General features: G+C 44.2%; 1 protein-coding gene across 1 annotated transcript; it reads right to left on the reverse strand.

Moving 5' to 3' along the window:
* Positions 1–57,170: 57,170 nt before the first annotated feature.
* On the reverse strand, positions 57,171–117,750 carry LOC118757707 (zinc finger protein 420-like). The gene is made up of 11 exons (XM_058674860.1): positions 117,486–117,750; positions 111,680–111,761; positions 105,740–105,866; positions 103,518–103,613; positions 96,683–98,131; positions 82,153–82,311; positions 81,661–82,019; positions 79,358–79,429; positions 63,971–64,097; positions 62,201–62,284; positions 57,171–60,654 (listed from the first exon to the last, which is right to left on the reverse strand). Exons 2-11 carry the CDS (start codon positions 111,698–111,700, stop codon positions 59,312–59,314), a joined length of 3,837 nt encoding a protein of 1,278 aa, XP_058530843.1. The 5' UTR covers positions 111,701–111,761; positions 117,486–117,750; the 3' UTR covers positions 57,171–59,311.
* Positions 117,751–122,817: the final 5,067 nt, after the last annotated feature.

Raw genomic sequence — 122,817 nt, forward strand, 5'->3', positions numbered from 1 at the left:
ACAGATTAGTATGAAAATTCTGGAGAGAAGTTAAGAAAAAATAAACAACAGTTCAGTTCCTAGGTAAATAGGACTGAAGTAAGCATCTGAATAACAAGCTCAGAGGGGATTCTGTTGAGGGCTTTGCTCTGTTGTCCCCCTGCTGTGACCCGTGCACATGTGGGATGCTGGAACCCTGAAGCAGGCACTACAGGCAAAAACTGGGGCATCTGTAGTGCAGCCTCTCTGGCATCACTGTCACCCCAATAGACTCCTGAGCTTCCAAGGCCTAGAACAGGTGCAAGGGCTCTGGTCTGGAGAGTAAGTGAGAAATCTGCATGATTTTTGTTCATTCACTCTGTTAAATGAAATGCTGACTTAGTCACATGAAACTAGCGGGCAGAACAAAGAGTTAATCCCTGAGAAATGATCTATCAAAGAAGCAGCCTTTCTAGCCGGAAACGGACAGCAATACTGCAGAGGAGACAGCCAGAGCAGGACATTGTGTATAATAAACTGACCTAGAGTTGGTCCTGCATGAACAGCACATGCACAGATCCAAAGAGCAGAGAAAATTTTAAGAACTCAGATAAAATATTAGACAATGCTTGAGTCTCAGATGACCTTCCGAGTGATGTAGGCAACAGCAAAGGCTAGAAAATTGTAGACACTGGGAAGAAAGGAAGAAAGAAAGAGGAGGAAGGAAGGAAGGAAGGAAGGAAGGAAGGAAGGAAGGAAGGAAGGAAGGAAGGAAGGAAGGAAGGAAGGAAGAAAGAAAGAAAGAAAGAAAGAAAGAAAGAGTAGAGACTAACAATTGCCAAAACAAGGCAAGCCAAGAATGTGCAACTGCAGCATAACTGGATTTATTGCTCACTGAAACACAGTAAAGATCTTCTCAAAAAAGACTTATTTATTTTACTTGGAAAGTCAGAGTTACAGAAGAGGAGAGACAGAAAGAAAGATCTTCTATCCACTGATAAACCCCCTAATGGCTACAATGGACAGAGCTGGGCTAGTCCAAAGCTGAGAGCCAGGAGCTTTTTCCAGGTCTCCCATATATACATGCAGGGGCCCAAGGATGTCATCATCTGCTGCTTTCCCAGGTCACCAGCAGGGAACTGGATCAGAAATGGAGCAGCAGAGACATGAACCAAGGCCCAAATGGGATGCCAGCACCTTCACGCAGAGTAATCCTTCATGCAGAGTAATCCTTCATGCAGAGTAATCACTCCCATATGTTTCTTTTTCCTAAGTCCTATGTTGAAGACAAATTTGTATTAATTTTCCAAGAAAAGCAAATAGAGCTCCTTGAAGAAACAGATGATTCCAACATGGTAGGAGGTTATATACAAGAGGAGCCTCAAGCAACTTCAGTGCAAAAAAATGACTCAGAGGTCCCTGTGCAGTAGCCTAGCAGCTAAAGTCCTTGCCTTGCATGGACAGGGATACCATGTGGGTGCTGGTTCTAATCCCAGCAGCCCCGTTACTCAACCAGCTCCCTGTTTGTAGTCTGGGAAAGCAGTTGAGGATGGCCCAAGGCCTTAGGACCCTGCAACCATGTGGGAAACCCGGAAGAGGCTCCAGGCTCCTGCTTTGGATCAGCACAGCTCCAGCCATTGCGGCCACGTGGGGAGTGAATCGTCAGATGGGAGATCTTCCTCTCTCTCTCTCCTCCTCTGTATCTATCTGACTTTCCAATAATAAATAAATAGATCTTTTTAAAAAAGTGATAAATAATATTAACAGAATAGTTTCTTGACATAGGAAAAAAAAAGAGGGAGAGAGAGAGAAACTTTGTCTCTCTATTGGAATGCACCTGAGGCTCTTCTCATTACTACACATGGATAAATGGATAATAGGCATTTTGGAGGAAAAATGACAGAGCACGTGACTAATCATCTTCTAAAGTCTTTTAGTTCCCAAACCAGGACAAGTCTGGTAAGGCGTCCTGAGAACACAGGCCTCAGCATCGGAGACTTCTAAAGGTCTGCAGGAAATTTACAAACACGAAAAGGACATGGGGGAAATGAGGAGGTTGGCATAAAACAAAGGTCTTAGTTAATATGTAATTATCGGCTACTTGTGAAAAAATATATCAAAGCAACATAAGATTAGTGATAGGGGAAATGAGGTATCAATTATATGGAAACTTTGGACAATTTTCATAATTCATTAAATATGAAATAGAATGTTTATTCATCACACACACACACACACACACACACACACACCTTTAAAAGTCTCTAAGACCTGTGGGATAATATCAGGAATTTTAAGATTCATATTTCATATGAATGGAGTTCCAAAAAGTGGGGAGGCAGAATTTTTTGGATGCAGAAAAAAATAACTTTGAAATATAGCTTGAAAATTTACATTTGATGAAAATTTCAAAAAACCAGAAAAATCTCATCCTGATATTCTAAATTCAAACTGCTGAAACCCGACCTGAAAGAAAGAATCTGGGAAGCAGAGAAAAAGACATACATGTCTGTTTTTTACATACAAAGAAAGATGAACAGACTGATTACAGTTTGAAGACTTGAAGATTACTCTCCATAAATCATAGAGACCAGAAGTCGATCAACATCATTGAAGTCCTAAAGGAAATAACTGTCAGCCTTAAAAAGCGAGTGATGCCAAGTTCAGACTGATGGACAGATAGAAATGCTAAATATTGGTATAATCATAACAAGCTATTTTTCTTAGCCTTTAAATGATAACGTGGAAAGTGAAAAATTCACAACACTATTGGGGAGGGGAGTTATTATTTCGTGCCGGTCAGTGTAAAAACCCGACAAGGATAATATCAAAAACACCAAGGAAAAGGACCTGTATGAGTGTTAAATTTTACTGGAAGCAAAAACATACTTATTATCACCAGACTTTCAAACCTTGGTATTATTCCTAAAGCATTACTTATAAAATAAGCAAGCACACACTCAAAAAAAAAAAAAAAAAAAAAATCGAAGACCTGAAGAGTCATTGAAGAGACGCAAATGGAGCAGCCAAGACCGTCCATGTGCAGGTGTCACCTGCCCACAGCTTGCTGCTTCCCTGGTGTGAACAGCTCTTCAGGAGCTGCTGGGTCACATGGACAGCAGGGCTCACAGCAGCCCCCTCTGTCACCTGGCCCAACACGGCAGGGGGCCAGCAGCCCCTTTGTCTGCTCTGAGCAGCTTTCTCCTTCAGGCTGGGGAGAGGGGGGTGGGCCAAGGCAGCTGTCCACACACTGGCTGACCTCACTCACAGCTGCCACCTGTGGCTTCCACAAAGGAGTGCCTGGGATTCCAGAGCCAAGCAGAGGAGACGCCATGCAGCTCCCCGTGAGCCCCCTTCCCTGCCCCTGCACCACTAGCAGCAGCAGCAGCAGGTGCAAGGCCCTGAGCCAAGAGGCAGAGGTGACTGAGTGCCGCCTTGGCTGCCTGAGGTGACCCTGCCCATTTGCACTCTGATCCCTTCCCGTCATTGCTCACAGGATCCACACGGGCTTCTTTAGCTGAAGCCCTGGGCATGCCTTTGTCATAGGCGTGAACTCTCCTTCGCCTGTGCAGTCCATCTCACACTCCTGCTGGAAGCCTGCCCCCTCAGCTCTGTCCCTACTTTGCCGCAAGCACTGCTAGCTCAGTTTGTCTGGCTGCACCTGCCACACAACATGCTCTCGGACAGGAGCTAGTAATGATATCCCACAGTCCCTGGGCAACTTTATCTGAAAGTTCTTGGACTTAAAATCAAAAGAACTCAGTGTTTTCTGCTCATGACTGGAAAATGTCCCGTGGCTCAGTTTACAGGCGGAAAACTGCGCCTCTGCCACAGGACCTCGTAAGCACCCTGATTCTGCATGGGACAGCCGGCTGTCCCCAAGACTGTGGAGCAAAAGAGACTGAAGCACTCCAGAGAGAGCTGAAACGAATGGCAAGATAGCAAGAGTGCCTGGCTGAGTAGGAGAGGCAGGACAATCAAAGAAGGGATGCCAGGCAGTGGGTAGGACAGCGGTCATGAGGTCACTTCACATGCACCACATTCCGGCTCTGCCACTCTTGCCACACATTGCACTCTAGCCTGGCTATGTTCATCATCGATTAACCCTTAACTTTTGACCTACTTCCCCGATTGGACTTCCTGCTTTGATGGCCAAGCCTGTTCCCTGACTGCTTTCCTTAAGAATGTGCTGATCAGGGCCCAGCGCGGTAGCCTAGTGTCTAAAGTCCTCACTTGCACATGCCGGAATCCCACATGGGTGCCGGTTCATGTTCCAGCAGCCCCACTTCCCATCCAGCTTCCTGCTTGTGGCTTGGGAAAGCAGTCGAGGACGGCCCAAAGCCTTGGGACCCTACACTCGCATGGGAGACCCAGAGGAGGCTCTGGGCTCCTGGATTCTGATTGGTGCAACTCTGGCCATTGCGGTCACTTGGGGAGTGACTCGATGGATGGAGGATCTTCCTCTCTGTCTCTCCTCCTCTCTGTCTATCTGACTTTCCAATAAAAATAAATAAATAAATAAATCTTAAAAAAAAAAAAAAAAAAGAATTGGTGACCAGTGCAGTCCCCTCTTCCTCTGAGCCTAAGTTCAAGGCCTCTGGAGGGAAGCCTGTATTCCTAGCATCAAGACGGCAGTTGTGTCAACAAACTGCCTATCTCTTTTAGGAACTCATGCACCTGTGAAAGGCCAGCACAAGCTCACACGGCCCCACCCCACGCATCCCACGACTGTGGGAAGGGATAGTCCACCCACCACCTCCTAGCAAGCTGACTATGCTACCCAGAAAGTGAACAAGGACAGGCCTCTTCACTGTGGGTGTGTTTTGATGTTTTTGTGCCTGTTATGTCCTTCAAGACAGAAACCACATCTGACTTACTTCACACCCTCATAGAATCTAACCATAGGTAGGCCCCGAAGATTTCAATAGTTAATACTATTGAAATAGTTAATACTATTCAATAGTTAATACAACTAATATTCAATAGTTTATACTATTCAATAGTTAATACTATTGACTACTGGCACTAATTAGCCTTGAAAAGAAATTCGTGAACACCCATTTTAAGATGATAACATTTCTGAAAGGCTCCCAGTGCACATTAAAGTCAACACATGCACAATCACGTATTGCTTAGCAACACAAAAACATTCTGAGAAATGCGGACGTAGGCAAAGTCACCACCACAGGAACCTCACAGGGTGTGCTTACATGAGCAAAGGTGGCCCTGCTGTCTCTAGACAACATAACTTTTTTTAAAAAAGATTTGTTGTTTTGGTGGGGAGGGGACTTGAGAAAGGGGTAAAGGAAATCCCAGGGCATATGGAACTGTATCTAAAATGATAACAACAATAATAAAAGAAGTAAAATTAAAAAAATGTGTTTTTTAAACATTTTTATTGGAAAGTCAGATTTACAGAGAAGGAAAGACAGAAAGAAAGATCTTCGATCCCCTGGTTCACTCTCCAAGCAGCACAACAACCAAAGCTGAGCCAGTCCAAAGCCAGGAGTCAGGGGCTTCTTCTGCCTCTCCCACAGGGTTCTAAGGGTTTGGGTGGTCCTCCACTGCTTTCCCAGGCCACAAGCAGGGAGCTGGATGGGAAGTGGAACAGCAGGGATATGAACCAGTGCCCATATGGGATGCTAGTGCGTGCAAGGTGAGGACTTTAGCCACTGGCTATTACACCGAGCCCTAGACAACAATCTTATGGAATCACTGTTGTGTATACAGCCTGTCATTTTGATCAAAAAATCTTTAAGTGACACACGGTTGCCTATTTAATATTTATATAAGTACATGCTGCTGCTATTAGTGTTGAATCAGCTCATTAATATGAAAAGTTGAGTATCCGGTTTATATTTTATGCTTGTTTAATATACATTATCTATTACATTTAGTTCCATTGTTTGTTATGCTATATGGACTCAAACAAATAGAAATCCTATACATTTAATTAATTTAGGAAGGTTTCATGAAACTATACTCAATTCTTTCAGAATAACTTCGGCACATCACAAAAAAATGAGAGCATCTTTATTCATATCTCGTAAAGCTGAATCAATATTTAAAACTTGAATGAATTTATATTTATAGCTTTATGAAGTGAAAAAGATTTGAAGTAGACAATAACGTACATTTTGTATTAATACAATACAAAACTGATTAGAAGTTAACCAAAGGGTTCTGGTGCGGTAGCCTAGTGACTCAAGTCCTTGCCTTGCATGCCCGGGATCATTTGGGGAGTGAACCAGTGGAAGGAAGATATTTGCCTTCCCTCCTCTCTGCAAACCTGCCTTTCTAAGAAAAATAAAATCTTACAAAAAAAAAAAAAAAGTTAGCCAAAGAGTAACCATCTTGCAAATTTTCCCAAACTTTACCATAAAGTTGAAATTTTTTCACATCACAGATAATACTTGACTTGTTACAGCAAAATTTCCCAGCCATTTATGATGTGTTTTACATAGGCTGGATTCATTGCGTTGAAAAGCTTGCAGATTGAGAAATATCTTTGAAAATGCTTAGTCAAGTAATCCCTTTGAAAAATCCTTTACTTTCCACACATTTGGGCAACAAAGAGAAGCCAGTGGGAACATCCCGGACCAGGGTGCTAGCCATCAACATACTGTGTTTAGATCAATGAGGGCGTTGAGCGAATGGGATTCGATATTTGAATACACAGAGTAAGAATTCAAAAATATAGGGCCCGGCGGCGTGGCCTGCGGCTAAAGTCCTCGCCTTGAAAGCCCCGGGATCCCATATGGGCGCCGGTTCTAATCCCGGCAGCTCCACTTCCCATCCAGCTCCCTGCTTGTGGCCTGGGAAAGCAGTTGAGGACGGCCCAATGCATTGGGACCCTGCACCTGCGTGGGAGACCCGGAAGAGCTCCAGGCTCCTGGCCTCAGATTGGCTCAGCTCTGGCCGCTAGTCACTTGGGGAGTGAATCATCGGACGGAAGATCTTCCTCTCTGTCTCTGCTCCTCTCTGTATATCTGACTTCGTAATAAAACAAAAAAAAAATTCAGAAGTATAAAAATATTTGTGGAAAGCAGGGTTTCCTTCTACGTATCCCAGTCATTCAGTAGCCTCTTGTTGACGGAACATTTTGATTTCTTCCAGAGAATATACTTCCACATGCAGGCAGGCACCCGGTACCCACAGGCACGCCCGCATGCACACACACAACACACAGGGAGACAGACGCAGGTTCAGCCCTGAGCCCACGCTCAGCGGCTTGGAAGCCGACAGGTGCGCCGTCCGCCCCCGAGCCACAGCACCGCTCTGGGCCGGCACACCCTCACACGGGCAGGAGACCTCGAGATGCGCAGGCTCCCCAGGGCTCCTCAGACCCTGGCCCTGAGTCCAGCCAACAGGTTTCTCCCTCAGCCTGCCACCTCGCCTCAGGGGCGCCAGCATCACCTCAGAGGGGCGCCCGCCTCACCTCAGAGGGTCGCCCGCCTCACCTCAGCCGGTAACCCACCTCACCTCAGAGGGGCGCCCGCCTCACTTCAGGGGCGCCCGCCTCACTCGGAGGGGCGCCCGCCACACCTTAGAGGGTCGTCCGCCTCACCTCAGAGGGGCGCCCGCCTCACCTCAGAGGGGCGCCCGCCTCACCTCAGAGGGGCGCCCGCCTCACTCGGAGGGTCGCCCGCCTCACTCAGAGGGTCGCCCGCCTCCCCTCAGAGGGGCACCCGCCTCACCTTAGAGGGGCGCCCGCCTCACTCAGAGGGCCGCCCGCCTCACTCGGAGGGGCGCCCGCCACACCTTAGAGGGTCGTCCGCCTCACCTCAGAGGGGCGCCCGCCTCACTCAGAGGGTCGTCCGCCTCACTCAGAGGGTCGCCCGCGTCCCCTCAAGGTCGCCCGCCTCACTCAGAGGGTCGCCCGCGTCCCCTCAAGGTCGCCCGCCTCCCCTCAGCGGGTCGCCCGCCTCCCCGCCTGCCCTCAGGGTCGCCCGCCTCACCTCAGAGGGCCGCCCGCCTCCCCTCAGAGTCGCCCGCCTCACCTCAGGATCGCCCGCCTCACCTCAGGGGCGCCCGCCTCACCTCAGAGGGTCGCCCGCCTCCCCTCAGGATCGCCCGCCTCACTCAGAGGGGCGCCCGCCTCCCCTCAGAGTCGCCCGCCTCACCTCAGAGGGCCGCCCGCCTCCCCTCAGGGTCGCCCGCCTCCCCTCAGAGTCGCCCGCCTCACTCAGAGGGGCGCCCGCCACACCTTAGAGGGGCGCCCGCCTCACCTCAGAGGGGCGTCCGCCTCACCTCAGAGTCGCCCGCCTCCCCTCAGGGGCGCCGGCACCCGGGCCGTTAGCCCTGCTCACCCCGGCTGTGGACTACAACCCCCAGGAGACCCTGGGTCCTGAACCGTGGGCGACGCGAGAGAAACTAGTCGCCGGCGGCGTCCCTTCGGGGTGTCACTCACACGGCTCACGTTTCCCGCCCGCCCGCGGGATGCGCTCCGGGATCCAGTCCGGGGCTGGACGACACTCTCCACAGGCGAGTAAGTGGGCGTGGCTTCCTCGTCTCTCCTCGCGCGCTGCCCGTGCCTCGTGGCCACCTGAGAAGTCCACGCGAGTCGGCTGAGACTGTGGACCGACCGAGGTTGCTGTGTGGCTGCGGGAGGGGGTGCGCGGGGTTCCCGGTAACAGTCTGAGAAGTGCGTGGTTATCCCTGGGTGATGTGTTCCGTACCTGAGAGCCCCTTGCTGTGGCTCTGTGATGTCACAGATGCGTGACTCCGGATTCCCTGCTGCGTGCTGCTTTAAACCACGAATGAAAACTTTACTAGGAAAAAATATGGTAATTATTTACACTACTTATGTGTTCTAAACACCATGTTTGACTTGTTCCTACCTTAAGATATTTGTAGTACATTTTTGATGATCAAAAATTGTTCTCATGAACATCCTTGTATATATTTTGTATTCTTCCATAGTTAACTTCTTTTGAAAATTTTCTAGATGTGCAATTTTGCTATTTAGATGGTAAGCGTCTTCAGTATGGTAGACTTGACATTTGTAGTACTTGGAGCAATATATTCGCTAGGGAGAACTAGTTCCTTGACAATGCCTGTTATGCACCAATTAAGGTAAAATCTGAATAGGAGCAAGTCTGTAAGACAAAGTAAAATGAAGGCCACTGGAAAGCTCTAGGTGACCTATCTTGTGAATCCACTGGAAGTGAACTCAAATCTGTTTGTAGCAGTAGCCAGGATATGAATAATTATATCAATTCTGAGTAATTTGGTGATATGTGGATTTTATACTATAAAAAATATTTATTTGAAAGGCAGAGTTACAGAGAGGAGAGGAGAGACAGAGAGAGAGATCTTTTATCCTCTCTGCTTAACTTCCCAAGTTGCTACAGTGTCCAGGTTGAATCCAAGAGCCAGGAACTTCATTCATCCAGGTCTCCCAGGTGGGTGCAAGGGCCCGAGTAATTGGGCCATCTTCCATTGCTTTCCCAGGTGCATTAGCAGGGAGTTGGATCGGAAGTGGAGCAGCCAGGACTGAAACGGTGCTGCTGTGGCGTGGTGGCATCACAGTTGGTGGCTTAACCTCACTGACCCTGTATGCTGTAGCTTTGGTATCTGACAGTTTTCCTTCAAAGGAAATGGTTAGATATAATTGGTAATTTGGTAATATAATTGAGTATTGGTCTGCGAGCATCAAAATATAGCTGGCAGATTTAGAAATAGAATAAACCTGTCCGTTGATAAGACCTGAAATGCACCTCTGTGACAACTGTGAGAAGAAATGATCAAGTTCAGATAGGGGGATCCAAAAGTAATAAATAAGTTTTCAACATTGAGAGAATAATGAATTTTCTGGAGGTCTTTCTTTTTGGAGGGTATCTTCCTGTTAACAAAACCAAAAAGAACATTGATTTCAAGCTAACCTACAGGCATTGTTATAATTAGGAAAAATTTTAAAAAGAAAAACATTGTTAACAAGTGTTCATAAAACCTCCCAAACTTTCCTGCGTACCGATTTCAGTAGTCTATCTGCTAATGTTTATTTTTTGATTGATGTGTTCATGTAGTTCACAATTATAATTAGGTTGATTTGACAATGTAAATACTTTTCCCAACTTCACATCTGTTGTCTACTCTATATTCTAGGATGATAATGTTTTTGTAAGTTTAACTAGTAGCTTCCCAGACTCAAAATTGTGAACATACACTGCCTTTCTATCTCCAGCATCTTAACCGAATTTGCTCAGTTCCCAAGCCCAAAGAAGCTGTGTTTTGGTTGATGAGGGTCCTTTTGTTGGGAGGGGGGAATAGAAGGAAGAAGCATTCATAGTGAAACTCTGCTGCTTAATCACAGGTTGACACTTACCTGTTTGTCCTCAATGCAGAAGTTCCTGTATTACATAATTTTGTCCAGTGGCAATACTTATGGTTTGGGAGATAAGATGTATTTATCCAGACCATTAGATGTACAAACTATGTGTAATGGGAAAGAGTTTGGAGCCTGATATAGAAGAGTGTAAGAGCAGTATTAGGTAAGTCAAATTCAGTCACATTGAACAAAATGTCAGGGTTTTTCTCTTCTAGCCCGGACAGTCTGGATCTGTGCTTTTTGGACTGAATGACTCCGAAGTGATCTGTTCTCTTTACAGGTCTAAAACTGTGGTTCATGTAAGTTGATGTTTTAAAATGTTTGTGTGTTTAGATTATGTAAGTATTTTTGTTAGTTTACCTAAAGTTTCCTACCAGGAAGGCCTCTCAAATAACCTTATTCCAGCTCTTGTTTTCCAGTGAATTGTGTTGCCAAATTACTCAGCACCTTTCCTACGTGGCTGCTTTTAAACTTAGTAGTAATCACATAGTTACTGACGCAATAGTTCAGTATGTCTTCCATATCCACCCCTTTGTTTTTGAAGAGCAATGATGGAATTAAATCATTTAAAGCAAAGGAGGATACTTTTTGAGTAAATCCTAGTTTGGTAAACTAGAGACAATGGTTGTATTTGACCATGTGGCACAACTTCAACTTTGACTGACTTGAGATTAACCGGTCGAGAAGATAGAAATTTGGTTTTGGTTGAATGATCAATTTGTTGGGGTTAGTAGGTGATTGGGACTTGTAAACTGAGAATTTACAAGAGAGATAGACACCAAGATGACTCTGTTCAGTGGGACATAGTAAACATGGGTGATATGAATGTAACTCATCATCCTTCCTCAGTATTCTTTCATTCAGTGTATTGGTGATCTGTTACTACACACAAAAAAAGTACCTTGAAATGTAATGATTTAAAGCAACATGTAGGGCCCGGCAGCGTGGCCTAGCGGCTAAAAGTCCTCGCCTTGAAAGCCCCGGGATCCCATATGGGCGCCGGTTCTAATCCCGGCAGCTCCTCTTCCCATCCAGCTCCCTGCTTGTGGCCTGGGAAAGCAGTTGAGGACGGCCCAATGCATTGGGAGACCCGGAAGAGGTTCCTGGTTCCCGGCTTCGGATCGGTGCGCACCGGCCCGCTGTGGCTCACTTGGGGAGTGAATCATCGGACGGAAGATCTTCCTCTCTGTCTCTCCTCTCTGTATATCTGACTTTGTAATAAAAATAAATAAATCTTTAAAAAAAAAAAGCAACATGTAATTTAGAATTTCTAGGGATTAGAAATCCAGGTATGGCTCAGGTCATGTCCCTGACTGTGGGTGGACATTTAAAGATGTTGGTAAGGGCTATAATTTTTTTTTAATTCATTTTATTTGAAAGAAAAAGAGAGTGAGAAAAAAGCAACAGGTCAAGGACCCAGGTACCGAAGACATCATCTGTTGCCTTCCTAGGATACTGGAAACTGGATCAGAAGCAGAGCTGAAACTCAGACCACACACTCTAATATGGGATGCAGGTATCCCACACGGCCAATTAACTGCTGTACCAGTTGCCTGCTTCTACAATCATCATTAGGTTCAATTTTTTAAAAAAGATTTTTTTTTCGCGAAGTCAGATATACAGAGAGGAAGAGAGACAGAGAGGAAGATCCTCCGTCCAATGATTCACTCCCCAAGTGACTGCAATGGCCAGAGCTGTGCCAATCCAAGCCAGGAGCCTGGAGCTTCTTCTGGGTCTCTCACACAGGTGCAGGGTTCCAAGGCTTTGGGCCATCCTCGACTGCTTTCCCAGGCCACAAGCAGGGAGCTGGATGGGAAGCAGGCTGCAGGGATTAGAACCGGTGCCCATATGGGATCCTGGCTCATACAAGGTGAGGACTTTAGCTGCTAGGCCACCGCGCTGGGGCCCTAGGTTCAATTTTGAATGGCTCTATTTCCAGACTGACTGAAGTAGTTATTCACAAATTTCAGTTTCCCATAGACTGTTGGACTGAAGTCCTGAATGTCTCATAACTAATGAGATTTGTGGTTTAAGATTATATGCATAGCAATAGGACAGCTTAAAATATGATCATTGGGGCTCCAGCACGATAGCCTATTGGTTAAATCCACAGCTTGCATCCTCTGGAATCCCATATAGGTACCTGTTTGTATCTCAGCTGCTCCACTTCCCTCCCAGCTCCATGTCTGTGGCCTGGGAAAGCAGTGGTGGATGACCTAAAGCCTTGGGACGCTGTACTGTACGAGAGACTTAGAAAAGCACCCTTGGCTCCTGGCATTGGGTTGGCTCAGTTCCAGCCACTGCAGTCACTTGGGGAATGAGCCAACAGAAGGATTTTCTCTCTGTATCTCCTTCTGCCTTTTCAATTTAAAAATCCTTAAAAAACATGATAATTGGCTTCATCAGAGTAACTAAATGAGAAACCAAGTAAGGGCAATCAATATGGAATTTATAGCCCTTTAAACCTTACATTTCAGCATGCAGCTGTTCTGTTTATTGAAAGGAAATCACCAGTTAGCATTGTGGTGCATCAGGTTAGCTACTGTCTGTAATAACGACATCGCCTATCAGCATTGGTTTGAATCCCAGCTGCCCCACTTTTGATTCAACTCCCTGATAATGCCCCTAGGAAGACAGTGGAAGATGGCACAAGTACTTGGACCATCAGACCCATGTGGAAGACCCAGGTGCAATTCCAGGCTCCTTCATTTGGCCTGGCCCTCAGTCATAGCTGTTAGGCCTTTTGGGGAGTAGACCAGCAGATTGAAGATGTGTGTGTGTGTGTGTGTGTGTGTGTGTGTGTGTGTGTCTGTCTCTTTCCCTCTCTCTGTAACTCTGCCTTCCAAAATTTTTTTTTAATTTTATTTAAAAGGAAATCACTACTTAGTTCAGCCTAAGTATAAGAGGAGAAGATTCCACAAGGATGTAGCACTGGGAGACGGGAATCGCTGGTAACCTGCAAGGAAACCGTCGCCCATGCTCAGTGTAAGCCCATGTTCAGTGAGAGAGGGTGCAGGATCAGAAAAGCAAACGTGAGTCTGTGTAGTAGATGAACACGGGGACCTAGGATTGGGGAAGACCTGTCAAATGTGCTTCCTGACTGCCTAAATTATCCGATTTACTACACCTGTAAAGTAGAATCTTAGGCCAAAAATAAGTGGATCTGTCAAAACAAAACAAAAACAATGAGATATTTAAAACTTGAAGCCATTCATTTTTTAAAAATACTTATTTACTTTGAAGGAGAGTGAGAGAAATTTCCCATCTGCTGTTTTCATTGCCCAGATGGTTGTAATATCGAGAGAAAGACAGAAAATCTCCCAGAGGGTTATAGCATCCAAAGCTGACCTCTGTCACAGCTGGAAGCTAGTAGCTTCATCTGGGTCGCATTACCATAGGGAATGCCGGTGTTGCTGGTGGCAGCTTTACCCGCTACACCGCAATGCTGGCCCCAAGGTCATTCTTAGGTAAACCCCATTTTCTAAAACTGAGACTTTATGTTGTGTGCATGTATGTATTTTAATGATTTGTTTATTTGAAAGGCAGAGAACCAGAGGGGGAGAGACAGAGAAATAGTGATCTTTCATCTGTTAATTTACTACCCAAATGACTGCAGCAGCAGGAGTGTGGCCAGGCCAAGTCAGGAGCCAGAAACTCCAGCCAGTTCTCCTACATGCATTTCAGAGTATTTTTGCTATCACTTGGTGCCTTCCCAGGCTTATTAGCAGAAAGTTAGATTTGAAGAAGAACCTCTTCTGTCTGCCACGTGGGTTCAGGAACCCAAGGCTTTGAGCCGTCCTAGAATACTTTCCCAGGACCCAGGCAAGGAGCTGGGATTAGAATATGGGATTAGAATATGGGATTCCAGTGTGTGCAAGGAGAGGACTTTAGCCTCTAGGTACCAAGCTGTGCCCTCCAGCCCTTTCTTCTATGCAAAGGAACAGGTACTGTAGTCCAGCCCGATCCTGCCTACCGCACACTTGGCCCCCATGCAAACCAGTGGGAGAGCCAGTCTAGTCAGAGTGACCCGCAATAACCCCCACCAGGCCTGCCCCCTTCCTCCCTGGTTCCCGAGCTTGCCACTATGTACAGCAGACTGGTCCAATCTGTCCCACATCCCATTCAATCTCCTACATGTCAATGGCCGTTGAAGCCTACTTCAACCCAACCAGCCCCACTATCCAACCCACACTTTTGCCAGCAGGTGCCACTCTCTGTCTAGCCATGCCTGTCCCAGTCCTTAATCTCATTCTCACCAGTCAGAGTGGCAACCCAAGAGGGAGGTGCTCACTCTTTCCCTACTGGGCTCATTCCCACTCCTGGATCTTGCATTCTCCAGGTGGTTCTGCAGTTTACCTTGACAGAATTTGCCGCCATGCCAGCATCTGCCAGCTGATGCTGTGGCAAAGCCCAACCAGCCCACACCCACTCTGATTCATCCATTCATCAGAAGGAAAAGTCAACCCAGCCTGGCATTTCCCTAATCCAGCTCACCTGAGGCCAACAGGTGTTGTAGCCCTGTCCAGCCTGGTCTGCTCCCATCCCAACTCATGCTCTCCAGTGAGAGTGGTGGCCCAGCAGCAGAGCTCCCTGCAGCCTCCCTACAGGGTTCACCCCTCTCTCCCAGTCTCACATGTGCTGTTTGTGCCCAGTTTGTCATGGCCCACTTCATCTTGGCATTTGTCAGTGGGTGCTATAGCCTGGCCCAGCCCAGCCCACCTCCAATTCCAGCTCACACTACAGCCTAGCCAGCCCAGCCAGCCCCCAGTCCCGGCCTTAATTGAACTGGCTGGTATTGCGCCCCAACCTGACATGACACACACACACCATTCTGGCTCTCAGATTTGCCAGCTGGTGATATAAACTGGCCCAGCCTGGCTTGCCCCTGACCCCAATTAAGATAGCCCATGGGTACCATCCCCTGACCTGGTCTGGGCTGCTTCCTTTCTTGGTTCTTGTGCTCACCTGCAGCAACTGTGTCCTGACACAGGAGTTCCCCAAGCTCCTCCATCACAACCTCTCCCGGTGCCAGATTTCACGCATACCAGTGGGTCCATGGGCCAGTCCTACTTAGTCCACCTCCTGTCCTAGCAGGAACAGTGGCCTTTCCTAATTGGCTCTCACACATTCTGGTCTTACTGTTGGGTGCTACAGCCCAGCCAAGCCTGATCCATACCAAGACACAGCTCACACATGGCTCAGCATGGGTAGAGACCTAGCCCAGCCTCTCCTACACTCACCCTGGTTCTCACGATCACCAGTGGGTGCTGGAGTCTAGCCCAGTATGGCACACCCCACTCCCAGGCCACACCCATGCCAAGGGACACTGCAGCCATGTCCAGACCAGATAGCGGCCTCCCTACTCACCAGTGGGACCTACAACCCAGCCAGGGTGTCTCCTTAGCTCCCTAACCAGGACTGATCCAAGCCACAGATCTCACGCATGCCAGAGGTTGCTCTGACCCATCTTGGCATACTCCCTCTCCTGTCTTGACCTTTGCCTTTGGATGCTGTAGCCTGGCCTGACCTAGCCTGCCCTCAGTCTATACTCTCTTGGTGTAACGGGGTCCCTGGTCCAGCGAGTGAAGCTCCGACACAGGTGCTTGCTCTTATGAGGATTTATTGAAGGACAAACGAATTACATAACATAACAAAACAAGAAATCCAAGTATAATACAGAAGGGCAGTAACTACAGCATATTTACAGGCTTCCTCTTCTACTACTACTACTACCACTACTCTACCACTACTCCTCTTTGTTCTCTTCTTCCTTTGTTCTCTCTCAAACTTAGGTTAAAACCCTATCAACAGCCAATCCCAACAGGGCTGCTTGGCCACGCATCAAACACACCAATCACAGCCCTGATCACGCACACACACACCAATCACAACTCTGATCACGCGCACACCATGCAGACTGCATGAGACCTTGAACCAATCTTCTGCAACTTCCTACAACTTGTTTACTGCCTTTGTGCCGTGAGAAGACAATAACAAGCGCCATCTTGGGGCAAAGTCCCGCTCTCCACATTGGTGGGTGCTGGAACCTGGCTCTGCTCAGTCTTTTCTCATCCCTGGCTCACTCAAACCAATAGCTATGGCAGCCTAGCCCGGCATACACATAGCCCTGTACTGGTTTCTGCACTTTCCAGTGGGCTATGGTTTGCTTGGCCCCATCTGGTCTGCCCCATTCCACAACTACCTCACACACCTGCTGATTGGATAGAGCTACCTTTCCCAGCCTGCCCAACACCTAGGCCTCGATCATGTGCTTATCAGTGGGAACTATGACCAACTAGGGAAGTTTTCCAGGTTCCCCTGCTTGGGCCACTCCTTGACTTAGATCTCATGCCTGCCAGCGGTTGCTTGGCCCTTACCTGCATGGCCTGCCACATCCGTCCTGGCCTTTGTATGAAATGGTGCAGCCCAGCCCATCCCACACCTTATTTTAGGGTGCTCATATGGATGCTGCAGCCTGGACCTGCCCTGTTTGTTCCCAGCCCCAGTACCTTTGAGCATTGGTGAGTTCCACGGTCACTCCTAGCTCAGCCCATCACCATCCCAACTCTCATGCTAACAAGCTGGACTAATAGCTCCATAGGGTTGGGCTCACATATCCCCCACAGAATCCACCCTCGGACCTAGTTCTCTTGCGTGCTCGTTGGTGTCATGGCCCAGTCTAATGTGACTCATCACCTGATATGACACTCACTGTCAGGTACTGAGATGCAGCCCTACCAAACAGGCCCCCAGACCCGGCTTTCCCATGGACTGACATGTGGTGGTCAGCAATGTTCCATGCTAACAAACCAACCCAAGACTCCCATGTGGGCTGGTGCATCAAATCTGACCATTAGGGCCCGGCGGCGTGGCCTAGTGGCTAAAGTCCTCACCTTGAACGCACCGGGATCCCATATGGGTGCCGGTTCTAATCCCAGCAGCTCCACTTCCCATCCAGCTCCCTGCTTGTGGCCTGGGAAAGCAGTCAAGGACAGCCCAAAGCCTTGGGTTCCTGCACCTGTGTGGGAGACCTGGAGGAGGTTCCAAGTTCCTGGCTTCGGATCGGCGCAGCACCGGCCGTTGCGCTGACTTGGGGAGTGAATCATCAGATGGAAGATCTTCCTCTCTGTCTCTCCTCCTCTATGTATATCCACCTTTCCAATAAAAGTAAATAAATCTTTTTTAAAAAATCTGACCACTAAAGAAATTCAGGTCTCTCCTCTCCAATCTACCAGATCTTAATCCCCTCTCTTATTTGTAAGTACATTGGTCCTGTTGTTGGGTGTCCCTCAGGATTCCATTCCTTACCTACACGTACAGTGACCTTAACCATGGATGTCCCTAGACAGTAATTCCAACCCCTCAACACCCCAGAGCTCGCTGCCAGGTGGCTAGCAGGTGAAGCCTGGCACCAGTTGGTACTCTGGTCACCTACAAGCCTAGGACCCTCCTCCTGCCTAGCAGTCTCCATTGCCTAAAACATTGCCAATTTATGATTTAGAAGAACATCTCCACAACTTTTTATGATGCCCTCCCAGGCCATAAGCAGGGAACCTGACGGGAAGTGGAGCCACCGGGACCAGAACCGGCGCCCATGTGGGATCCTGGCGTGTCCAAGGTGAAGACTTTAGCTACTAGGCTACCGTGCAGGGCTCATAATTTGTAAATATTTTTAAAGATGTATTTACTTGAAAGGTAGGATTTTGGAGAGAGACAAGCAGAGATCTTCTCTTTACTGGTTTACTCCCCAAATGGACACAGCAGGCAGAGCTAGGCCAGCTTGATCCAAAGCCAGGAGCTGGGAGCTTCTTCTGGGTTTCTCAGATGGATACAGTGGTCCAAGGACTTGGGCCATCCTTTGCTTTTTCCAGGCCATTAACAGGGAGCTAGACTCGAAGTCGAACAGCCCTGATTCAAACTGGTGTCCATTTGGGATGCCAGAGCCACAGGTGACATCCTTCTGTGCCACTGTGCTGCCCCCAGTAAATCATTCACTGTTTTCTTCTGTGTCTGTCAGTTCTAGTTCTTAGTTGGACAGTTATTTGATATATTGCTTGCTGTGTAAATTTTTTAAAACTTAGCATGTTGTGTTTTCCCAGTGTTGGTTAAACATTTCTAATCTGAAATTCCAAAATCTGGAAAGCTCCAAAAGATGAGGCTTTCTGAGTGTCACATGATGCCACACATGACCTCATGTGAAAACCAAAATTTAGGGAAATAAAAATCCAGATGTGTAAGGGGCTGGTGCCATGGTCAGTCAAGCCACCTCCTCAAGTGCTAACATTCCATATGTGCACTGGTTTGAATCCCAGCTGGTCCAGTTCCAATCCAGCTTACTGCTGATATGCCTGGGAAAGCAGTGGATGATTACCCAGGTCCTTGGGCTCCTACACCCATGTGGAAGACCCGGAAGAAGATCCTGGCTCCTGGTTTCAGACTGGCCCAGTTCTAGCCATTGCAGCCATTTGGTGTGTGAACCAGGAGATGGAAAATCTCCCTTTTGCTTTCTCTCTTTGTAAATCTACATTTCAAATTTTAAAAGATCTTTAAAAACAAAAAACAGATATGTATTTCTTAGCTTTAAGGATATTCGTGAGATGGGCCCGGCAGCATGACCTAGTGGCTAAGGTCCTCGCCTTGACCGTGCCGGGATCCCATATGGGCCCCGGTTCTAATCCCGGCAGCTCCACTTCCTCTCTATCTCTCCTCCTCTCTGTATATCTGACTTTGTAATAAAAATAAAATAGATCTTTTTTTTAAAAAAAAAAGGATATTCGTGAGAAATGTGTTCCTGAGCAATTTTACCATCATGTGATTATATAGTGTAATTACACAAGACAGCCATGAGAAAACAAGGTGATGCAGTCTGATAGCACGGTGTGTGTGGACATTTAGGAAGTAAACCAGCTGAAAGATACCTCTGTCTATTTCTTAATTTCTGTCACTGTGCCTTTCAAGTAAAATAAAAATTTAAGTCATTTAAAATCTATAGAAGTAGAGACAACATTCACAAAAGATTGTTTATAAAACACTTAACAGTGACTAATGAGCTTTTCCATATATTCCAATAGCTTAATCCTTTTTTCTCTATCCTTACTTTTAAAAGTTTGTTCTAACTCCTTCCAGTTTTATTTTTTCCCATATGGATCAAATTTTGTAGCTTGAAGCTTTAAGTTTTCTTTCTCATATATAAGGTGACAAGAGCTTGTGACCAATTTCTTGTTCAGATTACTGTGGATGGTCATTACCAATGTGAGCTCAAGAAATTCTTTTGTTTTAATTTGAGAATATACTTGTTATATTTCTAATGTATGTTATAATCAAATACTTAATGGCTGTACTAACTAGAGTTCAACAAATGAAAATTAAAGATTGGGACGGGCATTGTGGCATAGCAAGTAAAGCTGCCACCTGCAGAGCATTTTATATGGGTGCTGGTTTGCATCCTTGCTGGCCCACTTCTGATCCAGCTTCCAGGTGATGCTCTTGGCAGGCAATGGGGGATGGCCCAAGTGCTTGGGCCCCTACACCCCCACATGGGAGACCTGGGAGAAGCTTCTGGCTCCTGGCCTCAGAAAGGCCCAACCTCAGCCATCACATGTATTTGGGGAGTGATTCAGTGGATGGAAGATTTCTGTCACTCCTTCTCTCTATTACTTTGCCTTTTAAATAAGTAAATAAATCTTCAAAACTGTTGCTGCACAAACATTCCAAACTGACAGGAGGAATTATTGTAAAACCCCAAACTGGGTCCACTAGTCCAATGAACAGAAAGCCAATCACTGACATAGGCAAGGAAGAAGAAAGTAGGTGATTATTGTGAAATGGAGAACAAGGAGCCAGGCAGCTGTTGCTTAATTCCTGGACTCCCTGAGGAGTTGGAGTGAAGGTTATTCTAGACAGAAAGTAGGGCTGAGAGGTGCATGATCAGCTGATGTCCAAGTTCCTGGTCGGTCATTGGAGTGTGTGACCTTCTTTTGATTGGTCAGTGATGCCATGCTCTTTAGGGAATTTATGATGGTTTGGTGGGCTCCAGTTGGTCTGGAGGTTACACTCTGCCTAGTGCTGCAGTTTCCCTACCCAAATCATCCCCGGACAACACTGGCCATCAAGGTTCTCACCTCATTAGAAGCCTGCAATGTCAGCTGACTCACTGCCTTAAATCAGTCAATTCCTTTTGATAAAAGTTAGACATGGACACCTTGTGCAAAGGGAGACAGAAGGCCGGGTTCTGCGTTCATATTTATGGGGCTCAGTTTCAAAACAAAAGAAAAAAGATCATAATTATCTCAAAATATAAACTAGTTAAAAATAAAATATATACATAGATATTATTGTGGTAAAATACACATGAAATTACTAGTGCGACCAATTTAAACCTTTCTGCTCACATACACACACATACACAATTCGCACTCTGCTTCTTGGACGCAGCCCGGGGCCACCCAGAACTCTGCAAGGGAGCGCCATGCACCCCTCCAGCCTGCACCGGCCCAGACGCCGCTTTGTTCTCCGCGAAGCTCGCGGGCGTGAAGGACCCTGGGAAATGTAGTCCGGCCACGTTACGACTGGAGACAGCTCATCTTACTAAGCCTGTCTTCCTCTTTACTGGCCTCATCCTTAAAAAAAGAGAAAGCACCCTGGCACTCACAAGGGTGGTTAACTACGGTCGCAGAGGCTTCTGGGAAATGTAGTTTGGCTGCCACAAAGGCACAACTGGATGGAAGGAATTTGTCCCGAGTCATCTCATCACTCTCCTTGACTTAGGCCCAGTTCTTACCCAGGCGCTGCCTGGAGACTTGGGAGCTCAGAGTGCTCGGAAGTATGAGGGGGCAGATGTGTTTTCAGTGGGGTGTGGCTCAGACCTTTGGTTCCAAGACGTGTGGAGCAGGGAGATACAACCTGGCCGTTCTGGACGTTGGCCTGCCTGGAGCTTATAGGGGACCAGAAGCGGTCTAGTTGTGTGTGTGATGAAGGAGAGATGAGATGAGATTGTATGTGAGGTAGATCATCACTGAAAGGGAATGACTCTCTGATTTCTTCACAACATTGTATCCTCTGAGTCATGAGTATGAAGTTTAAATGTATATTTAGGTTTTCTTTAATTTCTGTCAGCCACTTTTTCTAGTTTTCTGTATACAGCATTCAATTATTGTGCATCTTTTCAAACTATGCACTATTTCATATAGTTGATGTTGCAATTTTTTCTGCTTTTGTTTTTAATTGCTTTGAAGATATGTTTATTTGAAAGAGTGACAGCTCTTGAAGGAAATAGGCATAGTCTTTGAAGTAGACTTTTAATAGAACCTTTAGATAAGCCTTTCACAGACTTGATTTTCTCATTTCTGTGAAAAGTTCCTTGCCAATGTTTCAGTGCCTGCTATTTTACTTCCTTAGCCTTGTAACATGACCACTAGTAACAAGTGGTTGGAAAGGTTTCAGTTATTTGAAAGATGAGATAACACAGCAATCCTGTGTCTTGCCAGGATCATTGGAACAATTAGGTCATCTACCTATACAAGTCTTGCTTCAGACAGAGACCACATAAATCCAGTACTGGAACTGGATGGGCATAATTAAAGCCCCGTAGGATTAGCAGGAATCACGCATTGCTTCACAGTATGGTCATTTGTTCTGTCACTGACAAACAAAATGTGTGCCTGGACACACAGCTTGATGTAGGAGTTTTTCTTGCTCCATTGTGGAATTGAATATGGGTCCCATGATCCAAAAAATGGTGAAGTTTTTATGCTACATGAATAAAAGTTTCACAAAATTCCATGGAGGGAGCATGCTAGACCAACATCAGTAGAATGAAGCTTTTGGGTGTGTTTTCCACTGTTGATGTCTGGCAGTTTTTGAAAAATTCACTTTGCACGCCGGGTGACAAATTCATTTTATAGTTAGTAGTCTTGCTAAACAATGCCCCAAACTAATTGTGTTGTTGAAGAACCCCCAAACTTGGTCCACCTGCCTAAGGTGCAGGAAACCAGGAATTTATTGCAAAACACAGAGGAAGGAGCTGGGTAGGTGCTGCTTCATTCCTGGGCTCCCAGAGAAGATGGGTGAAAGGTTCTTCTAGATTGAAGTTGGGCCTGAGAATAGCGGTCAGCTCATGTTGGTCCATGGTGCTTATGATCTTCCTGTGACTGATCAAAGTGATGCCATGATTTTAGGGAATTTGTGATGGTCAGGTGGGCTCCAGCTTGGGTGGGGTTCAAGTTGCATTCTGCTTGGATTAGAATTCCCATAAACAACGGCCTCCCCTGCCACACCCCAGACAGGACTGCCAGTAGGGCCCTTGACCTATTGGAGAAGCAGATGACTTCTCAAGTTCAGTGATGTCAGTCTTGGAGGGTCAGCTGGATCATTGCCTCAAGTCAGTCAATCCCTTTTGATAAAGGACAAAGAGGAACATCTAAGGGGCACAGACAAGAGGCTGGGTCTTGCTTTTACTTTATTGGTGTTCAGTTTCAGTAGTATTTCTAGCTTAATGTAGTCCGCCTAGTTTTTCTTGGCACACGAGTGAGTGGACCCAAGCAGTGCTGGCTACTGTTCTTTGGTGGTAACATTTAATAAGATGTTTGCTGTTTTAGAAATAGAGAAGCTGTTCCACAGGCTCTTCTTCACATGAGCCTTTTGCTTTAAAATACTTTTATTAAGATTTATGTTATTTTTATTGCAAAGTCAGATATATATAGAGGAGGAGAGACAGAGAGGAAGATCTTCCATCCAATGATTCATTCCCCAAGCAGCCGCAACAGCTGGAGTTGAGCCAGTCCAAAGCCAGGAGCCCGGAGCTTCTTCTGGGTCTCCCACGCGGGTGCAGGGTTCCAAGGCTTTGGGCCATCCTTGACTGCTTTCCCAGGCCACAAGCAGGGAGCTGGATGGTAAGCGGGGCCACTGGGATTAGAACTGCTGCCCATATGGGATCCCGATGCGTTCAAGGCGAGGACTTTAGATGCTAGGCTATCATGCGAGGCCCTAAAACACCTTTTAAATATATATATATTTTAATCAGAAAGGCAGACATATTTACAGAGAAAAAGAGAGACAGGGATCTTTCATCTCCTTATTCCCCAAGGGGCAGCAATGGCTGGAGCTGAGCTGATCCGAAGCCAGGGGCCAGGAGCTTCTTCCAGGTCTCCTACAGAGGTGTATGGTCCTAATGCTTTGGGCTATCCTCTGCTGCCTTCCCAGGTCATAAGCAGGGAGCTGGATGGAAAGTGGAGCAACTGGGACAGAAACTTGTGCCTGTAGAGTGCTGGCACTTATAGGTGGAGGGTTAGCCTGTTGAGCTACTGATCATGTCCCCAAAACATCCCCTACTCCTGTATCTCCCAAGATAGCCAGTTTGCTATTACACCATATAGGGATGTCCTAATAACACTAGGCTGGGCCTGGTGTGGTGGCCTAGCGGCTGTAGTCCTCACCTTGCATGTGCTGGGATCCCGTATAGGCTTGGTTCCAATTCCCACATCCTCATTTCCCATCCAGCTCTGTGCTGGTGACCTGGGAAAAACAGTTGAGGACGGCCCAAAGCCTTGGGACCCTGCACCCAAGTGGGAGACCCGGAAGAGGCTCCTAGTTTCAGGTCAGCGCAGCCTCTGCCTTTGTGGCCACTTGGGGAGTGAATCATCGGATAGAAGATCTTCCTCTCTGTCTCCTCCTTCTCTGTATATCTGACTTTCCAATAAAAATAAAAAAAATCCTTAAAAAATACATGTTTAAAAAAAGAAAGAACACTAGACTGGGGAGCCGGGTGAGTTCATCCTCGGGCTTGGATGCATAGATCTCCTGGCAGCGTGGTGGTTGCTGGGGGCATCTGAGCCAGGTTGGACTCAATGCTTGTGTCCCTAGCTCCCGCCACTGCTGCCAAGCTGTGGGCAAATTCAGGGCTTGTTGTTGGCCACAGCGCCACCAAGCAGCAAACTCTGGGGTCTTGAGGGGGTGGAATTACTGCCCAGAGACATGCATGGATGAGACCACTGTACATGTATGTCAGGAATGAATCCTGAGGGACTCCCAACGACAGGCCACTGTACTTGCAGGTAGATGAGGGGACTGAGACCTGGTGGTTTGGAGAGGAGAGATTGGAAGATCTATATATGTTAGACTCATACACAAGCCCATGTGGGAGTCCTCATTTAGGCTTGTTAGCATGGAGCATTGCTGACCATCACACGCCAGTCCATGCAAAAGCTAGGTCTGGGGGCCTGTCTTGGAGGGCTAGATCCCAGTACCAAAATGAATGTTGGGACAGGGAACGGGTCACATTAGGAAGGGTCATGTCGCCAACCTGCACACAAGAGAACCAGATCTGGAGGTAGATATTGTGGGGGATATGTGGACCCAACCCCATCAAAATACCAAGTCCATCTAGTTAACATGAGGGTTAGGATGGTGATGGGCTGTGCTATATGTAACCATGAAACCTGCCACATTCATGGGTATCGGGACTGAGCACAGTCTGGGCGGGTCCAGACTGCAGCATCTGTGAGCACCCTAAAATAGGGTGTGGGGTGGGCTGGGCTGTACCAGCTCATACAAAGGCCAGGATGGATGGGGCAGGCCATGCCAGGTAAGGGCCAACCACCCACTGGTATGCATGAGATCTGGGTCTGGGAGTGGCCCAAGCAGGGACCTAAAAAACTCCCCTAGTAGGTTACAGCTCCCGCTGGTGAACACATGGTCCAGGTCTTAGGGTAAGGCAAGTTGGGCAAGGTAGCTCCATCCATCGGCATATGTGTGGGTTGGTTTTGGAAGGGGGCAGACAAGGCAGGGCCAAGCAAACCTTAGCTCACTGGCAAGTACAGAAATCAAGAAAGAGAGCAGGTCATGCCGGACTAGGCTGTCACACCCACCATTTGCATGAGCCAGGGATGGGAGCAGCCTGAGCAGGGCCCGGTTGCAACACCCAGAAAGAGTTGGGACTGAGGGCAGGCTGGGTCAGGCCAGGCAACAGCATCCTAAGGCAAAGGTCAAGACAGGAGAGGGAGTATGCCAAGATGGGTCAGACCATCTGGCAACCACTGTCACACATGAGATCTGTGGCTTGGATCAGGCCTGGTTAAAAGGAGCTAAAAGGACACCCTGGTGGAGTTGTGGGTCCCACTGGTGAGTATGGGGGCCGCTATCTGGTCTGGACATGGCTGCAGTGTCACTTAGCATAGGTGTGGACTGGTGATCGTGGGAATGAGGATGAGTGTAGGAGAGGCTGGGCTAGGTCTCTGCCCCTGCTGAGCCATGTGTGAGCTGTGTCTTGGTATGGATCAGGCTTGGCTGGACTGTAGCACCCAACAGTAAGACCAGAATGTGTGAGAGCCAATCAGGAAAGGCCACTATTCCTGCTAGGACAGGAGGTGGACTAAGTAGGGCTGGCCCAAGGACTCACTGGTATGCGTGAAATCTGGCACCGGGAGAGGTTGTGATGGAGGAGCTTGGGGAACTCCTGTGTCAGGACACAGTTGCTGCAGGTGAGCACAAGAACCAAGAAAGGAAGCAGCCCAGACCAGGTCAGGGGATGGTACCCATGGGCTTATCTTAATTGGGGTCAGGGGCAAGCCAGGCTGGGCCAGTTTATATCACCAGCTGGCAAATCTGAGAGCCAGAATGGTGTGTGTGTGTGTCATGTCAGGTTGGGGCGCAATACCAGCCAGTTCAATTAAGGCCGGGACTGGGGGCTGGCTGGGCTGGCTAGGCTGTAGTGTGAGCTGGAATTGGAGGTGGGCTGGGCTGGGCCAGGCTATAGCACCCACTGACAAATGTCAAGATGAAGTGGGCCATGACAGACTGGGCGCAAACAGCACATGTGAGACTGGGAGAGAGGGGTGAACCCTGTAGGGAGACTGCAGGGAGCTCTGCTGCTGGGCCACCACTCTCACTGGAGAGCATGAGTTGGGATGGGAGCAGACCAGGCTGGACAGGGCTACAACACCTGTTGGCCTCAGGTGAGCTGGATTAGGGAAATGCCAGGCTGGGTTGACTTTTCCTTCTGGTGCATGGATGAATCAGAGTGGGTGTGGGCTGGTTGGGCTTTGCCACTGCATCAGCTGGCAGATGCTGGCATGGCGGCAAATTCTGTCAAGGTAAACTGCAGAACCACCTGGAGAATGCAAGATCCAGGAGTGGGAATGAGCCCAGTAGGGAAAGAGTGAGCACCTCCCTCTTGGGTTGCCACTCTGACTGGTGAGAATGAGATTAAGGACTGGGACAGGCATGGCTAGACAGAGAGTGGCACCTGCTGGCAAAAGTGTGGGTTGGATAGTGGGGCTGGTTGGGTTGAAGTAGGCTTCAACGGCCATTGACATGTAGGAGATTGAATGGGATGTGGGACAGATTGGACCAGTCTGCTGTACATAGTGGCAAGCTCAGGAACCAGGGAGGAAGGGGGCAGGCCTGGTGGGGGTTATTGCGGGTCACTCTGACTAGGCTGCAGCTCCCACTGGTTTGCGTGAAGGCTGAGTGTGTGGCGGCAGGATCGGGCTGGGCTGCAACACCCATTGGTTTGCATAGAAGAAAGGGCTGGAAGCAGACCTGACCCGGGAATTGCAACCACCAGTGTGTGCATAAGCTGACTGGGGGGAGAAACTGTGGAAAACACACAAAAGAATCAGATCTGGGTCACCTCAGATGAAGTTTCTTGGGGGACTCCCCCAATTGAATCACTGGACTCAGAACCCCAACCATGGAGAGAATTGCAGGTTCTGTGGTCTTACTGTGTAGTGTATGTGTCAGAGCCTGGCCTCCTCCGTGGCTTAGACGGAGCACAGGACAGGATATCAAGGTGCACATGGAGGATGTGGTATTGGAGTCTGCAGAGGACACCTGGGACAACAACCGAAGACAGAGGACAGAGCAAATTGCTCAACTAACCCAGCCAAGTGTTGGCAGTGACTATCTGGGCAACTGGAGACTCTAAGGTGAACTATGTCAACCAGGGGATTCTGGAGAGATTTCATTGTGCTTGGGTGGTGAGATCAGCGTAATTCAGAACTGCTGAATTATTGAAACCTCTTGAGCAGGATCCTCAGAGCATGCCCCACATCGGGGAGCCTGGGGTGGTGTCTGGTGGCTGCATCCAGGGTGCAGAGGCTTTTGGAAGGCTGGGTGTGGCTTCTCACCTTATCTTCCCTCTTCCTGCAGATACAGGAAGAAACAAAAGAGAATGTCAAAATGGTTATTACACCTTCCTTTTCACGCTAATCAACTATGTAAAAGTCATCAGGGCCTGACGCGATAGCCTAGCAGCTAAAGTTGCCACCTTGAACACACTGGGATCCCATATGCGCGCCGGTTCTAATCCCAGTGGCCCCGCTTCCCATCCAGCTCCATGCTTGTGGCCTGGGAAAGCAGTCAAGGATGGCCCAAAGCCTTGGGACCCTGCACCTGCACGGGAGACCTGGAAGAGGCTCCTGGCTCCTGGCTTCAGGTAGGCTCAGCTCTGGCTGTTGCGGTCACTTGGGGAGTGAAACATCACGTGGAAGATCTTCCTCTCTGTCTCTCCTCCTCTCTGTATATTTGACTTTCCAACAAAAATAAATAATAAATCATTTTAAAAATCATTAAAAAGAAAGAACACTAGGCTGGGTTACATTATCCAGGCGGAATGAAGTGATGCATCTTTCATGCAAAGGATAATTTGGAACCATGTGGTTCCCTAGGAAATGTGAATGTTTGAAAATTCAGGCACAATTTCTATTTTGGAGGCAATTGGTACATTCAGTTCCCTACTCGGTACGAGGTTGTGTTCCAAAGTTTAACTTGGTTATTTGGAACTCAGTTTGCTTATTATAAATGGTAGGTAAATTCTTAGCCTTGTCTGCTCAGAGCTGTTTAAATCACAGCAGGGTTTGTTAGGCTGGTACTGATGGCAGCCTAATTCTGGCTGTTGGAAGTGGGAGTCACATGGAGTGGGAGACATGCTGTCTGCCCCGCTCCCAACCTCTGCATGTGTCTGTCTGAAGACTGGAATGCAGGGAACTCCTATCAGAGTCGCTTCTTGGCCACTCGAGAGCTTCAGGTTCTTCATCTTTTAATCTTCCAATCCTATTGTTGATTTTATTTCCTTTAAAATTTAATTGCAAAGCAAATGGTTGAAATTAATTCCCCTCCAGGGCCCAGTGCTGTAGCCTAGCAGCTAAAGTCCTTGTCTTGCATGTGCTGGGATTCCGTATGGGCACCGCTTCTAATCCCGGCAGCTCCACTTCCCATCCAGCTCCTTGCTTGTGCCCTGGGAAAGCAGTCGAGGACGGCCCAAAGCCTTGGGACCCTGCACCCGTGTGGGACACCCAGAAGAAGCCCTGAGCTCCTGGCTTCAGGTAGGCTCAGCTCTGGCTGTTGCAGCCGCTAGGGGAGTGAACCAACACACAGATGATCTTCCTCTCTGTCGCTCCTCCTCTCTGTGTATCTGCCTTTCCAATAAATAAAATCAATTTTAAAAATTCCCCTTCATGTGTTAATGGATAAAGAAAGTTGTTGCTATACCATCACATGTCTTAGGCTAACTCTGTTGGTGAGTGCTAGAACTTCATGTTTGAGTCATGTTCCTTAGCAATATTGGAGGTACAGCATTTTTAAAATGTATTTTTATTTTTAGTTGACTCATAGTTATTGCTTGTATTTATGGGATAGACATTTCAATACATGTGTAGGATCTGTAATGATCAGAGTGGGATAATTCGTCTATCCATCATATCAAACATTTACCAAGTTTTGGGTTGGGAATTTCAAAAATCTTTTTATGTTGTTTTTGAGACATGCAGTTAATTGTCATTCATAGCCATCCTACTGTGTATAGAAGTCATTCCTCCTAATTGTAGCCCTGTAGAGTACACTATTAACATTTTTAAAAAATAGTGTTTCTTATTGATATACAGTTTTTCCTCTGAATTTTTCCATTTAGTCAGTATAGCAAGATTCAAAGCAAAGACCAACAGAGGCATTTGAAGTCAGGCAGCTCCCAGAAAGGAGGCTGGTCCTGCTCCCAGCTGCTCAAACACCTGCTGATGGGTCTGAAACAGTGCATCTCAGCTCAGGAAACTGGATAGGGAATGAATCCATGAGGAGTCTAGGAAGCTTGCTGATCCAGTGGGGACTTTTGATCTTACAGCAGCACTAGGCGCTTGGATGCACACGCGTGTTGGGCAACCCTTTGGAACTTGAGGTCTGGAATGACACCAGAGTACCATCCCTGTGGCTCTCTCTCCCCAAACCTGCTTGCTTACTAGAGAAATGGTTGTGAGGAGTGACTCAAATATTGGCCCTGAAGGCACTTGTCATTTGGACTCTACTATTTTAGATATCTGCTCCCAATTTGCCAGAACTTGTAAATTTCCTACGGTTCTGGTTGCTGACAAATCCCTCGTGGCCTCTCCCCATAATCCCTGCCCACCTGCCAATCGGACAGTCCCATCCACATCCTCTCCCTTCTCTCTCCCCATGCGTGTGCTGCAGCTTCCCAGCCCGACTTCCCATTCTCCTCCATCCTCCCCACGTCCCCATTCCGCTTACAGCCCCTGCCACTATGGCCGGAGAAGTTCCCATTCTCTATCCCTCCCTCTACCTCCCCTCGCATCTTTACCCTGCTGGGATAAAGGACCTCCTAGGTGCCATGCTGCGTCTGGTATTTTGGCGTTAATGGCAGCAAACTTAGGAAAAGAGGACTTGGCTGCGCGGGAATTAGCTACTGTGTGTAAAAGCTAACAATGGTTGTAGAGAATATTAACATGAAAATCCATCCTGGGCTTTATGTTTTGCCTTCAAAATAGTGCCTTCATTTGTCCTTTCACCTGTCCAGCTGCTACCTTCATCGCCATTCAAAGACTTTCTGAGGTTTCGCAGTTGCTTGTTACAGCTTTTGTCCCAACACTGTGATTTAGAGTCTTCCTTTGCAACATATTCAGCAGGTCACTAGTAAGCAGACTTATCACCCTCCACACCACTGTCCTTTTCTTGCTTCTTATTTAAACACTTGCTACTGATTGATTTCCAGGATCTGAATCTTTTTTTTTTTAAGGTTTATTTATTTTTATTTGAAAGACAGATTTACAGAGACAAGGAGAGACAAAGAGGAACGTCTTCCATCTGATGATTCACTCCCCAAGTGACCGCAACGGCCAGTGCTGCGCCATTCCAAAACTAGGAGCCAGGAGCTTCTTCCAGGTCTCTCACGCAGGTACAGGGTCCCAAGGCTTTGGGCCATCTTTGACTGCTTTCCCAGACCACAAGCAGGGAGCTGGATGGGAAGTGGAGGTGCCGGGATTAGAACCGGTGCCCATATGGCATCCATAAGGGATCCCGGCCAGGACTTTAGCCCCAGGATCTGAATCTTGACTCATGATTAAGCGAAAATGTTTCTTTCTTGGTACCTAGCAGTTTGATACTGAGTTACTCTGATCAGTGTGTGTGTGCGTTAGAAGAAAATTGGAAGTTCTTGAAGACAATGTGGTTTTTTGTCTCTTTTGAACTCAATCATGGAGTAGTTGAGCTTGTGGAAGGTGAGTAGGTACAGTCTCCATACAGCAAAGTGCTCATGTCTCAGAATGTTTTAAAATGAGGAATTACTGAGAATTACTGAATTACTGGGGGAGGAAATCACAAATCTGTAACTTGTTTGGGAGATTTCTTTAAACCTTCTCAATCATTGAACTTTGGGTTTCTTTTGTTGTGAAAACGAGGGATTTCAATGGATTATCTGTAAGTTCTTACTCAACCCCAAAAGGTTAAATTTCCTTCATTCTTCTCTTTGATCTGTCTCTTGAAATTAAAACTGACGTACTATTTTTGCATCCTGAGTTAGGTAATTTAAGTTTTGCTGTAAGTTTTTTCAATGTATATTTGCAGATTTTTTTTTGATTAATAATACACAGGATTTGCAGCTTAGCTACTTTTAAGGTCAGCAAACTGAAGCTTTATGCATGTGTGAAAATAAAGCCTTCAGCAGCAGTATTTCTAGCATAGTTCTTGCTTTTCTTCTGCAAATATGACGAGGCAGATGGCCTAATGCAGCAAATTCCAGTATGCATGTGGGCAAGCCGTGAATACGGCCCAGTGTTAGGATGACATCCGTGTTTCTCTTGTGATTTGGATTTGTCAACCTCACATTTCTTGGACTTAATCACTGAATAACTAACTTTTTCACAAGGTAGTTAATAACTCTGTGCCACGAGACATCCTTCTCTGCTCTACCAATTTTTCCATAATATGTTGACTTTCCATCTGGGTCTTTCATGGGAGAATTTTTGTTTGCTGGGGCCATTAGACTCGGATGTCACTGAGGTTGAGTTTCGCATGCTTTGTTCACCATACAAGTTGTTCTCTTAGTACAGAGTAACCTAATAAAATGGTGCACTCTCTTCTGGCTCTGCCATCTGTGAACTGAGAAGGTTCTTATAGTGATGCCGTGAGATTTGGCAATCAAATGAATTTGATGATTGAGTTAGCTTATCTCACACAAGTCTTTCTTTTGTGATACAGTTTTAATTATGTTATAAAATTCACAGAAATTTGTAGTATAATGTCCTATTTTTTGTGACATCAGGGGGACTAAAATTTACTGAGAAGTAAATAGTATAAGAGCCCAAGAAATATCTCCTAAAAAATACAAACTTTTTGATCAACTCTGGGAAATAATACATTTCAGCATAGGATTTACAAGATTAATAATAAATAGAAATGAAGAATCTTTACTGGGCCCAAGAAAAAATGATCGTTGACCATTCCAGACAGGTCTGTGCCCAAGGTGCCCCCAGGAGGCCTAGCTGTGCAAGCCTGGAGCATCAGGCCTCATGCCTCTTGCCTTCCTAAGATGCCATGTCTTTTTTTTTTCATTTTTAAATTTATCTTTCATTTTATTTCAAAATCAGAGGGACATATGGCATGTGGGTTTCTCAAACAGCCTCTTAACTGCTGTGCCAAACTCCTACCCCAAGATGCCATTCTTGACTAATTACTAGCTACACTGGGCATCAGTGAGTACTGAATAATAGAAACACTTTCCAGGCTGTCCAGAAACCCACACGTGTGCTTTATAGAGCTAACTGACCTTTTCAAATATACATATTTTTTATTTGAAAGGAAAATGATAGCAAGAAAGGAAGGGTGAGAGCAAATGCACGAGAGAGAATTCTCCTATCCACTGGTTCACTCCCCTAAAGCCCACAGTGGTTAGTGCTGGGCCAGTCCAACGCTGAACTCAGCACTCAGAACCCAGACCAGGTTTTCTCCATGGGAGCCAGGGACCCAGCTACTTGAGCCTTCATCTGCTGTTTCCTAAGGGTGCACATTAGCAGGTTGCTGGAATGGAGAATGGCACCCAGACTTGAACTTAAGCACTCCAGTATAGGATACAGACATCCCAAGCAACAACTTCACCACTGTGACCAATGTTCACACTCTTCCCCAAACCAATATATAACTTAATACTTTGGTATTTGGTATCATGAGCCTTTATGGGGGCTTTGCGAGGGGAGTGGTTACGTAACAATTCAATACCGCCCTCTCTCAGGTTCCAGGTAATGAATGATACGTGAGCATCACAGCTAAGCAGAAGGGACCACATAGGTGTGTGGGGGCTGGGGGCAGGGGATTGACTTCCAAGCTTGTGACCCTGAACTAGCTGCCTAGAAACACAACAAAACATGGAAAACAACCTATCAAGTGGCTTAAAATAGCTTTATGAAATCCTGGGAAAAGGTCAAAGGGCTACTCAAAGAAAACAAACCAATTTTTAAAATGTTTGTGTATTTGAATGGCAGATGACATACAGTGAAGAGAGATCTAAAGAGAGAGCTCTTCGATCTACTGGTCCATTCCCCAGATGTTCATACAGGTTGAAGACAAAAACCAAGAACTTCATCTGAGTCTCCCGTATGGGTGGCAGGAGTTCAAGTATCTGGACATAGTTCAATGGCACATTAACAGGGAGCTGTATTGAAAGTTGAGTAGCTAGGAGTTGAACAGTTCGATATAAGATCTACCATCACAATAGTGTCTTAGCCTGATGTGCCACAATACTGACCAGAAAAAGTCCCATTTTAAATGATTGTTTTTATTCATCCTTGACAATTCCTTTCCAGAGTAGTGCAGAGTGGCATGGCCAATAGAGGTTGGGAATAAGACTTTATTTGTAATGTGAGTTGTTAGGCACTTGTGTCTGTTTCACCTACCTGGGAGTTCAAAGAGGAAACGTGAAAAAAGAATAATAATAATGGGCAAACAATAGTCTTACCCAATTTCTTGTAGCCCTTGACCCTTTGTGCCCTTACCAGCCATGTAAAGATTGTCAAAATAAAATGATTACACACACAAAAAAGAGGGAAATGGGACATGGTTTGACTCTTAGCCCAGGAAGAGCTGTGGGAAGGAGCAAGTCAAGGTTAGGAGGATGCTTTCTGTTGAGCTTGCCGAGAGGGACACCATGTTGAGCTGGACTCTCTCTTAGGTGAGGTACTCCCCACCAACCTGTTAGACTGTAACCTGACCGAGGAAACTGCATCCTGCTTAGCAAGAATGCCTGAACAAGCATGACTAGGAGAGAAATGAGTTTCACCTGGCATAACAACAAAGGCTTGAAAAGTTAGTGATTAGTAATTTTTCATCCCTAAGATAGTTCTGCATTAGCTCAGTATATTAGCTCACCACCCCCCCGTAACCCTGCTAGTAGGATTGAGAGTTCTTTGGGGGCACAAACCCACTCTCCACTGCTCTTTGTATTGGTTCACTCGGGTACAACACTATGTGGCTACCCTTCAAATAAATAAGTAAAATGTTTTTTAAAAAAAGTGTTCCAGATCTTTTGACACTTAAAAGGAGTATGCAAGCTGATTTAGTATTATCTTCTCTTACTGCTTTCTGCCTTCCTGCTTAGATAATTTCTACTGTGAAGGAACTTTGGTATAGTTGGTTGGCGGCTCATTTAATCTTCGCTATTAACTGCCTCAGAGAGGAGTTCCATCTGGACCATAACACGGGGTGTATGTCCAGCCAGGTTTTTGGCTATCTGTTCCTGTCTGCTTCTTTGTAGCTCCTCTGGCAAAGCTTTGCAGAGGCATCTTAGCATCATGACCTTTCTAACTAGGGAGCTATTTGATATCTTGCTTTGTTTGCATCTAAAGGCTATGTTTTTCAACTCTGTGATGGGCACATTGTGAGTGTGATAGACCATTGGATGTCACACTTCTCATACTGGGTGAACATTCATTTACTTTCCTACTTCCAATTCTTTCATTCATTTGATAAGCCATTATTTTTAAACACTGACGAGGGCATCAGAGTGCCTATTCCCTCTTAGAGCTCATATTCTTTTTTTTTTTTTTTTTTTAAAGATTTATTCATTTTTATTACAGCCAGATATACACAGAGGAGGAGAGACAGAGAGGAAGATCTTCCGTCCGATGTTTCACTCCCCAAGTGAGCCGCAACGGGCCGATGCGCGCCGATCCGATGCCGGGAACCTGGAACCTCTTCCGGGTCTCCCACGCGGGTGCAGTGTCCCAAAGCCTTGGGCCGTCCTCAACTGCTTTCCCAGGCCACAAGCAGGGAGCTGGATGGGAAGTGGAGCTGCCGGGATTAGAACCGGCGCCCATATGGGATCCCGGGGCTTTCAAGGCGAGGACTTTAGCCGCTAGACCACGCCGCCGGGCTCAGAGCTCATATTCTAATATGACAATAAAGCAAGTAAATTAACGGATTAATAATAGAAGATTATAAGCATTAGGTAGGAAGAATCGAGTGCTGTGACAGAACAAGACCTGTCTGGATGGGTGACAATGAAGCTGAAACATGGCTGGTTAGAGAGAGACGGAGAACCTTCCGGGCACACGGAAGAGCAAGTTCAAAGGCAGCTTGGAGGCAGACATAAATTTGACCTGAAGGAGAAAGAAAAAGAATGCGACGACTAACGCCCGGAGAATGGTAAGCTTTATCTCAGATTAGCTCCCGCAAAGGGCAAAGGTCTTGAGTTTGCCTTTTCCTTTTACATCTCACATCCTTTTCAACAGTAAACCTTAACTCCATGGCTCTTAAATACATTCACTTGTTCCTACCCCTACTCCTGCTCCTACCCACTCTCTTGCCCCTTAGCCAAAAATGCTCAGCTCACTCCAGTTCCCACCTGCGTTCTGTCTCAGTGTTCACTCTCATTTAGTTGTGTGAGGAGCTGCTTGTTCTCATTCCCACTACCCAACACTCAGAATCTACTCGTCTGAGTCCTGCCAACAGATAACACCCTGCGCCTTGTGGTCACCTGTGGACGGAGTGATGAAGTTATTGGGTAGGAATGTTGCCCAGCAGGTCTCCCACCATAGTATGGCAAGTGAACGTGGATAAGGAAAAGGAATGAGACATAAGCTGGGAGAGACACATGGATGCCAAAATGATGGTATGCTAAGACCTCTTCTGAGGATTTCAAGGGGGCAATAGACAAGGTTTCAAAGCCATTTTTTGGTTTGGTGGCTTATTTCACAAGCACATGCCAAGTATTTCCTCTGGGCAGGCATGATTCCAGGTCATGGAGACACAATGAATAAGATCCATTAAGCCAGAGAGATAGGTGATCCAATAAAGGAAACCAGCCATGGTTCTATGTACAAAATTATTTGGAAGACTCTCAAATACAAATTGCCTAGCCTAGGAATGAATTTGATGGAATAGATCTGCTATAGAAGTTAGAAATTTCTTTAAAAAAAAAAAAAAGATTTGTTTTTGTTGCAAAGTCAGATATACAGAGAGAAGAGACAGAGAAGAAGATATTCTGTCTGATGATTCACTCCCCAAGCAATCGCAACAGCTAGAGCTGAGCTGATTCGAAGCCAGGAGCCAGGAGCTTCTTCCAGGTCTCCCACACGAGTGCAGGGTCCCAAGACTTTGGGCCATCCTTGACTACTCTCCCAGACCACAAGCAGGGAGCTGGACAGAAAGTAGGGCTGCCAGTAGTAAAACCAGCGCCCATACGGGATCCCAGCATATGCAAGGCAAGGACTTCAGCCACTAGACTACCACGCCGGGCCTCCAGAAATTTCTTTTCTAAATGCCTACAATTGATGTGATTCTCCTGGTCCCACAGGCCATACCTTGTAATTGAATCAATTTGAGTTTTGTGTGTTGAAAAATGAAAACACAGAAGGGAAAAATTGTTTCATAGAACCATGATACAGCATTCAATATCTGGAGAACTACAGGTGTTTGGGTATGGCTGGAGTACAATGTGTGTTTGGAGGACAATGAACGGAAATAGGAAGGACAGGAAAAGGCTAAACCATCAAGGACCACGAATGCCAAGCACAGGAACGTAAACTTCATTCTGTGGATCATGAATGCCGGATTTTAAACGGGAGGGGTATGCTTTGAAAAGATCACAGTGATCTGTGTATACACAGAGGTGGGAAAGAGAGACAGGATCATGGGTAGCCTGGCATCATTGAGGAGTTAGGGCTAGGGTTAGCATTAGGGTTAAGGTTTGGGTTAGAATTAAATAACCATTTGCTTAAGTAAAAAACCAAAGTGTACACAAAAAACCAAAGTATAATAAGATATGTATATACACATGCTTTTGTGACAGTGGGACATCAGTGGAAGCAGATGGAAGAAAATGATAAAAGTATTTCTGGAAATGGGTAGATCTGAGAGACTAGTTAGGATGGGAGGGAACGTTGTCTTTGCTTTGATACTCTTCAATAGTTTGATTTTTAAAAAAAGCTATGAATATGTGTTACCTTTTCACAAAATATAAAATTGTTACTATTATTCAATAGCTTAAGGAGAGAGATTCTTTTTTTAATTTTTATTGGAAAGTCAGATTTACAGAGAGGAGGAGAGACAGAGGAAGATCTTCCATGCGATAATTCACTCCCCAAGTGGCCGCAACAGCCAGAGCTGAGCCAATCCTAAGCCAGGAGCCTGGAGCTTCTTCCAGGTCTCCCACACAGGTGCAGGGTCCCAAAGCTTTGGGCCGTCCTCAACTGCTTTCCCAGGCCACAAGCAGGGGAGCTGGATAGGAAGCAGGGCCACCAGGGTTAGAACCGGTGCCCAGATGGGATCCTGGCACAGGCAAGCTGAGTATTTCAGCCACTAAGCTATCATGCTTCTCATAGTCTATCCTTTGGAAGGAAGTCAGCACGCACAGCCTACAGAAAGAGTAGGAATTTACTTTGCACCTCACTGAGGTTAAAGTACCCATGTAAATTATTTAGGCTCCTTCTGCATGAGGTATGTGTCTTTTCAATTTGTTTAGTAGAACACTACTCACATATGTGACAATATGAACTTGAGGTTGCTTATTTTATATTTTAAGTATAATAAAATACAAATTTTGGAGGCTCCAGTGATTACAATTTTGGCTCCTGGCAGCTCTTTCATTTGGCTTCTGTGTCCCTGTGACATAGCTTTGATATGATTTTTGACTTCTGTTGTAGTTTCTCTTTGATCCTTTGTTAGTTTGGGGCACTTCAGGATGTCCCAGGGTCATCTTATCTAGATCTTGCCCATTTTTTTAGACTCTTCCATTTCTTCAAGGAGCTCTGGTTCATTTTATTGGTGATTGGTGAACGAGTGGAGAGCTTCTAAGTATTCTTGTTGCTGGTAGAAGGTCTTTGATGTTGGCCCTGTCAACTGACAGGGCAAGAATGTGTGTGTGTGTGTGTGTGTGTGTGTGTGTACACTACTCCATGTATATACACATATCAGTAAATATTTTTAAGATTTATTTTATTTGAAAAGCAGATTTTACAGAGAGAAGTCAAGATAGGAGAGAATGTTTTCCATGTGCTGGTTCATTTGCCAAATGGTCACAATGGCCAGAGCTGAGCTATTCCAGAGCCTCTTCTGGTTCCCCAGCACGGGTGCAGGGTCCCAAGGATGTTGGCCATCCTCCGTTTCTTTTCTAAGACATAAGCAGAGAGCCGGATGGGAAGTGAAACAGCTGAGACATAGACCAGGGCCTATATGGGACACTAGTGTCACAAGGCAGAGGATTAGAATGCTGTGCCACCATGGCAGCCACACATGAAATATTTCTGTATTTAACCGGCTATTTTCTCATTGAACATGAACTTGTTCTGATGTTCCCAAATCTAACACACTATTGCATGAATCATTTTATCCTCCCCCCCTGGCTTGTCTGTGAAGTCTCACTCCAACACAGAGAAACCTGTAATTCATTTAATTCTTTAAGTTCAGTGCGCTTTTATGGAATGATCGGTGTGGTTAATCCTTGCCCACGTGAAACTTTTCCCACTGGAGTACAGCACTGATGATACGGCCTTTGCTTAGGTTTTACAGGTGTTACTCATTCTCAGAGTTAGTCATCAGTCAACAACTTCTCCAACCCCTTTCCTCCATGTGTTTCATGCATTTGTAATTGTTACATTGCTTTTTGTCACATTTTGCATTGCATTCTGAGATCTCCATGACCTCTTAAATGATTTTTGTTAATTAGCATGCTTGAAGTTAATACTTTGTGGGCCCAGTGCGGTGGTCTAGTGGCTAAAGTCCTTGCCTTGCATGCTTCGGGATCCCATATGAGCACCGGTTCTAGTCACGGCGACCCTGTTTCCCATCCAGTTCCCTGCTTGTGGCCTGGGAAAGCAGTCGAGGACGGCCCAAAATCTTGGGTTCCTGCACCCGTGTGGGAGACCCGGAAGAAGCTCCTGGCTTCTGCCTTTGGATTGGTTCAGCTCCAGCTACTTCGGGAGTAAATCAGCAGACGGAAGATCTTTCCTCTTTTCTCTCCTCCTCTCTATATATCTGACTTTCCAATAAAAATAAATAAATCTTTAAAAAGAGAAAGAAATGATGTTTAAAAAAAAGTTTACACTTTGTGCAGTACGGTTCAATAGGTTTTGAAAAATATACAGGATCACGTCTCCAAATGTTTCTCTAATCTGCTGTCTCTCCTATGCTTCTCCTATTCCAACTCTGGGAAACAACTATTCTTTTACTCTTTTCATTTTTGCAATTCCAAACTGTCATATAATTGCAATTATATAATAGATAGCCCTTTCAGAATAGTCTCTTTATTCAACAATATGCATTTAATAGTGATCCATGGCTCTTCATGGCTTAATCACTGTATCTGCCAATTGCTGATGAGTGTTCCAGTATGTGAAAGTCCTATGGTTTTCTTACCCATTCACCCGTTGAAGGACATGTTCACGTGTTTAGAATTATGAATAAGGGCCCGGCGGCATGGCCTAGCGGCCAAAAGTCCTCACCTTGAAAGCCCCGGGATCCCATATGGGCGCCAGTTCTAATCCCGGCACCTCCACTTCCCGTCCAGCTCCCTGCTTGTGGCCTGGGAAAGCAGTTGAGGACGGCCCAATGCATTGGGACCCTGCACCCGCGTGGGAGACCCGGAAGAGGTTCCAGGTTCCTGGCTTCGGATCAGCCCGTTGCGGCTCACTTGGGGAGTGAATCATCGGATAGAAGATCTTCTTCTCTGTCTCTCCTCCTCTCTGTATATCTGGCTGTAATAAAATGAATAAATCTTTAAAAAAAAGAATTATGAATAAAGCTGCTACAGACATTTGTTTGCAGGCTTTTGTGGGGTCTGTGTTTAAATTACTTGAATATATGAGTGTGATTGCTAGGTCATATGGTAAGACTATGTTTAGCTTTGTGTGAAACTGCCCAACTGTCTTCCAAAATGTTAGTTCCATTTTCCATCCCTGACAGCAGTAAATGACAGTTCCTGTTATTTTTCATCCTCACCAATAATTGGAATTGTCAGTTTGGTGATTTTTTTAAGCTACCATTTGAATAGGTGTGACGTGGTTGTATTCTGGGCAGTTCTGAAGCAAAGATAATGTTCAGTATCATTGCACAGGCTTATTTACCATCTTTGTTCTTTGCTGAAATGTCTGTTCACATCTTTTAAAAATCGAGCTGTTTTCTTATTGTTGGAGTGTTGAGTTTTATTTTTATATTTTGCAGAGGAGTCCTATACCTGATATATATTTTGCAAACATTTTCTCTCATTCTGTGACTTTCTGTTCTCCTGGCTGTGTTTTGTTTGTTTGTTTGTTTGTTTGTTTGTTTGTTTGTTTTCAGAGCATAAGCTTTAAGTTATATTACAGATTTACAGATAGGTCCTTTCTTCAGTCTCCTTCCATCCTTTTCATGTTTTTTTTTTTTTAACAGATCAAACATTTTAATTGTGATGAAATCCAATTTATTAGTATTTTTATTTTAGGAATTTTATCCTATGTTGGTTATCACTGTCTCCATGATTTCAAAACTCAAATATGTCTGAATGATGATGCCAAATTTTTCTGTAGCCCTGAGTGACAACTCCACTGAGTCTTGCCCCCCTCTCTCAGACCTGTGTGCCATTCATTCAGCTCAGCATGATTGCTGCACGCATGTACAACCAAGGCTTTATTTCACCTCCGCCACACACAGCCACCAGACTCTTGCCTGGACCATTGCAATAACTTGCTCACTCGTCTCCCCACTCCGCTGCTGACCCTGCATTCTCATCTAACAGTCACCGTGATCCTGTTCAGACTCCAATCAGAACATTTCCCACTTTCTTCTTTGTTCAAAATCCACCCCCTCCCAATCCATTTATTCCTCCCACACAGGAAAACCCAAAGCTCTTCATAGGACCTTTGATGTCTCCACACCTTGGGCATCTACTTTGCGAACTCTGTCCTCACCTCCCATGGCCCCATGTGCTGATGCAGTTCCCACAAGGCATCAGCGTGAGAAGTGTTCTCCGGGCAGTCCAGCATCCCACACCGGCCACAGCCACTCCCCCGGTCCAGGTGCTCCTCTCTCAGGTTTCCACTTGGCTTTCCCTAGTACCTCCTTCATGCTTTCACTCACACACCATTTTCTACTCCTCTCACCCTGCCAAATTGAGTTTGCTTTCTGTCCTCAATCTCAAGCCCCCATATACTGCTTTTTTCTTCAAGATTTTTTTTTTTACCTTAAAACATACTAGGAAGCTTACTTGTTGTATTTATTTTTGATTTTTCTTTCCCCCTGCCCCACCCAAAGAATATATGCTCCATGAGGATTGGAAATTTGTCGGATTGTCTGTTTATCGTCTGACTTTTCCTCTGGTTTCTGTACATGTAACAGTTCTTGGTATATGACAGGTGCATCATTAAATATGTTAGGTGAATAATTCTGAAGTAACTTCCTCTTACACGGGCATCTTACACTGTTCTTGTTTGAACTTAACATTTCCCCTACCCTCCAGGGATTAAAAAAAAAATTCCTCCATCTATGGCAGAAGGTAAGGAGGAGCTTAGTTTAGTTGCAGTGGAGACTCAAGATGGCAGAATAGGGTAAGGGCACGTTTAAACGAACGTAGTTTGGTTGCAGTTCCTCCCAATGGCTCTCAGCTTCCTCCTGCCTCATGGTCCTGGGCTTTGCCTGCTTCTCTGCAGTGCCCTGTGCCTCTGAGTGAAACCCTCTCCACGCTTCCTTCCTGTAGCAACTGTAACAGTCCTAATACCATCACGCTGCATTATTTTCAAGATCATATGCAAATGTTATCTTCCATATAGATGTTATACTTCAACTGCACCACACCTGATTCGCTTGAAAGTATTCCCTGACTGCAGATCTGCCCTTCACCTGCCTGCCACACGCTATGTTCTTGCCCTAAAAATAGCCCTTTGCCACCTGGCTGCCGCCTCCTTCTGCTTTAAGGCTCAGCTCTTGTCTCATCTCCCCAGCTTTACTTAGATGTCCCCTCTTGCCTTCTGTATAATCCTGACACTTCCTGCTTCACTGATTGTTGATGCTTCTGCATCTGTCTCCCTTGCTATACTATAAGGGACTCTTTCAGAAAGAAAAAAGAGAGAGAGAGAGATGTCTTTTACCTCTACATGCCAAATGCCTGGCAAAGAGTCTGATATGGGGTCATTGCGGAACTAAATGTTTTTCATTCCTCCGTTGGTACAGCGACGCTTCCGACTGATGAAAGAGGACTGCATTTGCAGTCACTGGGGGAGGAAGAGGCGCAGTATCCACAGGCCAGTTCAACGTGGGTGGGAACCGAAGTCTTCTGGTTTGGTATTTGCAGTGACTTAATGCAGAGAAAGGCTTAAATATAGCTGAGACATGGCAGGGCCTTGTGTCATGACTTCATGCGAATTAGCTGAGATCCTTGTGCCTAGTCCTTAATCACAAATACAATTATATGGTGGTTGTCAAAATTTTAATTTTATAATTTACTATTTTGGCTTTTACTACTCAAATAGTACCCCCTCTGTTCTTATTCCTCAAAAAAGGAAAGCATGTACTAAGCAGTCCTATTTTTTTGTAAACCAAAATGACAAGAATTGCACTGAATTCCATCACATCCTCCACTCACGATTTTTACAGTTCATGTACAGAACTCTACTTTCTTCCCTTATGTGCCCTTGCCATGCCAGCTCACTCAGTGGCAGGCCAGATTCCCTGCTGAGATGAGAGTATGACCAAGTGAGTTGTTTGGGTCTAACTTAAACAACAACAACAATAATAATGTCATTAAAAAATTAACTAAACCTCAGAGTATGGATTCCTGTTGCATGCCAGTAATGATCTGACCAAATCTGAAGTCACAGATGTGGGTAAGAAGCAGCAGTTCCAAGGTGTAAGATGAGTCCCTTTTCAGGGACTGTCCCTTTTCAGGGGCTGTTGGCACTGCAGGGCACCAGCCACTCCTTCCTCAAGCTGTAAGTATATTTTGAAAACTCCCTGTAGCCATCCAGTTGAACCAGTTTCCTCCACATGCCATCATCTGAGGCACAGTAAACAGGTGTAGACAGGTAAATGTTTCTTCGTGTGGTCCCATTCACAGAAATCAGTGTTTTCTCCACACTTGCTGTTTAGGTAATGACATGTGACAGTGTCCTAAAGAAACAATGACAAGGCTTGGGTCCTAAAACATGTGGACATCAGACTAGAATTTCAGGAAGAAAGTGGGAAATGGGAAGAAGCAACAGTAGGTAGTTGTGGGTGTCTCCACTGCTGTGATTGAGGCTGTGAGGGCTAGCAGCTGGAGCCAGCCTCCCACCACCCCCAGGCTGGTGTACGCTTTCTGGGGCAAGGAGGGGACGGAATGCTGGAAGACTGGGAAGGCAGGTGAATCCTTGGGTATTAGCTCCTGGGCTGCTCAGAGCCAGTGCCCAGGGTAACACCAGTTTCATGAACATGTTCCCACATCTCTTCAAAGGAACCAGTGAGGAACCTGAGCCAACGCTGCAGGACAGACAGAAATAGACTCTTCTTCCAACCAGACCAAGGAAGACCCAGGCTGGGGGATTCTCTCTCCATTCCAAGACACAAGGAGAGTGCTGTCTGCCCTGACCTCCAGCCAGGCCAGCTTCCTGGGAACAGCAGGAAGGGAATTTTTTTATATATATATATATTTTTTATTAATTACATTGCATTATGTGACAGTTTCATAGGCTCTGGGAATCCTCCAACCCCTCCCCGTACCCTCCCCCCATGGTGGATTCCTCCACCTTGTTGCTGTATTACATTTCAAATTCAGTCAAGATTCTTTCATTGCAAGAGTATACCAAGCGTAGAGTTCAGCATCTTATTGTCCAGGTAAACTCAACAGTTTCTTGGGGAGACCATCTCTGGTCTGAAGGCAGAGCTGGCAGAATATAATCCTGATCAATTTAAAGCCACAACATAACATCAACGACAATTTACATCATTATGGAATTAATTTACATGGTATTGAGTAACCAATATGTTAAAAATATGCAAGTTCTTAACCCCACAGGAAGGGAATTCTACCCTGGTTCCCACAGGGAACAGGGCAGGAGCAGGCATGGTCAAGTTGTTGACCTGTTGGCGTCTTTCTGTGAGCTCCACAGTGGAGCTCTTTCCCTGTGTCAAGTGGGCTTTTATCTGACCTCATTCTGCCTCTTTCTCCCAGTCCTGAGAAGTGTTGGTCTTCATGTTGTGGTGGAATGCAGAGACAAGGGAAGATAATGCCACTAAGGAGGAAGTGGGCTGGAGGGCAAATGAACATTGGCTGGATTTGTTTTGTTTTGTGAAATTCTTGCCAATGATTATTTGCTCTTCAGTTTCTGAGATGGCCCAGCAGTCCTGGTTCCAGTCAAACTCTGGCCAGATGGTGGGAAGGTCTTGAAGGGCACTGCTGACCCTTGCTGTGGCCGCGTGGACACCAGCCTTGCCAGGAGTAAACACTGCGGGGTCACGTGTTGCTCTAACAGCGCTGGGCCCTGTGCTTGCTGTCATGGCTCCCAGGGATCTGACTGAAGTTGCTGGCTCCGGTGCTGGAGGTTGGAACCACAGGAAGTGCTAGCTAGCGCTTTGGGCAGACTGTATATGTATGTCCATTTTTTGCCAGCACCATCTATGGAAAAGTTTTTTTTTCCCCCTCCAATATATGTTCTTGGCACATTTTGTTAAAAATCAGTTGACTGAAAGTCCAGACTGGTCTCCTAAGTGGATGGCAGGCCACCTTTCCAGGAACATTAGCAAGAAAATGGATTAGAAGCAGAATACCTGGGACTCAAGCTGGACTCTCATATGGGATGCTGAGATCACAAGCAGCAGCTTAACGTGCTGTGCCACAGTGCAGGCCCCTGTATTGTACTTAGAAAATATGTATGAAATATGTTTGAAATGCAAAGTTACAGAGAAAATTAGTAAGTGAGAGCAAGCACTTCCATCCACTGGTTCATTCCACAAGTGGCTGTCTCAGCCACAGCTGGGCGGATCCAGAGCCAGAAGGCAGGAGCTTTTTTTGGGTTTCCCACATGGGTGCAGGGGCCCAAGGTCTTAAACCATCCTCTACTGTTTTCCCAGGCCACTAGCAAGGATCTGGATGGGAAGTGCAGCAGCTGGCACAGAAACCAGTGCCCATATGGGATGCCAAAGCTGCAGGTGACACTTATCCTGCTATGCCTCAGCACAGATCTTAGAAAATTCTTTTTGTTGTTTTTCTTAAATGTGAAGTTTTTTTTTTTTAGTATAGATCTGTAGAGAGCATATCTTATTCTTTGTGCTATTATCACATTTTTTCTTATTTTCATATTTTGGAAATGAGGTTTGAGACCTTGTTGATTTAATAATGTTTCATTAACATGGTAAAATATGTACAAATATTTTTCAAATATTTTTGACTTATGAAATATATTAAGGAAACAACGTTGTGCTTCAATATTTTGTAAAACTTGTTTCAAGTTTCTTTTAAACAAACACAGGGGAGAAGTGGAGGTGTCATTTGAGCTGCTCACCTGCCATCCCCGACACCACGTTTTCTCTTTCTGCTGACAGGTGGTTATGAAGGAGTGTGTTCTTTGGGCGGGGGGGAGAGGTGAAGGTTCAGTGTCTGTATTCAATCAAACTTATTAAATATGCAATTAAAGTATTTTTCTGTTTACTTTTTAAAAATTATCTATTTTGATTTGAAAGAACTTCTTCCAGGTCTTCCACATGGACCCTTCTTATTGCTTTCCCAGGCCATAGGCAGGGAGCTGGATGGGGACTGGAACAGCTAGACATGAGCCAGTGCCCGTATGGGATGCCAGCATGGAGGACTGGCCAGCTATGCCTGGCTATGCTTATTTTTTCTTTATTTAAACGACTTGATATGGTTTCAGTGTGGTTTTACGGATTTTATTTCCCAATGATAGTATCTTTTGTCTGCTTACAAAAAGCATTACATCATGTAAAATGTACAAGAGAGTTTATCTTTTTATGAAGTAGTTTATATTCCCTCCAACAGTGTGTGCATGTTCCCCTTTCTCCACATCCTCACCAGCATTCATTCTCTTTTGAGTAGCAGCCATTCTGAAGGGGTTGACATTTGCATTTCCTTGATGGCTAGGTAGATTGAGCATCTTTTCACATGTTTGTTGGTCGTTTGTATTTCTTTTGGAGTTATCCATTCCAGGCCCTGTGCCTTGACAGAACTACATGGTCTTGGTGTCTTTTTGTTTTGAGCTTGAGTGACTGTTTGAACATTATGAATATTCATCCTTTGATGGATTAGGGGCTTGCATATCTTATCTCCCATTCTGTTGGCTATCTCTTCATTGTATCGATCACTTTGGTTGCCTGCACAGCAGGGATCTTATCCAAGAAGTCATTACCTACACCAGGGTCTTGAGTTGTATCCTTTCCATCTCACAGAAATTTTATGATCTTGTATAAATTCAGGTCTTCGATTCATCTTGATTTCTGCGTATGGTTGAGAGGTAGGGGTCCAATTTCACTCTTCTACATTTAATGTCCAACTTTGTCAGCACCATTTACTGAAAATTATCCTTTCTCCAATGAATGTTCTGGAAACTTATCTCAAAAATCAATTGGATGGGGCCCGGCAGCGTGGCCTAGCGGCTGGGGTCCTCTCCTTGGAGGCCCTGGGATGGCGCCGGTTCTGGTCCCGGCAGCTCCACTTCCCATCCAGCTCCCTGCTTGTGGTCTGGGAAGGCAGCTGAGGACGGCCCAATGCATTGGGACACTGCACCCGCGTGGGAGACCGGGGGGGGGGGGGGGCGGTTCCAGGTTCCTGGCTTCGGATCGGCGCAGCGCCGGCCCGTTGCGGCTCACTTGGGGAGTGAATCATTGGACGGAGGATCTTCCTCTCTGTCTCTCCTCCTCTGTGTATATCTGGCTGTAATAAAAAAATGAATAAATCTTTAAAAAAAAAATCAATTGGATGGGCCCAGTGCAATGGCTCAGTTCATTAAACCCTCCTCTTGCAAGAGCTAGGATCCTACATGGTGCCAGTTTGTGTCCTGGCTGCTTCACTTTGCATTCAGCTCTCTGTCTATGGCCTGGGAAAGCAGCAGAGGATGGCCCAAAGCCTTGGAACCCTGCACTCAGAAGAAGCTTCTGGCTTCTGGCTTCAGATTGACTCAGGCCCAGGCATTGCAGCCATTTGGGCAGTGAACCAGCAGATAAATAGCAAGCAAGAGCAAGCACTTCCATCCACTGCCTTAGAGCTGATCCTCTCAGCCTTCCTAGGGACAGCTACTTGTATGGAGCCCCACGAAATTGGCAGCAAATGTCCCTGGGTTACAAAGAATAAGCGAACATGGCCCTGGGGCATGTGCCCACCTTCCCCACAGCCACAGGGTTCAGGTATTTGCCCTGTGCCCCAGTTGGGGTCCTATTTCTAGCTCTGGTGGCTTCTGGTAGCCACAGGGCTGCTTGCCGTCCTGTAGATGGGAATAAAGCAGAGCGCCCAGCAAGGCCCAGCCCTGGAGGAGCTGAGAGAGGCAATATGGGATCGTTTCCATTTTTTCGGAATGAAGCATTCACTTGGACCCCAATCAACTTTCTAGGCTAGATTTAAAGTCAGTGAGTCCTGTGGAATTTTCCTATGGTTAGGGCTGCCAGTTTGTGCTGCTGGCCAGAGGCCCATGGTGCTTTCTGCTTACCTTTGCCCAACAAGCTGGCATTCTCCCACCCTGGCTGGGATCTGTCTACAGAAGCTGGGGTATGCCTTCTCTCTCTCTCTCTCTCTCTCCTGCCTTTCAGAATCTGGTTTGTGATTTCCATCATTTCTGAATGGAACTTTCTCTTCTGCTAGTCCCCTGGGTGTGTGGTCTTGCCTTTGTTCTGTGTTCCCGGGGCTGAGGTCTGGGAGGCTTCTTTTCGTTCAGCTGACTTGGCTGCCTCCTCACCTTCTGTTGTCGCAACATGGGAAGCATGGTGATCCTGAGGTCTGGTGACTCATGGCAGGACGAGACCAGCCTGTCCTGAGTCCCTAGCTCATGTCCCTGAGTTCAAGCCCACCCCATGGCCTGAGCTCATGTCACAGTGACCACCACAGTTGCTAAGCAGCATGTCCCCTAAGATTGGAGGGCAACAAGCCCTCCCTCCACATCCCATGGCTTTTGTTTTCTTACTGCCAGATATGACTGTGAGCTACTGGGGTAGCAGGAAAAGATGGCAGCTCCCACAAGTCCATATAGAACATGGTCCAAGCTTGGGCTGAAGGAAGTCTGGAGGCAGCATCTCCACGCAGCCTCAGTCTCCCAGTCACAGGCCTCGAAGGAGGAAACACCTGTGAATGTCACTGAAGGCATTTGCCCTGTGCCATGGAGAGCACCACCGGCCCCTTCTGTGTGTCCTCAAGGGGTGAGGATGGTCTGTTCCTTGTGTAGGAAGTGGGCAGGACACAGAAGGCCATCTTTCTGCCTGGGGCTTTTGCTCTGACAATCTGCAGCATCTGGTACCACGCCTGCGCCCTGGAGGAGCGGCCCTGACCACAGTCAGTGTCTGTGTGTGGAGCCTGGGTCTCTGTGTGTGTGTGCTGTGTGGGCTGCCTGGGTCTGTGTGTGTCTGTGGGGAGCTTGGATCTGTGTGTAACAGCACGCATGCATGTGTGTGTTGTGTGGAACCTGGGCCTGGGTCTCCCTGGAGTTTATGTTTCTCCTTGGGATCCAGTGATCCCTGGGTATCAGTGTCTGCCTGTAACACTATGTGTGATTTTGTGTCTTTGCCCTGGGTTCTTGAAAATGTGTGAGAGCTGTAGGGAGGTTAGGATCAAAGGGGCAAGAAGCTCTCCAAGTCCCGAGACACCTTTCCAAATACAGAACTCAGAGGAACTTGGCCCTCAGGGGAACTTCCAAGTCATAGAAAGGGTGTGAAGCCAGGTCTGAGGACGTGACTCTGCTGTTGGGCATCTGTCCCACTAAGGTGTCAGTGCTGGAATGAGATTTAGCAGAAAATTGTGTGGTTTCTGCTGGTTGTATGGAACATGTGTTCCCTCTGGGTCCTGGCACCGTGTTTGCCCCACTCTCCACTCTGCATCTTAGGTCTGGTACTGACCAGCCTGCGGCAAATTTGCTCCTCTGCTTCTAAGAATAGGTTCACTTCTTCTTTTTATGCTCCACAAAACCATGTCAAGGGGTTGTGGTAGGTTTAAGAATTCCTCTTTCATTTTTTTAAAGATTTATATTTTATTGGAAGGGCAAATATGCAGAGAGAAGGAGATACAGAAAGAAAGATCTTTCATCCACTTGTTTACTCCCCAAGTGGCTGCAAAGGTCGGAGCTGAGCACATCTGAAGCCAGGAGCCAGGAGCTTCTTCTGGGTCTCCCACACAGGTGCAGGGTCCCAAGGCTGTCCTCTACTGCTTTCCCAGGCCACAAGCAGGGAGCTGGATAGGACGTGGAGCAGCCAGGATATGAACCAATGCCCACATGGGATCCCAGTGGATGCAAGACAGGGATTTAGCCACTAGGCTATCGTACCGGGCCCAAGAATTCCTAAATAAATCATCTGAGACACTCTGCTCTTTGGGGCTCTCTCTCTCTCTCTCTCTCTTTTTAAGATTTATTTGTTTTCATTCGAAAGTCAAATAAACAGAGAAGGAAAGATAGAGAGGAAGATCTTCCATCTGCTGGTTTAATCCCCAAGTGGCTGCAACAACCAGAGCTGAGCTGATCCAAAGCCGGGAGCCAGGAGCCTCTTCCGGGTCACGCACACGGGTGAGTGCAGGGTCCCAAGGCTTTGGGCCATCCTCGACTGCTTCCTCAGGCCACAAGCAGGGAGCTGGATGGGAAGCAGGGCTTCTGGGACACAAACCTGTGCCCATATGGGATCCCGGCATGTGCAAGGCAAGGACTCTAGCCATTAGGCTACCACACTGGGCCCTCAACTCTGCTTTTTAAAATACATACATGATATTTTATTTAAAGTCGACGTCTTACATTCTAGGTGTTGGACATTAGCTGTGTCTTACCTGTTCTCACACTATCCAGTCTTTCAGGAACTGGAAGGCAGGTGAAGTCGCTTCGGTTTGAGGTCCCTGGACTTTTCCTGCTGTGTCCCCTCACAGTCTTTTTTTCTTTTTTTTTTTTTTAAGATTTATTCTTTTTTTTTTTTTTTTTTTTTTTTACAGCCAGATATACACAGAGTAGGAGAGACAGAGAGGAAGATCTTCCATCCGTGATTCACTCCCCAAGTGAGCCGCAATGGGCTGGTGAGCGCCGATCCGAAGCCGGAAACCTGGAACCTCTTCCGGGTCTCCCACGCGGGTGCAGTGTCCCAGTGCATTGGGCCGTCCTCCACTGCTTTCCCAGGCCACAAGCAGGGAGCTGGATGGGAAGTGGAGCTGCCTGGATTAGAACCGGCGCCCATATGGGATCCCGGAGCGTTCAAGGCGAGGACTTTAGCCGCTAGGCCACGCCGCCGGGCCCTCAAATAAGTCTTTTTATCTTCCCTGTTCTCATGTTCAGGCAGAGCAAAGCGCTCACGGGTGCTTTCATCAGGCTTTTCCAAAAAGGAAAAAACAAAACAAAACCCAAACACCCTCAGTTATGAACGTGGGCAACAAATCAGAGCTATCAGGAATTCTGGTTCCGCCATCAAGAGGAATCAGATGTCTTCATGTCACACTACAGTCGTACCAGTGTCCTGAGATATCATTGACTTGTCATTGCTTCAAAATTCATTCCTTTTAATGTTTTTCTCCATATTGTGATAGAGTACGTAAGTTGCTAGGACACAAAACCTAAAATATTTGAGCAAATAAGCTTACATCTGGGCCTGGTGCTATAGCCTAGCAGCTAAGGTCCTTGGTTTGCATGCACCAGGATCCCATATGGGCACAGGTTCATGTCCCGGCAGCCCTGCTTCCTATTCAGCTCCCTGCTGGTGGCCTGGGAAAACAGTCAAGGACAGTCCAAAGATTTGGGACCCTGCACCTGTGTGGGAGACCTGGAGGAGGCTCTGGGATGCTGGCTTTGAATCAGCACAGCTTTGGCCATTGCAGCCGCTTGGGAAGTGTATCAACACACAGAAGATCTTTCTCTCTGTCTCTTTTCTCTGTATATCTGATTTTCCAATAAAAATAAAATAAATCTGTAAAGTAATATATGCTTACATCTAAATTCACTTGTGTTTTGTTTTCTGCATTTAAAAACAATCCTAGGAGGTGTTACAGGCCTCACCTAGTGCCAAAAGCTTACTGGCACGAATAAAGTGCTCTCATAGTAGTTGGGAACAGTTTGCACAAGAAGCCGTGTGTGGTTTTGTACTTTCCACGTGTCTTTCTTGAGGAATAGAAAAACACGGCCTGGTAGATATTAATAATTTACACTTATTACTGTCAGCATGTGACAGTATGCTGAGTTGGACATAGGTGCTCTGAGTTTCAGTGGGGTGAGGGGCGAGTACGCTCTGGGTTTGAGTGTTGTGTCCATTAGCAAGAGACCAGGAGTGACAGACTGACTGTGGCTTCCGTTATGAATGCAGCTGTTCAGTGAACTTAGCTACTTCAGCAGTGGCTCCCCAGGCAAACATGAGGCAGAGTCTGCAGGCGGATGCAGCTCACCCACTTTCCTCCACGTGTCCATGCTGCTGCGAAACGTTTGGCCTGGGGTCTAGCGTCATTATCTTTCTTTCTTATTGGCATCAGAACAAAATGTCCTAAGATGATACAGGTGATTCTATTGGCTCCTTACCCCTGAATTTGTTCTACTCTTTGAAGACATTTGTTTTTCTAATGAAGCAAGTGGTTTTACGTTTCTGATCCCAATCTCAGTATACACAGAGGGCCATTCCAATCGTGTAGGGACTGTAGCGATATTTAGTTGATTATATTGAGTTCTAGATTACAGTGAAAAGCACCCTGATGTGAACTATTTTCAATCCATTGATGTTTTTCCTACACCTAGGCCTGTTAATTTTTTAACAGTATTTAAAAGCCTATAATGTTTCCTTGAGATCTAGGAATATAACTTTAAGAAACAATTCTAGGGCAGCTGGCAGTCGTGATTCAATGGGCTGACCCTGTGGCACAGGGGGCTAACCTGCTGTCTGTAGCACTGGCATCCCATATGGGTGCAAGTTCAAGTTCCAGCTACTCTATTTTTGTTTTTAATCTATTTGAAAGGCAGAGTTACAGAGGAAGGGAGAAAGAAGTCCTCCTTCCACTGGTTCACTCCCCACATGGCTGCGAGAGCCTGACCTGGGTCTGTCTGAAGCCAGGAGCCCACAGCTAGTTCACGTCTCTCACATGGGTGCAGGTGGCCAAGCACATGGACCATCATTTGTTGCTTTCCCAGCAGCTGGGACTTTGAAGAATGAAGGCTTCAGGTGGCAGCCTTACTTGGTACGCCACAGCACTGGCCTCTTAGCTGCTCCACTTCTGATCCAACTCCCTACTAATGTGCTTGGGAAAGCTTCAGAAGATGGCCCAAGGGGTTAGGCCCCTGCACCCATGTGAGACACCCCAATGAAGCTCCTGGTTTCAGCCTGGCCATTTAGGCATGGAACCAGCAAATGGAAACTGTCTCTCCTTCTCTCTGTAATTTTGATAAATGAATGAATAAAAAAATCTTCAAAAAAAATTACAGGATGATTAGAATGAATGTCCCAGAAGAAAATTTTATTACTTTATTATTAGGATTTAACTTTAGTTTCTTGCAACTTCTTCAGGTGCTTTCAGCACGGCAGGAGGAAGAGGAAATAAACTGACAGCACTAGCAGACACACACCAAGGTGCTCCTGCAGCGAGCCTGCAGTTGGAGCTGGTCAGCTCAGCTGTGGGTGTCGGGAAGGGAAACAGAAGGCAAACTCAAGCGTTTCTGCGAACTACTCATCTGAGATCTTCGAACAGTTGGGCGTGTGGTGCCAGTTGCAATCAGTGAACGTCTGTGCTTCGATTATTGCGAGTGAGCGACCGGCCCTCTTCGCATCCTTCTGCGAGCTCAAGAGCCAAGGAAGCTGTTTGTGGAAGGGAACTTCCTGGGGGACTCAAAGGCGGAGAGCGCTAGGGCCCCAAAGCAAGAAAAAGGGAGACAGTTCAGGGGTGATTACCTTTCCGTGGTCAGTTTGAAGGAACTGTCTAAAACAAGTAGTTGTGTTCACTATTGCTGACTGGCTGCTGTGTGAGCGGCAATGTGGAGGCATTATGGGGAGCAGTTCCATTTCAAAGGTTCAAGAGAGTTTCTAGAGAAGTGCTGCTCAATATCCAAGGTATCATAGGGAGTTTTGAGTGATAACTGTTTCACTGAGAGACACTGATGGCTTGAAACATGTCTTCTTCCAGCACCCACTGGTGCTTGTAAGAGCCAGAATGGGTGTACCACAGCCTGGGCTGGGTCTTAGCTCACACTGGGCCATGTGAGTCAGGGTGTGGACCAGGTGTGGCTGGGCTATAACACTCAACAGTAAGAACTGGATTGGATGTGGGGCCAGTTAGGCAAGGCCACTGTCCTGTCAGAACAAGAGGTGGCCTAAGCCTAGGCCAAGGACCCACAAGTGTATGCGAGATCTGCCAGGGGGCAGAGACTTGATTCAGGAGCTTAGGGAACTCCTTTGTCAGGTTGCAGTGCCTGCAGGTGAGTGCAAGAACCAGCCCAATAAAACCAGGTTACAACACCTGCCAGCAAACGTGTGTGTCAGGTCTGGGGGCAGTCAGGTTGGGCCAGTTCATTATACCCACTGGCAGACCGGAGAACCAGGATGTGGTGCAGGATGGGCTGGGTCGGGCTGCAGCATCAGCCAGCGTGAGTTGGAATGGGGGCAGACCGTGCTGGCCAAGGGTACATCTGTTGCCCTACATGTGAACTGGGTTAGGGGGAGAGCCAGGCTGGGCTAACCGATGGAATCCACTGGTACAGGCATGAGGCAGAGTAAGGGCAGGCAGGTTGGGCTTTGCTGCAGCATCAGCTGACAAGTACTGGGCCTGGGGACAAGTCCTGTTGAGCTAGAGTGCAGAACAACTGGAGAGTGCAAGATCCAGGGAGTGGATGCAGTTGGGAGGTTGTGGGCACCTCTTTGATGGTCTGTAACTCCCATTGGCGAGCATGAGAATCAGGAATGGGGGGGGTGGGCCTGGCTGGACAGGAGGTGGCATGTGTGGGCTGGAGGGTGGAATTGGTTGGGTTATTAGGTTTCAATGCCCAATGACGTATGTAAGATCTGAATGGGATGTGAGACAGACAGGACCACTCCACTGCACAAGCTGGCAGGAATAGGAACCAGAGCTGGGGTCTAGCCCAGTGGGGGTTATTGGAGGTCACTCTGACTGGGCTTCAGCTCCCAATGGTGAACACAAGGGCTGAGCGCGTGTGAGGCAGGGTTGGGTTAGGCAGGGTTGGGTTGGGGTGTAGCACTCATTGGTTTGCAGAGGAAGGAGGGCAGAACAAATTGACCAACCACCCCAGCAAGGCTTGACAGTGAATTTCTGGGCCAACGGAGACTGAGGTAGACTGTCAGCTAATTGACCTTGGAAGGATTTCCTCAGAGTGGCGATAATCAACTATGAAAACTACTTGAAACAGAACCCTCAGAACATGTTCCACAATGGGGACCCTGGGATGACATCAGGTGGGGGTTCCCCATCCCCAGGTACTAAGGTGCTTGGGAGACTGGGCGGGGTTTCTACCCTTCTATTCCTCACCCCTTCCTCCAGATACAGGAAGAAACATGAAAATGTGTAAACAATGTTCTCACTCAGCTTCCTCTGATCCTAGATGCTTTCCACCCTGAACAACTATGTAAACATCAACCCCTCTGCCCCCAAAAAACACATTTGGCTCAGTAAGTGGCTGGATCGCACTGGTGCTGTTGGGTCTCTGCTCCTGGCGGAGTCTTCCAAGCTACATTCAGACTCTGGTGATTCCTGGGCTCAGTCAGCACTCCTGGAACCACTTACCCATATTGCCCCTCTCAGGTATTTAGTTTTGAATTCCCTTGTTCTATCCCTTTGTGTCTTCTCTCCTTCACAGGAAAGCACCCCAATCTGCATTGGGGCCCCAGCCTGTGGTATCCAGGTGGCTTCACGTCAGTGAGGTGACTGCTACTCGCACTGGTTACTCTGATCGGGCTTGGGCCCCTCGCCTTTATCTCCTGTGTGGACTTCTGAGAAATGACTAGTTTATTCCCAACTCTGTAAATTTGTATTTTTTTTAATGTAATGAGTGTAGACATGTATAAAGTGCCTTTCTGTAGATGTGAATTACTGATTTTTCTCATTTTTGCTTTATATAACCCAATGAAAACATACTGATCAATTTTTTCTCTGGTGATAACCATATTTGTTGCCTGATGCTAACACTGAATTTTCTGCATCTATACATATGTATCAGATTTATTTGGGAATGACTACACTAGTCAGATTTTGATAACCTTACTTTGTTCTATAGTAACAATTTAGAGATATCTTGGCCTAAAGGTATTCACTTGTTAATTTTTCTCAAAGTGTTGATGAGAATGAAAGTTCGGGGCTTCAGAAAACTTCATTTGTCTAGACTGCTTTGATTTTTCTCTTAGCTACTCTTTATTTTGCATAATTTCTACTAAAGGCAAAGGTGTGACACACTAGGAAAAGGAAGTTATTTTCTGCATGCAATGTAACTGCATATAATAATAACCCAAAAGATTTCCTTAAAAATAATAATTAGACACACTTCAGTGAACGGGGCACAAAATACACAGAGATGCTAAGAGGGGAAACTTCCTGGAGAAATCAGAACAAGCAAACTACAGAAATGCTCTAATTAGCAGATGTATATATATAAAGGATACAACACAGGGACATACAATATTTTCAAGTACATGTGAGTATTTACACTGTACCCGCGTAAGCACGTTTCTAGACAGAATGATGTTTACTCATTTCTAATTTTAGTCATTTCAGGTTTTAATTTGAAAGTAAAAAAAGATTCCAGCAGGAATTTACAAGTCACAAAGGCATCTTAGAAGTTACGGTGGAACAGTATAGACAAGCAAAAAGTAAGGGTAATGAGGGGAGCGGACTCAGACTCCCCAGCTATCAAAACATTTTAGAAAGCATGACATCAAAATAAATTCGATTATGATACAAGAAGAGACTGGCAGATTAACGGGATAAAGAGGCAAAAACAAATCCGAATACCTACTGGAACTTAGCGTACTGTAAAGTTTACATTTAAAAGTGATACCACAAAGGTAGGTTATTACGTATCTGGTACAAGACAAGTGTGTGACCATCTGTGAATAACACTGTGTCCCTGCCTAACTCAGTGTGAGACCCCCAAACTCTGAGTAAGCCCAATACTTAAATAAAACATAACCATAAAAAAAAATGTTAGGGATTTTAAAAAATATATTGGAGTGGAAAAGAAGATTCATAAACATAACACCGAAAACAGAAGCCAAACAAATCCAGATGGGTAAATTTACCAACTGAAATTTCTAAGTGGAAAAAAGTAACGAACTCTTAGGAAGGAAAAAGTTAGTATCTCATATGTGGAGGTCTGAAAAGGCAATTAGAAAAATACCACTCAACAAAAAATGGCATTAAAACACATTTCACAGAAAATTTAAATAGTATTTACAAATAAGAAAATGCATAGTAGGGAAAATGCAAACTACATGTTATAAAAATGCAAATTAAAAGTATAGTAACACTTCCCACTTAACAGACCAGCAAGAATTCAGAGTTTACAAAACCATTTCAGCGTTAAGAATAAGGGTAATTCAAAAAGTTTGTGGAAAAATGGAATTAAAGTTTATTTTGGTGCAAAAGAAAAGTTATTTTTGAAATTCTTGCATAGTTTCTTTTCATAATACACATTTTCCACAAACTTTCTGAAAACCCCTTATATAGAGATGGGCATTCTACTACTACATTGTAGGAAGGAATGTAAATTAGTAGAACTAAACAAAGGCAATTTGGCCTTACTAAAAATGCACAGAGGCACTGACCCAGCAAACTCACGGCAGATACACCTTTGATACGTTATTTTCATACAGACACTAGGTAATATATACAAGGATAGTCATCTCGTGTTTATTTCAAAGGATAAAAACAGGTACCTCAGTAAGGGACCGATTCCATTAACTGTGGTACAGGACTCCAAGATAACACTATGCAGGCAGAATACAAATGAGGAAGCTGTACATTCTTTATACACACCTCGCTTTCTATCCTGTCATGCCTTCTTGGGAATCATTTTTTAAGAATGTGTAAAATTTAATCACCAAAAAATTACCCCATTATCTGTCAACTGTTACTTTAAAAGGCTATATTAAAATTCCACTTCCAACTTGGTTTTTGCTAATTGATTCTCCCTTTGATTCCGTAAAATTCCTCTGCTACCATCCTGAGGATGGGTGATTGATTTCAGCTTCCTGGGAACGCGTCCTACCAGACACTACAACTGCATTCCAGAAGTTACCAGTCGTGCACATGCACTTCCACTGAGATATTTTCATCTACCAATGGTTACTCAGAGGTGTTATTTAAAAGCATATTTGCAAACATGGTAACTATTGTTTGTCCTTAAAATCTTTTCTTGCGAGTATATTTCCTTGGCTAGCATCTCGTCAGTGTAACTTTTTTTATCCTTTTAATCTCAATCCTTTTGTGAAATTATGTTCTAAGTGACTTGTAAATAGCATACTATTTTAAGTAACAAAAAATCAACTATAATAACCAGTCCATATAGGTTATGAGTTTTTTAATTACTAACAAAGTTACCTCACTATATAATCTCCAACACGCCTATTCTCTATTTTTCTGCCCTTACTTGTATTCTCATTTCCCTTCCTTCTTGCAATGCTATCATTGTCCTATCCCCTTTTCTTAGTTTTTTGCAAAGGTCACTTAACCTTGTAGAAGGAACTAACAAGCTTTTTGTAACTTTTCCTTCAAAATTCCCTTGAAAAATGCAATCTCCTATTTTCTAAAGGTCATTCTCTTGAAGAAAGTTTTTTCAACTTTCTACAGGTTCATGAATCACAAACATATATTCTCATAAAATAAAGCTAAGATATTTCAAACTAAATTGAAATATTACAAAACACTTCACGGTATTAAAAAATGTACTGCCTGAATAGTCTACCTTTCCATTGGCATTGTTGCATTTGTCTCATTTCTCCTATTCATGGTAGGCAAGACCTAGTCTATAAATCAGCTTGTCTGAAACAGCTTTTCTATAAAGTCCACTGTTTACTCATTTAATTCCCTTAAGCACCCATTTCGACTCACTGAATAAACTGATTTACATGCTACAGTTCCAGTGTTCATTCTGGGTTTATTGCTTTTCTGCTTGAAAGCTTATCCAAACCATCTAGAGAGCTTGGGTTTCATTTTGTAGAATGCTCATTATCTTTCATATCTAAACAGCCTTTCATTTTAGGCTGCATTTGTCACGTGGTCCAGGAGTTTTATAGCGAGAGTAGTGTTTTTAAAGTACAAAGTTTCTTTAAAACTTTCAATTGTGTCTGTCTTGCATTATTGTAAAGAAAATGTACATTGCTTTTTGAAATCTATAGACGTTACTTTTTGTATCAGCACTATTAAAAAATTCAGTCTTATCAGAATGAATCTTGTGACTTCAACTTACATAAGCTTAAATAAGTATTGCCTCATACTTGCTACATGCTAATTTTGTTCCAGAATAAAACATCCTAGCTTTGATATCGGATAAGCTGGGATGGTAGTAGAGTTCCCTGTATTATTCACAGGCTTAAATCTTACATGAATGTTCCAAAAGCAGTAATAAAGAGATGATGATACTATAGTTTCTCCTTGCCACTAAGTTGAAATCAGTAACCTGACAGTTTTTTTTTAAGTACTTGGCAATAAAATACAGGTGGCAAACGGCAAAGCTACAAAGGTGTTGCAAAATACTCGTGTTACAGGTAAGTTTTTCTACATTCAGAAAGTCAGCATGGTTATTCTCTAGTTATGATATTAATCATCATTACTGTTTTAGTGGTACCAGAATATTTAGTGTTTTATTTCTTTCCTGTGGAAATTCTGATAATGAATTATAAGTTATAAAGCAGAAGAAATTTATAGTCACTGGATTTTCTAAGTCTGCTGTTCTATAATAGCTAGTTAAATTCAAGGGTTTCCTACATTAATCATATCATAAATTCTGTAATATTCACTGTGATGTAAGAGTAGGTCTTTATACATACCTCACTTTTGTAAGGCTTCTTATCAGCACAAATTCATTACTTAAAAGGATAGCTGAAAGACCGATGAAAGTGTTTCGATCATTTCTTAATTTCTAAGGTTTCTTTCCAATACGAATTTGGTGGTGCTGAGTAAGGATTCATTCAAATGTGAGCACGCTAGGATGCCTACCTCAGAATGTGTATTCGCTGATGCTTTTTCACTTGTGAAACAGAAGTAAAGGCCTTCCCACAATCCTTACACTTATAGGGTCTCTCACCAGTATGAATTCTTTGATGTTGAGTGAGATGGGCCCTCTGCCTAAAGGCCTTCCTACATGCCTGGCACTCAAAGGGCTTCTCCCCAGTGTGAATTCTCTGGTGTTGAATAAGAGTTGAGCAATCAATAAAGGACTTCTTACATTCTTTACACTCGTATGGTTTCTCCCCAGTGTGAATTCTCTGATGTCTATTAACATAGGAAACACAAGCAAAAGCCTTCCCACACTCCTTGCATTCGTATGGCTTCTCACCAGTGTGGATTCTCTGATGTTGGGTAAGGTGTCCTCTCTGCCTAAAGGCTTTCCTACACTCCTGACATTCATAGGGTTTCTCATCAGTATGAGTTCTCTGGTGTTGAATATAGGTTGAGTAACAGAGAAAAGCCTTTTCACAATCTTTGCATTCAAAGGGTTTCTCACCTTTGTGAATTCTCTGATGTTTGTTCAAGTTTGAAAGCCAAGTAAAGGCCTTCCCACATTCATTACACTCATAGGGTTTCTCACCACTGTGAACTCTTTGATGTCTGGTTAAATTTGCACTCTGCCTGAAAGTCTTCCTACATTCCATACATTCATAGGGTCTCTCATTAGTATGGATTCTCTTGTGCTGAATCAAGGTTGAGAAGCAGATAAACGATTTCCCACATTCTTCACATTCATAGGGTTTCTCACCAATATGAATTCCATTATGTTGGGCAAGGTAGCTATGACCTCTAAAGGTATCTCCACATAACTGATACTCGTTATTATAATTTGATAGGAGTTGATATTGACTAAGTGGAAAGTCATAAGCAAAGTCATTGTTACATTCCTGAAACTCCTCATATTTTACTCCAGGAACACTTTGCTCATGTTTCATGTGATCTGTGTAAAACATAAAGTTATTCTCACACCTTGGGTTAAGTTTGTCATTGTTATAGATTCTTACATACTGAGTCAGGTTTTCACAGAGTTTACATTCATAGAGTTTCTCTCCACTCTGAAGGATCTGACTTAGACCATAGGGTGCAGGTGGGATGAAGTCAGATGATGTCTCCTCAGCTGATGTATCTTCAAATGGTTCGATCACGTGCTCCAAAATTTCTTCCTTAATTTCCGGTTGTGTCTCAGCGTTTTCGTCGTATTCCCAAGCATTTTCGAAGCAAGATTCCTCAAGGCAAGAACTTTCCATTACTTTCCACTTTAATGGTGTTTTTTCAAAAGCGTCATTGTTTAGCGATACCTCCTCAGTCTCATACCTAGAGGGCAATTCTAAAAACAAAATAAATAAATAAACTCACATTTTTCTCTTTTAGGAGAAATGAAACAGCCTAGAAACACCATACGTAATTGGAATCATTGATCAGATGAAGATAGACTTCAAACGTATTTATATTGCCAAAGATGATATAACCATAAAGGGGCATCTTATAAGGAAGATATAGCAATTAGAAATGTGTAAGTATGGGCTTGGCAAAGTGGCCTAGTGGCTAAAGTGCTTGCCTTGCACACATTGGGATCCCATATGAGTGCCGGTTCGTATCCCGGCTGCTCCGCTTCCCATCTAGCTCCCTGCTTGTGGTGTGAGAAAGCAGTCAAAGATGGCTCAAAGCTTTGGAACCCTGCACCCACATGGGAGACCTGAAAGAAGCTCCTGGCTCCTGGCTTTGGATTGGCTCAGCACCAACCGTTGGAGCTACTTGAGGAGTGAACCAGCAGATGGAAGATCTTTCTGTCTCTCCTTCTCTCTGTAAATCTGACTTTCCAATAAAAAGAAATAAATCTTGAAAAAAAAAACACGTAACATAGAAATCACTTGAAGAACTGACTACTAGAACCCACAAAACAGAACCAAAAGCTAGTTTGCTGAGATCTTCAAGCTTGATAAATCCCTTGGTCAACCTGATCAGGAGCATAAGAGAATACAAATGTCAGGGACAAAAGTGTCATTAATATAAGTAGTAAAAATGAAAGATGAGGCATCTTATATCTATAAAAATATGTAAAATTCCTAACTATATACAAACTATAGATCACACAAGAAACAAATAACAAACAAATTGTATACCAATTACGGAAGTTTTATTCATAGTAAAGATATCACTGTCCTGGCAGACATGGCTTGAATAGCTTCACTGGTGAATTCTACCAAGTTGTCAAGGGAGAATACTAATTCTACACAAAAGTCTTTCAGAATAAAGAAATCACTATCAACTCATTGTGGAAGGGCAAGTTTTTACTTCTAAAGCAGTTAGAACACATTTTTATCATTAATACTAGTGCAAAAGGTTTTTACTAGCAAATACATTCCCATATATACAATAAACAAGAGTCAGTGGAGTTTGCTTCACGAACACACGTTGGCTTCAAAATGGGAGTACCAATGAATGTAACTCAACATACTTTGAAAAGGATATTTTCAGGGAAATATCGTTTGCATAAAGGCAGAAAAGTATTTTCAAAGAATTTTATGAGGTCGTCCTAAATGTTATCTAATTAAGAAACATTTTTCAATAAAGGGTATCCGTCAAAAATCTGTAAGAAATATCTTCAAGAGACAATGTGTGTGATCAATAGTGGTTGTTATCCTAATTTGCTGGTGGTTGTACAAGTGCAGACATACACTCAAGTCTATCAGCCTGCATACTTTAATACATTCAGCTCTGGGGGGGGAAGCCAAACTGCTATTTGTCCCCATTTTTCAGTTTTTCTTAAGCCTCTGAGAGAACCTTCCTACAGCACTTTAGGACGAGTACATCAGCACTCTGCCCATGCAGGCTTCCCTAAAGCGCACCCCGTGTCCCCAAGCCATACTCACCTGGATACCACTCCGCCTTCTCCACCCAGGGCTCTTTCCCTTGCTCCAACAGGGAAATCACTGCTGGCTTAGAAATGGCAAGTCCTGCTCAAAGAAACAGGATATTAAAAATATGCAGACCAAAACCTACTGTGACTTAGAGCTGGTTTAACCTAAAGCAAATTCAGTTTCCTCAGAAGAATGATGGAAACAGAAAATCACCATTTGGCAAACACCAGCGTAAATGATTATTGCATGCAGGAATCATCAATGAAAACTAAAATAAGTGAGGAAAAGTATCACAAGAAAGAGAATATTTGTAGAGTTTCAAAGTACTTCACAACAAGCTACTTACTGTTTGCAAAAGTAAAAGTAGTGGCTTTACAATGCAGAACCTAGAGGACGCCACTTTAACAAACAGATCAAAGTTAGCATCACCAGTAACAAGACATGTGGACATCATTTATCTCCTGATATGATGCACTGAAAAAGGGATAACATCATTTCTGTGGTATTCTTGCCAAAAACACATATGCTCAATCCAATCATAAAGTACCAGACACACCAAAATCCAGGGATATGCTATGCAATGACAGGCCATTATGGTTCGTGGAAGAAAAAATCTCCAAGACCAGAGGGGACTACGCAGATGTGACGACTAAATGCAATGTGTGATCCTGGATCAGTACAAAAACCACTACCAGGACGGTTAATGACTTGAATATGTGGATATTTTGCCAATATTGTATTGTTATGTTCATTTTCTGGTTTAGTCATTGTATGATGCTCACATAAATTGTTAACACTGGGGAACTGGCTGAAGAGTATGTGGGCAGTTATTGTTCAGTCTAATTGTTAAAACTCGTTTTAAAAATGCTTTAAAAACAGGCCTCAAAAAAACTTTTGGGCAGAAGAATGAAGAAGTTGGAAAATATTCACATTAGGCTGACCGAAGGAGCACAAGCAATCAGATGACAAATGAGCAGAGCAAATTTTATTTAAATTTATATGAGGGCTGGGCCCGGCAGCGTGGCCTAGCGGCTAAAGTCCTCGCCTTGTACGCACCGGAATCCCATATGGGCGCCGGTTCTAATCTCGGCAGCTCCACTTCCCATCCAGCTCCCTGCTTGTGGCCTGGGGAAGCAGTCGAGGACGGCCCAAAGCTTTGGGACCCTGCACCCGCGTGGGAGACCCGGAAGAGGTTCCTGGTTCCCGGCTTCGGATCGGCGCACACCAGCCCTTTGCGGCTCACTTAGGGAGTGAAACATCGGATGGAAGATCTTCCTCTCTCTCTGTTCTCCTCTCTGTATATCTGACTTTGTAATAAATAAATAAATCTTAAAAAAAAAAATTTATATGAGGGCTCTATTTCTAGTTAGTTTGGTAAGAAAAACAAGCCACTTCGAGATATAATCAGTGATTCTTCTTATCAAAGTCCTTTAATCTTAAAATTCATAGATTGCAGCTTTCAAAAAATGCCAGGAGATGAATTATCCTTTAAATGAGCTTCTACTCCTAAATTCTACAGCTTGTTCCACAAACATCTCTCCATCATAATCTATCTCCTTAAACACCAAGAAGAAAAGTCCATTGCATAAAGAGCCAGGGGAAGCTGTCAAGGTTGGTGAAGAACAGGAAATATGAAAGTGCCTGAGAGAGGCACACTACTTCAACAAAACAAAGTTCAAACCAGGGTTTTAGAAGAGGGAACAGACACTCACATATTTAATGCGGCCCTAGAATTCCAGTGGAGAGAGCACTTCCTGAATTGCAGGGAGCAGGTGCACTTACCCAGTGCTGCCAAGTTGCCGTAGTTCTCCAACATCACATCTCTGTATAAGTCCCTCTGAGCAGGGCCCAGGTACTCCCACTCCTCCTCCGAGAAGTCTACAGCGACATCGCTGAACAACACCAATTCCTGAAAGGAGAACTCCGTGTAACAAATGTAATAAACTATATATATTCCACATGAGTAAGAATTTTAAAAAGATTTTTCTGGAAGGCATTCTAAAAAAGCAATAGATTAGAACTGGGACCTTGGACCGTGGGGGATGGAAGATGAGAGAAGGAAATTAATATTCACATGCTGGTGAACAGTCCTGGGCTGGGGAACGGAAACAACCTCCTGCTAGTGTGGGAAACTCTGAGTAATCCAAACATGATAGGGGCGATAGAAGGCAAAGAATGCAAGCAATGCACACACAAGCCGAGCATTTCTATAAACATGCTGTGATCGTGCAGGGAAGGCTGGTAGCTTGGAGTTCAGACCCAATATACGCCGAAGAGCGGGCCTCTGGCTGCTGGGAAATCATTTCTGAGCCCTTGAATATCTTGCTGATTTGAGTGTTTTAGATGCCTGAGCCCCTGGGCACTGCTGGCGTGACCTCAGAAGCAACCTGAGACTAATAGCTGAGGCCAGCCATGTGGACACTGCATGTGCCCTCACGCTGGCCCTCCAGGCTGGGATCTTTCCCTGGCTGTCACACAGCGTGACTGGGACAATGAAGCACATGCTCCTGCAGCTCCCCAGTTTACAATGATTTCTCCTGGACTGACCCAAGCATCTTAACCCTTTCCTGATTTTAATCTGTATCCTTTCAATGCAATAAACCACAACTGTGAATATCACCAAATTCTGAGCCTAGCAAAAGCAGCCAAAGGAGCAGTGGGTGGTCTTGGGGACATATGACTGGCATCACCAGTGCGACTTGCTAGAACGATCATGACTTATTGGAACAAAGCAAAAGCACTGCTGGGAAAACAGGAATGTGAGTGGAGGTTCACGAACTTCTGTACTGGGGGTGAATCCTAACTCACGGACGGCATGAGACAGCAGCACTGTGCAGTGGGTGGAGCTGTCACTGTGCCAGTATTCCACATTGGAAGCCCAGTTTGGGTCCTGGCTACTTCCAATCCAGCTTCCTACTGGTAAGTCTGAGGAAGGAACGGAAGATAGTGCAAGGTCTCAGGCCCCTGCCACCCTCATGGGAGACCTGGACGGAGCTCCTGGCTCCCGGCTTTGGACAGATCCAACTTTGGCTACTGCAGATACCTGCAGAGCGAATCACTGGAGAGGGGTTTCCTCTCCACCCTTTTTCTAGCATTGTTTGTTAAATAAATCTGTACAAAGTTAGCCATGATCTATCAGAAATGGTAGATCCAAGGTAGTGTTTCATTAGACAGATACATGAAGAAAATAATGTAAAATAATGAGAAGCCAAAAAACGCAATCCCTTGGTTGTTACCTACAGTAGTTAAAATCTAAGGGGTTTGTGGGGAAAAGCCCTGCCCTGCACCAAGGTTAGATGTGTCTGGCCTGAAGTGTGGCCCCAGGAGCAGCTCAGAGTGCCACCATAGGGAACATGGCACCGCCACAACCTATGAGCACCAAAACCAAGAAACTGCTGAGACCCGGGGGCGTGGCGGCCGGGGAGGAGTGGTCTCAGAATTCCTCAGTCTTAGATCGTGTGCTTCCCAGCAGATTCTTAGGACAACGAGATACGAGCATGAGTATCCTGGGAGCAGTCTCTCTAGTTTGAATCCAACAGCAGGGAGGGGTAAGCGTGGCTGACGCAGCACCCAGGCCTCATTCCTGAATAACCCCAGACACAGAATCCAAACACAATGCAAAGCATTCCTGATGTGACAGGCTGGTGGCTGCAAAAAAGCTGCCATGAGATAAATTTACTCTGAGACGGAAATTTGTCTTTCGCCTCCTTTAAATGCCAAGTGGAACCAAGCGGAACCTCCCAGATGCAGCGTGGACAAGCTGCACACACTGAGTTGGCTTTCTGATGCCCAGATGTGCAAGTGCTTGCCCAGCTCATGCCAAACACTATGGCTGAGGAACGTCTTTTGGAATGGACACCTTCATAACCTCACTAAGTGTAAAATCAAGCAGTGGTTCAAGAAGCTGCATGACACGTCGCAAAGGTGCTCCTTATGTCGCATACATAGGCCAAGAATGGTGGAATGACTTACACCAGAATGAGGAAAGATAACGGAGAGTCAACAGGTTCATTCTCACAGTAATTCTTCAAATGACTAAGACATGGAAGTGAGACCGGTGCCACAGCATTGTAGGCTAAGCCGCCATCTGTGGCACCAGGAGCCATTTGGGTGCTGGTTCCAGGCCCAGCTGCCCCACTTCTGACCCAGCTTCCTGCTTATGGTTTAGGAAAGTAGCAGAGGATGGCTAAAGTCCTTTGAACTTTGCACCCTTAGGAGAGACCCAGAAGCTCCTAGCTCCTGGCTTTGGATTGGCTCAGCTATGGCTGACATGGGCATTTGGGGAGTGAACCAGCGATGGAAAATCTTTCTGTCTCTCTTGTCTCATTGCCTTTCACATAAAAAATAAATTAAAAAGAAAAGAAAGCAAAGGAATGGAGGAGCTGGCATTGTGGCACAGTAGGTTTAGCCACAACCTGCAATGTTGCCATCCTACACAGGTGTGTTTGAGTCTCAGCTATACTACGTCCACCTTGGGTGTCTTGTTGGACTCTGACCTCTTGCGCCAACAGCGACCAGGGCACCTTGGCCCAACACAGTGCATGCCTCTAGAGTTTTGGTATGTGTGCCCACATGTTCCTCCTAGCCCAATTCCACCCGGCTCAGTGGGACTTGGAGCTGGCCTGTGTGTGCTATGCCTAATGCAGCACACTACAGCTTGCTACGATCCACGGCCTGGAGGTTCTGCACTCTGCCCAGGCCCAGCATGGCACTCCAGGCTCTAGACAGAAACTGTCCACTTGTTGTTCAACCTAAGGTAGCTGCTCCCAATCCAACCCAGCAACAGCCCATGGACAGTGATCCCAGACAGCGTGTCAGGCTGCCTAGGTCACTCACAGATCCAGTCACCCTCAGATAGCATTGGGGGCCACGTCCTACACCCAGGATTAGTGCACCCTTGGGGCTCTGCAGCTGGGTAGCAGCCAGGAGTCTCTGAGTCCACCTAGTCCATGATCCAGCACTGATGTCACAACCCCAGTTCCTGACTTGGCTATGTGTGCTGGGCACACCTGTAAGACCAGCAAGGCCTGCTTCCTACACCTGAGAAACCCATCACACCTATCCCTCCCTTGGGTGATGGCTGGAGGCCCAGATGCACAAAAACCGCAGGAATACAAGCCATATGAACAAGGCAGTCTAACTCTCTCAAAGGAACATTACAAGGCATAAATACTGGATTGTGACAAAAGGAAGCTTGAGAAAATGCCCAAGAAAGAATTAAAAAGAATGACTAAAAAAAAAATCACTCAAAAAATACAAGAATACAGTGACACATTTAAATTAGGGGAAAAATGCCAATTTCGTGATACTGGGGACATTAATGTCTCATTTCCATCAATGCACGAACCAACCAAATTAGAGCTAATCTACACTATGGCCCAAACGACTGAGACCATATCATTCCACAGCTTCAGGATACATCAGCGCATGGAACATTCTCTAGGACAAACAACACATTAGGCCATAAGACAAGTCTCAACAGATTAAAAGCAAAATTGAAATCACAGCACGTACCTTTTCTGACAACAATGGAATGAAGCTGGAAAAGACCAGCAAAAGAAATTCTAGAAATTACACAACGCATGACAACTGAAAAACATCCTCCCGAATGAAATGTGGGTCATGGAAGAAATCAAAAAGGATTTCTCAAATTCTTAAAAAAAAAAAACTGTTAAAAATGAAAATACAACATATAAAAACGTATGCAACAAAGGCAAAACAATGTTAAGAGGAAAATACACAGCAGTTTTTAAGTGCCTACATCAAAACTTTGGAAATAGTTCAAATAATCTAACAGTGTATATTAAGGACCTAGAAAAACAAAAACCAAATCAAACCCAATATTAGTAGAAGGAAAGAAGTAATAAAATACAGGAATATAAAATAGAAAATTAAAAATAAAATAGAAATTTAAAAATAAATAAAACAGAAATTTAAAAATCCCACAAAAGATGTGGGCTGGCTTTGTGAAACACTGTGTTAAGACACTGTGACACCAACATCCCATTGGGGCACTGGTTCAAGTCCTAGCTTCTCCAATCCAGAACTAACAGAAATATAAATAATTATCAGAAACTATTATAGACAACTATATACCAGAAAACTGAAAAATCTGTTAAGAAGTGCATAATTTCTGGACACACATAATTTGGGGCATGAAGACAGGAAAAACTGAATAAATCAATAACAAAGACTAAAATTTAATCAGGAATGAAGAGCCTCCCCCACCAAAAAAAAGCAAGCCTAGAACAGAATGGATTCACTGCTACTAAACTTTTTTTTAAAAAAGATTTAATTTTATTGGAAAGTCAGATTTACAGAGAAGAGAGACAGAGAGAAAGAAAGATCTTCTATCCACTAATTCACTCCCCAGGTGGCTGCCATGGCCAGAGCTGAGCCAATCTGAAGCTTCTGGTTTCCCACGCGGGTGTAGGGTCCCAAGGCTTTGGGCTGTCCTCTGCTGCTTTCCCAGGCCACAGGCAGGGAGCTGGATGGGAAGTGGAGCAGCTGGGACATGAACTGGCGCCATATGGGATCCCAGTGTTTGAAAGGTGAAAATTTAGTCATTGAGCCATCCTGCCAGGCCTCTACCAAACTTTGAAAGAACACACACTAAATTTTCTCAAACTAGTTGAAACAATTGAAACGGAAAGGAACCCTTTAAAACTCTTTATGAGGTCAGCACCTCCTTAATTCTATAACTGGACAAATATGTAACAAAAAACAAGTCTGCACATTCCTGATGAACATACATGCAAAAATAAGCACACCGAGTTCAACAGCACATCGAAAAGATCATCCACCTTGCCCACGTGGGATTTATTCCAGGGATGCAAGGGCATTTCACATACAGATGATTATTTCGATAGATGCTGACAAAGCATTCGATAAATATCCATATCCGCTCATTTAAAAAAAAGTTAAAAAATTAGAAATGAAAGGTGCTACTTCGACCCAATAAAGACACCATACGACAGCCTCACAACCTGTGTCATACTGAACGGGTGAATGCCAGAAGTGTTTCTACTAAGATCTGGAAGCAAAGATGTCCGCTCTCACCACATGAGGTGATTAAAATAAATCAAAGGGAGACAAACAGGAAGGCAAGAAAACATTCCTGCTTGCAGATGACAAGATGGATTATTTAGGGGAAACAAAAGACTCCACTAGGAGTCTTACCAGAACTGACAGAATTCAGCAAAGATGCAGGACACAAAATCAACCCACAAAAGTCAACAGCATTTTTATCTGCCGCCAATGACCTGTTTGAAAAACAACTTCTAAGAACAGTCTCAATCCTAACAACTACCAAACAATTTAACCCAGGATAGAATTAACCCAGGATGAAAAAAACCTCTACAATAAACATTGTAAAACGCCAATGAAAGAAACAGGAGGCTGCGGGGCCAGCAAGGAAATGCCGTCACAGCCAAGCACTTACTTCCTCTCTGCAGTGACATGCAAGACAGCAGGTTTCCATGCTGTTACGCTCCCATCTGCTACTGTGCCAACTGGGCAGACCGGGGAGCTGAGACCTTTTCTGCTAGTCAGTGAACCTGTTTCCCTTAGCCCTCTGTCACAAGCAAGCTTGTATGTGTCCTGTCTGCTCTCACCCACTGCTCTGAGAAGGAAGGAATCTTACTCCTCCAAAGGCTCGGACATTGTCCTTTGGCTGTCCAGGGGCTGGCCAAGGAAGGTATGTCCCCGCTACCTGCGGCTCCCTGAGTATTCTTCCAGCTCTGGCCCTGAGCACCCACCCTGTCACAACTGCTGAGTTCTAACCCAACAAAGACACACGCTGAAAATCGAAAAATCCTCCATGCTCATGGACTAGAATTAACATTTCAAAACATCCAAAGTACCAAGACAATTTACAGATTCAATACAATCCCATCAAAATTCTTCATAGAATCAGAAACAAAAATCTTAAATCAATACTCAAATACACAAGACCCTAAATAGCCAAGTAATACAAAACAAGGAGATCTCTGTGCTGGATTTCAAGAAATACTGCAGAGCAATTACATCAAAATAGCATGACAGAAGTGTAAAAAGACACGTAGATTGATGGAACAGAATTCCTAGAAATACATAAATGTCTACAACCAACTAATATTTTAAGAGCTATTCAGTCTTTCCCTGGACAAAGGACAGTAGCTTCAACAAATGGTGCTGGGAAAACTGGATTTCCACATGCACAGACCCCCTACCTTGTACCCTATAAAAATCAACTCATAGGGGACCAAGAATCTAAACTTAAGACCTGAAATTACTTAGGGAAACATAGAGGAAGCATTCATTGCTCTTGGCAAAGACTTTGGATAAGACCCCAAATCAAAAGTAAGTAAGTGGGATTACCTCAAGCTAAGAAGCTTCTGCACAGCAAAGAAAACAGTAAAGAGACACAGAAAAGTACAAAATATTTAAAAAACAGTACCTCTGATGAAAGATTAACACCCAGAATATACAAGGAGTTCAAGGAACTCAACAACAAAAATGTCCAGTGAAGAAATGTCCAAAAGATATGTAGAAACATTTTCAAAGGCAGAAATTCAAATAGACAACAGACACATGAAAAAGTCTCAGTGAAACTGGCCATCAGAAAAATGCAAATAAAATCTACAGTGAGCTATCAACTCACAATTAAAATGGCTATAATACCCAAATCAAAAAATAACACTTGCTGGTGAGGAGGGGGGGGAAGAGCACCCCAGTGTTGGGAATACCAACTGCTATAACCAACAAGCAACTCAATGCAGATGCCCGAGAAACTGAAAACTGGCTCTACCACCTAGTCCAGCTATTGCACTCCTGGGAATCTATCTAAAGGAAGTGAAATCAGCATACAAAAGAGGCAGCTGTGCTCCCATGCTGACAGCAGCTGAATTCATACAGCAAAGATATGGAAACAACCTAGATGTCCATCAGCTTAGGTCTGGAAAAAGAAAACAGGATATATACACATATACACACACTTGATATTATCCAGCCATCAAAAAGAATGAAAACCTAACAGCTGCAACAAAATGGACAAAAATGAAAATCATTATGCTAAGTGAAATAAGACTCAGACAAATACCATGTTTACTCTTTATTGTAGAAGCTGACAGGCTGTGTGATAGTGTGTATGAATGCAGTGAAAAAAAGTGAACACTGGAAGGTCAAAGGAAAGACTGTAGCAGCACTAGCAGATACTGGCTGGCCCAGGAGGCGCCCCTGCTGCTCTCCGGGCCCCCAAGGCCCTGAGCAAACCTATTCCAGTTTGAAAACTTACATGGCTGAAAGGCCAAAGTGACAGTGAGATACCTGATCTCCCAAACTTGGGGGCAAACCTTTGATAAATTAATCAGGAGGAGGAGCCAGGCTGGGACACTAAAGCTACATGCACACACATGGGAAAAACAAGAGTGGAGAACAAACTCTTCTGGATTCCTCGCCAGGAGATTCCAAAATATGTCGGTGACATCCTAACAAGGGCTGCACATCGGGATTCAGGTGGGAGCTGGGATGAAGGAAATGTTTGGCTGGACTTCCGGTGAACTGGTTACATTTACTTATCTGAACGTACAACTGGGAAGGACGTTGAGTCTGATTAGGGATACTGCCTGCCTCTACCTAGGACCGTATAAATGAAGGCATGAAAACTTGCCCCTAAATAAAAGTTAAATAGAAACGATAAACAAGAAACCCATAGAATTGCTCAACCCATTTAGCTGGCTAATTTGAAACACTACAGAATACCTAGTACGTACTGTAGTGGTGGTGCCGACTAATTTTCTGTAAATGAAAACAGCTCATGGAAACAAACAGGAGGTTACCAATGCTTGAAAGCAGCAGCAGCACCTGCAGCACGAGCAGACACTGATATGGTTTCAACAGAACAAACGCTACGGGAAGCTAAAGGACACCAGCACTCAGTGACCAATCTTTATTCTTTTTTTTAAATATTTGTTTATTTTTATTGGAGAGTCAGATATACAGAGAGGAGGAGAGACAGAGAGGAAAATCTTTCATTCAATGATTCACTCTCCAAGTGACCAAAATGGCTGGTGCTGTGCTGATCCAAAGCCAGGAGCCAGGAGCTCTTCCACATCTCCCACGCGGGTGCAGGGTCCAAGGCTTTAGGCCATCCTTCACTGCCTTCCCAGGCCACAAGCAGGAAACTGGATAGGAAGTGGGGCCGCCGGGATACGAACCAGTGCCCTTATGGGATCCTGGCACATGCAAAGCAAGGCTACCATGCTGGGCCCTCAGTGACTGACTGATATTACAAGTGTTTTTCCCTTGATCTTAGGAAGGAACCAACCATAGGTTGCCTTCATGTGAGTGGAAGTTTCCAATTTAAATTTTCCATATTGCCACAGTATAATTCGAACTCTCCAGCTTACTGTTCTAACCTGGTCAGGACAGACTGGATTTGATCCAGGCTCTGGGTGTAACAATACACAACACTGATGATACGACATCAGAAACTCAAGACCAAGTCGGGACCGATTCCCTGGGGAAGTCCTCACACACAGACAGCTGTTGGGACTTCTGGATGCTATAACTGGATCCTGACAGGAGTTGACACTGACCCCGGTCTGCAGCATACTTGATGGACGCTATAATGCTCAAATACTATAAAAGGACTTGGAACGGAAGAGAATGGACATCCTACACAGGTGTGTTCCATTTTCTCATACCAGTGGACACACTTTACACCCACAATATCCAGATCAAAAGGATGACGTGTACTGTCAATTTGAGCTCCTGCCACGCCCAGGGGAAATCTGGATTCAGTTCCTGGCCATGGAACGTATTTCATGAGTGAACCAATGCAGCGTGAGCTCCCTTGCTCTCTTTGCTTCTCAAATTAAATTTTTAAAAAGATTTACTTAGTTTTATTGCAAAGCCAGATACACAGACAGGAGGAGAGACAGAGAGGAAGATCTTCCATCTGATGGTTCATTCCCCAAGTGACTGCAGCGGCTGGAGCCAAGCTAATCCAAAGCCAGGAGCCAGGAACCCCTTCATGTCTCCTACGCAGGTACAGGATTCCAAGGCTTTGGGCCCTCTTCGACTGCTTTCCCAGGCCACAAGCAGGGAGCTGGATGGGAAGTGGGGCCGCTGGGATTAGAACCAGCACCCATATGGGATCCTGGCACATTCAAGGCAAGGACTTTAGCCACTAGGCTACCATGCCAGGCCCTGCACAAAATTTTTGTAATCAACTACACCTCAGTAAATATGAGGGGAGGAGATACCCCTATCTTTTTGAAGAGAATATGAATAAATTTGAAAACATCCTTGCAGAGAATGCAAGTACATTTAAAGAATTCTAGTAACAGATTACTGAGGAAATTTCAATGGAGAGAAATCATACTACTTATAATCAAGTCTTTACATGGCAAAGTAAATAATTCCACTTTTCAGCTGAAATTGGCAAAACAAGAAAGCTGGTTAAATCCACTAGAGGTGTGTGGGGCATAATCTCAGAACATCCTGCACACAGATCAAATTTTGAAGTATAAGCATGCAGGTGTGGCTCCTCGGCAGACACAGGCATGTCCCAGAGCTTCCAAACAGACCGGAACACGGACAAGGAGGCAATATTGGTAACTTTTATTACACTCCAGTAATGGAACACCAGAGAGCCATAGGAATGACTTTTCTCCCTATGTGTGATTTCTTTCAGTCCAAGTACCAAATAAGGAGGATTAGCAAAGAGTATTCATTTTTTTTTAAAGCAAAGATTAATCTATTTTTGAGAGAAAATCCACATCTACATGAATCTGTCAGGGAAAAGTAGGAGAATTTGCAGAAAACATTTTCACTGTTACAGAACCATAGGTAATTTTTACCATTCTTTTCTTAGTATCTTTTAGCATCCCTGATGCTGGACGTGAATGATGCAGCGTACCTACCACAACGGCGCCGGGAGGTCCCTCGGAAGGGCCCGAGGCCGCTCCGGGGCTGCAGCATAGAACGGGGCTGTCGCTCACCTCCGCTAACTGCCTGTGCTTGTGAAAGCACGGCCCGCTCCATCCCAGGTCCCCTGCACCACTCCGTTACCCAGCACTATCCTCCTACACTTCGCACCCAAATGGTGAGATCTGCCTCTAAGGTGAGGAAGGAGCTGCAGACATCCTAAGCCCATCCAAAAATCAAGCCTAGTCCTATGGGGGGGAGGAAGGGAACAAGAGTGCCTCTGTGTGTGCACATGCGCGTGGTGGGGAGAATATAAGAGTTTATGGGAAACGTCAAAATATTTCAAAACATGACTTGCAGGAAATTTTAAAAATATGTCAAACCAGGCCCGTCACAGTGGCCTAGCAGCTGGGGTCCTCGCCTTGAACGCACCGGGATGCCATGTGGGCACTGGTTCTGGTCCTGGCAGCCCCACTTCCTATCTGGCTCCCTGCTTGTGGCCTAGGTGGGCAGTTGGGGACAGCCCAGAGCCTTGGGACCCTGCACCCACATGGGAAACCTTGAAGAAGTTCCTGGCTCCTGGTTTTGGATTGGCTCAGCTCCAGCCACTGTGGTCACTTGGGGAGTGAATCATCAGACGGAAGATCTTCCTCTCTGTCTCTCCTTCTCTCTGTATATCTGGCTTTGTAATAAAAAAATAAATAAAAATGCAAAATAAACAAATATAAATAAATCCATATGAAAGGCTCAAAATGCAGTAATGCTTATGCTATAATCAAAAGCATATAGTACCCATGAATCTACAGGGACATGAACATATTTCAAAAGTGCAGAAGAGGGTCTTGCACGATAGCCTAGTGGCTAAAGTCCTCGCCTTGAATGCGCCAGTTCTAATTCCAGTCAGCCCTGCTTCCCATCCAGCTCCCTGCTTCTGGCCTGGGAAAGCAGTCGAAGAGGGCTCAAAGCCTTGGGACCCTGTATCCACATGGCAGACCTGGAAGAAGCTCTTGGCTCCTGGCTTTGGCCTGGCTTGGCTCCAGCCACTGCGGTCACTTGGGGAGTGGACCATGAGATGGAAGATCTTTTCCTCTGTCTCTCCTCCTCTCTGTATGTCTGTCTATCCAATAAAAATAAATAAATGTTGGGCCCGGCGGCGTGGCTGGAGGCTAAAGTTCTCGCCTTGAAAGCCCCGGGATCCCATATGGGCACCGGTTCTAATCCTGGCAGCTCCTCTTCCCATCCAGCTCCCTGCTTGTGGCCTGGGAAGGCAGTCGAGGACGGCCCAATGCATTGGGACCCTGCACCCACGTGGGAGACCTGGAAGAGGTTCCTGGTTCCCAGCTTTGGATCGGCGCACACCGGCCCGGTGCGGCTCACTTGGGGAGTGAAACATCGGATGGAAGATCTTCCTCTCTGTCTCTCCTCCTCTGTATATCTGACTTTGTAATAAAATAAATAAATCTTTTTTTAAAAAATGGGGAGGAATAGGTAACTCTTATATAGAATTCCAAATAATTTATGTCGAGAGCTCATTACAACATTACTCTACATTCCTAAGTGTGGGCTGTACATAAGATTTCTTACTAAGCAGTAGAGGAGCTGGTACCGTGGTGCAGTGGGTTAAGCTGCTGTCTGTAATGCTGGCTTCCATTATGAGCACAGGTTTGAGTCCTCACCGCTCCACTTTTGTCCCAACATCTTGCTCACATGCCTGGGAAAGTAGCAGACGCTGGACCAAGGAGTTGGGTCCCTGCACCCATGTGAGAGACTCACATAAATAAAATCATCATTTTTTAAAAAAAGGTATAGTTGAAAAGTTGGGGGAGGGCACGCAAATGATCAGTGGAGAAAACTGACTGCACTTCCTCTGCCAGCAAGCCAAGTTAAGATGAACAGTGAAGAAATGTTCTAGGTGCCTGGAGTTGTGCTGAGACTGGCAGCCGAGGACTACTGTCTTCAGTCCCGACCCAACATCCCTCTGATGAAAAGGAGAACACTAAACAAATTCTGAGTAAGGGACATTCTACAAAGTCATCAAAAAGAAGGAAACTGGGAAACCAGGCTATCCTGGAATCGACTTTTGGTTAAAAATGAAATCTTCTTAGCTTTCCAAGATTTGACATGAAATTGAAGAATGCAAGATAGCTCAACATTTATACTGAAATGATAATAATGTAGTTGTCCTGGGTTAATTATTGAAAAAAAAAAGAGGAATTATCATGCTGAAGCTGTAGCACAGCACATTAAGACACAGCTTGCAATGCCGCCATCTCATATGGGAGTGCTGACTCATGTCCCAGCTGCTCTTCACCTGATCCAGTTTCCTAATATATTTAAGTGCTTGGGCCTCTGCCACCCACTTGGGAGATGAGGATAGAGTTCCCAGACTCCTGGCTTCGGCCGGGCTCAGCACTGGCCGCTGCGGCCATTAGGGAGAGTGAACCAGAGATGGAGGATCTCTTTCTTTCTGGCACTCTGCCCTTCAAATAAATAAAACGGATTTTTTTTTAAAAAAATGAAGAAATCTGGATAAAATCTGAAATTCACTTAATAGTAATGTATCAATATTGACTATGACAAATGTATCATACTAGTGCCAAATGTTAAGAGCTGGGGAAACTCAGTTTGAGGTACACTATTATATTCTTAATTTTCTATGTAACTGACATAAAGAAGTTTCATCAAAATGTGTACCAGTCTTAACAGATGTAAGAGCTATACGTCTTGTACACACTGAAGACAGTTCTAAGTATGCTTCTTAATTTTTATCAGGATGGATGAATTTTTTTAGCCAATACTTTTTAGTATGACAGAACTTCAAAAAGTATGTGGGAAAAAAAAACAAAGCTTAAAAAAAGTTTGTGGAAAACAGAATTAAAAAATTAAGTATATTCTGTCATGCTGCATGCATCGAGTTAAGCAGTGGCTTATGACACCAGCCTCTCACACAGGTGTGATGGTTCAAGTCCCGGCTGTTCTGCTTCCTGCTCGGCTCTGTTCTAATGTGCCTGGGAGGCAGCAGGAGATGGCTCAAGTACTCGGGCCCCTGTCACCCACGTGGCAGACCCAGATGGAATTCCTGGCTCGGGGCTTTGGCCTGGCACAACTCCAGCTGTTGCAGCCATTTGGGGGACTGAACCAGCAGCAGATGGAAGATCTCTGTCTCTCCCTCCCTGTCACTCTGCCTTTCCAATAAATGAATCTTTAAACATAAAATTTAAACCATGTATTTGTTTTCATAATACGCATTTTCCGTAAAATTTACACTAACATTTTATTTTCACTTCCCAACGAGCTTCGTACACTGCTGTGATGCCCTCCACAGAGCTACTGACTCATCTTGCATCAATCTCATTTGGCAAAAAATCATTCCTACAAGACACCAGGTGCAAAGCTGACCACGGAGAGCTCCTTGGTTTCCGGAGTTTCTCTGTACTCAAGACGGTCTCGCAAAACAGTCGCCATTACCGTGGCTGGGAGGAGGCCTCATTCCTATGGACTCCCAAGGAATAGCAGCCCACATCTCAACTGATTCCTGTTTATGCTGCGCGAGGGTATTTTTAGAAAGTCCATAGAAATGTACACTTTAAAAGAGAAATTTATTTTTGGTGTAGGAAATTCTGAAATCCATGCATAGCTTTTTTCACAACATAGATTTTCCATAAGTTTTTTTTTTTAAAGAAATCTTCATATGACTGGATTTCAAAATTTTTATACCATAAAATATAAGCCTTTAACTCCATTTCCCACAACCTTTTTGAAATAGCTTCATGTCTCCCTTACTTGACTCAACAGGAAATTGTTTTCTTTCTTTTTTTCCAATCTGAGAGACAGACAGCCCTGTTCCTGGTTCATCCGTCCTGTCCCCTGTGAAGGCCCAGGCGGGGCAGTCAATTAAGTCTTCCCATGGTGTGTGGTAGAAATCCCATTACATGAGCCTTCCAGAGTACACATGGGACGGAAGCCACACTCGGGTCCTGAACCCAGGCCCCCCAATAATGCAGGTAAGGTTATCTTTACCTGCCTGGCTTTTCTAGAGAGAAATTCAGGATGGCCACTGAATTATTCTTATCATTGCATTTCTCCCTGGTATCTGTGATATTCCTGGCATTAATGAACTGTGTTTGACCTAAAAATTCCACGCTGGAAAAGTTATCCATAGGAGAGACCTGTGAAAGAGCAGAGTGGCCACCACAGGCATCTACAATTGGGAAAAGTTATGCGACAGATGACTGCTCTACCATTAATAATCACAACCAAGTGCTTCAATTAGCAAGGAGAAAGGATGCATAACGAAGGCAAGATGAATTATTACATAAGGGAGCAGGTTTTTTTTTTAAGGACCTATTACTTTCAGGAGAGGGTTTGGGGAAATAATGAGAAAGGCAGCTCTGTTCTTAGATGCTCGTGATGTGGCTCTTCTCGTGTACTGTGAAATTTTTACAAGATGGAGACAGGGAAAGCAGATGGGAAGAGCAGGAACAATGAGGGCACGCTGCCTGGGCTGGCGTTCCAGATCCGCTGCGCACCAGCTTGATGCTGGGTTGGTTTTTTTTTTTTTTTTTTTTTTTTTTTTTTTGGTTAAATATTCCACCAGATGGACAGAGAAGAATTTCCTTAATTCTTTAGGGACACTAATTTTATCTAAGGTTGCCTCTATGGCTGTCACATCCTTTTTTCACTCTGATTCTAGAATTGTAGAACTGAATCCTCTTAAGTCATACACGTTCACCTTAAGTCACAATAAATTATAGTTCTTTCACAGGATTTGTAACCAAACAAATAAATGAACTGCAGGTTTAAAAACTCCTGTATTATTTGAATATCTAGTGCTACTTCTTATTTGCAAATATCCAACACAATTTTATATTTTCATTTTTCTTAATCCACAGCCAACTTGGTACACGACATGACTGTAACATCTTGTGTAAATAGAATATATTGTTAAGTGCCAGTATTTTAAGAGTGTTCCATGCATTAATTTAGTCATTTTTACAAACCTTTCAGTGAGTGCTATCAGGCTCTCCATTTTATAAATGAAGAAATTAAGATGCAGAAAATTTCAGTAAATTTCACAAATGCACAGATACTGAAACCCCCACAGAGCCCATGGGATGGGATGCTTGATTGTAAAAGGAGAGTTTAACAGTTCACGCCGGTAAATCTCAAACCAGACTTGGTTACCAATACAAAGTAGAAAGCACCATTTCAGGGGAAAATAAACCAGAAAGTAAGTAGCAGAAGAAAATTTCACCTCACCTCAAACGGGGTTTTTAGCTCCACAATATCCATGCTTTCTGCTCCTCCGGTCAATTCTGGAAAATCATAGAACTGGAGAAGGAGAATCGAATTAGGAGAAACCAGTTCTGTCTCAGCACACACCAAGACCTGCCCTTGGTGCAGGTGCACACCTCAAAGTCAGGCGGAGCAGAGCAGCTCCGACCATCCACAACCCAGAGGGAAATCTCAAGGTCGCAGCTTCTGGGGCTGCAACTTTTCTCAGGGCCCAAGTACCTTCCCAGGGGGATTTCAAAAGGCGGAGTTACAAGCTAAATTTACGACAGCGTGAAACTGTCTAGCAACCCATGGATGGTATTTTTCAGGTTCATGTACATGAACTTTCTGAGAATCCCTCCTGTGTGAGCCAGTCCAGGCTCACGGGGCTCGGCGGGCTGTACTTCTGCCTGGGAGCACACAGAAGGCTCCACTGCAAGCAAATGCCTGATCCTGGGGATTCTTTCTGGGATGTTGCCAAGAAGCAGGACCAGGCTGCGGCTCAGGGTTTAAGCAGTGTTAGAGCTCTTTTCTCCATAAGGTGGGCCAAGGATCCCCTACCCCACCCTATTAGCCCATCTTCAATCAGCCCAAGCCCCAATACTACCCTCACCCCACACCTTTCAGCCACTTCTCTGTAAATTTGCCATCTCATTGGAGTAACAAAGACCTTGATCTCCCAGTTAATTCCAGGTCCTCCAACCCCTGAAAATCAGATCAACAGGACAAACTGGAGGCCAGAAATAGGTTCACCTCAAACAGCTCATGGAAAATGGAATTAAAAAGATAAGTTTATTTTGATGACAGAAAAGTTTGAAACCCACACACAGCTCTTCATAATATATATTTTCTATTCATTTTTTTTGGGGGGGGGAGGAGCCCTTCTCGTTTCAACAATGATTATCCAGATGTTCCACAGTCATCAATGCGACTGTTAATCTAGTTGAGCCAGATTCAAAATGCAGCACGTTTCCTTACATTTTTGGACCTATTTCATACGCTGCCATTCATTCTGATCCACTGATGTGTTCATGTGACAGATTCCTATTCTTTGAATTGGGGTTAGTACACCCTCATTGAACTTATTTTTTCAGAGTGTAGTATTTTAAAAATGTTTTTCAATATGAATTTTAAAGTCATCTTACGTAATTTTAAAAAAAGTTGCTGTTTTTATAAAAACCTCAAGTTATTACGGTTGCTGTCTTCCCTTTCATTTCCAAGATTATAGCATTGTTTCCATTTGTTGAAGTTTTCTGTTCCTTCCTGGACTAGCAATATCCTCATGAAGGTTTCTGCACATTTTCTTAACTCTACTTTAAGCCAGTGTTCCAGCTCTTGTTGCTATGGTAGATACCTACATTTTCTTTCATTACATCTTTTCGTGCCTGGTTCTTCATACCAAAGGATATGAATCTCGATTTTGTAGTCAATTGCTTCATAATTTCATCACTTAACTAGATGTGCAAAGTCAATTTTGTGAAATAACAGAGAAACGATCTTTGAGAAAAAGCCAAAAGCTTTTATTCTATCACAAAGACATCGTGGCTCCCTGAGAAAACTGCAACAAATTGGCAGCCTGTGGGTCCCCAGGTGCAGCCAGATCCAAAGAGCCGCCAGGACTTTTCTGGGCCAACACAGGCTCTTCAAAATCCGCAGTTACGGAGCCTCACCCACAATCCTGAACCCCGAATTCTGATCTCGCTGTACAGTAGCCAACATTGCCTCATAAATTATTCCTTAATCCTTGGCTTCTCAAGTCTCCTATTTGTGTCTAAAGATCTGACCGGGAAAAAAAAAAAAAAAAAGGGAGGGGGCCCGCAGTCCCACGAATACAAGTTGCTTTAAACTATTCCTTTGTGTACATACTTAAAAGTCCCACTGGTCTGGAATCCTATACAATAGCCAATGCACATTTTACACAGAAAGCCTCTTTTTCAGTCTTTATCACACCGATTTTTGAAAACTCCCCACCCCCATCGTCGAGTATTTTGGGGTCCGGGCACAAGCACCCCCATTTCCAATACTGGATCGTCGTTGGAACCCAGGCCGCCCCCTCTCAGAGGATGACCGCGCGCTTTGGCTCACGCACACAAACCCCATCGCCCATGCGGCAAACCCCGCACTCGGCCACCGGGCCGGAATCCCCTCGGAGGGCGTCGGTCCGCACCTCCAGCCCGGGCCCGGGATCCCTGGACTCCACCCGCGGCCACCAGGCAGGCCAGCGCCCAGGACGCGCAGGCCCCGTCTCCCCCACCCCCAAACTGCTCGGAACCGGCGGCCAAACCCACCTCTGCACAACAGCACCAAGTGCGACCCGGTGTGTCTGCGTACTCGGAGCACGAAGGAGCACTCCCAGGTCTCGGGCACCGCCTGGGCAAGCACTGGTTAAAGTCAGGTAGGGCGCGGAGATGATTCAGAGAAACCTCCCTCCAGGCCGTTCCGCCATGTTTGTGGGCGCTAGCTGGACTACATGTCCCAGAAGGCTGTACTGCTCTCATCAACACCCCGCGAGATTTGCCATAGCCAGACGCGGTGGCTTTTGTGACCACGAGTAGGCCCTTTTGGAGCACGGTAATCCTAGACAGGATTCGGATGAGCTCTCCCAGTTGGAGATCTCTAAGAACACCTACCTGGGGCCTTTCTGGAGCTTTTCAGTTCGGGGCCGGGTGGAGGACCTTCCTTCTGGCTTAGATGTGGACCGAGAGATGCTCGGTGACGCAGCTGCCGTCCTTTCTGCCAGTGTCCCGTGCTGGACTACATGTCCCAGAGGCCTTCGCGGCCTGCGTGCTTCGCGCAGGCCCTCGGTGGCTGGTCTCCGGCCCGGAGATCGCGCTCCTGGAGCTCCTGGAGCTTCTCCGGGCGCCGTTCCCAGTTATCGTGGGCCCCGAGGGTTGGAGGATTCGAGCGCTCCAGGCTGCGGCCTGTGCGGCGGGTAGCGACTCCATGGGGCGGAGAGAAGATGGAGTGCGCTATGGCTTTTAACTACTACCCAAACGCTCATCACGCAAGCATTTACGTGGGCAGGTGTTAGTCGGACTGGAAACTCAAACCCGTTCTCCCACGTGATGACAGGAACCTAGATCGCGCCCTCAGGATGCAGCATCCAGGGGGCTGCGCTACCTGGACGCTGGAGAGGGTTACAGAGCGTCGGTATTTAAACAGGTGGATTCCGGGTCCTTAAGAGTTCTGGATAGTAGATTTTTACATCTTAGGGGCAAAGGCAGGCTTAAAAGTTGTAAACCTGAAATAAGTGTTCGAAGACGGCTCCTCCTCAGGTTTTGACAAAAGTATGTTCTCATGGCAAATACGCATTTTTCACAGGTTTCAAAGGGGGTTAAGGCCAGCCCAGGGACAAAGCCTTAAGAAGCCTTGTTACAGTTTGGTCAAGTCTCTCTCAAACGTTTATTAATTTATTTGAAAAAAAGTTACACAAAAAGAGATCTTCCATATGCTGAGTCACTCCCCAGATGGCCACACTGCTTCTTTTGGGACTTCACGTGGGTGGCAGGGGCCACCTGAGTACTTGAGCCTAATTCCTTTGCTTTCCCAGGCCATTAGCTCGGAGCTGGATCAGAAGCCGGCCTCGAACCCGTGTCCTTCGGGCTTTGTGGCCTACAGCTTTTACCCCTGTGCCAGGACTCTGGCTCCAGCTTAAGTCCCTTCTTGCATGCTTTGAATAGTGTCATTTGGGCCAAGAGTTATTGTAGTTGTTTTGATCATTATATTAATTAGCCAAGGCGTTACTCTTGCAAAGGAAAAGTATTCATGACATTAACTGATCTGTTTTACAGAGCAACAGTTTTCAACAAGGTATTCTTTGTTATGTAACATTGTCTTGGCATTACAAGGTTACAAGCTAGCATTTCTGGCTCTTAGACAAGAAAGCCTACTGGCAAGCTTCTGTCACTGTAACAACCTAGAACTTGATACCACATATTTCCACAGCTCCCTAGAATGGGACATAATTACCTCATTGAGAATTTGTTACTCTGTAATAAACGGGACTTTTATGCAAACAGAACTGTTTAGACAGAGCTGATGAAAGATACAGCAACTTGATCTTCCTAAGGATGCTTAACCTGCAAATCATGTAGCATCCTCCCTTCTGAAACTGTTGCCTTTTCCCATATATTCTTTTTTTTAAAATTTGTTTTTATTACAAAGTCAGATATACTGAGAGGAGGAGAAATAGAGAGGAAGTGGAGCCGCCGGGATTAGAACCAGCGGCCATATGGGATCAAGGCAAGGACCTTAGCCACTAGGCCACGCTGCCGAGCCCTTCCCATATATTCTTCTGTTGTTTCATTTCTTCTTGTTATCTCCCCTGTTCTTCACAACATTCCACCATTTGTCTTCCCTATAGTGGCTTCCCTGGCGACAGCCTAGACTTGAATTCTAGAGTATTTTAACCATGATCACATCCTTCCTCATAAAAAGACCTTTCCATCACTAAGCCAGACATAATCTCCATTTGGGGTAGGACGTGGAGGTATAAACCGTTAGAGGAACCCCGGGAAGGAAGGCAGCCCTGGTCTCTTCAAGCCAGTTATGACTTTTTTTCTGTTCTGTGTGACACTCTCTGGGGTCTGTCTTCAGATGCAAAGGTATGACTTAAAATAAGTGTATTTCTAGTTATAATACATGGTTTATTGTAGGGTATGTTGTGACATTTCAGTAGATGTATATAATATATAGTCACCCAATTAGCATACTGTGTTCAGAAATTTAAAATCCTCTCTACTAGCTGTTTTGAAATATTCAGTTGTCTTCAGCCATAGTAATTCTATTGTGTATTGAACATTGGAGGCTATCCATCCCATCCAGCTGTATTATGTACCTATTAATCAGCCTCTCTCTATCTAAGCTCCCCTGCCTCCCTCCACCCCCACCATAACCAAATACTCTGTTCTCTACTTCTGGGAGATCGATTTTGTGAATTTCACATGTCAGTATACAGTATGACTTTCTGTGTCTGACTTATTTCAGTTAACAAATGTCTTCTGGTTCTGCCCAAGTAATTCTAAGTGAAAGAATTTCATTCTATCTTTAAAAAGTTTATTTTTTGTTTAATTTGAAAGAGAAAGAGTCAACAAATACAGAGGTATCTTCTATCTGCTGGTTCACTCTACAAATATCCAAACAGTAGCCAGGCCAAAGTCAGAAGCCAGAACTCAACCCATGTGCTTGGGCCATTCACTGCTGCCTCCCATGCCAGCAGAAAGCTGGATGAGAAATGGAATAGCCGCAGACGCCAACAGGGGATGCAGGCATTCTAGGTGGCAAAGGAAGCTGCTACGCCAAATGTCTGCCCCATAATTTCATATTTCATTCTTTTAATGGATCTCTATATAGTCACACATCACATCTTTATTGGTTAATGTATCAATGGATAACTGAGCTGATTCTATGTTGGTTATTGCAAGAACTCCTTCAGTAAACATGCAAATATCTCTGACACTGATCTAATTTCCACTGGATTGTACACCTGATAGTCCCATTTCTGACTTTTTTAGGAACATCCACACTGTTTTTCATGTCTGAACTAATTTACATACTTTGTTTTTTTAATTATAAAGTCAGATATACAGAGAGGAGAGACAGAGAGGAAGATCTTTCGTCCGATGATTCATTCCCCCGAGACCACAATGGCTGGAGCTGAGCCAATCCAAAGCCAGGAGCTTCTTGCGAGTCTCCCACGTGAATGCAGGGTCCCAAGGCTTTGAGCCATTCTCGACTGCTTTCCCAAGCCACAGGCAGGGAGCTGGATGGGAAGCGGGGCTGCTGGGATTAGAACCAGTGCCATATGGGAACCTGGCACATGCAAGGCGAGGACTTTAGCCACTAGGCCACAACACCAGGCCCCTAATTTACATTTTTACCAGCAGTACATCAGCTACAGCATGGTCTTTTTTTTTTTTCTTAACTTTGAAAGATTGTCAAGTAATTTTACCCGCTAAATATTATATCACTTTTTTTTTAAAAGAATAATAGCCCTAAAAGGGACTAAAACTGGTTGCTATGGTGGATAAAGAAAAAACATCTTAGATAGCATGTAGTTGTGGCCCATCAAAGGACCATGGTAAATGACAAAGTCACGATACAGAGATACATCTGCAATACTAAAGTTGCATGGTGGTAAGGGGGGGAGATTAGCAGGGAATCTGGGGAAATAATGAAAATAGTGAAAAAATGAAGTAACTGACAAAAATGTATAAACTCTGTAGGATTTCCATGAGCACGGTTTTATCTGTAAACCTGCTGAACTGGCTAGGCCTTCCAGTACAAGGTGGAATAGAATTCACAGTAGCAGGCAGTTCGGTTTCACCACTAGGGACCTAGGGACACTTTCACCATTTTACCCTTAAAGAAACTTTTTTTTTCTCAATAGATGCCCTTAATGTGACTACAGAAGTTTTTTTTCTTTCTTGGCTAAATATCTGATGAAATATCTTTTTCCATCCATTTAGATGAGAAAGTAAAAATGATTCTCTTGCATTGCCTTAATGTCTTAAATTACACTGATTTTCATATTTATGCCTGTTATTCATTATTGGAATATCCCAATCTTATTCATAATACATTGTTTTATATGTCATAGAGTTTAATTTCCTGCTTTTTTGTTTTGTATCTTTGCACATAAGCTCATCAATGTGTCCTGTAACTTTTCTAGCATTCAAATATTCTTATAATCTTTCATTATCCACGTCTGCCCCACCTCATAAAATAAACTGGAGTATGTTATAGCCTTTACCAGTTCTTTGAAGACCTCATATAATACAAGTTTGATTTTAAAAAATCACTTTTTTTCCCCATTGGAAAGGCAGATATGGAGAGAAGGAGAGACAAAGATCTTCTGTCCACTGGTTCATTCTTCAGGTAGCTGCAACAGTTGGAGCTGAGCCAATCCGAAGCCAGGAGCTAGGAGACTTCTCCAGGTCTCCCACAAGGGTGCAGGGTCACAAGGCTTTGGGCGGTCCTCGACTGCTTTCCCAGGCTACCAGTAGGGAGCTGGATGGGAAGTGGAGCAGCTGGGATACAAACTGTTGCCCATTTAGGATCCCAGCAGATATAAGGCAAGGATTTGGCCACTATACTATAGCGCCAAGACCATGTCTTGATTTTTTTAAAAAGATACTCATTTTTATTTCAAAGTAAGATTTACAGAGAGAAAGAGAGACAGAGAGGAAACATCTTCCATCTGATTCACTCCCCCAGTTGCCACAACAGCTGGAGCTGAGCCAAACCGAAGCCAGGAGCCTTCTCCAGATCTCCCATGTGGGTGCAGGGTCCCTAGGCTTTGGGCCATCCTCAACTGCTTTACCAACCACAAGCAGGGAGCTGGATGGAAAGTGGCACAGCTGGGATATGAACCGGTGGCCGTATGGGATCTTGGTGTATGCAAGGAGAGGACTTTGGCTACTAGGTTAGTGTGCCAGGCCCAAAATTTGATTTTTTTTCACCGTCTTAGATGTTTGATATTATATAACAAAGAAGCCATTTGAACCTGAATTGTCTACTAGATTTGCAATAGTGAATTCAATTTCCTTAGTAGGTATATGATGTTCATATTGTCTATTACTGCACATGGCAGAGTTGGTTTCTTGTATTTAACTAAGGCTTGGTCTGTTTTGCCTAAATGTTCGCTGTCATGCTAATAAATTATATAGAACTTGTGTGTTTATTATCTTTTAACGTAAGTATACCATTTTTATTTATTGACATGTTTGTTTAGCCACCTGTCTAGATCATCTCTGGTATAAACAATAATGGATGTACTCAAAGCAAGAAACTTATATAACAAAATAACCTCTTTTCCTCTGCTGGCCCCACCAAGATGCTCAGGGAAAAGCGGCTGCTGTGCTTAGGTGGATGAAGAGGGAGGGAGCGAGCACCTCACTGGGAACAAGAGCTGGATGAAGAGGACGTGTCTTCCCTGCTGCTGCCGCCCCGCCGCCGGAAGGACCCACCCTGCCCCCAGCGGTACGCCCCATCACCCCCGACACACCCAACAGCACCCACATTTCTGCTCCCTGAATGCCCCTGCTGATGTCTGCCTTGCTGCTGCGATGGTGGAAGCCTGACCTTCCTGCCACCATCTACTTCCATTATGTGCCCCGTTCAATAAAGTTTTCCTCTGAGCCACTAAAAAAATAAAATAAAAAAAAAAAAAACCTCTTTTGTAACAATACACATACATTCAGACTCACCCAATACATGGTTACCATGTGCATAGAACTTGAATGGGAATGACAGGTAATACTGATTTGAGTACCTACCCTGTGCCAGATGGTGTCATATCTTGTGAGTACACAGACTTCTCTGCATGTTTTATTTAAAAATATATATATATGAAAGATAGAATTAGAGAGGGTGAGGGAGGGAAGGAGGGAGGGAAGGAGGGAGGGAAGGAGGGAGGGAGAGGTCTTTCAACCATTAGTTCATTCCCCAAGCAGTTGCAATAGCCTGGGCTAAGCCTTGACCTAGGCACGGTCAAGGGCCAGGAGCTTCTTCTGGCTCTTCCACGTGGGTGGCAGGGGCCCAGTCCCTCAGCCAACTTCTGCTGCTTTTGAAGGCACATTAGCAGGAAGCTATTCATGAAGTGGAGCAACCAGGACATTAAGTGGCACCTATATGGAATGCCAGAGTGATAGCCAGCAACTAACCCTGCTACAGCACAAAGCTGCACCCATGTCTTTGATTTTTAAATTCACAAACAGTAGTGTTTCGTGAGATACTACGTGATGTTTTGCTGTATGTGTACAGCATATAAGAATCAAAACATATTCATCATCTCACCATATTAAGTTCACTTTCAGCAATTCTGAAAATTAATTAAACAGTTTAGTGTAGCAGATCACTCCGCCTTACTCCTTGTCTAGCTGAGATGCACCCACTGATCCACACCTTTACCTTTCACATTCTTCTCACACCCTACCCCAACCGCTGATAACCCCATTTCTATTATTTTTCTGAGATCAGTGCTTTTTTTTTTAACATTATGTATATAAGATCACGGAGTTTGCTGTCATGTACCTAATTCATTTCCGTTAGCACAATAGCCCAGTCCTATCTATGTTGTTATCAATGACACAATTTTCTTCAGTTCTAAGTTAGTGTTAGTAAGAGAACATCTGATTATAAATCCAATTGTGGTGTTTATGAAGTGAGCTAAGAAAGAGGAAGAGAGAGATCACCCATTCGCTGGTTCACTCCCCAAATGGCCACAACGGCAGGAGCTAAGCTGATCTAAAGCCAAGAGCCAGGAGCTTCTTGTTCTCCAATGCGGGTGCACGATCCCAAGGACTTGGCCATCTTTCACTGCCATCCTCAACTGCTTTCCCAGTCCACAAGCAGGGATCTGAATGGGGAGTAGAGCAGCCACAACACAAACCAGCACCCATATGGGATCCAAGTATTTAAAGGTGGAGTATATATATGCCACAATACAGGCCCGACACTCTAGGTCTTTGGTTCATATTGAATTAGTTTTTACATATGGTATGTGTTAAGGTCCAACTGTTATGAATGTATTTTCCTGTTTCTGCATGCTAGGCGGATGCTTGTTTTCCATTTATTGCTGCAGTAAAATATAGACAGCAAAATCTGCCTTGTAAGCCATAAGTGTGCAATTCAGTGGCTAATTATCTTCACAATTTTGTGCAGTCATCACTACTACATAACTTTTTATCATTCACAAACTGTGCCAATTAAGCAGTAAGCAGTAATTCTTTATTCTCCTCTTCAAGCCCATGGTGATTTCGAATCGACCTTTTGTAACTGATAACGGGAATCTAAACATCTGATTTTGTGTCTCAGTTGTTCTGTTTCTGATCCAGTTCCCTGCTAATACCTCTGAGAAGGCAGCGGGAAGATGGTCCAAGTGTTTGGATCCCTGCCACCCACATGGAAGAGCTGAATGGATTTCTAGACACTTGGTTTTGGGCTGGCTAGCCTGGGCACTGTGGCCATTTGGGGAATGAATCAGCAAATGGAAGATCTCTCTCTCTCCCTCTCTCTGTAACTGCCTTTCAATTAAAGTGTTTTTTTTTTTTAAATATTTGAATATGTATATAGGAAAAAAACCAGAATACAGAAAGTCAGTAATCTAGTTTCCATCTCAGAACTAAAGAAATAAGAGTGATATAAATCTAAAGCAAGCAGAAGAACTGATAAAATCCGAACAAAAATATAGGGAATAAGACAGGAAAAAAAGACAAAAAAGGTAGTTCTTTGGAAAAAAAAAAGATAAACCTCTATCAGAGCAGTCGAAAAGAGAAGATACAAGTTGGTGTCAGAAATGGAAGTGGGCATTGTCATGGCATCACTAACTAGTACTATGAACAACATTCTGCTTAAGCATGCAGGAACATGTAAGAACTGGACCATTTCCCTTAGAGACACAATTTACTGAAACTCACAGGAGATCGATAATATGAATAGGTCCAAACCTAGAAAAGAAACTGAATCAACAACTAGTAACCATTCCAAACAAGTGTGACAGTACTATGAACAACCATGCACTAACAAACTAGAAACCCAGATGAAATGGATAAACTGTTAGATAGGAATGCCTTTCCAGGACTGAATCATGAAGAAATAGAACAACAAGCCCAGGATTGGAAGGCTTCCTTGAAAAAAGAAAAATCCTACCTTTGAAGCACGAATACCAGGACCAGCGTTGTGATAGAACGGGTTGAACCAACCAATGACAGTGCCAGCATCCCAGTATCAGAGGGCTGGTTCAGCCCTGTCTGGTCCACTTCCGACTCAACTTCCTGCTAACAGGTCTAGGAAGGCAGCTGGGGATAGCCCAAGTACTTCATCCCCTGCAAACTACTGGGAGACCTGGATGGAATTCCTGGCTCTTGGAGTTGACTTGGCCAAATCGTTTGTGAACTGAAGTAGATGGAAGAGTTTTTTCTCTCTCTCTGCCTCCCTTTCTCCCTTCTGTCCTCTGTATTCCTGCTTTTTCAAACTTTCCAGTAAATCAGTAAATAAATATTTAAAAAATAATTAACACCAGTTCTTCCAATGTCTTACCAGAAACTGGAGAGGAAGAAATACTTGCCACCTAGACTATGGAAAAAGCAATACTGGCACAAAATCAAAACACATTATGACAGCAAAATAAAACATGAATATCCCCTTTGCAAACATTGGGACGTACTTGAATGTGGACTTCTGGATGATAATAGGGGTTTGGGGACTATTGGGGTGGTATTAATGCAATTTACCCTGTGAGACAAACATGAATCATGAGCTTAAGGCTAGGTTTTATATATGTGCTTGTTCCTCAAGGTCTAGTGGGAAGTTTGTATGTCACTGAGGGCGCTTCCCTTGGCAGCAACTAACGCAGTTCTCCTGGGTCCCTAGTTCATTCTCATGAGAAGCTGGGTGGCTGGATTACTCTTCAGGTTCCTGTCTTGCCATGTGATCTCTCCATCTTGCATACACTTCTACCATTGTGATGCCATCTGCCACCATGCCTTTCCAAGAGCTAAGCTATGGCAGCAACACATCTTTCAATCTCCAGAATGCTGAAGTAAATACACTCCTTTTCATTAAAAAGTATCCAGCTCAGGCAGACATTTGGCCTAACAGTTAAGATGTGCATGACCCACACTAGATGGCCCAGCTCTGGAACTGGACTCCAGCTTTTTAACAAATTTTATATTTTATTATTTTCTTAATAATGATTACATGGGGTCTGGCACTGTGGCCTAACGGCTAAAATCCTGACCTTGAACACGCCGGGATCCCATATGGGTGCCGGTTCTAATCCTGGCAGCAACGCTTCTCATCCAGCTCTCTGCCTGTGTCCTGGGAAAGCAGTTGAGGACAGCCCAAAGCCTTGGGACCCTGTACCCATATAGGAGACCTGGAGGAAGTTCTTGGCTCCTGGCTTCGGTTTGGCACAGCACCGGCCGTAGTGGTCACTTGGGGAGTGAATCATCAGATGGAAGATCTTCCTCTCTGTCTCTCCTCTTCTCTGTATATCTAACTTTGCAATAAAAATAAAATAAAAGAAAAGTTTATCTAACTCCACCCCAAAGCAGTTTCTTCTGAAGAGATCTCTTTAATTAAAAAAAAAAAAAAAGGATTACATGGTTGTTCAGGGTAGGAAGGATCGAGGTTTAAGGAAAATTGAGTGAATTCATTGCTTCTAAATTTACTATTTCTGTGCTGATCCGAAGCCAGGAAACCAGGAACCTCTTTCCGGGTCTCCCTCGCGAGTGCAGGGTCCCAAAGCTTCGGGCCGTTCTCGACCACCCTCCCAGGCCACAAGCTGGGAGCCGGATGGGAAGTGGAGCCGCCGGGACTAGAACTGGCGCCCATATGGGATCCCAGGGCGTCCAAGGCGAGGACTTCTGCCGCTAGGCCATAGCGCTGGGCCCCATAAATCTACTATTTCTTCTTGTTGTTCCTGGGGTAAGGGGAGAAACAAAGGAGGAACCACTCATGACTTTCCACACACCCCAGTACCCAGGGATGAGAAACCACCACCTCATATCAACACAGAGTCTCCATGTGCACATATTCCCAGGGTTCTGTCCAAGTGGCTTGGATAGTTCTGAAATGCTGCCGATTTCACCGATCCGAGGATGATGTCACCATCCCAAGTGGACTCCAGCTTCTTGCAAATGCAGACCCTGAGAGGCAGCAGCAATGGCTCAAGGAACTGTGTTACTGCCAAACACAGGAGATGCCTGGATTGTACTGCTGGCTTCAAACTTGGGCTTTGGCCCAATCCTGAAAATTACAGGCATTTGCGGGCGAGAACAAGTGTATGGGAACTCTCACTTACACTCTTTTTGTCTCAAAAAAAAAAAAAAAGGTTTAGCCTTTTAGTATTACAGTAACAGAAAACAAGTTCATATACTTTCTTTGTCCTCTTTTACATAACTACTGTAATGTTTGTGCTTATCCTAGGCTTAGAGAAAAATCTTCTAATATGCCAATATAAGCTGATAGCACCTTAATTGCACACAGATATTCTATACTTATTTGACTATATGTTTCCCTCCTTATAACTATTGATGCCATACATCTATACTTATACTATGTATCTGCTACACCTCTGTTTACACCTGTAGGTGTTTTTAATACACTTGTCTATTAATTCTTTATATTTAAGAGTGATTTACAGACCACTTTTATATTATTAGGATATTCTGGGTGTGATTATATGTTTTTTTTTTAATGAGGAATTTTATATTTTCATAGATTCTTAAATTGCCTTTTTAAAAAAGATTTATTTATTTATTTTTATTGGAAAGCCAGATATACAGAGTGAAGGAGAGACAGAGAGGAAAATCTTCCATCTGATGATTCACTTCCCAAGAGGTTGCAATGGCTGGAGCTGAGCCAGTCCAAAGCAAGGAGCCTCTCTGGGTCTCCCATGCGGGGGGAAACAAAGGTGGCGTTCCTGGCTCCCGACTTTGGTCTGGCCAAGCCCAAGCTGTTGTAGGTACTCAGGGAGTGAAAGAAAGAATGAATCTTCTCTTCCCTCTGTCTGTTACTTTGACTTGGATGTATTTTTTTTTAAGATTCTGTTTTTTTGACTCTTTATATTTTTACACCCTGTGTTTTGAATACACCTATCTTTCAATTTCATTTTCTATGAAACTTAATTTTTTAAAGATTTATTTTTTATTTTTATTACAAAGTCAGATATACAGAGAGGAGAGACAGAGAGGAAGATCTTCCATCCGATGATTCACTCCCCAAGTGAGCACAACGGCCAGTGCTGCGCCGATCCGAAGCCGGAAACCAGGAACCTCTTCCAGGTCTCCCATATGGGTGCAGTGTCCCAAAGCTTTGAGCCGTCCCCATCTGCTTTCCCAGGCCACAAGCAGGGAGCTGGATGGGAAGCGGGGCTGCCAGGATCAGAACCGGCGCCCATATGGGATCCCGGGGCGTTCAAGGTCAGGACTTTAGCCGCTAGGCCACGCTGCCGGGCCCGAAACTTACTTTTAAAGATCTATTTGAAAGGCAGAGGAAGTCACACACATCTCCTGGGTCACTCTTCAAATACCACTGACAGCCAGGGCTGGCCATGCCAAAGCCAGGAGCCAGGACTGGGCCATGACATAGCCAGGAGCCAGGGCTGGGCCATGCCAAAGCCAGGAGCCAGGGCTGCTATCTGGGCCTCCCACAAGTGCAGCAGGGACTGAAGTACTTCAGTTATCATCTGACGCCTCCCAGTTGCACTAACAGGAAGCTGCATCAGAAGTAGAGCACCCAAGAATGGAACTAACACTCCAATTGGGGATGCAGATACCCAAACAGCAATTGAACCCACTATGCCACACTTACCCTCTCTTAAAGGTTTAATTAAGTTTTATTATTCATTTAGTCAAGGACAGAAAAAGCCCTCCCCCTCCCCTTTCTATCCACTGGCTCACTGTCACAGAAAATTGAGCAATCTCCAGGGATATCAAGAGACGCATGAATATACTCTGCATACAATCATGAGATGCCCACAGTAGCCTAAATCAGAGACAGAATGTAGCACGACTATTGCCAAGGTGAGGAAAATGAGGGGCTATTGTTTAATGGACAAAGATTCAGTACTGCAACATGAGTAATATTTTGGAGATGAAAGGTGATGATAGTAACACAAAATGTAAGAGACTGGTATTATAATGGGTGGGTTCAGCTGCTTGCAACGCCAGAATCTCATATCAATCTGAATTCAATTTTCAATTGTTTCACTTCCAAACCAGACTGCAGAAACGCCAATGGAAAATGACCCAAGTACCTGGGCCTCTGCTACCCACATGGGAGGCCAGAAAGGTTTTAGCTTGATCTAAATCTGACTTTTGTGGCCATTTGAGGGATGAACCAGCAGTTGGAAGATTTATCGCTTTCTGCTTTTCCCTATTTCTCTGCAGCTGTTCCACAAAAACAAATAAATTTTTAAAAATATATTTAGAGTTTTTAAAGTTCAGGAAAAATGTATGTGCAAAAAAACTACATGTGGATTTCAATCTTATTTTTTCTAGAAAGTAAACAGCTTTTGATTTTTCCTTACCAATTTAAGAGTACCTTCATGTGCACTTAATACTTCATGTTAAGTATATTCAAAAATGTTTAAAAATTTTTTTCTAAAGATATATTTATTTATTTTAAAGATTTATTTATTTTTATTGGTGAGGCAGATTAGATTTATGGAGAGAAGCAGAGACAAAGATCTTCCATCTGCTGGTTCACTCCCCAAAAGGCAGCAACAGCCAGAGCTGAGCCAATCCAAAGCCAGGAGCCAGAAGCTTCTTCTGGGTCTCCCATGTGGGGTGCAGGGTCTCAAAGCCTTCCTCTACTGCCATCCTCCACTGCCTTCCCAGGCCTCAAGCAGGGAGCTGAAAGGGAGGTGAAGCACCCAGGACATGAATCAGCGCCCATATGTGATCCCTGCACTAGAAAGGTGAGGATTTAGCCATTAAGCTATCGCCCTGTGCCCAAAAATGTTAAAATTGTATGTATATTTTACCAGATAAAACAAATGCTTCTCTTAAGAAGATTTTAAAAAGAAGACATTAAGAAAATAATTCAACAGATAAAAAAAGTACCATAAGTTTTCAAAAACAAAGTCTAAACTCATTCTTAAATTGATTACTGAAGTATTAAACTGGAATGCAAAATGAAATTAGAACATAACTTCACAGATAAAATATAGACATAAAGATTAAGTAATGAAAGTCAATAGGCATCAAAAGAAAAAAAAAAAGAGTATTACCCCAAGGATATTTAAGATTAATTATAAGTATACTGTAAGTATACCTTAATACAGTGATAAGTCAAAGAGAAAAGTAGGGGCTGGTGCTATGGCTTAGTGTGTAAAGCTGCTGTCTGTAGCATTGGCATTTCATATCACACTGGTTTGAGTCCCGACTGCTCCATTTCTGATCCAGCTCACTGCTAATACACCTGAGAAAACAGCAGAGGATAGTATAAGTGCTTGAGCACCTACATTGAGGACCCAGAAGAAGCTCCTGGCTCTTGACTTCAGACCAGCTCAGCTCTAGCCATTATGACCACTGCGGGAGTGAACCAGCACTCTCTGTAACTCTGCTTTTCAAATAAATAAATATACTTTTTAAAAAAGGGGAAAGACAGAAAACAACAATAACAGCATAAAATCGAGTGGCATTTGGAAAAAGTGACAAATTTCTAACATAGGAACGTATTTAAACACAATGCAGTTTCTACTCACAACCAAAAGCAAACATTAGATTCATTAATGTGAAATGCTGATATAAATTCCACTAAACTGGATGCTCTCTTTGGGCAAGCCCCCCTTTCCAAAAATGTTAATATGCAATAAAAATATAAGTTTCAGAGAAATCTTTTAAAACGTCCTTCACTCTAAGATTCTGTGCATTTGGTCAGTTGACATGAATTCCTAATTATTGCACAGTAGCGATCAGTAATAAGTATATCATAATCTTATTCAAGTGCAGAAACTTTCATAAAAGTACTACCAAGTACTAACAGTATTAATAGGAACATAATTTCCAAAAAAGTTGGATAAAGGTATGATTTCAGATTTAACTTACACTTACAGTAACCTGAAGGAGTCACAGCCCATTATAAAGCTGTATGTTATCATAGCTTGTGCCACACTCACAATGGAATCATAGAAGATGCCTACTGATATGCAATTTCTGATTCACTGATACTATTAGTAAAAATATTACATACTGTTTTTTAAATAGGAACTGTTGGGTAACTTTCCATTTTTTCTATATTCCAATAATAGCACTACAATGTAATCACAATTATCAACATTTGTAGACCCCCCCCAGAAGAATAAATATTTTGTATATAATAATTAGAGGTTTTAACAAACAGGATAAGAATGGCAATGCTTATTTTTATTATTGTTAGATTACAGGGGTTTTCCGTGGAAGGAGCTGACTTTCAAGCACAACAACAATGGATTAGGACTGGGAAAGCTTTTATAAATAAAGCATAAAAACCCACAGCATTTCTACATTCTCTGAATATTCCTCTAATGTGAATATACTGAAAATCCACAAATAGAAAATGTCAATAAAGGTTTTTCATGTTATGAAAAACACTGTAACTCTTAGAATGTGAACAATATTTTAGGTCCTAAGTAAAAATCTTGACATACTTTTTTTATACTCGCAGGAGTTCCCACAGTACAAATTACTTAGTATCTTATACACCAAAAGACATCTAAAGCATTCGCACATTAATTCAACTATTTCCTCTATTATAAATTTACCACATATCATGTATGTACATATACATGTATATGTGCCTTCCTAAGGCCTTTATATCCTTAAGGGATCTCTCGAGTATGAATCCTCTGGTGTACTTTAAGACTTGATTTATAGCTAAAAGACTTCCCACATTTCTTACATTCAAATGGCTTCTCACCTCTGTGAATGCTCTGATGTCTAGTAAGTCTTCCACACACACTATAGGCCTTCCCACACTCCTTACATTCATAGGGTTTCTCACCTGTATGAAGTCTATGGTGGATGACAAGTTGATGGCCACTCCTGAAAGTCTTCCCACACTCTTTACATTCATATGGTTTCTCACCTGTATGGAGTCTATGATGTACTCTAAGGCTTTCGACATGAGTGAAGGCCCTCCAACACACCTTACACTCATAGGGTTTCTCACCGGTGTGGATGCGTTGATGCTTAACAAGGCTTGAGATACAACTCAAGGCCTTCCCACATTCTTTACATTCATAGGGTTTCTCACCTGTATGAATTCTCTGGTGCATCTTAAGACTTCCATCATGAATAAAGGCCTTCCCACATTCTTTACATTTATAGGGTTTCTCACCTGTATGAATTCTCTCATGGCGAATAAGTACAGAGGCATGACTAAAGGCCTTCCCACACTTGTTACACTCATAGGGTTTCACACCTGTGTGTGTTCTCTGGTGCGGAGTGAGTTGGTAGACGTGAGTAAAGGTCATCCCACAGTCTTTACACTCATAAGGCTTCTCCCCGGTATGGATTCTCTCATGTTGAGCAAGATTTGAAGCACGACTGAAGGCTTTCCCGCACTCTTTACATCTGTAGGGTTTCTCACCGGTATGGATCCGATGATGCGCTCTAAGGTCTATAACCCGACTAAAGGTCATCCCGCACTCACGGCACTCATAGGGTCGTTCTCCAGTATGAATTCTGTCATGCTGCATAAGGTAAGAGGCTTGACTGAAGGTTTTCCCACATTCCTTACATTCATAGGGTTTCTCACCCGTATGAATTCTCTGATGTATTTTAAGTCCTCCACGTTGACTAAAGGCCTTCCCACATTCATGACACACATAGGATTTTTCACCAGTGTGAACTCTTCGGTGCTGAGTCAGGTATGAGGCACGACTAAAGGCCTTCCCACACTCTTCACACTCATAGGGCTTCTCACCAGTATGAATTCTTTGATGCACTCTAAGGTCTATGCTACGGCTGAAGGTCATTCCACATTCTTCACATTTGTACGGCTTTTCACCAGTATGAATTCTCTGATGCTGCAGAAGATTGGATGCCCGATTGAAGAGTTTTCCACACTGCTGACATTCATAGAGTTTCTCACCGATGTGAACTTTGTGATGTTCTGTAAGGTCTCTATGATGAGCAAAGCCCTTCCCACATTTCTCACATTGGTAGAGTTTCTCTCTATTAAGGATTTCTTCAAAAAGAGTAACAGATGGATGTTTTGTATAGATACATACTTTTCCATGGTTAACTATTTCACATTTTGACTCCAAATCTAAAAGGAATAAGAAAAACATATTGTTTCTGGACCAAAGTAAATGTTCTATAGATACCTTTTTTTGATTGAAAAGGTCACCAATTTCAAAAGAATACTTGAAAGCCCCCTATATAATTTGTAAAAGTTATTGATAATATCTTTTTAACCCTAATGTATCACTCTGTGCTACACTGCTTAGATGTATTCTTTGTATGAGTTCCCACATAAAATGGAAACAAATGTACTCAAAGCAACTATATCCTCTTTCAAAATGCAATTACTGTTTTTCATTCCCTCTCATGTACATCAATAGGAAGTTCTTGTCATTCTCCAACAAAAATAATGAGTTTTCATTTCTTTGCTGATTGTGCCCTCTGCTTTATTCCTTCATGTCTTTTTTCAAGTCCCTGTTCATTTTACTTTTTACCAAAAGTTGATTATGCTGATAATGTCCAGAAGTACATATCAATGAGTTTTCACAAACATACTGAGTTTGCATGTACTGAGAGTCTTAAAGATTTTTAACTCTTTGGCTATCTTGGGGAACTCAACTAAATGGTGAAGTAATATAGAAGAATTCCAGGTAGTAGATGAAAAAGAATGCAAGGATTTATTGTGAAGGGTAATAAACTGCAAGAAATAGCTAGAGCAAATTTGAAAATGCTCAATGAGTGGGCTGACTTAGGACCAATAAATAATTCAATGTGACTGTAGAAACACTCTCCGAATTATAGTATCCGTAGAAATTCATAACATAAAACTAAAAAACTTCCATGTGAAAACAGAAATGCAATCTCCGAAAAAAAAACCCTGCTAAGTCATTATAAATAAAAACATGAGGAAAAAAACTAATCACAAAGGAAAACAGAAAATTATATGGCAGAACCTGAAGCATTCAACAGTTAGAGAACTCAAGAATTGGACAAATCATCTCAATAAGAATGAAAAAAGTAAGGTATGCACCTGATCAAAAATGTATAAAATAAACAATTGAAAGTGATAAAATAAAACTATAACAGATTGCAAATCAGTGTTTACAAACAAGTCAAAGAGCTGGTGCCTGAAAAAAGTCAGTTCAATAGGTAAGACCATGGAAAGGGAACAAAACAACTAAGAAGGAAATGGCAAATGGAAATTGTGAGATCAAAGGGATTTTGTATTATGCACTTTCAAAACATATCATGAATTCTTTAATAACTTTCAAGGCAGAAAAATGAAATGGGTAATCTTTAAGAGAAAATCTTCAAAATTAGCCACAGAATAGTAAGCCCAAACAGGTCAAGGTACAGAAAAAGCTGTCAGGAAACATTCACATCCTGAGCATCCTTTCATTCCTGAACTATAACTTGTAAATATCAATCTGCAATAAGCAGATGCAAAGCAGTTAGACAAAGGGACAATTTCAGATGGTGGCAAGCTAGACAAACCTACAAATCTCATGTCATAAAAAGATGGAAACTTCAAAAATGTGAAAAAAAAAAGATTGGCAAAACCTGAAAACAGCAACATAAAAATGACTATGGTAGAAGTAAAATAAACAATGAGTCAACTATGATATATAAAAAAGAAAAAAATGACTCCGTAACTGAGAAGGTTACAGTTCCATCATGGTAGCATTAGCCCTCTAAAAGTACATTTTCTAGAGGTTAGGCTGCTTGCCACATTCCATGGGAGCCCAGGTTTCAATCCTGGTTGCTCTATTACTGATTCAACTCTGCTAATGCATCTGGAAAAGCAGCTGAAGATGGCTCAAGTTCCTGGAACTGCCACCCATGCGGGAGACCAGGATGAGCTCCAGGTTCTCGGCTTTGGCCTGGCCTACACCCAATCATTATGGTTATTTAAGGAGTGAAACAGCTGAAGGTCTCTGTCTCTCCCTCTCTTTGCAACCTTGCCTTTCAAAGAAGCAAAAATAATTTTTTGAAATCCATCTCTGAATAACATAAACTAAAAATGCTTGATGAGATAAATCAACTACCTGATATTAGTAATTAAAAGTAAACAAAACAGGAGGTCTACAGAGAGAAGCCAAAACCCTAAAAAGTGAACTACACTGGTCTTAGCCTCTTGCTGTTTTTTTTATAACACTCAGGGCTTTGTTCCAAGTGCAATACTGTGCAGCAACAATGGGCAGTAAAAGCTCCAACACATTTCTTGCTACAAACATGAAGGTAAGAACCACCATCCAACTGGAAAGTGAGGTGGCATTATGGAGGAAAACATTCACGGGAGATTTCCTAATTTTAGATATGATCATCTCATATCTTGTCTCTAAATGTAAAAGAAACACGAAAAACAAGCCTTAGCTTAATGCTAAATTTAATATGCATGGAAAGGACACAATCCAAATTAGCAAAGCACTGAAAAAAACAAACTGGGGGGAAGAGGGGGGGCCAGCACGATGGTTCAACCACTAAATTCTCACCTTGCAAGCGCTGGGATTCCATATGGGCGCCAGTTTGTGACCCAGCTGCTTTACTTCCTATCCAGATCCCTGTTTGTGGCCTGATGGGCTGGGACAGCAGTAGAGGCTAAACCAAAGCCTTGGGACCCTGCACCCACATGGGAGACCCAGAAACAGCTCCTGGCTCCTGGCTTCGGATTGGCTCAGCTCCAGCCACTGCGGTCACTTGGGGAGTGAATCATCCGACGGAAGATCTTCCTCTCTGTCTCGCCTCCTCTCTGTATATCTGACTTTGCAATAAAAATAAAATAAATCTTTAAAAAAAAAAAAAAAGAAAAAGAACTGGTGCCCATATGGATTCCAGCACATGCAAGGGTAGGACTTCAGCTGCTAGGCCACCACACCAGACTCAACATTTAAATTTTTAAAGTCCAGATTAGAGTAATTTAACTGCCTAGTATACCAGAATTTGCTACTATTAGTTCCATGTCTTCCCCCATATGATGTACTTTTCAGCATTTTTAAACAGAATTAACATGAGCTACAAAATCATGAATTTAGCATGTTACTCCATGACTCCATTATAAAGACTGAAAAAGAATTTGATTCATAAAGACAAACAAAAAGGCCTACATCAACTGATAAAATAGACCTTATAAGAATAAAATAGCAGATAATGAAAAAAGTCTTTCAGTTTCCAAACCAGAGCAAAATTGTAATACTCTATAAAGCCAGCACTAAAAGATTAAGAAGTGCCATGAAAAATGAGACAACAGGGGTTGACATAGTTATGAAGCACGTTAAGCTGCCACCTGTGATGCCAGCATCCCGTATGAGGGCCTGGTTAGGTTCCAGCTGCGCTACTTCTGAACCACAACCCTGTTAATGTGCCCGGGAAAGCAGTGGAACATAATCCAAGCACTTGGGCCCCTGCCACCCACATGGGAGACCCAGATGGAATTCTGGCTTCCTTGCTTCAGTGTGCCCCAGATGCGGCTACTGCAGTTATCTGGGAAGTGAAGTAGTAGATGCAAGATCTTGCTCTCTCTCCCTCCCATGGTCTCTGTCACTCTGCTTTCAAATTAATTCATTAATTAAAAAAAGAACACCCACAAAAAAATCATAATTATAAAACTCACAAAGGAAGTAACAGAGCTCAGAACTACAACAGGTATAAGAAAAAAATTTCAGAACGCTACCCTAGGAAGAAGAAGATAAATCCAAAAGATTAACATTTCGACAAAAAAAAAATTCTTTTAAAGCAAATACTTAATGTCTATAATGAAGTGAAATAGCTTATCAATCTATATTATAGAGTCCAATGTCTTATAATAAAGTCTTAATTTTTTAAGATTATGGCTATAAAAAAATACATCAGCTCATGGACAATAGTTCATGTTAGCAAGAGGCACAGTTATTAATGAATGACAACACTTTGTTCGATCTGATCCCTCATAATTTACTGATTTCATGTATTGTTACTCATCCTTCAATAACCCTAACCTACCTCCTTTCTTCAAACATGCAACACTCTTGCATGGAGCAGTTGTATATGGGCATGTTAAGCAACTGCCTGGGACACGCACATCCTATACCCACGTGCCTGGGATGGAGTCTCTATTTTCAATCTGATTTCTTTCTAATACATGAGCTTCCTTGGTGCTCATGAAGAACAGAATCTGGCAATCAGCTGTGTCCAGGATTATAAGATGTTGCACTACGAAATGCATGTCAACGAAACTGGAAGGGCTCAATAACTAAATCCTCACCTTGCAAGCATTGGGATCCCATATGGGTGCTGGTTCGTGTCCTGGCTGCACTACTTCCCATCCAACTCCCTGCTTGTGGCCTGAGAAAGCGGTCGGGGATGGCACAAAGCCTAGGGTCCCTGCACCTACGTGGGACACCCATAAGAAGCTCCAGACTCCTAGCTTTGCATTGGCTCAGTTCTGGCCATTGCAGCTATTTGGGGAGTAACCAGCAGATGGAAGAACTTTCTCTGTCTCTCCTTCTCTCCATAAATCTGATCTGCTTTCTAATTTAAAAAAAAAAAAAGAAGAAGAAGAAGAAAAAGAAAAGACAGAAAGAGAAAGAAATTGGAATGGAAATATGAGATTGAAAATATGAGCAATTAATTCAAGTGAAGGTTTACTGAAAAGCTCACGTATTAGAAGCACCTGAGAGATAGCAGATGATGCCCTAAGTATTTGGGGTTCTTGCCACCTATGTGGGAGATCCAGCTCAAGTTCCTGGCTCCTGGCTTCCACCTGGGCAAGTCCCAGCTCCTGTGGTCATTTAGGGAGTGGATCAGCAGGTACAAGATTTCTCTATTCCCCATCTGCCTCACTCCCTCACTCATCATTTCAAATAAATATATATTTTTCCAAAATCTAAAAAATATGCTAATTAGTTCTTTAGGGCCTTTCTATTTGTTTTCACTTTGTTGGCATTATCATCCTCATATATTGAAACAGCTCAAGTACATATTCCTCACCTTTCTGCTGAAATAGCTTCCGAAAACGGCTCACAATCAGTTCACCTCACCTATATCTGCCCTGTCCAATTATAGCCTGCTTCATAGTATATTTCATTACTTGATACCATTTCTGTGTTTATTCTTTAGTGTATCCCCTAACATACTATTCCTTCTACTTTGTCATATGTAAGGATGAGTTTAGTTTTAGACAATGTAGAGACACAGATGAAAGCAAGTGAGGAACAGAGTCTGGAAGTCAGCTGGTAAAACGTGGCGCTGCGCAGAACAGCAATCATCACTGAACTGCGAGAAAAATCAGGGACTGAAAGCACGAGTGATTGATTCAGAAGAGGAAGAAGCTGACTGGGTAGCTTGTGTCTATCTCCTCTGGATCACAAGCATTTTCTGTATTTCAAATGGAGATTCCCAGGCAATAATATTCCCAGGCTGTGCCCCTTCCTGCACCACCTGGGCTCTCTTACCTTCACAGATGGTCAACCACAGTCGGTTTTACTCTTACTTACCAATATACCATCTTCTCGTTTCTTCCTTTACAATCTTCCAGGGCTCTTTTCCTTCCTCCAACAATGTGATTACATCAGGCTTAGAAATGGGATATCCTGTTTATAAAGAAATAAGCTATGCATCGTGACACAGAAAGACACTTTTAGTTAAAATAAGAATAAATTAAGATTTTTGGAGAAAGAGAGGAGATCAAAGAAAAGGAAATCAGTTAAGCATGGTAAAGTTTTTATTATGATATTATTACTGTTTAAGCAAGTGTTTACGCCTCCATCTTTTCCTTGTTGGCCCCCATGATGCTGTACTTCAGAATGCAGTTTCTGGCGTCAGTTTTCACCACTTCTGCTCACTGTGCTCCACAATTCCAACTTGGAAAATGGAGATAACAATAAGGTTGTGGGATAATCAGCTCAGCCACCTGGGGACTGAACCAGCAGATGGAAGATCTTTCTCTATGTCTCTCCTCTCTGCAAATCTGCCTTTCCAATAAAAAGAAATACATCTTTTTTTAAAAAAGAGAAATAGGGCCCGGTGGCATGGCCTAGCGGCTAAAGTCCTCGCCTTGAACGCCCCGGGATCCCATATGGGCGCCAGTTCTAATCCCGGCAGCTCCACTTCCCATCCAGCTCCCTGCTTGTGGCCTGGGAAAGCAGTTGAGGACAGCCCAGTGCATTGGGACCCTGTACCCGCATGGGAGACCTGGAAGAGGTTCCAGGTTCCCGGCTTTGGATCGGCGCAGCACTGGCCGTTGCAGCTCATTTGGGGAGTGAATCATCGGATGGAAGATCTTCCTCTCTGTCTCTCCTCCTCTCTGTATATCTGACTTTGTAATAAAAATAAATCTTTAATAAAAAAAGAAAAATAAATCATACCTATATAACTTTAGCTATAGTAACACAATGCTAATTATTAACACTATTACTAATATTGTTGCTTGACTAACAGCACACAAGAAAAATCCCTACAGAATATCCAGTCCATTTTAAACATAATGTTTACAAATTAGTCTTGTGTTTAAATGAATTTCTTTAATCCAATCCACCATAACATATAAATAATGGAGCTTCTTGCCATAATTGGAGCAATTCAGGAATTGCAGCAATTCCTCTGTCAAGGTGCTCTCCCTGCAAATGGGTAAGATTATATAATAGAACAGCCACACTAATTCTGACTATCAACAAACAGGAAACATGAATGCTTTGATAATAGTTACACAGTATGATGGTACTTCAAAAAGTGTATGAGAAAACCAAACTCTTAGAAGTTTGTTTTGGTTAAAAAAAAATAAGGCTTGAAACCCACACATAATACACATTTTTCATGATCTAGTTTCTAAAAAGATTTACTATTTATTTACTGAAACAGAGAGAAAGGAGAGAGTGCGAGAGATCTGGTATTGACTGGTTCATTCCCCAAACTGGCGCTGGACCAAGCTGAAGCCAGAGTCCTGAACTCCTGCCTGATCTCCCACGTGGACCGAGCTGACACCAGGCTCCTGGAACTCTCTCCTGTTCTCTCATGTGTGTGGCAAGAAACCAGGTATTCTGGTCTTTTCCCAGCCTTGCTGGCAGGAAGTTAGACCGGAAGCTCAGCAGCAGGAACTTGAACTGGCACTCACATGGCTTATCCCACTGTGCTAGAATGCTGACTCCTATCATGAACTCTTAAGTACCCTTGTAAACACCACAGTATCCTAATTTATCTCTTTTTCATAAAGATGACAGGCAACTCCAAGGAGTACCAGATTAGGTATGAACAACACTGAAAGGGAAGGTGAATGTCTGCAATGGTTTTGGCATTTCTAATGCAATAAAACTCAGATTACTTTGGTACAAAGGGAAGAGGACATTGTGGTACAGCATGTTAAACTGCCACTTGGGGCACCTGCATCCCATTTATCAGAGTGCCAGCTCAAGTCCCAAGAGGCAGCAGATGATGGTGCAAGTGCTTGGACCCCTGCTAATCACATGGGGGAGCCAGCTGGTTCTGGGCTCCAACCCTCAGCCTGGCTCAGCCCTGGCTATTGTGTGCACTGAGGAGCGAAGCAGCAGATGGAAGATCTCTTCCTATCTTCTCCTTGTTCTCCAAGTAAATGACAACTAATTAAAATATGGAAAAGAAATCTATCTTCCTAGAAGACAACCTTGAAAAAGAGTAGAATGAAATGCAAATCCTAGAGAAAAGATTCTGAAGTATCATAAACCATTTGAGATAGAAAACATACCTAGGGAAAGCAAGTTAGCATAGTTCTCCATCATCACATCCCGGTACAAGGTTTTCTGAGTAAGGTCGAGACATTCCCACTCTTGCTGACAAAAGTCTATGGCAAGATCCCTAAATGTCACTGATCCCTGAAATTTAAAAAAAAAAAAATCAGGAATGATTAGAGAAACAGAAGACTGTTTATAAGATGGGTGGTCAGGAAGGCAGCACTATGGGAAGTATTAGGCCACAGGACTCGAGAACAAGGGGACTGAATGGCACACCCTTCAATGTATGAACCATCTGGGGATAGGAAGAACAATGTTTACATGTTAAACAGTTAATGCAAGCATCCTACCTAATTGGTACATACCATATGATTTTTTTTTTTTACTGGGGTGCGTGTCTAGCCTGACAGTTAAAATGCTGCTTGGGATGGCTATACCCCATGCCAGGGTACCTGGGTGGTAGTCTCAGTACCTCTCCTGATTTCAGCCTCCTGCCAATGCATACCCTGGGAAGCAGCAGGGCACTCCTCAAGTAGTTGGATCCCTGCCACCCACTTGGGAAAGGTAGAGTTAGTCCTGGCTCCTGGCTCCTCCCGACCCCATTCTACCTTGCCAGCATTTGGGAAGTGAGTCACTGGGTGGGAGATGTTAAGCTCTGTCACTGTCACTCTTTATTTCTACACCTCAAATAAAATGTAGAAATTAATTTCATTGAATATGAACTGCTGCTGAAAATTTTTGTTTTTAGAACAGAAAAAAATATATCACATTTTTTCACAATGCGGTATAAACTCAATTTTGGAAAATAGTTTGCATAAAATAACTGCCTCAAGCATTAACTGTTTAACTATAAGCAGCTTTTTTGTGTGTTTTACAAATTTATGTATTTGCTGCACATGAAATCCTATTTTATGGATGTGCCAGACTGAATATCTTATGCAGTTAGGATGCATGTTTCTAAGTTCTCCTCCAAGCCTAGCCTCCTATGTTTATCTACTGCAGAGGTGAGGAGTGTGTCTGGCCTGTGGGCCATAGAAGGCTGGCAAAATCCTACTAAGGCAACAGCAGGCAAGACTCAAAATTCAAAAACTCTGTAGCAGTCTAGTTAAGTTGGTGATTATCTATTACCTAGGAATCATGTCATAAGTATCCAAATTGCCTGTGGCAGAAAAACGGTTCCCCATCCCGATCTACTACAACAAATGACACTTTTTTTTAATATATATATTCACCATCTCCACTGAACATGTGGCTTAAATTGAGTGTTACAGGCAACTTCTAGGTAGATTACCAAAGATCCTCTTCTCTTCCTTTATATATTTCTGGGATCTCCTTCACTTACATTTAGGTTGAACTATTTCCTTTCAACAAGCAGAACAGCTAAAGTGTGGAAATATTAACTCCAATATAAGGATGTAAAGGTCTAGAGATTCCTTATTTCCATATTTCTTTCCCTCTTGGGGTCTTCGGGCAGTAGCTACTGTGTTTTAAGCTATTTTACTGACAGATCCACATAACCATAAGCAAGAGTGCTCTACAATCAATAGCTAACAAGGAACTCTCTGTCCAATAGGCCAGAGAGGAAACAGACTCTATTAACTACAGGGAGTGAGCTTGAAAGCAGATCCGCTCAAAGTTAGGCCTTAAGATGATTTATGACCTTAGCAAACACTTTGCAGAACACTCACAGCCAGAGAAACAAGAGAGGCCGTGTCTGCATTTCTGATTCACAAAAATTGTGAGATAAGGAATCAAGATGGCAGAATAGGGTAAGGACACATTTAGACAGCGAAACATTAGCCAGGGTGAAGCAGAGAGGGCACATTCCAGGAAATAGGAGAGGACAGACCGAAGGAAGAGGGGCACCTGGAGACGGAGACACAGGGAAGCAGTGGAAACAACGTGTTGTTGCAGTGACCACATATCCCAGCAGCATTCTGCCAGCAGCAACCTGAACTGCACCAGCAGCCAGAGCTCCACCAGTAACCAAGTAGGAAGGGAGTTCATGAGGAGCTCAGTAGGTGAACACAGGCAAAGAACTGCCAGTCCTTCTGGTTTGTTTGATTTGACAGGAGCAGAGAGAGAGCAGATCCCAAACAAGTGGTGCAGGAACAGGATGGATTTCACAACCCACATTCCCACAAGGGCCACAATGGATGCCATTTTGTGTAGGGAGGGAAAGGCCATGAGACAGGGCTGTGTATGCACTAAGCTGGGACAGAACTCATTTCTGGCTCAATGCATTGCACTGACAATGTGGCATCCTACAGGTTCCACCCAAAATAGGTCCAGGTAGCCTCCAGACTTAACGGCCAGCAGATCAAGAACTCAACAAGTGGCACACTAGGTGCCATTTTATGCAGTTGGCAAAGGCAATGAGACTGGAGGAACAATAATGAGCTGTGCATGTGCTGAGCTGGGAGCCCATTAACTTCCAGTTCAGTGCATTGTACTGGTCCCACAAGGAAAATAATACTTACTTTGGCATCCTACTGGTCAAAATAGGTTCGTGTAGCCCTCAGACCTAATGCCCAGCAGGTTCCAGCAAGATCAGCACCAACAACAACCTAGCTATATTTGACACCTGGTGTCTCCCTAATCCTGGGACCTGCTCCAACTGAAAGTGGGAGAAAGATTGTACAGACAATGGTGCAGCCTCAGCACGGTATCACAGGAGGTGGAGACTGGTGAGCCAGGAGTTGGGGCTATGGAGACTATGGTGGAAGTCTAACACGAGAGCCCAGACTGAAACTCGCTGGAGGGAGTGGCACAAGTGACTGCAAACAAAGAACTGTTTGCAATCAGTAGAATCGAACTGTACGTCTGTGGGCCATAGCTTAGAAACTTGCCCTAAGGACAAGAATCTGACAACCAGAGTGCAATGACCAAGAGCAAAAGAAGAGAAAGAGGCACAATGAATATTTCTGAAGACTCCCCTGCATAGGTTCAAAACCCTTTGCCAACCTCAGAGTAAACTGAGGAAGACATCAAGAAAATGGGGTGTACACAATTCAGAAAACTCATTATAAGGTTTCTTATCAACAGTGAGAAGCACAACAGGAGTTCAAGGAATTTAAGGAATATGTCACACAGGCAATAGCAACACTGAAACAAAATCAAGCCAAATTTTTGGGAATGAAGGATGCAATAAAGCATATTAAAAGTGCAGTGGAAAGTCTTCATAATAGAATGAATGACACAGAAGAATCTCAGAATTTGAATATATTTCTTGTCACAATGGGGAAACAATCAAAAAGCTGGAAGCAGAGCTGGGTCAAGGTAAAAAAAGTATTCAAGAATTAAGAGACACTATTAAAAGGCCAAATACAAGAGTTACGGGAGCTCCAGAAGGTGCCGAAAGAGAAGCTGGGTTTAAAAATGTATTTCATGTATTTAATGAAATAATAAAGGTAAATTTCTCTTTTCTGGAGAAAGAACTGGGAAACAATATCCAGGAGGAACATAGAATTCCCAACAGGGTTGACCAAAAGCAATCTTCACCACGACACATGATAATCAAGGTCTCTTGAATCGAACATAAGGAGAAGATCCTTAAATGCGCAGGTGAAGAGCCCGGCGGCGTGGCCTAGCAGCTAAAAGTCCTCGCCTTGAATGTGCCAGGATCCCATATGCGCGTCAGTTCTAATCCCAGCAGCTCCACTTCCCATCCAGCTCCCTGCTTGTAGCCTGGGAAAGCAGTCAAGGATGGCCCAAAGCCTTGGGACCCTGCATCTGCATGGGAGACCTGGAGGAAGTTCCTGGTTCCTGGCTTTGGATCGGCGTAGCACCGGCTGTTGTGGTCACTTGGGGAGTGAATCACCGGATGGAGGATCTTCCTCTCTGTCTCTCCTCCTCTCTGTATATCTGACTTTGTAACAGAAATAAATAAATCTTTATTTAAAAAATGTGCATGTGAAAAAAAATCCACTGACATATAGAAGAATGGCAATGAAACTCACAGGAGATGTCTCATAGGAAACTCTACAGGCCAGAAGAGAATGGAGTGACATATTCCAGATTCTAAAAGCAAAAAATTGGCAGCCTAGAATAATGTACCCAGCAAAGCTTTCCTTGTCTTTGAAAATGAAATAAAATTCTTTCGTATTAAAGTTAAAAGAATATACCTCTTTCAAACTTGCCCTACCAATGATACTTAGAGATGTTCTCTTGACAGAGAAAAGGAATAGTGCCCACCAAAACCAAAGGCAACTGTGAAGAACATCTCAGCAAAATAACAACAGAAGACTAAATCAATGAAGAACCCATTGCTAAAATGACAGGACCAAATTACCACCCATTCATATTAACCTTGGATGTAAATGAATTAAACTCATCAATCAAATATCATAGGTTAGTAAACTGGATTTACAAAAGAAAATCCATCTATTTGTTGCCTATGGGAGACACATCTCACCAACAAAGATCAGCAGAAACTACATCATGGATTTTGATGTTTTTGTTTTTAGTTTAATTTCTTCAAAAACTTTTTTTTCTCATATTAAGTGCTTCACGGTCTCATAGGTCATACAGTGGCATCATTTTCTTCAAGAGTATTGTTGATTTTCTTTCTCTCTCTCTCTTTTTTTAAAGATTTATTTATTTTTATTGGAAAGGCAGATATACAGAGAGGAGGAGAGACAGAGAGGAAGATCTTCTTCCAATGATTCACTCCCCAAGCAGCCACGACAGGTGGAGCTGAGCCAATCCGAAGCCAGGAGCCAGGAACTTCTTCAAGGTTTCCCATGTGGGTGCAGGGTCCCAAGGCTTTGGGCCGTCCCTGACTGCTTTCCCAGGCCACAGGCAGGGAGCTGGATGGGAAGCAAAGCTGAAAGGATCAGAACCAGTAGCCATATGGGATCCTGGCACATTCAAGGCAAGGACTTTAGCTGCTATGCTATCGTGCCAGGCTAGATTTTCATTTCTTCAGTGACACATTAGTAATACAGTAGCATGTTATTTAATTTCATGACATTGTAAATTTCTTTTTTTTCCTTCCTGTTGCTTATTTTGCTTTTTGGCTTTGCATTTAAGATGTATAGTAACTGTGTAATGGAGACTACCATATCCAGATGTGAGGATAGAATGCTATATGCATCTCTACTTCCAGATCAAAGATGGACTCCCAATGAAACTATTTGCTCTGTCTTGACAATGGGATGCTGGACTCTGCCATTGTCTATGCCCATAATGATGGACTTATGACTGTTTATGAAGAATGATACTATTTGTAATAATATAGGGGAACTCAGTGGTGGTGGGGTGAATTGGGGAGGAGGTAAGTGAAATCCTAGGACCTATGTAACTGTATCATAAAATGATAATAATTAAAAATGAAAAAATGTGAGACAAATATTTTCTGTTTTAAATTACTAGGTTTTAAAGCAGTTTATTATGCAATAAAAAGATAAAAATATGCTGAGTACAAGAATTCTGAGGAAGGAAGATAAGTTACATAAATATCCCATTTTACCAACAATTATCATGTCACTTATCTCCCAGGGATTTCTTGCCAAGATTTACAGCCTCTGAGTTTGCAAGTCCCAATCATCCACCAATTCATACAAATCATGAGATGTCAATCTATGACAAGATTTGGTCATTCAACCAATACTAAATTTTTATCTTCTTTACCTAGAAATCTCAAGTCTGTGAAAACTTAAGTTTTGTCACAGATGGTCAAATAAAATCAGTGCCTCAATCTCACCAAACTAAAGGCATCAACCTTGATAGAACGAGCGTGCAACACATGAAGTGTTTGATCAGAGTGTGAACACTGCTATGTTTCGAAAGGGTCACATAAGGTTGCTGGATCATTTGCCATTATAGTTCACTGGGAGCAGCAGCAGGAGAAACTGCTCATTGGAGGGATACTTTTTGGTAGGAAACTTAACAGGAATACTTACATGACCTAAACACATGTACATATTTCAACAAGAAGAGAAACATCAACTTACAAGGGCCATGGTTTTAGACATGCAAGAGTGAGTCTGTTCTCAGGGTTCCTCTCCAGATAAGCACAGATCCAGACTGCCAGAGCTGGGAGAAGAAAAAGACCTTAGGACCAGTTTTGCTTTAGTGTTCTGGACAGAAATTAAGTTATTACTATTGGTGTGACAATCTTCCATTCCAGGCTCCCAAATACTTCTTATCACACACACTCCTTGGATAGGTTAGGGATCCAGAATAATCTACCTCCTCCTCTAATTCGCAGGGCTTCCTACATTAGACTGAAGCATTTCTGCACTAAAGACAGATCTGCTGGCAGGAAGTTCTCTGGTCACTGTGTCACTTTGGTGGACATCTGAAATTGGGCACCTGACTCCTATGCTGAGCAGGTCTTTTAACTTAACGTGAAAATTGGCTCCAGCATCTCATCAGAATGCTTTCTGCGATTCTGGAATCACATGATTCTGGAATCATGAAGTTTGTTAAGACACGGAAGAAAAGCAATGCTTATCACTTTGGTCAGGCTAAGCCTGCTAGCCAAACAGGTGATAGGAGGGAACCACAGATGAAGTTGTGGTTTGAGATGCTCACATCCCATAGTGCAGTGCCTGGTTCAAGTGCTGGCCACCCTGAGGTTTCTTGTTTGCTTGTTTGTTTGTTTTGTTTTGTTTTAAGATTTATTTATTTTTATTGAAGAGTCAGATACACGGAGAGGAGGAGAGACAGAGAGGAAGATATTCCATCTGCTGATTGACTCCCCAAGTGGCTGCAACAGCCAGAGTTGAGCTGATCTGAAGCCAGGAGCCAGGATCCCCTTCTGGGTCTCTCACATGAGTGCAGGGTTCTAAGGCTTTGGGCCAATCTCTCTCTCTTTTTTTTAACATATATTTTTATTGCATTTCCTTTTTTTTTTTTTTAAACTAATTACATTGCATTATGTGATACATTTTTTTATGCACTGGGATTCCCCCCGCCCCTCCCAATACCCTTCCCCCACGGTGGATTGCTCCCCCTTGTTGCATTTCCATAGTTCAAATTCAGTTGACATTCTTTCATTGGAGGTATTTACCAAGCATAAAGTCCAGCATCTTATTGTCCTGGTAAGTTCAATGGTTTCTTGGTGAGACCATCTCTGGTCTGAAGGTAGAGCCGGCAGAGTATCATTCCAACCAATTAAAAGTCCCAACATAATATTTCCAACCATTTACAACATTATGGCATTAATTGACATGGTATTGATTAACCAATATGTTAATAGGAAAATGCAGGTTCTCAACCACAACCTGTGACTTCTTCATAGACATTTCAATTTTGCTTTACATTCAACCATATTCTATACACCTTAAAATGGTTTAGATTGCTATTCAGCTGTCTCATGCCTATTTTAATTTTAGTCTTTAGCAGTTTATAGCATTGAAGCATGATTTCGCTGAACCTGGCTGTTTTTCGGGTGGTCTTACTCTATAATCCTAACAGGATATATGTCAACAGTTTAGGTGAGCATGTTTAGGAGGGGTGTGCAGAGAAATCTTCCACAACCCAGTTAGGAGTAACTAATCTTTGTGTCCCACCCAGTGAGGCATAAGTGCATCCCCGCTGACTGTTTCCTGTCTGCTTCTAAGCTTTCCTTGTTGTTCTCTATCTATTCTAGTTTTGTTTGTTTGTTTGTTTGTTTTGAGGGGTTTCTGGAGCGCTCCTGATGGTTATTACAAGAGGGGGGTGGGGACCCAAAGTTGGAAGCAGGCAAGGACCAGAGAAAGCTCCTCTCCCTAGTCCTGAAGGAAGTACTGTTCTTCTGTTTCTGCGGACCGCTCAGGGATCCTGGTTGTTGTTCCGATGACCTTGGAACCTGCTAGGCAGGATTTGGGCTTTTTCCATCCCATGTGGTAGATCCAAATAGGGGTGGTTGACCTCAGAGTTCTTGGTCTCCGAAGGCACTCCATTTCCCCGTGGTCTCCTTGGCAGTAGGGATGTAGTCCTCGGTGCTCCTTGGTGAGGATCTGGGAGTCTTCAGGATTGGGATAAAAGCCTCCTCCTGTCCGTTGGGCCAATCTCAACTGCTTTCCCAGGCCACAAGCAGGGAGTTGAAAGGGAAGTTGAGCAGCCGGGATATGAACCGGCGCCCATATGGGATCCCAGCACATGCAAGGTGAGGACTTTAGCCACTAGGCTACCATGCCGGGATCACGCTGAGTTTTTAATCCAGCTTCCTGCTGATGTGCCAGGGAGGCAGGAGATAACTACCCCAATACTTGAGTTCCCAAATACACACATGGAGCTCCTGGCTTTTGCCTTTGGCCTGGCCCAGTCCAAGCTATTGTAGGCCCTTGGGGAGTGAAGCAGCAAATAAGAAATTTCTCTCTCTCAATCCTTGTTACTCTGCCTTTCAAAAAAAAAAAAAAAAAACTTACCAAAAAAAAAAAGAAAAAACACATGTCAGACTATCATCACACTAGAATATAAGCATATAAACTAGATATCAAATGTAAATTCTGGAAAATTATTCAAAGATAGGAAATAGTCTAGATATACTGTCAGTAGAAAATCTGACTGGTCAATGTAACTATTATCATATAATATTTGAATACACCCTAAGACAGGGATCCCACATGCCCCCGGTGGTGCTCCCCATGACGGGTAAGGCGTCAACTGACTGCTGGACAACCTAAGACAGGCGTCCATTAAAAAAGAAAAAAAAGGGTGACATGTGGGCCCCGGTCTCCCAAGGGTTAACTCCACAGCTTAGCTTGTTTCTAAGAGGTAACACAGTGGGAAATCTTGGCCTAATGCATTTAGCCCCTGGCTTGACTGCAAGTTCCCTCTTCCTTACTTCCCTTTTGTTAAGATGCCCCAGGGGGGCTTAGGTGTTGCTTGAACATTGGGATAATACTGGGAGGGGCTAAGCAGACTATAAGATGCAGGTGGACCCCAAATAAAGTTGGCATTCTGTGTACAAGAGTGAAAAAAAAAAAAAAAGAATACACCACTCAACAGAGACAAAGAATATTAGACAGATCATCCGAATCAGTAGATAACAAAGGTTGGAAAGTTTTATGATCGTCCATTAGTTACTTCCTTCATCATATTGTACAAAGGCTTCTAAAGCCCTTCTTTTCTTTTTTTTTTTTTTTTTAAAGATTTATTTTTTATTTTTTTATTACAAAGTCAGATATACTGAGAGGAGGAGAGACAGAGAGGAAGTGGAGCCGCCGGGATTAGAACCAGCGGCCATATGGGATCAAGGCGAGGACCTTAGCCACTAGGCCACGCTGCCGAGCCCTAAAGCCCTTCTTTTCTATGCACTTTTTTATTTAAGAGGGTGGGAACCCCCCAGAATAAAGTCTGTCAATGTGCAAGGAAAAAAAATTCTTTTTTCTTAATAGTTATGATAATGACCACAGATTAAATTGAAATATATGTTGTTTTTAACAAGATGTTCTCCAAAAAGAAGGGTGCTTCCAGAAAATCATTTGTTCTTTGGCTATCATTTCTGAACTTATTTCTTATCGGTAGGAAAGAATTCTGTCTAGAAAATAGAAACCATGGGCATATCTGAGTCATCTCTTCTATAAATACATGATGATGTCCCATACAATTTTATTTCAAGATTTTTTTTTTGGCAGAAAGATTTGTTTCTAAACAAGTCAGCTAAGCCTCTATCTCCCTCAGATTCTGAATTACATTATCCTATTAGGTTCATTTTGCTACATGACAATCAGAAGGCAAATCTTTTCTTTTTTAAATTTATTTATTTCTATTGGAAAATCAGATATACAGAGAGAAGGAGTGACAAGATCTTTCATCCACTGGTTCACTCCCAAAGTGGCCTCAATGGCCGGAGCTGAACCAATCTGAAGCCAGGAGCCAGGAGCTTCTTCCGGGTCTGCCATGTGCATGCAGGGTCCCAAAGCTTTGGACCATCTTCTACTGCATTCCCAAGCCACAAGCAAGGAGCTGGATGGGAAGTGGAGCAGTTAGGATACGAACTGATGCCCATATGGGATCCTGGCACAGACAAGACGAACACTTTAGCCACTAGGCTACCACTCTAGGCCCAGAAGACGAATCTTAAAGCACAAAAGTTATCGTACAGAGTCCATTTACTGCCATAGAGTTTCCTCAGAATTGATATAATTTGTTCATAACCTCAATGTTGCTATGAGCAGAATTAATATACCTTTCCAGTAAATTCACAAGGTAGTCATCCAAGTCTCTGCAGTAGCCTGCATCGTACTATCTGAGACTTTATCCTATTCAGATTTTACCTTGATATATAGGAGGTTTAGCCATGGCACCAACATTCCATACCCAGGAATTTTTCAGAACTATATGGAGCCATCCCAGTGGCAAATCCTCCACTGCACATCCAGCTTCCATAGGGGCACAGTTTTAAGTCCTGCCTGCTCCACTTCTGATCTCATTTCCTGCTAATGACCTGGGAAAGCAATGGAGAATAGCCCAGGTTCTTGGGCTCCTTCATTCACCTGACCCAGAAAGAACTTCCTGGTTCCTGATCAGCTCAGCTCCAGCCATTGTGGCCATTTGGGAGTGAACCAGCAGATGGATGACTTCTCTCAGTCTCTCCTTCTTTCTCTCTCTGTAAAACCTACCTTTCAACTAAATGTAAACAAATCTTAAAAAAAAAAAACAGGGCCTGGTGCAGTAGCTTAATGGCTGAAGTCCTCACCTTGCATGCGCCAGGATCCCACATGCACACCGGTTCAAACCCTGACTACTTCACTTCCCATCCAGCTCCCTGTTTGTAGCCTGGGAAAGCAGTGGAGAACGGCTCAAAGCCTTGGGATCCTGCAGACCAGGAAGTGAACCAGACAGAAGATCTCTGCCTCTCCTTCTCTCTGTAAATCTGACTTTCCAATAAAACAGAAAAATAAGTAAATCTTACAAAAAAAATTCAAGGTGTATGTACAATAGTTTTAGAATGAGCATTAGTTTTAATTTTGATCATCAAAAACATAAATCTCTTACAACAGCAACATATTAAACATTATAGCATGCTGTGTCATAACATACAATGCCAGGACTAATAACAACTATGATCCAAATTAAATGACGGGAGAATATTACCCACAGCAAATGGTGGTTTTTCACAAGTAAAATCATCCATATGAGCAGTATGATGTGCTGATTACTGTCAATTATCATTATTAATGGTGAAAATCATTCAATGTTCCTTTATCCTCTATTATACAGTGTAGTTAATTCTGCTTTCTTTTTTCTCTAACATAAAATCTGAGTTTCCTGGATTTTTTTCTTCCTGGTAACACCAGTGTATATCTGGGAGAAGATGAGACAGTATGAATTACAATCTCCCCTCCCTCAGTCATCAGCAATGACAAAGGCCAAGAAAAACTTCGCTTAGCATGATAGATCAAAGAACAAAATGTGGTAAGATGGAGGATCTTGGTCTAAGAGGACTTAAGTGGGTAGAAATACACCACACACCTGGGCATCAGACATGGCTGTCATTTCTCGGAGAGCAACCTTAGAACGCGAAATGCTCAATTCTGAAAGGATGTCTCCAGGTCACCGAGTTTTAAAACAACTTTCGTAATGCCCAGAAACAGACTCTCATAACACGTACACAGCGACCATACTTAAACTACTTCTCCCAGTTAACGATATTTTCTTTGGTGGCTGAAAGGAGGGCGAGAGTAGCAGCAGGGAGCCTTGCACGCTGGGGAGAGCCACGACCACGCACGCTCACGCGAGGGACGCGTTACCACGTCCCGGTGACACCGGACTAGCCTGCACCTCTCATGTCAGTTACGCTGTCATCTCAGCACAGCCTCTCACCTCAGACACAACGTCCTCGGCAGCCCCACCGTGTGGGGTGTGGGGGGCGAGCAGACACGCCGTGACTGCGTTCGGACCCCGGCGTCCCCGCAATGCCCCCTCTGACCGCCACGCACGGCCCCTCGCGGGCTGCAGTCCCGGGCCACCTCAGTTCTCTCCGCCACCCGCGACTTCGAATCGGCCTCCAGGGAGACTCATTCATGCCAAAAGATCAACTAGAGGGAACGGAAACGGAACCGACCCTGCGAGGTTTTCAGTTTCCTTTAGGCAGTGTAGCCTGAGCTAAAAGAGCTAGGATCGCAGTACCCTATGGGAAATGTAGTCCTGGGTCGTAAAACGCCCAAGCAACTTACTGCTCGCAGCCTCACGCCCCGCCCATGCCCCAGAGCCTTCTGGGAGTCGCAGTTGGCGCGCAAATTGCCCCAAAGGTGGCGGTTTTGACGTGTGGTTGAGAGTGGTTGCAGGACGGTCTCCACAAGGGGAGAGACAGGGATTGGGAAGCCGCACCACGTGGTCTCGGGAGAGAACTGTCGAGTTCTTCTACTCCAAGTCCTGTGGGTGAACGTCAACCTTGAAAAGTTCATGCTTTGACCCACGAGGCTAGATCTGGTGATTAGCTAGTTGGGGTATTCAGATATGCCGTGAACGGGTGTGTATGTGCCATGTGCATATCTGCATATGACAGTATCTTCTCTGGAAGGATACACAGGTGGGTGAGCTACTGTGTGACTGGTAAACACCAAAGCAAAGGTTGCTTATCTTTTGGCTTAAACCTTTTTATGCATTTTGAATGGTTACCCTAGGTATGCATTACAAACTTGAAATCATGAATTTCCCATTTGCATGAAGTCCTCACATAGACACGCCTTTCCAATAACACCTATATCTGCCCAAATTTTGAGACTCTGGTCACCATTTCATTGCCTAAGATCTAGGAAACAAAGTATTTTTCTTTTTTTTAGATTTATTTATTTTATTACAAAGTCAGATATACAGAGAGGAGGAGAGACAGGAAGATCTTCCATGTGATGGTTCACTCCCCAAGTGACCACTTCGGCCGGTGCTGTGCTGATCCAAAGCCGGGAACCTGGAACTTCTTCCAGGTCTCCCATGTGGGTGCAGGGTCCCAAAGCTTTGGGCTGTCCTCGTCTGCTTTCCCAGACTATAAGCAGGGAGCTGGATGGGAATTGGAGCTGCCAGGATTAGAACTGGCGCCCATATGGGATCCCGGCGTGTTCAAGGCAAGGACTTTTAGCCGCTAGGCCACGCCGCCGGGCCCTAAAGTATTTTTCATAACTAGTCACTGCTATTGGGAGCCAGAAATATAAGCTCACACATTTCCACCCAGTTGATGGGGAATATTGAGATGAACTTAGGAAAACAAATTTATCAAGTTTTCACCCCTTTTATTCTCCCCCCTCCTTCAGTCTATGCTCCCATCTCTCTCTCTCTGGTAACTGTTGTCATGGTAACTGACATATCCACCTACTTGGCAAGGTGCCCACAAGTCTGTTATATAATAGTTTGGCTCTGGGCCACTGTCGTCTATGAGCTCATATTAAGCAACTGGCAGGAGGGGCGTTGCATAGCTAGATGCAGCTGCTTGTGGATGTGTGGCTGCATATACACGTACTTATCTCTGTGTGTGTTCAACCACTGCCACAGACACAAAGGCTCAGAGCTCCTATAACTCCATTACAGTTGGGGGCAAGTGGTTGTTGTATATTTCTCACCACCACCATCAGTAAAAGAGATACAGATATACAACTAAGTTGTATATCCTGGGCATACAGTTTGTCATAGTCATCAGGATTCTCTCAAGTGCAGTTTTGGAGTCAATGGGTAGAACTTGGAGGTGGACAGCTACAACTACATGCAGCTTAGTGGTTTTGGCCTTGAGGGCTAAGGAACCTCCTCCCTACAAGAGTGGGCTGGAGTAGATGACTCCTCCAGTAGTCTAGAGACAGCACTGGGTGGGCTTGGGAAGACATCTGAGCAAGATAACGCCCAGATAGCAGCAGGGGTCTCAAGTGCGTTCTCCTAAGTGCGTCATGGGCAGGAGGCAATGCTGCAGCACAGGCGGAGACCCAGTGGGGCCTGCTGAATGCTGAAGAGGAGGCAAAGAAGGGACACCCAGACGATGGCTCATATGTGGGTTGGGACCTTCTCACTGCTTTGTGGCCAGAGGATACTACTGAGCTGTAGGCAGATACCTGAGAAAAGCAAATCTCACAGGAGTAAGTGGAAAAAGGCAACCTTGAGAGAGCAGCCATGAAGAGCTCCAGTGCAAGGCCATGCACTCTACTGGGCCATCTGAGGAAGGCTGGAGGATCAGAGAGACAACCACAGCAGCGCAAGCACAGAAATGAGACCTAGACTGAGGCTGCCCAAATGGAGGGACTCCAGCTCCTGGGGAAGGAGCCAAAGACCCAAAGCATTGAAAATTACCCTGCTAACAAAACAGCTGCTGGGAGTTTGTGAGGGTATGCAAAGCCTGGGTCAGGACACCTGCTGGGGTTGATCCCACCACCTTTAAGTTAGAAGCCACAGGCCTTTGGGATCATTTGTGGTCAGAAGGGAGGGAAGTCGTATCTTCACAGACCCAAGTGACCCCATCCCTGCCATGCCCCTTTTAGACTCCAGGAATCAAGCACCGTGCAGCATCGTCTCTATCCAGTAGGGCAAGGCCGGTCAGCTATGCAGGTGCTGTTGGCTGGCCTCTCCTTGACAATGGACACAGTGATGGCCATATTTGCAGGGGCTGCAACAGTGGCTTCAGATGGAAACCTAGGATTGCAGAAAAGGTGAGCTTTGGCCAGCACCGCACCACTCCCTCCTCCATGGTGGGGAGTGGACTGCAGCTGCAATGGCAATGGCCTGGACAGACCCAGGCAAATGCCGAGGGGTACAGCAAGGTTGAGCACTCTCCTGAGGAAAGCTACTGGGCACACAATCATAACATCTAAGGGGAAGATTGCCCAGGCTTTTAGTTCTTCATAGGGCAGTGGACCGTGATCCCCTGAAAGACAAGATCCAAAACCTAGGTGGTGATGTTGAAACTGCTAGAGCCCAAGAACAGCCTGTGAGAGGCAGAGAGCAGATGCCATAGCTGCTAGGAGATACAGACCGAGAAAAAAGAAAGAAAAAAACCCACCACGCAGGCCCTGGAAGGAGATGTTTCCACCCTTTAGGCTACATCTAACACAGGACACTACCTGGCAACTATAATGGAAGGCTCCCCTGGTGGAGAGGACAATGATAAACCTTCAGGGTTATTCAAGGATTCTGAATTCACCCACTTATTGTGTGCAGGGGTAGGCAGGGTTCTGCTTTTGGGGCTAAAGCCAGGACAATCAATGTCTTCGTGCAGTCAGCCTCGCAGCTGCATCATAGCACCACCTTACATCATGATTGAACATGACATGGTATGCACTCTTACAGATTTAAAGCCATGTTTATTTTGATGAGCCCTTGAGAGATGGCAAATATATTTTGTTGGACTTTCATCCTAATCAAAATGGAAACAGCAGGGCAAATACAACCACCTTGGGGGCCTGGACACCTGTGCAACAGGGACCAACTGGTCAGCCTATCAAATTTGCAGAGTTGTATGTCAGCTTCGCAGTTGGGCAGCCTTAGAAGGTAATCATGGCCACTGACCACACTGGACATGGTTATGAAACTCTACTTGGACCCTTGTAGAGACTTCAGTCTATGAGCAATGCAATAAAGCCCAATCAGGGTTCCAGTATTCTGTTATGTCTTACAGCTTCCTACTGTAACTTGTACTGGATGTGATATTCCACACCCTATGCATACTCCTCGCATGTGTAGAATTGGGACCTGAGACTTGTGCTCTTGTCCCCGTCTCTCTCTATGGTAACTGGTGTCATGGTAACTGACAGGTGCACCTGCTTAGCTGGCTGCCCACAAGTCTGCTATGTAGCACTTTGGCTCTGGGCCACTATTGTCTGTGAGCCTGTATAAGCCCATGGGGACGTGGCTAGAAGCAGCTGTTCACAGATGTGACTATGTATGTCTGACCACCACCAAAAGCACAAAGGTGCTTGTCTCCTGTGGCCCTACTGCTTTTGGGGGGCAGATGACTGCTCCTTGTGCATTTCTCACTGCCACTGAAAAGGAGACATGTGGCTCCATATTGGTAACTCATTTAAGGTTCCTTTTTTTCTTTTTTTAAGCAATCAAGCCCCCAAATGCCAACTTGGAAACATAAAACTTTCACAAGATGCATAAAATTTTTGTTACCTAGGTCAATTATAAAAACACAGAAAAACCTTGACTAACAAGGATCACCATGTGACAGAAACATATGATTTACAAATACAACATGGAACAAAGTTACAGAATCTGTAATTTTGCTTGTTTAGACTTTTAAGATAACTTTTCAGTTCTCTGGCACCTCTAAGAAGAAAAACATCTTTTAAAGAAACACAGTGTTTTGACCCACAGTTTCTGAACACTGAAGGAAATAAGTTACTTTAGGAAGATGCTGCAAAATCCTAGATATCTCAGAAAAATGTTTAGCCTATAAGAAAAGACACAGTTCCATGAATCTAATTTCTAAAGACTTACATTGTGAATATGCAGGTGCTGTGAATAACAAAAGACTTAAGAACATCTTAATCACAATAACCACTCAGCAGTTTATGCGGCATGGTATGGTTTATTTGAACCTTTATTCTTTTAAGCCCATGGCCATCGGGGAGCTCTCTAGTGGGACAAGGCAGATATTGAGAGCCAGGTTGGGAAAATGAGGCACCTGACATTGTATAGTAGGGAATAAGTAAAACCTTGGGGCTGAGACCAGATGTCAGGTCTGTTGTATAGAGATGGGATGTCCTCCCCGAGACCAGGAAAGAGAGAGAGTGTCTCTTAGGGATGGAAGAGAGAGTGTCTCTGTAGGGATGGCACAAAGGGACTCCAGCTGAAAGACACAGCAAAGACTAGCGTGGCTAGTTTAAAGCAGAGTGGATAAGCCCGAGTCTCAATGACATATTAGCAGAGCCTGGTTGTCACTAGACAAGGCGGGGGAGAGCTCAGAAGGCTTGACATGGAGCAGCTGCTCAAGACTCACCACTGCTCTTGGTTTTTCTGGACTGACCTTGTCAAATACATTACCAGAGATGGCTCTAACAGGGGTTTTTGCCTTTATGCAACAAAGACTTCACACACAAATAGTAGCAGTGAGCAAAGCAGTAAGAGTTAATGTGACTGGGCCCAGCGGTGTGGCCTAGTGGCTAAAGTCCTCACCTTGAAAGCCCCGGGATCCCATATGGGCACCGGTTCTGATCCCGGCAGCTCCACTTCCCAT

Source organism: Ochotona princeps, chromosome 16 (assembly GCF_030435755.1).
Source record: "Ochotona princeps isolate mOchPri1 chromosome 16, mOchPri1.hap1, whole genome shotgun sequence".
NCBI classification, from domain to species: domain Eukaryota; kingdom Metazoa; phylum Chordata; class Mammalia; order Lagomorpha; family Ochotonidae; genus Ochotona; species Ochotona princeps.

Excerpts from the sequence above, each read along its gene's own strand:
- LOC118757707 (XM_058674860.1), bottom strand. The coding sequence starts at position 111,700 with ATGTCTAAAACCATGGCCCTT. Across the intron at positions 103,614-105,739 it reads TGCTAACTTGCTTTCCCTAG|GATATCCCATTTCTAAGCCT; the intron begins GTATGTTTTCTA and ends CTTTATAAACAG. Across the intron at positions 79,430-81,660 it reads CTTGGTGCTGTTGTGCAGAG|TTCTATGATTTTCCAGAATT; the intron begins GTGGGTTTGGCC and ends CTCCTTCTCCAG.